Source organism: Hydra vulgaris, chromosome 03 (genome assembly GCF_038396675.1).
Source record: "Hydra vulgaris chromosome 03, alternate assembly HydraT2T_AEP".
NCBI classification, from domain to species: Eukaryota; Metazoa; Cnidaria; class Hydrozoa; order Anthoathecata; family Hydridae; genus Hydra; species Hydra vulgaris.
Window position 1 is genome coordinate 55,839,979 of NC_088922.1, and position 122,174 is coordinate 55,962,152.

The 122,174-nt window shown below is 28.5% G+C and overlaps 5 protein-coding genes and 1 long non-coding RNA gene across 7 annotated transcripts in view; 2 read left to right on the top strand and 4 right to left on the bottom strand.

Annotated features, from left to right (window-relative positions):
- Nucleotides 1–43,478, top strand: part of LOC100203785 (tudor domain-containing protein 1) — a 112,271-nt gene extending 68,793 nt beyond the window's left edge. The window contains exons 13-37 of one of the 2 annotated variants that reach the window (XM_065793738.1): nt 9,571–9,623; nt 13,505–13,578; nt 13,865–13,927; nt 14,012–14,133; nt 14,274–14,432; nt 14,530–14,698; nt 14,795–14,879; nt 14,975–15,046; nt 16,926–17,082; nt 18,902–19,014; nt 19,151–19,247; nt 21,068–21,127; nt 21,201–21,316; nt 22,445–22,504; nt 22,585–22,642; nt 22,780–22,885; nt 23,008–23,141; nt 23,289–23,467; nt 28,075–28,194; nt 28,341–28,421; nt 31,777–31,907; nt 35,894–36,201; nt 36,308–36,443; nt 36,562–36,736; nt 43,255–43,478. In XM_065793738.1, the coding sequence (XP_065649810.1) occupies nt 9,571–9,623; nt 13,505–13,578; nt 13,865–13,927; nt 14,012–14,133; nt 14,274–14,432; nt 14,530–14,698; nt 14,795–14,879; nt 14,975–15,046; nt 16,926–17,082; nt 18,902–19,014; nt 19,151–19,247; nt 21,068–21,127; nt 21,201–21,316; nt 22,445–22,504; nt 22,585–22,642; nt 22,780–22,885; nt 23,008–23,141; nt 23,289–23,467; nt 28,075–28,194; nt 28,341–28,421; nt 31,777–31,907; nt 35,894–36,201; nt 36,308–36,443; nt 36,562–36,736; nt 43,255–43,425 (2,999 nt within the window). In that variant the 3' untranslated portion in view covers nt 43,426–43,478. Of the gene's footprint in view, nt 1–9,570; nt 9,624–13,504; nt 13,579–13,864; nt 13,928–14,011; nt 14,134–14,273; nt 14,433–14,529; nt 14,699–14,794; nt 14,880–14,974; nt 15,047–16,925; nt 17,083–18,901; nt 19,015–19,150; nt 19,248–21,067; nt 21,128–21,200; nt 21,317–22,444; nt 22,505–22,584; nt 22,652–22,779; nt 22,886–23,007; nt 23,142–23,288; nt 23,468–28,074; nt 28,195–28,340; nt 28,422–31,776; nt 31,908–35,893; nt 36,202–36,307; nt 36,444–36,561; nt 36,737–43,254 lie in introns of both variants that reach the window. The other variant, XM_065793737.1, reaches the window with a different exon arrangement.
- Nucleotides 43,479–45,410: 1,932 nt separating this feature from the next.
- Nucleotides 45,411–46,016, top strand: LOC136077782 (uncharacterized). The gene is made up of 3 exons (XR_010637274.1): nt 45,411–45,470; nt 45,570–45,773; nt 45,940–46,016. It is a non-coding gene; the product is annotated as an uncharacterized LOC136077782 (long non-coding RNA).
- A 13,548-nt stretch (nt 46,017–59,564) lies between these two features.
- LOC136078780 (uncharacterized) lies at nt 59,565–60,895 on the bottom strand. The gene is made up of 2 exons (XM_065794585.1): nt 60,863–60,895; nt 59,565–60,695 (listed from the first exon to the last, which is right to left on the bottom strand). Exons 1-2 carry the CDS (start codon nt 60,893–60,895, stop codon nt 59,565–59,567), a joined length of 1,164 nt encoding a protein of 387 aa, XP_065650657.1.
- Nucleotides 60,896–62,067: 1,172 nt separating this feature from the next.
- Nucleotides 62,068–106,894, bottom strand: LOC100209632 (sideroflexin-1). Its single transcript, XM_065793739.1, has 11 exons — nt 106,680–106,894; nt 100,013–100,183; nt 91,916–92,014; nt 91,656–91,731; nt 87,329–87,414; nt 87,126–87,186; nt 86,985–87,051; nt 71,384–71,433; nt 66,681–66,730; nt 66,481–66,528; nt 62,068–62,209 (listed from the first exon to the last, which is right to left on the bottom strand). The coding sequence occupies exons 1-11, from the start codon at nt 106,850–106,852 to the stop codon at nt 62,113–62,115; spliced, it is 978 nt and encodes a 325-aa protein (XP_065649811.1). The 5' UTR covers nt 106,853–106,894; the 3' UTR covers nt 62,068–62,112.
- A 1,886-nt stretch (nt 106,895–108,780) lies between these two features.
- LOC100199207 (ataxin-3) lies at nt 108,781–109,751 on the bottom strand. The gene has a single exon (XM_065793740.1). The coding sequence runs from the start codon at nt 109,691–109,693 to the stop codon at nt 108,851–108,853; it is 843 nt and encodes a 280-aa protein (XP_065649812.1). The 5' UTR covers nt 109,694–109,751; the 3' UTR covers nt 108,781–108,850.
- Nucleotides 109,752–120,638: 10,887 nt separating this feature from the next.
- LOC136078781 (uncharacterized) lies at nt 120,639–121,419 on the bottom strand. Its single transcript, XM_065794586.1, has 2 exons — nt 120,956–121,419; nt 120,639–120,816 (listed from the first exon to the last, which is right to left on the bottom strand). The coding sequence occupies exons 1-2, from the start codon at nt 121,417–121,419 to the stop codon at nt 120,639–120,641; spliced, it is 642 nt and encodes a 213-aa protein (XP_065650658.1).
- Between the last annotated feature and the right edge of the window lie 755 nt (nt 121,420–122,174).

Below are 122,174 nucleotides of genomic sequence, written 5' to 3' on the forward strand. Positions count from 1 at the left end.
GATAAGAAGAAGAGTGCTGTCCATCGAGGACAACTTATGCTACGATTGGAAAGGAAGGATTCAATAATCTTAAAGAAAGTGGTATCACATTTCTTTAGCTCTGAAATTGTTTCTGTGCAGATCTACAAGACAAAGTAGAAATTGTTTTAATGGTCTTCTTACTTTATTATGATAGAGTTGAATGTCATAATACAGACAGTTCCTCTTTTCACACAATAGTAAATAAATTTATAAGATGAAGTTTATGTTGTGTTTCAAGATAAACTGGATCAGTTGTCCATTTGATCCAGTTTATCTTTAATTTTTTAACTAAAAATGATTCTGTCTTATCATTTGTTACATAAGCAGACAATGGTTTCCAATAATCAAACAACTTGCCATCTAGTCACATTAGAACCTTCTGTTTAAACTGATGTTTTAAATTGTTAACCATACTGTCTTTGATATCAGTTTTTGTTATCAACATTTGTTAACCATACTGTCTTTGATATCAACTTTGATATCAACATTTGTCTTGATATCAACTTGGGTATCAAAAAAAGTTAAACTGATCAAGCTTTTTTGAATTTTGAAACTCCTGCAACTCCTTTATTCCAAAACTATCAAACTTTTTTTGATATAAAATTTTTTTGATGTTTTTTTTTCTGCTGCAGTAACATCTAATTGATGTTAAACATGTACACTAAGGTGGAGTGAAAATTACCTTTTTTTAGAAATTTATTATTCTCCTTGATTCCTATTTTAGTTATTAGATAACTAAAAAAATGAGATAATATGAGCCCAATTGGACAAGAATTACCCCCTGCAGCAATTTTTGGCCAATTCAGGCAAATTTTCAGAGTTTGCCATATTTGATGTTTTTTATTTTAAGTAATAATTTGTAGCATGTTATTTTAAAGGAGTTATTTTAAAGGAGCATGTTGTTTTAAAGGAGGTTTACAAATGAACAGTTACATTTGCTACACAATATTAACATACATAGAGCCGAAATTGTACTAAATAGTTTTATATTTTGCCTTGATGTTAAATATTGGCATATTCTTTCTAGATTACAGGCAAAAGCGTATCATATCGTTTCTTTTTATATCCGAGGCAGAAGAAGTTGTTACCATCTTTACACAACATTCTACAGCTTCTGTGTGGCAATGTAACTTATCCAAAAGATCACTAAGTTGAATGTAATTTTCTTTTGCTTCTTCCAATTGCTCATCAGTGAGCTATATTGTTATTGATAGCTCTGCTCTCTGAATTACTTCAATTAATCAAGTCCCACATAATCTATACCATAAAATTGAGAGTAGGAACTTTGATTTGCCGCACACTTGTTTGATTAACTTCCATACTTCTTTCTCTTCTAGCCTAACACCTGTTTCTTGAATTTGTGGCTGCTCATCTGATATTATTGCCAGAACAATGTTTTCTTGATGACCAAAGAATACATTTATTTGAATAACGAATAACTTGTCTACTACCTTATATGGAACATCTAGCAGATACCATGATTTGACTATTGTACTGTATAGATGCCTAAAACAGGGATTATCTTTTTCTGGATAATTCCAAAAATTCTGATATTTTTTTTCAACTTTAAGTTTTTCCAGATATCCAAAACATTTCCCATACATGCAACTTTATTTATTATACTTTAGGTATATATTTTTGTAATATATTCTTTTAGCTTTTTCACTCATCGCTCATAAAAAAATTATGAAAAGTTTGAAAAAAGTTAGAAACAACTCAGCTAAAAGCGAAATTCAAAGGAAAATAAGGGAAAACATATACCAGATTTTTTCCAGATATTTTAACCAAACAATTTTCCAGATTTTTAAAACTTGGATGATCTATATTAGAAACATACATAGTTTTGAGAATTTTTCTATATGAAAAACATAAGAAATATAGTGAAATAATTTTATGCTAATAATGTTTTAAAATGTTTTTTTTTTCAAAATTAGTTATATATTAAGGCTAAATTCAAATTATAAAATAACTTACATTAAAATAAGTAATAACTTAAAACAATTCACAAAATTTTTAAACAGAGAAAGTTATAAATTACACATATAATCCATGCTCTACACGTAATTTTAACATAAACCATATTCAATTAATTTATATTATTACAAACTATATTACATATATAGTTCTAATGTTATTAATTTATAAATAATATCAGATATTAGATTTAATCAGCTGTATTTCTAAAAAAAGTTATTTTCACTTCATCGTAATGTACACATTTAGACAATATGTAGCCTTTGCCATCCAATATGGATTATGTGAAGCACCGGTAACTCAAAATTTCACACCCAACTACAGTGTTTCAGGAAATCTTCAACCTCCAGAGAAGATAAAACAGAGATTTAAAAGTTTGAGATAATCTGACTGGGTTTCTGATTTTTATCACTTCTCTTTAGGACATCTCTTGATGAAGTTTGTTGAGATGATCAAAGTTAAAGAGGCTATCATTCTGCCTATCTTCTGCTATATTTTCTCTGAGTCTCTTTTGAGTTTTTTTAGACTAAAGATTGATCAACCCTAGCCATACTGCAGCTTGGTGGATCTTCTTGTTACATTAAATCATCTTATTGCATTAAATCTTTAATCTTATTCATTTTTCAAATGACTGGGTGCTTCTTTTTGTTGACAAGTCAAATAGTTCTGCAAAGTTCTTCTTTCATATTGTAGCTAAGTTTTTGGTTCTTTTCTTTTCAAGAAAAAGATACTCATCATAAAGTTTCTTGAGTTTTCCTTCAGCATTGGCAATTCTTTAAGTTGAAATCTTCCTTCTCTTCCCAGATTGTTAATTTTGCTTTAACTGTAAATTGAATATGCTTTTTCACTTTCTTGTTTTTCTTCTAAGTGATAGAAAAGATGCATCTGAAGCGTGATATATATATACATATACACACACGCACTGCGTGACAATATAAGACACCCCTAAAATATTTATAAAACTTTAATATACATTTATATTTAAAAACTAATTTTTATAGTAAATGAGAGCAAAGGGTTTATAAGACTAAACAACATTTAAAAAAACCTATTTTAAATGTAACTCATTTTATTTAAAAAAAAAAAAACTGTTTAATGTGACAAAATTATAAGACACTTTTGGAAAAAGACGTCTCAATTTAAAATAATGAATAGTGGGTACTTTTACTATTTCTTTTGAATCACTTAAATCATTCTAGAAGGTAAAGAATCATAAAACTTTTTATTTACGAAACTTCAATTGTATCCCATGCAGATGCCAAGGATGATTTCAGGTCAGCTAGTGAACTATATTATTTACCACCTTCACACACTATATGGGACAGTTGTCCCCAAGCTTCTCAATAATATTTAGGTCTGGGGATCTAGCTGGCCATTTCAATGTTTCAATTTTACTATTTTTGAAATAATCTTTTACTATCTTAGCTGTATGAACGCTAGCATTATCTAGCAGAAAAACAAAATTAATCCTTAGTCTTCATTTTGCCATCAATAAAATAAATTTCTAATTATCATGATGCCCAATCGCACACAAATTCATTACACCACCACCACCCATTTGACGGTGTTGCTATGTTACTAGTTCTTTACGCAAATCGTGAAAATAATAATTCCATCTATCTGGCCCATCAAGACAAAATCATTTTTTGCCAGAAATGTTATGTGGTCCTTTGCAAAAGTTATTTGATTGTTTATGTGTTTTGTTGTCAAAGGTAGTTTTTACTGAAGTTTTTTGCGCGAGTGGTGAAAAGTATTATGAATAACTCGCTAAACTGTGTGTAAATTAGCAATCACACCTACTTCTGCAACAATTTGATGTGCAGTAAATGAAGAATTTGAAGCTTGTCTTAACAAATTTCTCTTATCACAGTCACTTAATGTTGATAGACGTCCAGGACTTTTTTTTATTCCATACCTATAAGGACTATTAACGTAGTTTTCGTCACAGTTTGGCTGTATCCAATTGCTCTAGCCATGTAGCTAACAAAATGACCCATTTTTAATAGAGAGCACTTTTTTCTCATCAGGACATGACCAGTCTCAGTATGACCCATTATTAATTAGTTTGTTATTTTTATACTTAATAAAAAAAAACCTAAATTAAATTTTTGACAGTTCACAACAGTTTACAGTTAAATAATTGTCTGTGGTGTTTACATTGTTTCTCCGCTTGTTTCTCCGCTTGTTTCTCCGCGCAGCGGCCTTGTTCGTCAAGGTTCGTGTTTCGGAGTTATAGAGTTGAGAGAGGGTTATAACCACAATTAAGTAACCTCCTCATCTGTAGTGGCCTTCTGGGCCTTGGGGAGGTGAAATAACAAAAAAAAAAAAAAAACATATAAATATTTGTAATACATATAATTTGCAATCTTTTAAGTCTGTTAGTTGTTACCATGCTCTATAAACTTCATCTTTTCTTTTCCAGTAACTTGCGGTAGTAGTGTAGTGGTAGAGCGCTCGTTTCATAAGCGAGAGGTTCCGAGTTCGTTTCCTACCACGTCCCTGGTACCGCGCTCTAATTATTTCTCCACGCAACGGCCTTGTTCGTGTTTCAGAGTTATAGAGTTGAGAGAGGGTTATAACCACAAGTAGCCTCCTCATCTGTAGTGGCCTTCTCGGCCTTGGGGAGGTGAATTACATTAAAAAAAAAAAAAAACTTAACTCTAATAGTGGTTGCTTGCAGCCTTGTAGGAAGTGAAGATGTTTAAAAAAAAAAAAGTTTCCCACAACTACGGTTTGTAAATAAAGCGCTTTTTGTTAAAGTGTCTTATTTTTTTTTTTTTTTTTTTTAAATGTGAGTTACATTTAAAATAAATTTTTTTAAATATTGTTTAGTGTTGTAAACCCTTTGCTTTCATTTAAAATAAAAATTAGTTTTTAAATAAAAATGTATAGTAGAGTTAGATAAATATTTTTGGGTATCTTATTTTATAGCGCAGTATGTGTGTGTGTGTGTGTGTGTTTATATATATATATATATATATATATATATATATATATATATATATATATATATATATATATATATATATATATATATATATATATATATATATATATAGTGATACTGTTTTGTGCATATACTATCAAGAAAGTGCTCGATGAACTAAATCAGAGCTATAATGTAGTAGAAAATAAAGCTACGTGATTTTCACAACTTTAAGTTTCATGCTGTTGCAATCATCAGGTGAAATACAAATATAGTTTGTTCGTTAAAAATTTATATATAATTGAAACTATACAGAAAAAACTATTGTCACAATCTTCTATCTTCAGTTTCTAATCTTTTCAGTATCTAATCATTCAGTATCTAATCTTCAGTTTTGTGGTTGCTTAATAGAAATTTATTTTCTTGATGACATTTGGAAATTAACTCTGTTTTTTCATTAAGTAGCTCTTCAGCGTTTTTATAAAGTAAAATTATTAATTTTTCACATAAAAAAAGGAAACATTTTTTTGTTTGTATTGTTATAAGCAAGGGCTTTTTTTAGGATAGACCAAGTTAGTTCTAGTGTTTCTTTCAGTTTTTCTCTAGTTTCCCATATATATTTTGAGAGAGTGGTTGCATTTGGAAGTTTTTTATTTCTAAATGATTGCTTGTAGTATGCATATCTCTTTTTTCACACGCCCTCTGATAAACCAATGAATGCTTTGTTGGGCATGTTTGGGGAAGATGTTATGCATTTGTAAATTATGTTTGTTGCTCTACAATATTTATTCAACGGGCAGATTTCTTTTTGTTTGCAATTGCAAGGACGATTTTCAGTTGTGTTATTTGAATTTATTTTTTTGTTGTGACTTTTTATGATTTTTGAAATGTTGTTTGAGTAGCTGTAGCTAATTTTTGTAGTGTTTCGATTGAATAGTTTATGCAATGGTTTTGAAGGTGGGAAATGCTTATCTATTAATTGCAAGAAGATTTGGAGTTTTGGTAGAGGCGCTTTTATTGTAGGGTGGGTTAAACCAAATTATATTCCTTTTCCTTTTGGGGGTGTCATCTTTTGGGTTGTACTTTAAGTTGAAGTTTTTAAAACACTTTTGTTTAAGTGCTTCTTCATATTCTGTTTTTGATGAGTTAAATATATTTTCATCAGAGGAATTTTGCAATAGTTGATCATTAATGAAGAGAGGGATCTGCTTAAGGACTTGGGCTGGGTGGTTACCATCAATTCATCGTCTCGGTAAAGATCTACATCATTTTTAGTAATGATTATGGATAAAGAGTCTAGAATGTACAAATGCACCAGTTCACATACTTTGGCTTCGTCTTTTTCATCCATGTTTCATTTTTAAAAAATAATAGCAATTTTTTGCAATGATTTATGACTCTAATTTTTTCATTGCTGATTTCAGTGTGTTGTTTTGTAAATATTAAAGCGTTGTTTAATATGTCTTTTGTGATGGATGGGTAAAATTCATTGAAGTCGAGTTGTATAAATACGCAGTGTTGCTTGTTGCTTATGTTTGTAAACCATTTGATTACTTCAGCAGTGTTTTTTTACAAACAAACTATATTTGTATTTCTCCTGATGATTGCAACAGCATGAAACTTAAAATTGTGAAAATCACAGTTTTATTTTCTACTGTATTATAGCTCTGACTTAGTCTATCGAGTACTTTCTTGATAGTATATGCACAAAACAGCATATATAATTATTGCTAACCTCATTTTTCCTAATTCCAAGGGTTGATAATATATATATATATATATATATATATATATATATATATATATATATATATATATATATATATATATATATATATATATATATATATATATATATCAACCCTAGAAATTAGGAAAAATGAGGTCAGCAAAAAAATTTGATACAAAGGTGTTACCATACAACATTCAAATGAGGTCGGCATTGCCGAATGCCAACCCTAGTTCTGAGGGTTGGTATAAATATATCTGTATATATATCTTATTCTGCCAATTTAGGTAAGCAGTCTGATGTCATACTGAAATAGCCTGCTGCCGGGGGCTTCAGTACATACATTGACTGATAAATAGCATGACTGGCAGCGGAGAGCTGCTACATTGACTGAGGGTTTGGCATGGGACACCAATATTTTCATTAATTATTCTTCATTTTTCTCTTCTTTTTCTGCAAAAGCCGCATGGATTAAGATAAGCAAAAAAAAAGTGAGCAAATGCTTTTATAAATACGCTATATTAGATATATATATATATATATATATATATATATATATATATATATATATATATATATATATATATATATATATATATATATATATATATATATATATATACACACACAGTACTGTGAATAAGTTTTAGACCACTTGTATAATTAGACGTATTTACAATTTTTTTCCTATGTAATTTTTTTAAAGTGTACTTAAGTTTAATAATATATAAGAAAAGTTGAAAGAATATATTATTTTGAATAAATAAACAAAATTGATGAGGAAACATGAGGGATTTGTTTGTTTATTTATTAAAACAATGTATCATAACAACTACATCCTTTTGTCATCTTTTGTTAGCTCCTAAGCTAACAAAAGATGATAATAAATATTTAAAAACCTTATCTTTAAGAAATACAAAAAAAGCATCAACCGAGCTGGCAAAAGACATTAACATAGAAACTGGGAAAAATGTCAGCTCTTCTTTTATTCGACGGCACCTACTTAAATCAGGATTAAGACAGTGTGTTGCAATTCGAAAACCATTGTTATGGTGTGGCAATAAAGAAAATTGACTTAAATATGCAAAACAACACAAAGGTTGGGCCCAGGAAATGTTTATTCGGGTTCTGTACACCGATGAGTCCAAATTCAAAATTTTTGGAACTAAAGGGCACCAATATGTTTGAAGAAGAATTAAAGAAGCCTATCAGCCCGAGTGTTTAAACCTTACTATTAAACACAGAGGAGGCTCTTTACAAGTTTGGGGCTGTTTATTTTCATCTGGAGTAGGTGATTTGATCAAAATAGGGGAGCGACTCACCGGGCAACGTTATGTGGATATCCTAAGGCACCATGCTGTATAATCCGGAATGAGACTAATAGGTCATAATTTTATTCTGCAGCAGGACAATGACCCAAAACATTGTTCCCAAGTGGCAAAAAAATATTTAAATGAAATGGCAGAGGAAGGAGTACGGGAATTGATGACCTGGCCTCCCCAGAGTCCAGTTTTGAATATAATTGAGCATGTTTGGGATTACCTGGACAGAAAGAAGGTCGACCATGCTCCCCGAAATGCTGAAGAATGTTCTGAAGTAATTCAAAGAGAATGGCACAACATACCCCAGGATTTTATAACTAACTTGTATGAATCTATTCCTTGGCAAATATTGGCTGCGATTGAGGCAAAAGGAGGACATATTAAATATTAATATTAAGAGTTTTTTATAAAGTTTGACATTAAAAAGTAATTGTTCCATATTTTGTGTGAAATACATGTGTTTTAATAAGTTTATAATTTAGAACTACAAACTTAAATATTAGTGAAGAATTCTCCGGTTTTTAAAAAAAAAATGTAAGTGGTCTAAAACTTATTCACAGTACTGTATATATATATATATATATATATATATGTGTGTGTGTATATATATATATATATATATATATAATATATATATATATATATATATATATATATATATATATATATATATATATATATATATATATTTACACTCCTATTCGGCATTTACAGGAACATGTTTTTTTATTCCCGTAATAAAAAAAACATGTAGTTTTTTGTACTATTTTTATCATATTTATATAATTTTTTTAATTTTTATTTTATTTCTATTTTTATTTTTATACATACTTAAAATTATTATTTTATTATAAGAATATATTTTTTATATTTTTTTTTATTATTTCTATTTATCATATATTATATTTCTTTTTTTTTTTTTTTAATCTATTTACAAAAACAATTAATTACAGTAATATAATCATATTTAAATCTTGCCTTAACCCTAACCCTGAGCCTGACCTTGATGCTGACCCAAACCAAACCCTCAGTCAAATAGCAGTACTCCATTACGACCCAGGCTATTTGATAGGCGATGTAAATACTTTTCGTACTCTATAAAAGTTGCTTACAGGGACCATTTTTTTTCCAAAAAAAATGTTGCTTATGGGTCAAGAAATTAACAGGTGCACAAAAGTGTCCCCGATAATGCTAATGTCCCTGTAAGTATTTGTTTTTTTTGTAAAATCTGTCCCTGTAAGTGATACTATAAGTGTGTATATATTTATATATATATATATATATATATATAGAGAGAGAGAGAGAGAGAGAGAGAGAGAGAGAGAGAGAGAGAGAGAGAGAGAGAGAGAGAGAGAGAGAGAGAGAGAGAGAGAGAGAGAGATTATGTTTACAGTTATATTTTATTTCAAATTTAAAGAGTAAGGTTTGAGTGGTATTATTATTATTTTTTTGTTTAATAAATATTACATTAGTAAAAAGTAATCATAATATAATGATAAGTTAAAAATAGAACAAAAATGTTTTAAAAATAATTTTAAACTTTGATATTTATTTTGTTTTAAAAATATTATATTAGACTAAAAATATATTGTTATTAGACTATGAATGTGTGAAGAAAGATCAAAGAATAATGAGTTTGAAATCTTCTAAGGTAATTAATCAAATATAGCATTAAATTATATCTAATGATAATTTTCATAAATTAAAATTTTATCTTTCTTCCTACATAATGAAATAAAATATTTTGAAATAACTAATTATTAATTTAGTTAAACATGTGTTTTAAGACTATGATGACTACTGAAATCAAGTATGATAAAATCAATATTTATTTTCAGTTGTTTTTGTTTTATTTCAAAATGCTGTATATCCAATTATTACTTATTAACAAAACACTTATATCCATTTTAATTTATTTCTTTAATAAATGTTATGTTTTCTAAGATCTACCTGCAAAACACGGATTTTCTTACATTCATCATATTGTTTTAATATTGTTAGTTGATATTATTTAATTTAAATAATTATTAAAATTTTTTTTTTAAATGACTCACAAAGGTAACTATAAAAGCATATAAAATGGTAGTTTATGGTCTTGTCATAAACTAGCTCTTTTGATTTAATAAAAGAAATTTAAATAAACCACAAAATACAATAGTTTATTCTGGAAAAAAAAGTTTATTTAATTTAATAAATGAAGTTATGAACTATCTTCTTCATTAAAATAAGTAACATTTTCAGTGGCTTTACAGAGTAGTGCTTTATACATAACAAGTATTCTTTTTTCTACTCCTACTACTGGGCTACGAATGGTACTACTTTTCTACTACTGGGCTAAGAATGGTAACTGCATGCAACCACTTCTAGCTCATCAGAATAAATAAGGAGTTTTTTTGCTTCACTGATTTTAAATGTTTTTGTGTTTTTGACAAACTTTTTCACTTCTAATTTGAAGTCAAGTGCTGACTAGTCTTGCCCATAAACCATGACTTTTCCATGTCGGCTAAGTATGTTTACGTATTTTTTAGGCTCCAGAACCTTATATATTTTTTTAATATCGAGCAGAACTCGACTAAACACACCTGCTGGCTGATATGAGTGCCCACAATCTAGAAACATATGTGTAATATGCAGTTTCTTAAAACATTTGTTTATGCTTTCATTCTGCCCATTGCATAAATCAGAAAACAGCTGAAGTGATGAAACATCAGAACACTTATCCATTAAATCATTTTTTATTAGAAGTTGTATAGCTGAACGGATCATATTTGAATCTTTCCTATTCTCACACTCTAACCACGTTAAAAAAAATTATCATTAACAGTCTGAGATTTATTACCCCTGTGAATAACAATATCTAGAACATATAAATAAAGCTGCAGAGAATAGTAGGCTTCTCCTATTGATAATTTTGGTAGTACAAGATTCTCCATCATGTCAAAGTAGATAGTCATCTCATTTAGGTGGATATAATAAGGCAATCTGTAAAATTTTCTTGCTTTCCTTTGGCGAGGAATGAAAAGAGAAGTTTTTCTTTTCTTTTTGTCATCAGTAATATTTTGATTTTCATAGACAACTTGAACGATTGACATGTAGAACATGTATCTGTTGCTAGGTGTTTAAATGCTAAATTGTAATGGTTAATAAATACCACATAGTAATAATGGTAGCCTATAATTTGAGCAATAGTTGTACTATTTTTATCCAAAAATAGTTGGTACATGCATTTTGTATTCAAATCACAGGGCAAATATTGTCGTCCAGGAGCACCTTTTCCTCCATAATAACTTGCTCTGCATGTAAAAGTCTGAATATGGTTTTCGATAGCTTCTTTCATTTCAAAAAAATATGTTTTCATTCTTGTCTCCTCTTCAGTTTTCAGGTTTGGTTGCTCCATGCTCATACCAGTGTCTTGCAATTCTTATAACTCTATTAGGATTTACAGCTAGATAATATAAATAGATAAAATATTGAGTTTTGTCACTAAAACATTATTTACAACAACTATACATGCATAACTTATGCAAATCTTATGTATAACTTATGCAAATCATTCTGAATTAAAAGTACTTTTACACTTACACAATTCTGAACAAAATGAAGCAATAAAAATGAAGCTTGAGCTTGTAGTTAGTATCCTTCAATCCTTAAGCATAAGCTTGAGCAAACTTGTAGTTAGTATCCTTCAATGCATAACAAGTGCTAAATGCTCATAGTTCTTAACTTTTTTTGCTCATTGTTTTTCACTCTGGTTCTTTCAATACTGGCTATATTAACCATTGATAGTATAGAAGCATCCTGTGACACTTTGTTGGTATTACAATAGAATTCTGAATGACATTTAAACAGATTGTCTGGTATAATATCTCGAGCTTGAAATAAATTTGTTGTGAATGTTAAAAAAGATTATTTTAACATAATCTTATAACAATAAGCTCAATAAAATTGAATAAACTCGCAAAAGCCTGCAATCTGATTACTTGATAAAGAAGGAATTTTTCCTCCACTTGAATGTTGAAATAACTTTTTTATTTCTCTTGCTGAACATTGCTTTTTTCTTTTTTCCCAACTTTAACGCTAAAACAACACTTTCCTCCAAACAGTCATAGTCTGCTATTTTTAAATTTTACTTGCACAAAATTATCTTTCTAAACACTCTCATTGGTCCAAAAGAAATAGCATCTTGAAAATAAATTTTAAAAATCATATCATGTTCTGAAAATAAAATTAATTTTTAGCTAAAAATAAATAAAAATATTGAAGTCTTTTAAAATAGTGATTTTTGGGTAGCTTATTTAATAATACTCAAAAGCATATTTGTTTATAAATTTCACACTTGTTTTAGGTGCATAAATAACTTAATCAGCACCTATTCTACCTGTAATAACATTTAAACTGTTTGTCACTTAGATAATGTATGGAACAGCTTCAATTGTTTTTTTTTTAGTTTCAGTTAGTCCTTTAGATGTAAATAGAAATTCAAAATTGAACCTTTTGAATTCAATCAAAATTACAACCTTTTTCATTACTTGCTGATTTCTCCTATCATTGCTACTTGCAATCCATAAATTCCGATCCATTTTTGTAATTAAATTATTTATTTTTTATGGTTTGAAATTATGTTTCAAGTAGATATATAATAGAGTGTATCCAACGCCCCATACATTCAAAAAATGATCTGTCTCTATTCTTAAAGCTTTCTATTGGTTCTCATAAGATACTCTGTTAAATTTTTTCAAAATTAAATTTTTAGGGTGGTTTTAAAATGGGGCATTAAAGATTTAGGGGGGCCACCTCAAGTCTAAAACTTGCAACAAGACCCTATACAGAAGAAAGAAAAGTTTTTCAAATGTATGTCATGTTGGGTCTCAAAAGAAGCAAAATTTTATAAAAATTTCAAAAATAATAAAAATTTTACACAAGATTTATTGTTCTAAGTTTCAAAAGTAACATTCTAAGTAACAAAAAATTAAAAAAAAACAAAAATTTTTCATGGTTTTTGTCGAAATTTTTTTCAAGGTTTTTTTAACAAGAAATGATAGTTATTTTTGAAATTTTTGCAAGTTTCAGACTTGAGGTGGCCCCTTTAAATCTCAATCAATTTTGAAAAAATTTAACAGTGTCTTGTGAGAACAAATAGAAAGTTTTAAGAATATGGACAGATCAATTTTTGAAAGTATGGGGCGTTGGATTAAATGTACATTTATTTTAATTACATGTACATTTATTTTAATTACATGTACATTTATTTTAATAAGGTGCACAATTAATTAACTTTTTTCTTAATGAACTTTTAACGCTCCACATTTGGAGGGGTCCCCCCAGAAGATCCATTACTACATAGTTTAAGTCATCAAAATCCCACTTTAACTATGTAGTAAATTTGCATCTTATTTTTTGCATGTATGGTTTAAGAATTAAAAATCCCAAATAAAAATAGTTGTACTTTTGCCCAATTTTTTTTTCCCTAACTGAATACTGTGCAATGCTCCTGTTATTTTAAAAGTTCATATTTTTATATTAATTTTATAGTTATTGAAATCATTAAATGACTTCGTTGATATACCCTGCATTTTACAAGTTGATCAAGATGGGTATAGTATTAAGTAAGTTATTTTTGTAGAAATAAAGTTTTAAAAATATTTTTCAACTTTTTTTTCTTTTCTTTTTTTAATGCATTTTTTGATTTACAGACACGCATTTGTAAACAAAAAAACTTTTTACTGGCAGCTATGATAAATTATGTTGTTTATTATTCATAAACAACATCTTAGCAACATTTTCATAAAAAAATAATTTTATAAGTTTGTAAAATGTGTAATATTTGTGTTTATTTTATTTAGGTCTCATTTGAATGAAGGTTTCATTTATGAATGTGCTTTTTTTATTTAGGTCTCATTTGAATGAAGATTTCATTTATGAATGTGTTTTTTTAAAAACCCAGAAAAATGAAAAGTTTGTTATTGTTTTGATTGATATTGTTTATATTTTTACTTTATTTTATTTTGTTTATATTGTTTACATTTAGTTTTATTTTAGATTTAAGTTGAAAAAATTAAATGAAGTATCCACTGAAATTTTGGAAAAAATAATGAACCCTTCCGTTTCAAGTGCAGAAAATTGTTTTTTCAGTCATAATTACACTGATACTTTTGACACAAGTACTTTTTTTTTTTCAAGAAAATTATTTTTTTTTTTCAAGAAAATTATTTGTTAAAAAAGAAAGATTATTTCATTTTACAAAATATGTTTTAACTTAAATGTTACAGCCAATGATCTTAATTTAAATTTAATGTTACAGCTAATGATCTTGTTAATGTAACTTTTGTGGAAGATCCCTATAACTTCACAGTACAGTTAAATGCTGACAAGGAACGCTTACAAGTCATGATGTCAGCACTCAATAAACATTGTCGAAGTGCTAATTCTCAAACTGACCTTGTGTACAAAGTAGAAAAAGGTAATAAATTTTCTTTAAAAGTTTGTAAACTCTCAAGCTTTGTTGAAGTATGAATGATTCTTATCTATCAATCATTTATTTTATAAATTTTTTTTAGGTCAGTTATTTTGTGCCCAGTTCTCAGTTGATAATTTTTGGTATCGTGCTCGAGTGGTAACATCCCACCCCCCAAACAAACCAGAACTTATTCCAACTTGGAACAATGACTTGACTATACAAGTTCATTATGTAGATTTTGGAAATAAAGAATGGTTACCACTTAATAGGTGTTTTGTTTTATACTTTTTGTTTGATATTTTATTTCTTTTGTTTTAATTTCTTTTTACAAATGTGCAAAAAATAATTTTTATGTTTTGTTAAAGGTTAAGACAAATAAAAAAAGAATTTTTTGAATTACCAGAAATGGGAATGTCATGCTCACTAACAGATATTGTTCCTCCATGCCAAGTATTACATTCATCTTTGATTACATCAGCAGTAGTTTTTTGCTGAAATTTTATGACCTTTAAATTTTTTTGCATATCTTGTTTACTAATCTTTAGGCGCAGTCTTGGTCGATTCGATCAATCAAGGCATTTAAATCTTTAGTTGCTGATAAAACATTACTAATGACAGTGAGTTAATTTGTCTAATTTTATAAAAAAATATAGTATAGTTTTAATACTGCAACTGGTACACCAATGCTGCACCAGCAAGTGTGCATTGAAAAGTGAATAGTTTAAATCAACAGGTTTTGTTTTATAATTTCAAGATCAATGGAAAAGTATTTTTTATTGAATACTGATTTTTGAATTTACTATAAAAACAGAGTTAATGGATTTAAAAAACTGAAAAAATTAGGACCAGAAATATTTCAGGATATTGCAATTTGCAATCACATAGTTCAACCCTTGTGTGCAATTCTATTTGTTGTAGAAGTTATGTCCAATTCTATTACTAATAATTTCCTTGTCATATCTATACTTGTGATCTCTGGTATGAGGATTTTAAAATAATTGTGGAATAAGCTCAACTTTGTTTTTATTTTTAATAAACATTTTATATTAAACATCTGTATATGTTCCCTCTTAGTCTTTCTTTTCCATAGTTGCTAAGTTAAGTTTGGCAAGACGATATTCATGCCAAGTATTTTAGATTGGAAGTTAATTTAGTTGTCTCTAGGTTTTTTCCAAGTTATAAATTTCTGAAGCATCTAGCCAATATGTGGTTGCATAAATACTTTGTATAATAACTTAATTAAATTATTGCTTTGATTTACATAGTTTTTTGATTTGACCCAAAATTTAATTTTATTTGATGCAAGTGTTATGCAATCTATTGTTTCAATTGAAAGTTTTACTTTCAAATTTGTCTCTAAAATAGTCTTTAAGTTCTTCCGTCATTATGTTACATACAAATATTTTAGTTGTATTATATTTTTATTATACCATATTTACTAATTCTATAAATATAAATAAAGTCATAACACATAAGCAATTAATCTTATTACAGAGCACAGTGGAAGAGTATTTGAAGATCTTTACCAATGTTGTAAGACTTGGTGTTGAACCACAGATCTCTAGCATCTGAGGCAAGCCTCCTTAACTATTAAAAAAAAAAACTATTCTGATAACTATTAAAAAAAAAAAAGAATTATTAGTTTCCTCCACTGTAGTGGCCCCTTTTATAGTAATGTGCCCTTCTGTTTTGGGGAGGTGAATACAGTAAAAGCAGAAACTCAAGATTATTCCCAAAGATTTTAAAATGGAGTAGGGGAAAGTTTTCATTTGTATTTTATGAAAAGGACATTTTTCAACTCTCTTGAAACCTTGCAAGCAACCACTATTTAAGTTATTATTTAACAGAGCAAAAAGTTAACAGCAAAAAAAGTGAGCTAAAGAACAAGAAAGTTGACAAAAAACTTTTTTTTGAGTTATATGAGTCAGGAACATATTAGGATAGGAGAGATTTAGCATAGCACCAATGTTTGGGAATAAAATAGTTTATTATTAAAAGTTTTTTGAACACTAAGGAACAGTTACAGTAAATAAGTACAACTTTACTAAATGATGATTAACTAAAAATTATTCTAAAGTTAAGATTGAGCTTTGGTTCATGGAACAAGTGCTTGCTTGAGCTGCAGCCATGGTAGTAATTTTACTAAAGAAAGAAACATTTTTAGACCTTGTTTAAAACAGAGAAGATATCATTAAGAGAATCAACACTAATGTGTCAAAAGTATTCCATACAAAGAAGAATGAATTATTCTTAGAGACAATGGAATAAAGAGTAAAAAGAACGGAGAGCACAAATTAAATTGTATAAAAGTTTGAGGCTTAATTAATTTTTGAATACTTGACACATCATAAGTTCTGTTTAATAGTATTTGTATTATTAAATCTATAATACATTTTTTTACTACTTTAAACAGTTATTTTTTAATAGAAATAATATTAAACAATATTTTTTGCTTTAGTCTAGTATTTAATTATAATTTTGTATTTTCTTACATAGACTTTTGAATGCTGTTCTAATAAGTATATTGTCGACTTGCAACTGCATAATACCTTGGCGCAAACACACATTGAAAATGATCAGCCAGCATCGATTCGAGATGCATTAGTATTTATAGAAGTTGCGTCATATTCGTCACATTCAAAACTTAAAATTGGTAATAAAATTATTTTATTAATAATATTATTTTTTATACTTAAAAAAATTTTTTTTATTATTTAAATTGAATTTAACATAAAAAATAAAAAAAAAATAAGTGCTGTATTTTATGCTACTAATAAGATGTTTAACATATATTGATATAAGTATTATTAACTTTAAAAAACAATTATTGTTTCTTGTGAAATTGAAATGGCGCCAAACATTAAATGCGGTAGTGGTGTAGTGGTAGAGCACTCGCTTCATAAGCGAGAGGTTCCAAGTTCGATCCCTACCACGTCCCTGGTAGTACCGCGCTCAACTTGTTTCTCTGCGCAGCGGCCTTGTTCGTCAAGTTCTGTGTTTCGGAGTTATAGAGTTGAGAGAGGGTTATAACCACAATTAAGAAGCCTCCTCGTCTGTAGTGGCCTTCTGGGCTTTGGGGAGGTGAATTAACAAAAAAAAAAAAAAAAAAATCATAGGTGTTTGTAAGTAAGAAGCTTACAAACACCTATGCTTTTTTTTGATAAACAGATATTTATTATGATATGATAAACAGATATTTATTATGATTGCCAAAAGTCTCTTGAGTCTAACTTCTGAGACAAGGTACAAGATTTGGTAAAGTGGAAAAATGGAGCTCAGCATCAGACAGCACCTTTTTACATTGATTTCTTGCAATAATAAACAGATATTTTTTCTCAAGAGAGTTGTTCTTTTTAAAAAGATTTAAAAAATGATAAAAGCTTCTATACTTGGATCCAGGAGGTTACATAGGAGGGTCATTTATCAGTAGAGAAAGAAAGGCCCAAGGAACATCACAAAGAAAACCATGAAAAGAATCACAGTCAGCTTAAGGGTAGTAATAAGTAATGCAATGGTATAGTGAGTACAATAAAAATCTGAGTTAAAGATTGCGAAATACAGAAGTTATGGGCTTTAGTTGTGTTAGAGGCAAGTCTTTTAGTTTGATGAGTATTAAAGTTACTAATAGCAATAATATTGGCAGATGGGTAAAGAGAAGGTGCATGGTCAGTTTGATCTGAAATTACATCTAAAAGAGTGCAATCTTGAGAATAAGGAGAATGATAAAGAATAAAAAGAAAGGTGATAGAGTGAAGAGGTGCTAAGCAGAAGCACATAAAAGATCAGAGGATTCAAACTGATTTCTCTACAAATAGATGAATTGATGCATAAGTATACGTCCTATTCAAGCATGTAACTATTGGAGTCTTTATGAATCAAAGAAGAGTTTTACAGAATAAAGTATTGCAGCACTTTTTTTTCAGGAAGTTTAAGAATTTTATGTTAATATGTTACATATGTAATTTATGTAAGAAAATTTTTGTAAAATAACTTATGTAAATTGCTAACAATATGTCATTTAAAACTATGCAAATGTAAAAATTTTATTTATATATTTTATGTACAAGCCCTCTATATATGCACAATAAATAGGGGTTTATCTATGCTTGAATTATCTCTGAGGGTTTAGGCACATTGACTGAAGGTTTGGGCAAGTGTAGTAAGTAGTAAGTCTAGTAGTAAGTCTAAGTATGACGGATATCTACTTTGTTAGATTTTGTTTATGTAGTTTTTAAACAACCTAATTTAAAAAAAAATAATCTCAAAAATGTTGCATATCTTATATATTTAATGTTTACATGAATTTGATTTGTAATTTATGACATCAAGAATAAAATGAAAATATACACAACAATACAACAAGTTAATATATAAAATAAGTTTTTTTTATCTAGAAACTTTTATCTAGAAATTAGTTTCATGGGTAAAACATCTTTAAGTATTTTTTTTAAATAGCATTTTTTTTTTTTTAGATGTTAATCAATATATTAGAAAATACAAAGATGCAGTTTGTTTAACTAAAAAAGAGATGGTTAGTGTCTGTGTAACTAATATTGAAAGTCCTGAATATCTTTTCATTCAAAGAGTAAGTTAAATTTTGGTATTTGATAAAGCACTTGTAAAAAACAAAAGTTTTTCTAATTATTTTCATTGTCTATTAATTTTTATAATTATTATTTCATTGTCTATTATTTTTTATAATATTTATATTTTTATTTCAGCTTGACTCTTCAATATTAGAAATACAGGATGGTTTGTCCAAGTTATACAGAGACCAAAATAATAGTAAAATATGGACGATTGAGTGGCCATATAAAGGTTAATTTGTCACCTTAAATTTTTATAACTATGAAGTAATGTTATAAATTAATAATTATAAATTAAAAGAGTTTTAATAAACTTTTAAAGCTCCATTCATTTTTGTTTTTGCAATGTTACTAAAAATATATAGTTATTTAAGTTCTTAGTTTTTTATTAGTAACAATGATTAGAAATCATTTTAAACCATTATTGATTTTATGGTTTTCTTTATTTTTGTCTTTTTAATAGCTACAGAAAATAGTAAATTTCTTTTTGATTTATAACACTAAAGACTCTGCTTATAATTTATAAATATTACAAATATAGGATTACAATTGCTAATTAATTTTGATGGAAATCAACTTAATATTTTTAATGAAATGGGAAAATGATTTTATCATAAGAACTTTTGACTTAATGATGTAAAAAACAGATTTATAACTTCACATAACTAAACAGGGTGGCCACGCCTCCTAAAAAATCTTAAAATATCCTAATATTCGAAAAACATCCTAGAAAGATCTAATTTCTCCTAAATTATAGATGATTTTCTCAAATACTCCTAAATCCTCCTAATTTATTTGTCCTAAGTATAATGCATAAACTATTATCAGTCAATCAACAATAAAGTTAATGAAATAGTTCAGATTAGGAGTCAGTATTGTTGTTGTACTTGTTGTATATTGAGAAAAAATAAGTTACTTAAATGTTTAATTTAATATTTTTGTAGTATTTTATTAATTTAAAAATTTTATTCTAATAAAATTTAAGCTTTTTTTTCTTAATTCTGTCTAAGTTTTGAAAATCAAAATTATTTTTATAAAAATTTTATTTTAATTAAGTTGACCTAAAATAATTTTGTATTTTTCGAATAGAAAATGTCAGTCAAATATAAAGCTAAATTTTAAGTTAAAAGTTATAAAAAATTTTATTTAGTTAAGTATTATGTTATTATGTTAGGTATGTTTGATCATTTTTTATTTCCGCATAATCTATCTTTTGACTACTTTTTGCCAAAAGTTTTTTTCTAAAAATATAATTTTGTAATACATATGTTTTTTTAACTTTTTCAATCCATTACATATCATAAAATTGAGAAAGCCACCAGGTAAATGCTAAATTTATAAAATTAATTATTCTGCATTGTTTAACAATATTTTTTGCAAAATATATTTTAAATTTTTTTAATATGACTTAGATGATTGCCATATGTTTAAAGGTTTTATCTGTTGCAGATCTGGATACAAACACATTGAAAATACATGTTAATAAAAGAAACATGTATTTTTGAATGTTTTATGTAATGTGTGTTTGAAGCTTATGTCTGTTGCAGATCTAGATACAAACAAATTGAAAATACATATTAATGAATGAAAATATAAACAGTATATGACTGTGAGTGATAAAAGAAATACAAACAGTCATTGAGCCCACAGTTGCGCCAAAGGTGTACACTGTGTACACTTAAGTTACCAAGTTACAAAAATATAGCACTTTTTTTAAGTGTCTCAAAAAATTATCAGACTAAACATTTTTAAATTGTTTAGTCAGATAATTTTTTGAGACGCTATGTATATATATATGTGTATATATATATATATATATATATATATATATATATATATATATATATATATATATATATATATATATATATATATATATATATGTGTATATATATATATATATATATATATATATATATATATATATATATATATATATATATATATATATATATATATATATATGTATATATATATATATATGTGTGTATATATATATATATATATATATTATTGTTATTGTTATTGTTATTGTTATTAAATTAACTATAGATATGATTTGTGCTGCAAAATTTTCTGAGGATGGAAACTGGTATAGAGCTTTAGTAAAACGTAAGTTGTTAACTTCAAACTTATTTCATACTTGGTACTAGTAAATTTAAGTGTTTTATTTGTTTATTTATAGAAGTTAATAACAATGATTCAGTTGATGTTGAATATGTTGATTATGGGAACTGTGAAACTGTTTCTATAACATCGATTAAAAAAATACCAGAAATGTATCTTTTGCCTCCGAAACAAGTAATGTTTTATAGTAGTAAATAGCATTCTTTGTTCTATTTTATTTTTTATTTTTATTTTTTTTCATTATATACCTTACATTTAATATGCAGTAAACTCCCGGTTATTCGAACCTCCTTGGGGAATTAGAATTTACATCAAATAGTTAAAAGTTCAAATAACTGAAAGTTCAAATAACTGAAAATCGTCTTTAAAGTGACCTTTTTCAAGTTACTATCAAATTTTAACAGAAGTAGAGAGTAAAAAAGAAGAAAAACTTTGAAATAAGACGTTTGAGTCTTTACCATTTAAAAAACAAATTTAAAATAAAAAAAGTAAAATCTTTACAATTTATCATAAAAGTTTATCAACGGAATCATGCATTGACTGACTTCTAATGATTATGTCTTCTTGATGCTTAATCTAGTAAGTTAAAGTGTTTTGAGGAAAACTAAACTTTTCAGGTACATTCTTTTTAGTTTGACCTTTTTTTAATCTTTAAAAAATATTTCTTTGATTGATAATTTGACATTTTTGCTCAATTTTTATTATAAAATTTGCGTGAAACAAAGAGAGTTTATTAAAAAATGGTGGTCGGTAGCACCCAACTACTCACACAGTACAGGCATGGTACTGCCTTCTTTCACGTAGACGCTATGTTAAAATTTTCATTGCACTATGTTTAATGTGTTAAATTTTTTTCATATTTTGGGAACATTATTTTTTTTACATATATACATACATATATTTTGATTGCATTCGATTAAGTTATATTTTAAAATGCAATGGTATCTTGAGCCAAAGGAAAACTTTCAATAACTGATAGGGTGTTTGACAAGGGGAGCAAAAAATTACTTCCAATAATTGCTGGTTTGAATAATTGATGGATATTTACATGAGTTTGTGAAGGAAAATTCACGAGGAATGAAAATTGCTTTGAATAAGCAGGAAATTCAAATAAATGCCAGTTCGAACAACCCAGAGTTTACTGTATTACTATATTTTATAGCTATTAAATGTTTTGTTATGTCAACATATTTCATCAAGTTTATCTCAATATTTCTTATTCAACATAAATTTTGCTTTTATGTATAATAAAGTAAAATATAGAACAGCAGGATTCAGTTTTTAATGTTTCATTTTTGCTAGGCTCTCAGAGTAAAACTTTGGAATGTTGAAAAGAAAAATCAAGAAGATTGGTCAGCAGAAGTAAATTGAAGTTGAATTAGTTGAAAACTATTTGTAATTACTTGAATTTGTTATAAAGTTCAAACGTTTTTTATTTTTAGACTAACAAAAGTTTTGAAAAATATCTTCTTAACAAGCAACTTGTTGCTGTTGTACAAGGTTACCTAGGTTACCTAGTGGATGATATTAAAACTGTTTTAAAGATTTGTGAAAACAAAATTGTTAAAGTATTTCTGTAAGGGAAACAATTGATTAAGAAGTTACTTCAGACTAAATAATGAGATTGATATTTCTAGATGTCATCGATAACACAATATCTGTTGAACTATTTGATACATCTACAGATAAAGATATCAGCATCAATGCTTTATTTTTTGATAAAGCAAACATTATTGATAAAAAGTATTCTTTTTTCTTTCTTTTTTTTTTTTTTTTTTTTTTTTTTCAAGTTTCTTTTTTATTTTTGATAATACATTCAAATTCTTTATTTTTATTTTGTTTCTAATTTGTTATGCTTTTTTAAGGGGGATTTTACTCGAAAATAATACAGCGCAAGCAATAAAATCTTACAAGCAGCCAATTTTTCCTGCGAAACATAAGTTTAATGCAATCTGTGTTCATATTGATCCTCACTGCTTGTTTTATCTTCAACCAGAAGGTTGTTTATTTTTTAAATTGTTTTTTTTTTTTTTTTTTTTTTCCTAATTATTTTATTTAGTAAAAATTGAAATAAGTTTATTTTAGTGGCTTATTAAAAAAATTATTTAAAAAAACTATTTAAAAAAACAAATATTTTTATTTGCAGGTTGCAACAATGTCGTAATTCAATTTATGGAAAAACTGAACTCAGCTCAATTTAAATTTGAAAGTTGTCCTAGCACTACTTTACTTAGCGTTAACCAAGCTTGTGTGGCTAGATTTTCAGAAGATAATTGTATTTATAGATCAAAAGTTCTGCAAATTGTTGATGATTCTAAAGTAAAGGTACATTATTTATGTGATTATCAAATTAGTATATTTTTTTTTATAATCATCAAGTTAAGGTACATTTTTTTGTGATTGTAAAGTTAAGGTTTTTGTAACTTTACATTATAGAAAATTGTAAACTAATTTTAAATTTCCATTTTTGAATATTTATTTTTATACGAAACTTTTTATAAAATGAATGGTTTTATAAAAAGCTTTGTATTTTTTATATTATATATCATATTATATATCTATATTATTATTTTTTTTTTACAAATAAACTTTGACGCAAGACAAATCAAATGATAAAAAAAAACAATTTAAAAATCAATTTACAATTGTGTTAGCTTTTAACTTGAAACCTAAACAAATTAAATTGATAAAAAAAGAGAAAAAAATAAACTTAGTTTTGCAAATAAAATGAAAATTGTATAAACACTATTTTGCACTAAATTTGACACTGATTAATATTATGCAAAAAAATTGTAATCTTGTTATTATTTCTAAAACTAAACTCAAAATAAGACAGAAACAAGCAAAACAAAACAAAAAAAGAATACCAAGTTCAGGTAATTATCATTTATTCACACATAATCTTGTGTATATAAATGCGTTAATTAATTTGATTCCAGATATATGTAATTATTATTTATTTACCCATAATCTTGTGAATATAAAAGAGTTAATTTATTAATTGTATTAAGAAATAAATGCAGCTAAGTCAAAACAAGATATAGAGTAAGAAACTCTAATGCAGTTTTTTTTTTTTTTTCAAACATCTTCACATCCAACAAGACTGCAAGCAAGCACTATAAGAGTTGGAAGTTACTCAAAGAGAAAAAATGAACTTTGTAAAACAAGATAATGATTAACAGACAACTTAAAAGATTGCAAACTATATGAATCAGGAAAATAAGATATACAAACCAAATTCAAGAAAAAAAACTAGAAAAATAAGAATTTTTGGAGCACTTAAGAACAATTACAGTTAAGGAATAAGACTTAATTAAATGAGAAGTAACACAAGAATGAATTATAGTAGATGGCACAAAAGATATAAAGATACTATAAGTAGATGACACAAAAGATGCTAGTTCTTTAGAGCAGCGCCTGTTATAGTATTTATAGAAAAGTGAAAAAGAAGCAACATTACAACAATGTGATAATGGTTGAAGGTTGGCTGCAAGAGCAGGTCTAACTATGTTTACAATGTGTTCTTACACCTTGTCTAAAAGAGAAAGAGCATCATTTGAAGATCCGCCCCAGATATGGCAACAGTAAAGATAAAGAATAGAATTTGAAGAAAGAAAGTAGCAAGCTCAATAAAGAGATAAACTTAGCAGATGCTAATTTTGCTATCGATTTGATATATGCTATCCAAGAAAGATCAGAAGTAAGAGTTAATCCTAGAAGATAAAGTGTAGGTGACTCATTGATTACATTACTGTTCAGAAATACAGAAAGATCTAGATGATATCGATTAGCTGAAAAAAATTTCATTTCATTTTATCTGAGTTAAAGTTCACCAGCCACTGAGAGCTCCATGCTGTAGCAGAAGTGAGATCCTTTTCAAGCTCAAATGCCTCCTCCAAGCAATCAGAGAGTGTTGGCTTCTTATCAAGACTAAATGGTAGTATCAACAGCGAACAATCCCACCTTAGATGTGAGAATTTCAGAGTGATCGTTAATGTAAATTAAAAAAAGTATAGGTAGGATGTGATTAGTGGAATCATAAGATGAGATAGATAAAAAGTTCTTAGTAATTCATTTAGCTTTGTCATTAGGTGAGGCAACTAAAGTTACCTCTTCAAGCCATTAATGACAAAAAGTAGCTGTTAATGATAAAATAATGTCATATGAAAAAGCTTCTAAATGTTTCAATGTGCCAAATTCAACTATTCACGACTGAGCAAAAGATAAATACAAATCTGTTGGAAACGGTGTACCAAGAAATATGAGTCAAACTGTCCAGGTAATTATTTTCGATCTTTTAAAGTTTATGAGCGGTAGTGGTTTTGGTTTGAAGAGAATATTTTTATTGTTGCTGAAATCTGAATGATTCAGAACAAAGAAGGGAAACCAACTAAGTAATGGTACAGAGGGTTCATGGAAATATATGAAATTAGAGCAAAAAAAGCTAGTGACATGCAAGCTATTAAAGCAGCAGCTACACAGCCAAAAATAATTAACGACTGGTTTGACCAAGTAGGTGCAATATTGTTACACATATTTTAATGTTTATATTTTTTCAAAACTCATTATAATAAGTGAGTTGATTAATTTTATTTTTTTTATCGTAATTAAAATAAAAAAAGCATTGCAAACATTTTATTAAATTTATTATTAAATTAAAAATTTGTATTATTAAATAAGAATCTTTTATTTAATTTGAAATAAACCAACTAAAACAAAAACAGAATAAAGAACATTTTATTTAATTTCTAATTAAAATAATTTAATTAAAAACAACAAAACAAAATGTTTTGTTTAAACTCAAATTAATTAAAAAACAAAACAGAAAAATAAATGTATTATTTAAATTAGAATTTAAATAACATAATTAAATTAAGAGAAACGATTAAAAAAGAAACAAAGTAATTAAACTAAAAACAATAAAACAAACATTTTAAGTAAACTTTAAACTAAATAATACCGAGAAAAAAAACGGAAAAAGAATATTTTTAGGAAAATTCTGAATTCTGAACCTTTTATTGAAATTGTAAACAAAACAATTTTAAAAATAAAATAAAAATGAACATTATATTAAGCAAAGTAATTTATGCGGTAGTGGTATAGTGGTAGAGTGCTCGCCTCATAAGCAAGAAGTTCCGAGATCAATTCCCACCACATCCCGGGTAGTACTGCACTCAACTTTTTTTTTGCACAGCGGACTTGTTCGTCAAGGTTCAGATTTCAGATTTATAGAGTTGAGAGAATGTTATAACCACAATTTAAGTAGCCATCCATTGTAGTGGTCTTCTTGGCGTTGGGGAGTTAAATTAATATAAACAAAAAAAAAGAAATTAAATTTAATAAACAATTTAAAATTTACTAAATAAAATAATATTGGCAAAAGTTTATTTTTTTATAAATTTTAAAGCAAAAGTTGACATTTGAAAGAAATATCAGCAAAATCATCGTTTGTTTTTCTGTCAGTTTTATGCTAAACTTTCACATGTTAGTTGGTTAGTAGAAGTTTTTGTGCCGATCTAAAATGGTTTTAGGATTTAGTATATATACCGTAAAATCGCCTAAGTTCGGTCACCATGTAACTTCATGTCATTTAAGAAAAAATATAAAAAAAGCTTGCAAAACTCAAATTTTACAAACTTTTGTCTCAAATAATATTTGTAATTAGTTCGTAAATATGAATCTATAAAAAAAATAATGTTTATATGCAACCTGCTGAAATAATTCTTTAGCAAAACAACAATTTGAAAAAATGCATACTATTAAAATCTAAAATAAGCAAATTATTAGAATAAATGATCAAATTTAATCTTAGTATTATTAGGAATCACCAAATTATTTATATTTACAAAAAAAAATTATTAGTTTTTAAAAATTAACTACTTTTTTTATAAAAATTAGTGAAATTTTGAAAACTTAGGTCATTCACGAATAAACAATGAAGGAGACAATTAGCAGTAATATTGCGAGATGTTGATAAGTGTTGCGAATGTAAAATTTACCGGTAACTTTACCTGTAAATTTACCTGTAACTTAACCTGTAAATTACCAGTAAATTTTGACTGAAAAATATATTTTTAATTTTATTAACCAGTGGCGTAGTAAAATGTGATAATAGCCAAAGTAATAAAATAGTTGACTAATTACAATAAAAGTTAAAAATACTACCACTTATGTTTAAAAAGGCCTTTTTTTATGTGCTCTTTCTTGTTTTCTTTAGTGCCCCAAAAGACTTTTTTATTTGGAGCCCAGGGCAACGCCCCCCTTAGTTACTGGTATTTCCTGAATTTATATCATAATTTTACAATAAAACAACGTTGAAAAATTAGTTTTCATTATTTGTGATATAAAGTTTGTGATATGTTATCAGTATTGATATAGGGGCCAAACTTACGAGATGGTATTGAAAATGCGTTCAAAGTAGATGTTTTCATTTTGAATTAAATATTGGGTACTAGTTTTTATTTTTCGTTTTTTTATTTTTACAATATCAATTATCAATATAATTTTCTGTATGTTTCAGGAAAAAAATTGAAAGTTTTCTATTTATGCGTGATAAATAAATGTTCATAGGTTAAGTGACCGAACTTAGGAGATTTTACAGTATATGAATATTTAATATATCTTAATGAGTATTTAATAATGGGATTTGTGGTAGCTTGTATTTCCAAAAGCATTATGTAGCATGTATCTCTAAATGGGTTTATGTAGCTTGCATCTTTAAAAAGATTATAAGTATGATGAAGATTAGTATGTGTTTATATTGTTTAATGCAATGGATAATGTCATGTATTCTATTGTAAATGTGATAAGGGGTGTGATGTGATTGTAAATACAATGAACAATACTCTGTTCATACTTTTTAATGTAATGAATGATATGATTTGTCTGGGATGTGTTTTTATTATCATCATCATAAGTAATTTTTTTTTAAGGTTGAGTATGTTGACTTTGGGAATGCAGAAATCGTTGACAAAAGTCAAGTGTGTGTAAAATCTTGGTATGATGAAATACCAATTCAATGTTTATCTATTCAGTTAGCAGATGTGATTCCTGTAATTATTTAATTTTAACAGTTATTAATATTGTTTTAATTTTATATTTTTATATTCTCATATATAATATTCAATATTTTTATTTTTGTTAATTGTTTTTTTTTTATTACTTCTATATTGCTAGAATTTTATTCAAAATTTTTTAGGTAAATAAAGTTTGGTCACAAGATGCTATTAAGTTCTTGTCAAGAAAGGTTTCTAATAAGATTGTTGAGGTTGGTTTACAGGTGAACACTAATTATTAATCTTATAAATCTATTTTTTAAGTTATTGTTTATATAATATGTTTTTATATAAGACTGATTTATATTGTTACATAATGTGAAACATAATAACACAAGTCATTAAGGAATTTTTTTTTTGCTAATTTCACCTAATTTTTGTCCTGTGCAAATATCAGTAATAAATACAAGTGTAATTTATTCTTATTATATCCATAAATCCTTATAAAGTAAGTTTGTCTCAATAATCTTACAAAGTAAGTTTGTCTCGATAATCTTACAAAGTAAGTTTGTCTCGATAATCTTACAAAGTAAGTTTGTCTCGATAATCTTACAAAGTAAGTTTGTCTCAATAATCATACAAAGTAAGTTTGTCTCGATAATCTTACAAAGTAAGTTAGTCTTTGTAATCTTAAAAATTAAGTTTGTCTTGATAATCTAACAAAGTTTGTCTCGATAATCTTACAAAGTAAATTATTCTCGATAATCTTTTAAAAGTAAATTTGTCTCAATAATCATACAATGTAAGTTTGTCTCAATAATCTTACAAAGTTAGTTTGTCTTGATAATCTTACAAAGTAAGTTTGTCTTGATAATCTTACAAAGTAAGTTTGCCTCGATAATCTTACAAAGTAAGTTTGTCTTAACAACTTTAGTGAATCTTAAAAGAAGAAAAGCTAAACATGGAGTTTTTTACAGCCTCAATTCTAACTAAATAATATTAGCACAAATTATTAGTTAGGGTTAGGGTTATTACGTATAATACATTATAAAAAGCAGTATAAAGACTGAAATCCTGGTTGCAGTATCAGAAAACCTTTAATCCTGGTTGTTCTATTGGAGAACCTTCCTGACAACTATAACAAGCAAATCTTTAGTTCAAGCTGGTGCTTTGAATTTTGTCCTTATAACATTTTGTTCTTTATTTCTTGTGACATGAATTTAGCCAGCATTCTATGTGGATTTATGTTTCATGCAAGAATGCAATCTTGACTCAAGAAATCTTTAAGTTAATAATCCTCTTGAACAATTGAGTCCCTCATTGAATTTTTTAAGCTTTCATAGCTTCTAGAAGCATTGTTAAACATGTCAAAATGTTTGGAAATCTGGTCCATGAGACTAATGTTTATGGACTATCTAATGCACTCATTTTGGAACTCTTCCTACCCATGAAGTTTTTCTTTGTGTTGTGAATCAACTGTTTAGAACAATAAAGTGTCTGGTCAAAAGCGCAGCAGTTGCCGACATTTAAAGAATTTAAGGTAGTGGTAACCTCTTCTTTTGGCATAATGCTGGAGAAGGAGTTTACAGAAAGAATTTGAAATTCAGGAACTTCTATTTGGCATTGACAAACTGCCACATCACTCCAAAGGACCATGCTGTTTTTTATCACATCAAACATTTCATTGAGCCGAAAAAAGCTGGGTCTCTACAGTAAACAGGCTGCTTAAACAGTTTAATATCTCTTCAGTACTCAGTAAGGTTACAATTAGAAAACAAAACTGTTTTGTTTGTAAGACCTTTTCGATTTACTTTGACCTGTAACTATTGCTATCTTTGCAATATTTTTAAATCTATTTTGAAAGGCTTATTGTGGTTTAGAAGTAAAGGGATTTCCAAAAAAATTTATTTATTCTTTATAATCTTTAACATTAGATGCATAAATATAAACATAAATGTCATTGCTTAGAACAAATGCTGTTAAGTAGAAGTTTAAGTTGGTTTAAATCAAATGAAATGATTAAGATAGTGATGGAGTGTCTTGTTGATTTTTTTTATTGTGCTATTGTTTCACATTTTGGCCTTTATATACTCAGATCATGGAATTTTCTTAAAGCTTCTTGATAGTGATCGACCGAAACCGAAATTTGAGCCGAAACCGAAAGTACCAAAATTTCGGTTCAGTGAAGCCGAAACCGAAATTTCGGCCGAAATTTGAAAATGAATGTTTAAAATCCCTGAACCTTTTATGATCACCGAATTAAAGCAAAAAAAAACTATTTTACATATATCTAGCCAATCACCATGTAACATAGTTTCATAAAAACTCTAATATGTCAAGACATTTCAATAATTAAAGGTAATAATTGAAGTATTTTCTCTGCGAAATACATATTTTTTCATGTTTTCTGGCAAAAGTCTGTTTCTTTCATTTGAAAGAATTTCTCCAGCAGTTAAAAACAACCTTTTAACTTCGGCAGATGTTGGTGGAGGTCTAAGGAATCTCTTTGCTACTTTTGCCAAACCAAACTTTGCTTTTAATGTTGTTTTCTAATATAAATCTATGAAACTTTTTTTTTTGTTGTTATTTAGGCGCCCCAAGAAGACCTATAGGTCTTGTCACAGAGCACCGCGGAAGTGCATTTAACCAGGAAGTTCACGCCTCCTTCATTACCGTGACGCAAAAATATATGCGAAGCTCGTTTTGATCCTGGATCTCCTGCTTAACAGGCAAGCGCTCTAACCACTGCGCCACGGTGGCACAAGAAACTTCTGACCTTTTTTAAAGTTTGAATCAATTTTTGAGATTTATAGGACTGCCGGTAGTTGTATTGCTTTTTAAGTTAAGAGATTTTTTAGAGTAAACCACTTCTTAAATGTGATGAAAGTCCGCTAAGTGATTGAAGTTTTGGATTGTGCGCTCCACGAGATACTTTCAAATTGCAGATATTGCAAGTTCCGTGTTTGAAATCACAACCTGTCACGGTAAAATGATTCCATAAACCAGTTTTTTATCGACTATTTTCCATTGTAAAATTTGAAACTTTTGATGATGAACTTTTGATTTGATGGTTTGGGTTGCTTTACTTAAATATTAATTCATTTTAAGAATGATTTTGAGAATAGTAATTTAAAACTATTATGTAACATGATTTCAATTAAAATTTCTACAATTGTTATAATTAAAAATTGATTTACTAACAAACAATTACAATTAGGAAACCATCATAATTCCACTCTAAATTAAAACTTAAAAAAAAATCTTATAAAAGTTTCGGCTCATTTCGGTTGCGGTTTGAACCGAAATTTCGGCCGAAACAGGAAAAGTAAAAAAATTATTGAAGCAGAAATTTCGGTTGCGGTTTCGGCCGAAATTTCGGCCGAAGCCGAAAGTTTCCGTTCACTACTTCTTGAAGCTTTGTTGAAAAGCAAATAAAAACATGGATGTCATGTTCAAGACTTATCTTTCTCCCTATTTATCTTCTTCAAATAGTTTCATTTATTTTTAATAACTTTTTGAAACTTAATTTAACAGATTATTTATACATGGATGTATGTGGATTCAATTAGTCTAAAATTATTATAAAACATTTTTATTCTATTATATACATAGGTTTTTAAAAATTTGACTTTCTTAAAGGAGCATGGCATTAATAATACTCTAATACCATCTGCAACTGTCAAAATTCAAAATGAAAATATTAGTCATGAACTTGTTGCTGCTGGTTATGCTAAATCTACTACCAATTTAAGTTCCTTGAATGACAAAAAGTATGGTAATTCTTCTTTAAATAAAATTTTATGTATATGTGTTAGTATGCATATATAAATATATATATATATATATATATATATATATATATATATATATATATATATATATATATATATATATATATGTGTGTGTGTGTGTGTGTGTGTGTATATATATATATATATATATATATATCTATATATATATATATATATATATATATATATATATAGATATAGATATATATATATATATATATAATAATAATAATAATAATAATAATAATAATACTTTTATAAATGTAAATATATATTTTCATTTATAAAATATATATAATAATAAAAGTAAGTCAATTGTTTCATTTTTGGATCTCAGTGTCTATGGCTATTTTTTTTTTTTTTTTTGGTTTGCAAAGACTCCAAAGGACTCATTCTTGGCATGAGTCTTAGGCCAAGCATGAGACTCGTGCTTGGCCTGGCTACTTATCAGTTCATCCGTTTGTTGTGGAATTATGTTTAAATCCTTTGTCTACTCTTTTTTGTGCTTTTGTTTAGCTCCACTTCGTTTGATTTTCTTGTTGTTCTTTACTATACTGCTTCTTCCAAAGATTTTTTAAGGTGTTTCTCTTTGCTCTTCATTGTTTTTCCCAAAACTATTTGGCGTTAATTCTGATCAAATTGACAAAGCTTTTTCTATTTATTTTTATTTATTCATCTGCTAATATTGTGGTAATATTTGTGAATTTCATGCTCATCACACTAAAAAACTCAGCACTATTACCACTGACCATGATATCACTAAAGATCAAAATTTTAAGGTTTTTTTTATCTCTTACCCAGATTAACTTTGTGCCTTATTTTTCAACCCAAGTCACTAAACTTTGCACTTTGATACCTATCTTGTCTTTGATCTAAACATATGCTCAGTTTTTCTTTTTTCTTTGTAAGATGTCTTAGACCATGCTTTGATCACACCCTTTATAATCATACTTTTTCTACATCAGATTCACCCTATCATTCCATTACTTACTATTTTAGGATTGACTAAGATTTTTTTTGTAGCTTTTTTTTTATTTTTGTGATGACTCTATGGTTGTCTTTCATTTACTTGTTAAAATTTGTGTCTCCTGTATAATTTCTAGGATTCATCTATAATAAAAGCTTTTCTGCTGCTGATTAATTATCATAACAGACAGGCATGAAAGCTTCCTCTTGTTCTGCTACTTATTTAAAATCATAACAGAAATCTCTATGCGATGGAATTAGTGAGACTAATGCTCTTGACATATCATATGCTTTTGATAAAGTCTGGCATCTTTGTTTTTTCCATAAGGCCTCTTCATATGGTGTATCTAAAAGTGTTTATAATTTATCGATTCATTTCTTTCCAACTGCAGTATTAAAGTCTTTTTTAATGGACAACATACTACTTGATTTCGAGTAACTTCTGGTACTACAAGGCTCCATCAATTGGCCTTGCATTGCTTCTCTGCTATATTAATAATCTTCCTGGTAATCTTATTTCTAAGGTGACTTTATTTGCTGATGACACAACAATGCGTGATTTGATAAAAGTCATTACTTTTTGATCATTTATAATAATCTTGGATGTGAATTTAAATTTTTCTTTAAATTTAATGATAAAAATTATAGTGCTTTAATATGAAGTGAAATGAGCTTAATACAACTATGATACTTTTCAATTTAAAATGAAATGAAATTTTAAAATAAAACTGAAACTATTAAACTTTTGCAAGATAGAAATGTTTCTGACTATTCACTATGGAAAAAATAATTAAAATAATTTGTTTTCAAAACACAAATTAAATATTGCTAACCAAATAAAAGTTAAACATGTGCTCCAAAATTGAATTTAACTAAAATTAAGATTTACAAAAAAAAAAAATAACCAACACCTTAAAACAACAACTTTGAAATGGTGATGTAGCAAATCATGGATTTTGATGTTTACCGATTTTTATTTTTTTACCAATTTTGAGATTAGAGAGTAAGATAATTGTTATAAAGAATTTTTGCATACAAAAAATTCTAATATGTATTGTTAAATATATTTTTAAAAATTTTGCAGCGCAAAATTGTATAAAGTAGTGTAACAATCAGTCTTTATTAATGCTGCTTTCAATTTTGAGCAAGAAACATATATTGCAAAAGAATTTTAAAATCATGATCGACATTTTTGTTAGTTAAAAACACTGAAGTTTAATGTTGAATATATAAAACATTTTGCAGTGCAAAATGCTTCTTAAAATGTGGAACTATTCTGTTGCTAAAGATATTTTTACAATAAATGTTGTTAGTGTTTTCTTTGTGTGATTCTCCTCCGATACCTGATGATGGACCTGATGATGGATTTAAAAATGATAAAAAAGCTATTGAGCTAGGATTTGATTTAATTATAACATTTTGAATGAGGTCACCTCTAATTCTTCTAGACTTCTAATGATAAGATTGATAAACATTTTTTATATGATTTGTATTTATAGGGTTATTAATAATTATGTAGCAGTTCATTAATAATTATATATCAGTTTATTAAAAATTATATAGCGATCTATTAATAATTACAAAGCGATCTATTAATAATTACATAGCGTTTGTATATAATTTAATTTTTTTTTTTTAAATGTTATATTTATTAATACTACGTTATTCTATCAGAAAATCATTATTTTAAACATATTTTTGGTTATTCTAGCTCCATGGAAAATAATTTTATAGAACGTGAACCTGTCAGAAATACAAGAAGGAAAAAAAGAGTACCAATTTCATCTACATTAGTTAAACAAATTAAAATAAGAATGGACAGAGGGGAAAACATAGCTCAAATTGCCAATGCTACTGATTTGGAAGTATCCACCGTTAGAAAATGGCAGGCTATAATATTAAATAAGAATAATCTTAGTGATTGTTTTAACCTACTACAGAAAAGTGGCCCCAAGCAAAGCTCCAATTCTCATGCTATGATGTTGTTATCTGAATGCATTCAAGACGACAATTCACTTACACAGTGTGGAATGGCCAGAAAGCTTCAAGAAAATGGAATAGCCATATCCCAACCATCTATATCTTGTTACCTTAAGGAGCTTGAAATTACAAGAAAAGGATTAAGAAAGGTCTCTGATGTCATCTGTTCATCTAGAATTATTAGTGAGAGAAAAAGTTATTCTATTCGATATAGTAATATTGACTATTCTCAAATGTTATTCTTGGATGAAACCGGGTTCAATTTACATTCAAGACCAAATTTTGGATATTCACCTAAAATTTTAAAATCATTCAATTATTGAAGGACCTTTTAACACTGAAGCAAGATTGTTTGAAATAAAATTCTTATCATGGACAATGTAAGATTTCATAAATCAGGACTGATAATTCAATTTTTCAGGGATAAGAATATTAGATACGAATATCTCCCCCCATAATCTCCCCAGTTAAACCCTATAGAAGAAGTATTTGCATGTTTAATGAACAGATATTACAAATAACGTCCATATCCAGAAACTAAAGAAGATATAGTTCAACACATTAATACGATAATAGCAGATATGAGTGAGAATGTTGATTTTATGGCATTTTATCTAAATATGAAGCATTATCTTGATCTTGCTTTTATAGGACAAGAATTTAAATAAATACTTAACATTTAACAACACTTTTTATATTTATTTTACTGTATTGTGTATTTTTTATTTTAACTAAGAAAGGTATTTTATAAATTATATATAATTATAAACAACCCACTATATAATTAATAATAAACTGATATATAATTATTAATAAATCACAATAGAATTATTAATTATCCTGTAAAAACTATTTTTATACAAGCTAACTTGAGTTAAAGATTTCATTTCATATCTTCAAAAAACAAATTATAATATTAATAAATCAAATATTATTATAATATTATTAAGTTAAATATTTTTTTTATATTATTAAGTCAAATATTGTTTATATTAATGAATTAAATTTTTTTTTTCTAGAAATGCTCAAGCTCAAGTTGTTTTTTCCAATGCAAAAAGCATATCAAAAATAATGGAATATAAGAAACCAAGATTACCTAATCTTGGAAAACGTTTTGATGTAATTGTTACACAAGTTGATAGTCCAAATCTTGTGTATATTCAAAGATATCCTCCAAGTGAGGAATGTCCTTTGTTTGTGGATGACAGTGAAGATATTAGTGCTGCAGATGCTTATAAACAAATTCAAGAACTGCATTTAATGAGCGAAATAATTAACCAGGAAAACTATTTTGATAATTTATCATACATTAAAACACCACATATTGGTAATTCAAACTCTTTTCAATTAATTATTCTCAAATCTCTTTGAAAGACTTTTTATTGAAGCTATATTATTATCTTGGTTGGTTTCGCACATTTTCTTATTTTTAGGAATGCCTTGTATTGCTCGCTACACTGAAGATGGACTTTATTATAGGGCAAGGATTGATAACATTAACATGGATACAATGAAGGCTGATATTGTTTTTGTGGATTATGGGACATCTGAGATCTTGCCAATTGCAAGGTGAGTATTAATAAAGATATCTAGTTATCATATGTCATTATTACATCATATGACATTATTACATCATATGTCATTATTACAGGATTTATAAACTGACTTTTAATACCTTTATTTTTAGTCTAAAACCTATTACAGAAGAATTGCTACAGCTTCCACTTCAGTCAACATTTGTTACAATATGTGGTATTAAAAAACTGTCAAATAAAGACACTCATGACGAAAAGTGGGATAATAATACTACTAAGCAGTTTTATGACATAGTAGCTAACAAAAGACTTATTGCACAGTTGGTGGTAGGCCGAATTAAAATTATATTTCTAGAAATATTTTTTGTAAAAAATTAAATATCTAAATGAATGTATATATATATATATATATATATATATATATATATATATATATATATATATATATATATATATATATATATAATATATATATATATATATATATATATATATATATATATATATATATATAGGGGAGAGTGGTGTACCTCAGAGGTATTTTCAAACTTTTACAAATATTAAAAAAAATACAATATGTTCTGTAATAATATATTTTCATTAACTTTATGATATTAATTACTCTAGGATTTTTTATCAAACATCCAGACATATTTTTTCATCCCTTTTTTTAAGTTTAAAAAACAGCTTACATTATAGCCAAGGTACACCACCGGTGGTGTACCTTGGATGTATGTATTTTGTACCTTAGAGGTATTATGGTAGAAGTTTGATATAATGTTTACTCAAAGGATAATTGGATTTCACATTAAAGATAATATTAATTTATCTAGTTTGATTTATATAAACTATATATTATTTGATAACTATATTTAAATTTATAATAATATATAATTTCAAGATAAGTTGAAATTATATATTATTATAAATTTAAACTAATTTTTACTTAGAAGTATTAAAAACTTACAAAAGAAATGTTGATTAAGAAAAGAGTAATAACAAATACATTAAAGTTTAGTAATAATAAGTATTTCACTTTGATTTAACATTTGTCTACTCTACATTTAGGTAATCAAAGTTAAAGGTAAATGAGTTTTTCCAGCTGTCGTGTTGAACCTCCTGTAGTAGGGATGTGGCAACTAAAAGACCATGTCTAATTTTTCCAACTCATACACAGTTTTATAATCTCTTTTATAGTTCAAGAAAATTATCAAAGAGAAAGTAACAGTTTGAAAAAAGTAGTTACTATTTAACAAAGAAATACACACATCATATTATACTAAAGAAGTTCTTAATAAACAAAAAAAATATCATAATAAACTATAACAATATATTACATTAAAAAAATACTTTCATTACAAATATTACTTATAGTATTTACAAAATCATGCTAGTTTGTACCTTGATGGTACCACCAAGGTACACAACATTACCAATCTCCAAGGTACACTGCTACCACAGATTTTACAAAATTACTACCACATGTTTATAGGTTATGAGTTAAGCAGTTTCAAGCATGCATAAATGCAGCTGAAAACATGTTTTACAATTTTTGATAATCAGTTTTAAAACAAATTTTATACCTACAGTTGTAGAAAAAAAAGAATGCGCTCTAAAAAAATTGCTTTTTGGTACCGGAAACATACTAATGTGTAAAGATGTGGTAAAACTACTTATGAGCCTTTAGAGATTATTATTATGAGCCTTTAGAGGCCAATACATGCAACTAAAATTTCAGTTTGAATTCATCGCTCAAGATGGCAGCGCAATTGACGTGCCTCCAAGGTACACCACTCTCCCCTATATATATATATATATATATATATATATATATATATATATATATATATATATATATATATGTATGTATATATATATATATATATATATATATATATATATATATATATATATATATATATATATATATATATATATATATATATATATATATATATATATATATATATATATATATATATATATATAGATATATATAGATATATACATACATACATACATATGTAAATGTACATTTATATATATATATATATATATAGTGCTTTCAAAAAAAACAGCCGTAGTGAAATTTTGTTGCTTAAAGCATAATAAACTACCATAAAATAAAAACTAAAGAAGATATTGAACAAATTTTATTTTGCGAGAAAAATCTTTTTTAAACAAATCCTTTGCGTTGGATGGTATATTAAAACATAAAGTTATATATAAAGACATTATCAAACATAATAACAAAAAATATCAATAAAAAACTGCAATATATAAAAAATTAAAGCTACAAAAATAACATCTAAGCTAGTATTTAAAATATCCCCCACAAGTTTTTTTGAAAGCAGCGCATTTTTTTTGCATCGGTTTTACAAAATTGTTGCAGAATTTGTTTGGAACTATCCTCCAAATGGTATCAAATTCTTGCTTTAGACTATTAATGAGTCGTATTTGCCCCTTGACTAATTCTTTGTCCATTCAAGCCCAAATTGATTTAATTGGATTCAAATCTAGTGATCAAGCTGGCCAAGGCATTAAATTTACCTTTCTTTCATCCATTCTTTTACTGTACGAGCTGTATAGGCAAGCGCCAAAACTTGTTGAAATTGCTACCATTTGTTTCGATCAATCAGCATGTCCACTGATTAAACCACGCAGCTCTCTAGCAATTCTGAATACGTATGTTGGTTGATTCAACCTGTATAAATGTTCTCCAAAGCCCCAAACACCAACACTGCCACTGCCACTTAGCAACTTAGGTGAAACGAAGCGATTGTTATACTTTTCCAATTTAAATCTTTTAACAAGAACTTTGCTTTTTCTATTTATTACTTCAAAGTTACTTTCATCACTAAAAATTACTTGCTTCCACTTCTCTAAAGGCCACCCAATTCTCTCCTTACACCATCTAAATCTTGTGAGCCGATCTCTGGCTGTCAACATAGGTTTTCTAACAGCTGCATAGACACAAATTTTTTTCCTTAGTAAAATGTTTCTAAATGTATTTGATGAAATATGTTTTTCATGGTTTTCGTCGAATGTGTTGGTGAGTTCACAATAACTTACCATCGGATTGGCTCTTACTTGACGAAATATAAGACTATTTTCGTGTTTAGTAGTTTTTTTTAACCTTCCTGATCCTGCATGGCGTTGGACGCCACCTGTTATTTTAAATGTCTTTAGAGTATATTTGACGCAATTCTCTAAAATTTTTAATTTTCTTGCTATTTCTCTATTACTGATCATTGTCATCCTTCATGTCTATTATTTGCCACTTGTAGCTTTGCTTACTGCTTTTCGACCCATTTTTATGTAAATATCACTTTTAGGTCTTATCAAGTTATTTAAATGTGACTAACCTGGTCATTAATAGTAATTTTATCTAATATTTTATGGGAAATTGTCAAACAAACATAAATTAATAAAATATTTGTGAATGTTGACAAGTAAGTAGAACGGATGTCAATTAAAAAGTTTTTTTTTATTGTTTATGCAACACAAAGATTGCAAAAAGTGACCAACGGAGCTCTCCAGTTACGTAGACCTGAGAGATATGATTAAAGAATTAGATTGTAGATGGTGTCATTTAGATAAAAGACATAAATTAATGTAAAGACTAATTAGTAGGAGGAATACAGTTTAGCAGCTCAGGAAGAGGGAAACCATAACTCACACTCTAGTCATTCTTAGCAAATAAGACAATGATCTATGAGTAAACAAGTAAATATAAATCCGCTGGTTTATTAATGGTAACCATTACTAAAATAATTGCACCATAGAAAAACTATAAAACAAGTAGATAACAAAATAATAAAATGATAATAAATGATAGTTCAGGCAATATGAAAAGAAAAAAATTGTCTAATAAATGTGGTACTATTTATGGCCTAAACTTTAGATAATAAATTAAAAACTGATAATCACCTGTGTAACATAAAAATATATAAATGTCGTGAATGTAACAAATTCATAATATAAAGCTCACAAAGCGCTAAAATTTATTGGTGTAAGAGGTGAAAAAAATGTTGGTGCCATAATGACCGATTAAAATTAAGTAGTCGATGAATGGTTATTCCCCTCCTCAGGAATGCACTGCGATCACTAATGACATTTCGGAGAGCCCAAAACCTGCACTAATGCCACTCGTCAGGGGCGTGTCCTTGCTACAGATCTCACCGCCTGCACTCTACGTCATGCTAGTCAATATTACAATATAAAAGGACTACACTACAAAAGCCAAAAATCCCAATCCCTATCCCATGTATTAAAATAAACAATTTTAATGTATAGAAATAACACAAAGCAAATAGAAAATAGTAATAAATAATTAAGAGTAACTTACCTTTCTTTTATGGCTGTAATATGTCTTATAAGTATAATAAATAAATACCACTCAAAATCATCGAAAACTAAGTTAAGATGGTTTGTGGTTAGTACGAAAGTAGTTAGAAAATAGGTTAACGCCAATAGTATGAGAAATATAAATCTTGCCTGATAAGTAGAGACAACAGCTAACACACAAAACAGATTCAGAGTAATTAAAAAATGATAAGCCAGAGATAAAAAATATATAAACATTAAATTAAGTGAGTAAAACGGAAGTCAATTAAAAAGTTTGTGCGCTTTTTTTTTTACAATCTTTTTCGGTATGTTTTTTGTATTCCTTTGAAAAAAAGTAAATTATTAAAAAAAAGTATCTATATATGAACTTGTTATTGGCATCTTAGTTGTAGAGAAATAATTTTCCTGTCGTTCAAAAAAAAAGTTAAGTCTTTAGGAAATATGGATGGGATTTTACGATGTTTTGAAAATGTACACAATTATTTACTGCGCCTATTTTTTTGAAAGCACTATATGTATACCAACCCTTGGAATTAGGGTCTGCCAACCTGAAAGGTTTTCAAACACTTTCAGGTAACTGAAAGGACTTCAAACACTTTCAGGTAACTGCCGACCTGAAAGTGTTTGAAGTCGGCAAAAAACCGATCTCGTTTCTATGTTTTATGGTAAGACCTTTGTATCTAAAAAATTTTGCCGACCTGATGCCGACCTCAAAAGATTGAGATCGGCAAATTATTGCCGACCTCATTTTTCCTAATTTCGAGGGTTGATGTATACACACACGTGTGTATATATATATATATATATATATATATATATATATATATATATATATATATATATATATATATATATATATATATATATATATATATATATATATATATATATATAACACACACACACACGAACGCACACATACAGTGGCGAGCAAAATAATAGGTGTGAATAATAAATTTCACTTAAATTGACATTTTACAGTATATTTTATAAAGTGACATCTAGGAACTGATAGCTACACAAACTATGCTTATTTTATTATAACAGAGAGCAGTATATTTCCAATTTCTTACAAATTTATGAGGGGAATACCCTATTTATATATTTAACCAACAAATTTGGTGGAGCGAAATAATAGGTGTGTGTTTATTTTGACCTGTTTGCTGTAGGATTAAAAACATTTTATTATTTTTATTTGTTGTTGATATAAAGGTAAGGTCAATATTTATGCAACTTATATAAAATAATAACATATCATATTTGTATTGAATTAGAATTATATATAAAATGGGACGAGGAAAACATTGCACAGCGATAGAAAGAAAGAAATTCTCAAAATAAAGTTACAAATGCCTTAAAACCAGAAAAATCACGTGAGAATAAAGGAAGACCACGCAAAACGTGTCAGCGTACGGATGATCACATTACAATTATTTCAAAAAAAGACCCATTTAAGCCAGCAACAAAAATTTTAAATGAAATTAATGAAAATATTAGTGTTTGTACAGTTAGAAGAAGGCTTTTAGAAAGTAAGTTGCCAGCTCGAACTCCGAGGAAAGTACCATTACTTGGTAGAAAGAACATTATAAAAAGAAAAATTTTTGCAAAAAATCATATTGCTCGGCGGGGACCAGATATGACCAAAAAATGGCGTAATATTTTGTGGAGTGATGAAACTAAGATTAATTTATGTAATTCTGATGGAAAACAGTATGTAAGAAGACCATCAAAGCAAGAACTTTCACCTCGCTTCACTGCGAAAACAGTAAAACACGGCGGAGGAAATATAATGGTGTGGGGTTGCTTTTCCTGGTACGGTGGGGGGCCACTTTTTTGGATCAAAGATATTATGACCCAGTATACATACGTAGACATACTAAATAATGTCATGTTGGCATTTGCCGAAGAAAATATGCCGATAATTTGGCATTTCCAACAGGACTGCGACCCAAAACATACATCCAAAGCTGCGAAAGAGTGGTTTACGACCAATAATGTAAAAGTTTTAGAATGGCCACCTCAGTCACCGGATCTAAATCCTATTGAAAATTTATGGAGGCAGTTAAAACTTAAAATTTCTAGACAAAATCCAAAAAATAGAAATGAACTGTGGATGATGCTCCAGGAGGCTTGGTACAGCATTCCTGTAGAAGTTTGCAGAAAACTAGTGGATTCAATGCTGTCAAGATGCACGGAAATATTAATAATTTGCAACCCTATTGACTTCCATCTTTATTTTTTATTTTACACCTATTATTTTGCTCGGTGTGGAATTTATTTTTTTTAAATTAAAATATATTATATATATTTAATAACTTAATTTTTATTTATTTCTGTTTATTTATGTAATAAAATAAAAGTTCTAATAAAAATTCAAATTTTTATTTTATTTGTTTCAAAGATATTCTCGTATTTGTTAATTTTTTGGTTCGCACCTATTATTTTGCTCGCCACTGTATATATGATTTCGCTGGGTTTATTCTACTGCAATTTTTTAGGGTCAAGATCAAAACGCTCGCCTAAAAGTTCATCTTTACGATAGGTGCTATGTTGAAGCGTCAGAAAAAGGTTTAACTAAAGATTGTTTGATTGGCGAAATGATGTGTCAATCTGGTTTAGTTCGATTTGAACTCGATGAACATGAAACAATTTTTAAAAAAGTATTTTAAATACGTTAGTTTTTAATGTAAGTTTTTAATTTGAAACAATTTTGGTACCCTGATCTTTGATCTTTTTTCTTAAAGCATTCTAAATATTTCCTAAAACCAAAAATGTAAAGCTGATTTCTATTTTTTTAAGTCTTAGAAAGTTGTGCCGCAAGTTCCATTTAACATTTAAAAACTTTTAATTGCAATGTTATTAGTTTGAGTTGTTTAAAGTTGCTTAAAGTAGTTGAAAATTGTTGTTTAAATCAAGAATTTTACTAAAGTCTTTTCGTATTCTTCAAGATACATGGTTATCTCACAAAAATCTTTAAATTTTTAATTCAGGAGTTATTTTAAATTCCTTTATGCTTATCTACTGACTTATACATACACACGCGCACACTCACACATTTACACCGCAAAAAATTGCAAAGAAATTTCTGAAAATAATACCATTTAGTCAATTTCGTGAACTGACTTTAGTCCAATTAACTTGTATAAAACGATACACTGTGCGTAGTTGCCGTTATCACAATTACTACCTATACTATTTCTGATTTTCGTGCAATAATTTTGCATTGAATTCAATACACTTATTGGTTAATTTTCTTTTCCCTGAAGTTTAGGAAGTCATTATCATACATGGTAATAAAGTTTTATGCTTGATAAACCATGTTCATAACAAGGTTTAATAATACTTGCATTAGGAATCTTCAAAAAATAAAATTTTGAAAAAGCGAGTTTATGAGAAGTTGAAGTTAGGGAAATTACAAAAAAAAAATAATTAGAATAAAAAGTTACAAAAATATTGAAATTTACCTTGTGCTCCAGCGTCATAATACCCCAACTTAATTAGGCTTTTAGCGCAAGATTAATCTCAATATTTTTAAAATTTTTCAATAAATTTTTAATTAAATGAATTTTATTAAATTAAAAAGTATAGTAACAAAAAAACTCTAAATAATAAAGTAATAGGTTTTTCAAGAAATATTTCACTTTGACGGTGCGATCAAACATAATAGCGGAAGATTTATTTTGTTGAAAATAGAATCCAAACGAATAATTTTGGCTTGCTCATTGTTATAATTATTGATAATTTTGCATATGTAGGATAGTAATACATTGAATTTATCTGATTTTCAGACATCTTTTTTTGCACTGCGACGCTTCCAACTTTAATTTTGGTTGTATGGCTTTGCTTTGCTCATAATCGTATGGTTTTGCTTGTTGTTTCCAATATTAATTTTGGTCATTTAGTAATATTCTTTCTTTTTAGTATATTATAAACATTAATTTTTAGTTTTTTTCATTGCGAAAATGTTTTACAACGAAGCTCTTATTCTCGTCTAGATGCTAATTTAAAATGCGTACACTCGTTACACTCTCGTGCGCACACTCGTTACAATCTCGTGTGTATGCTCGTTACACTCTCGTGTCTACACTCGTTACACTCTCGTGTGCACGCTCGCTACACTCTCGTACGTACACTCATTTTCTAAGCTGATTTTTGTTGTTATCGTTTGTTTGTTTTTTATATGTATTTTTAATTAAGTAATAAAAAAAAAGTTACTAATACATTTAAAGAATTAAATTTGAAACAAAATAGTAGTGATTTTTAGCTATCACCTGTTAATAGTCTATACTTGTATTTATTTAGATTGATTTAGGTAACGCGGCGTTACATTGACAGGTGGGGTACATTGACACGTGTATAAAAATGTTTTTACCAGTCACCAAGCTATTGTTTAAATTATTTTAACCAACTCGACAGTAATCTGTTGAATAACAAATATAGCTATTTTATCCACATTGTTGTAAACATAAATAACGAAACAATACGGCAAACACACTTGTTCTTAATTTTTTATTGGAAAAACAAAATTACCCGTCGAATCGGATAATCTTATTGTTTTCTTAATAACAACTAGCAGTTGTTATTGAGAAAACTCATCTTCAGAATAAGCAACAAAACATACTTAATGTAGATGAAACAAGATTTCAAACCAACATAGGCAAGCAGCAAACCAACATCTGCAAACGCGGTTTAAAGAATGGACATAAAACGGAAGGTACTTTTATCACCATACATTTTTATAAAGGTATTCACCTTTCCAGCACCTGATGCAATGGCGGTCCGGACAATTCACGTTACAACTGTTCTCCTTTAGGTTGGATGGAATCCCCCCAATATTTTAAAATGGTTTGAAAAAATATTTATAACCGAAACAAACCAGTTAGAAGAATTGAAGCTTCTAATATTTGACGGACACAACTCTCACATATCAAAAACTGTTGTAAAATTAGCTATTGCAAACAACACTGAGCTACTTTGTTGACCTGCCCATATAAGCAGTAGTTTACAGCCTTTAGTTGTAGGTGCTTAATTTTTTGTTATGTTTTTAGCGCTATTTTATATATATATATACATATATGTATATATATATATATATATATATATATATATATATATATATATATATATATATATATATATATATATATATATATATATATATATTTTTTTCTTCTTTTATTTAGCCGTACAAATATTTACAAGTTCCGTGTTTTATAATATATATAAAAATGGCAAGGACGAGAAAAAGACAGATTTGCCTTATCACCAAGTCCCTTGTTTTTTCTAGACATTTATATAAATACATTGTAACTAAAATTAAAAATTAAAAATGAGAGAAAAAGCAAAATGCTTCAAAGAAGTTTATATAAAATGCAAAATAGTTAAAGTTTTTAAAAGTTGTTTTTAATAAAAGTTAAAGAAGTAGTTTATTCTCAATAACATGAAGATTAACTTACGGTCATGCAATGCTATATATATTCAAATTTCAAAGTTATTCATTAAAGTAAAATTTTAATAAATCATTCAAGAAAACCAAAACCAACAGCATAAAAAGAAAACATGAAAAATGAAAACATAAAGGTTAATTTATAATCAGAAAACACTATATTTACATATATATATATATATATATATATATATATATATATATATATATATATATATATATATATATATATATATATATATATATATATATATATATATATATATATATATATATATATATATATATATATATATATATACATACATATATATATATATATATATATATATATATATATTTATATATATATATATATATATACACATATACATATATGTATATATACACATACATACACACACATATATACATATACACTCACATATACACATATACAAACATATATACATATACACACACATATATACATATACAAACATATATACATATACACACACATATATACATATACACACACATACACACATATACACACCCATACACATATACACACATATATATATAAACATATACACACATACACATACATACTTTTTTATAATATAATTGAATATAATGTATATAATTAAAGACTTTAGACCTTTTCAGACAAACAAAGCATGCACTAATAGATAATTTTCAAATATAAAATTTTTATAGATAGATTTAAAAAAAATTATCTGTTTTTTCATTATTTAAAAGTAATAGTTTTAGCTTTTGTTTAAACTGTTCAAGAGTTGTAAGTGTTTTAATATCATTACTAATTATCTTACTCCATACATTAGGTCCTCTAATAGTTATTGATAACTTGGTTGATTCATACAGTTTTGGGTTGTACAAAGTTTTTACTTGAATATTTAGTCATGTATTTGTGTTAAATTTTATTAAATAATGGTTTGAAGATATTTGGTATTGTATTATTATTAGTTTTATACATAAAAATTAGCAGATGATATATATTTATTTGGTACGAGTTTGATATTTCTAGATTGTTGAACAATGGTCCAGAATGTGAGAAGCGGTGTGCATTTGATAATAATCTAATTGCATGTTTTTGTTTGCTAAATAGCTTTTTTGTCTTTGACTTATTGGTGCTGCACCAGGCAATGTTTGCATAATTCAGATAGGAATGAATAAATGAGTAATATATGTATTTCAAACATGATTGATCTAAGTATGGTTTTGCTTTATAGAGTAATCCGATATTTTTAGAAATTTTATTTTCAATCATGTTTATGTGGTCTTTCCAATTTATGTTTTCATCTTTATCATTTCATTTTACGATGTATTCTCCAATAATAAGTTTTGGAAGTGCAAGAGGGATTTTATCTTTTTTATGGAGGCGATGAAAAATAGTATAATTAGTTTTAGTTAATTAATTGTAAGTTTATTCATATTTAACCATTCGGTTAGTTTTAGAAGTTCAATGTTGACCGTTTTAAATAATGTTGTTATATCACTGTGAGAATAAAATAAATTTGTGTCATCAGCAAATAAAATAGAATCTAGAATATTAGAAGCTTTGCTTAAATCATTAATATAGATTAAAAATAAAAGTGGTCCTAATATAGATCCTTGAGGAACGCCGCAAGTAATTGACATATTGTTAGCTTTTTCATTCCCGAATAAAACATATTGTTTTCTATTAGATAAGTAGCTTTTAAACCAAGCTTTGTTTATATTTTTGATTCCGTAGTTTTCTAATTTTTTAATTAAAATGCTATGATCAACAGTGTCGAACGCCTTACTAAGATCTATGAAAACACCTAAAGTGAACTTGTTTTTGTCAAAACCTTGAAAAATAATCTGAATGAGATGAAGAATTGCATGATCAGTAGAGTGCCCTGTTTTGAAGCCAAATTGTTTGTTATAGAGAATATTATTTTTTTCTAAAAATGAGTATAATTTGTTATACATAATGCGTTCTAGTATTTTCGAGAAGCATGGAAGAATGGAAATAGGTCTATAGTTAGAAATATTAGTATCATCTCCAGACTTAAAAACTGGTATTACCCTTGCATTTTTAAGTTTTTTTGGAAAGATTAAATATATACAAAAGAACTTTTTTAATATAGAAAATACATTTAACTACAACATTACTACTAACATTATCAAATCCTTGTGCTTTGTTTAATTTTAATGAACTCACAGCATCTAATAATTCTTTTTCAGTTAACTCAGCATTTTCCATACTTGAATTGCTAGGAGTCAAGTATTTCTCCTTGTTAAACTCATTGTGTTTTAATTTTAATGCTAAATTTAAACCTGCATTGACAAACACCTCATTAAATGTTTTAGCAGTTATAGATTCTTTAGTAATATCTTGATGGTGATAGTTTAGTTTATTCGGAAGACCATTTAGCTTAAGTGTTTTTTTCCAATTACTTCTTTGATGACTTGCCACGTTTTTTGAGTATCGCCTTTAAATTTTATTACTTTATTTGAATAGTATAATTTCTTTGAAAGCTTTATAATTGATTCAAAGTGACTCTTGTATTTTTTATACCTTAATTCATTTTCATAAGTTCTTTTTTTCAGAAACGCTTTATACAATCGTTTTTTTTTTTGATGATTTTATTATTCCTGGTGTAATCCAAGGGTTTATAAATGTTTTAGTTTTAATAATTTTTGTTACCACTTGGAAAGCTTTATCATAGTGTTTTTTGAATATTCGAAGGAAACTGTTATAAGCAGTATCTGTGGTTTGACTTTGTAGAATTTCATCCCAGTTTTCAGAAAATAGAGAATTATTAAAAAGTTCCATAGAAATGTCATTATATATTCGATTTGTAATAATAATTTTTTTTTTGAGGGGTGTGTTCGACGACTTTATGTGCGATTATAAATATTGGGAAATGATCCGATATATTAGATATTATTATTCCAGTTTTTATTTTATTTTTTGTATATTCATTAATTATTATTTGATCAATTGAGGTTGCGCTATTCCTGGTAATTCGTGTTGTTTATTTATTGTTGGATTGAACCCATTTTGAAATGTGATGTTCATAAAATTTTTTACATTTTTATTTGTGTCGTAATCAAGCGCATTATAATTAAAATCCCCAACAAAAAAGACACGTTTGTCACATAAAATTTTGTTTTTGATTAAATTTTTAAAGATTTTTTTCAAAAAGTTCGTTATTGCCAGATGGCGGTCTGTACACAACATGTACAATGATGTAAAGTTCAGACTTTCTTCTATATCTTTTTGCACAGTTTCATTTTTGTTTAATCTTTTAACGTAATTTTTTTGTTCCTCTTTAATTAATATGTTTTCCTTTTGGAGTGTTGCACACAAATCTTTTATAATGTTTATTTCTTTTAACAGACCATCAATTCTATCGTTGTTAACTTCAGATTTCCGCTTATTAGTTTTAGAATATCACTTTGTTGCTTAATAAACATTTCGTTGAATATATCTCGTACAAGCTTTATTGAAATAATTTGTTCCTCGTTTGATAATTTATCCATGATGTATTACTTTATTTTATTTATGTTCTTTTTTTCCGTTAATAATTCCTATTTTTAAGGATATATAAATACTAAAACTTAAAAATGCTAATAATAATAATGCTATTAATGCTATAAATGCTAATAATAATAATGCTAAAAAAAAGCTTAAAAATACTAAAACTAAATATATATATATATATATATATATATATATATATATATATATATATATATATATATATATATATATATATATATATATATATATATATATATATACGTAAGTGTTTATATATGAATAAAGAAAATATCTTTATATTAGCATGTATAATATTGTATACTTGAAAGAGTGATCAATAGATAAACTAGAGCTATACAATATATATGTTACTGTTACCCGCAGTACCAGGAATTAGCAAAATGCTAATGTTTATAGTATAATTTAATATTGCAACTCTGAGTTTCATGTGTTATCACAATCATCAGGCAAGTAGTAAAAGTTTAATTTTGCTACGATTTGTTTAGTGGGCGTTACGGTTTATATTTGTATTTTAGATCGTTACGGGACGGAAATTGATTAGTAGTTAGGTTAATAATATTATTAATTTGTTTTTAGTTGGCTAATAATTGTGAAATAGTTATATGTTTAATGTTGTTTAAAATATTTTTTATGTGTTAATGTGTATTATTTGTGTATTAAAAAATAATAACATAAAAATAAGAAAATAAGAATTAAAATTGATATAAAACTATACATAATATTATGAAATATATTACAAAAGCTGTGTATGTGAGTAATTTATTAGTTAGCCTAGAGATATATGGAGCAGATTAGTATAGTTATTATTATTTATAGTTGTTAGTCAGGTTTGTAGCGAGCTTTGTAATTTTTTAATAAGAATTTATTTTCGTGGCGGCACTTTGATATAATTTCGGTTCGCTTATTTAACAGTTCTTCAGGTTTTGGATATGATATAATAGTAAATTTCTCATACAGACATAGTGAGCATATTTTGGAAATATTTGAGTAGGGGGCTACTGATTTGAGAATAGACCATGTTAGCATAGGGGTTTCATTAAAATTGTTTTTTAAATCTATATATATAAATATATATATATATATATATATATATATATATATATATATATATATATATATATATATATATATATATATATATATATATATATAAAGAAACTAAATTAGCATTATTTGGTTGCAATCGTTTTGTCCGATACTGTATATATATATATATATATATATATATATATATATATATATATATATATATATATATATATATATATATATATAAGCTTTTGATAAAGTTTGGCATACTGGTCTTCTTCATAAGCTTTCGTCTTATGGTGTATCTGGTAACATCTTTAAGATTATTGAATCCTTCCTTTCCAATCGTAGTATAAAAATTGTCCTCGATGGACAGCACTTTTCTTCTTATTCTGTAACTTCAGGGGTTCCTCAAGGTTCTATCCTTGGCCCTAAACTCTTTTTAATCTACATTAACGATCTTCAAGATATTCTCTCATCTAAGGTGGCATTGTTTGCTGATGATACTACCATTTATTCTTGTCGTGATAAGAAGCCAACACTCTCTGATTGCTTGGAGGAGGCCTTTGAGCTTGAAAAGGATCTCACTTCTGCTACAGCATGGGGCTCACAGTGACTGGTGAACTTCAATACAGATAAAACTCAATTTTTTTCAGCCAATCATTATCGCAATAAATTAGGTCTTCCTATATTTATGAATGGTGATGTACTCGATGAGTCATCTACTCTTCCTCTTCTAGAATTAACTCTTACTTTCGATCTTTCTTGGAAACGATATATTAAATCTGTTGCAAAATTAGCACCTGCTAAGGTTGCATCTCTTTATCGAGCTTGACACTTTCTTACTTCGGATTCTATTCTCTATCTCTATAAATCTCAAATCTGGCCTTGTATGGAATACTATTGCCATATCTGGGGCGGATCTTCTAATGATGCCCTTTCTCTTTTAGACAAGGTGCAAAAACGCATTGTAAATATAGTTGGACCTGCTCTTGCAGCCAACCTCCAACCATTATCACATCGTCGTAATGTTGCTTCTCTTTCCCTTTTCTACAAATACTATAATGGGCACTGCTTTAAAGAGCTAGCGTCTCTTGTGCCATCTACTAAAATTCATTCTCGTATTACTCGTCATTCAATTAAGTGTCATCCTTTTTCTGTGACTGTTCCTAAGTGCTCCAAAAACGCTAATTTGTCTAGTTTTTTTCCTCGAAACTCAGCTCTTTGGAATTCGCTTTCTTCATCTTGCTTTCCTGATTCATATAATTTGCAATCCTTTAAGTCGTCCGTCAATTGTTATCTTGCTCTATAATCTTCATCTTTTCTCTTCCAGTAATTTTCAACTTTAATTAGTGGTTGCTTGCAGCCGTGTTGGAAGCAATGATGTTTAAAAAAAAAAAAAAAAAGATATATATATATTTATCAGAGCCGTAACCACAATTTTGATATTAAAAGGGGAAAAGGGGTTTCTTCGATTGAAAAAAAAAAGGAGGGGTTATGATCAAGAAAAAATTTTAAAATAATAATTTATAATAATTAAAACAAACCTTTTTAAATAAGTTTTAATAATAGAATGCTGATAATAATTCGAAAAAAATGCTGATAATAACATTATTCCATTTGACAATCGAATTGTGATGTGTAAAAAAAACCTCGTGTACAATAAATACTTCATTTTTTGCAATGAAATGCAGTTTTGAGAAAATGTAAGATTTTCGCAGATTTTAAGTTTATCTCAAGAAAATAAATGCTATAGAAATAAAGTCATTCTGTATATTTTACAATAGGTTTTTTAATATAAAATATTTTTAAAAAAATTATTGAGGGGGCCTAGACCCTGCTCCCCCCCCCCCCGGCGGTACGACTCTGTATATATATATATATATATATATATATATATATATATATATATATATATATATATATATATATATATATATATATATATATATATATATACACTGAGGCATATTCGTTTAGACGCATCAATTTTTTTCTCTTTGTCTTAATTTTTTTTTATGAATTGTCAACTGATATGCATGCAAGTTATTTTCAAAATAATTGTTGTGTTGTGGGCTAATAAAAGTCACAAAAAAAATTTTTCTAAGTGTCTTTATTAACATGAGAGTATGTTTGATATACAAAAGTACATTTTTTAATTGGAATATATCTATAGACGCAGTCATATTTTTGACATTAAAAGATGGAAATTAGTAATGCGTATGTCCTCCATTACACTGGATCACCTCAAAAATTCTGCCTTTCATTGACTCCACTAGTCGTTGAAGTGTAGTTTGATCCAATTCGGACCATGCTTCAAGGATTTTACACTTTAACTCAGTAACAGTTTTAAATTGGTGTCCGGCTGCTTTAAGCGTCATAAACTTTTTTTGATAGCATTCCCCACACGTTCTCGATTAGATTTAAGTCCGGGCTACAAGCTGGATATTCGATAACCGGGATGTTGTGGTCTTTAAACCATTTCATAGAATGCCTAGATGTGTGAATTGCAGCATTATCTTGCTGAAATATAACATTATCGTCCATGTTTTCATCTATATAATTTATGAGAACATCATCCAACATTTCTGTATACTTTATCGAGTTCATTTTAGGTAAACCACAACACAGAGTCAATTTTCCTGAATAAGAAAATCCACCCCAAACCATTAAACATCCTCCTCCATAATTTCGTTTTGTTTGTAGGTCATTTATTCCTCTTAGATCATGCCAATAACAACTGTAAGAGTCCGGACCATCTAAATTGAACTTTTTTTCATCTGAAAATATGACGTTTTGCCACTCATGAGTCCAATGCATATGGTTTTTAGCAAACTGTAATCTAGCAATTTTATGGTATTTTTTTAACATTGGTTTTTTGTGTGGTTTCTTCCACTTTACGTTTGGTGTTGTATGTAGAATATGTGCAACATGTTTATTGGTGACAGGCAATAATAATTTATCCTTTATTTGTGTTGCATTCAATTTATTTTTGGTTGCTTCGAAGCCAATTCGATTAATTTGCCGATTTGTTAATACTTTGTTGCCGTTTGTTGTTTTTTTTACACCGTAATTGTCACCTTTTGCAATGTAGTTTCGTACAACATGGTTAGATCTTCCAATTTTTCTTGCTATTTCTCGTATAGAAAGTGCTGGTGAGATTTTTGAGCCACGATATAAATTAATTTGTATTTTTTCAGCATCTATCAAATATTTTTCTTTAGGCATTTCGTAAAATGCAATAAAAATGATACTGGCAGAGCAAAAGATCAAATTACACTAAAATTTATCAATTAATTTGTGTAAAAGTGATTAAAAATCAATAATTACCGTTATTAACCTGATTGCGTCTATAGATATATTCCAATTAAAAAATGTGCTTTTGTATATCAAACATACTCTCATGTTAATAAAGACACATAGAAAAAATTTTTTTGTGGTTTTTATTAGCCCACAACACAACAATTATTTTGATAATAACTTGCATGCATATCAGTTGACAATACATAGAAAAAAATTAAGATAAAGAGGAAAAAATTGATGCGTCTAAACGAATATGTCTCAGTGTATATATATATATATATATATATATATATATATATATATATATATATATATATATATATATATATATATATATATATATATATGACGAATATTGCAGTTTTTAACTATTTCTCTTCTGATTTTGAAGTTATGGCTCCTTGTGTTGGATTGATATGAGGCAAAAGTATTACAATCTAGTGCTATAATATTTGTTTTTTTAAATGATTTTTACATTTGAATTAAGTCGTCTCCTTTACGTCTTTTTTCCAGTGTGCTTAAGCCAAATATTTTAATTCTCGTTTCATAATTTTGTTTTCGAATTTGTGGTATCCATTTAGTGGCATTACGTTGAACTTTTTCAAGTGCAATAATATCACTTTTAATATATGGCCACTATGTTTGTATCGCAAATTCAAGATGGGGTCTTATAAATGTTACGTACCGTATCTTAAACATTTTTTTGTTGATGTAATGAATTTAATGGCAAATTAATATAAATTAAAAAATCTTCTGTCACTCTTTCTTTGTTTTGAAGAAACGCCTCTACCAAATATAATTGAGACTGCATTGAGCTTTTGTTGAAAATCTTCACCCGTAAGACTGAAGGGCATATAGTTTTACAACACTTGCAGTGCCTCACGAATATCACTAACTTTGGGGCAAACTGGATCAATTGCTTTATCATCATCATAATCTTTCTCGTCCTAAGCATTTATTTATTTGCTACATTTTTAACTTCTTCTATCAACTGTTAATTTGTAAGTAAAGGTACTGTGCTAATCAAGTTATTTATTATGAACGCTACTTTCTTCTTTTCTTTTGTAAACTTTGTATCCATTTCTCGTAATCACTCTTCAAACTGTACGCTAACCATCCAGCTTTTATTTTAATTTCTGTATCTGCAAGGTAAGTGCTTAACTTCTTTAAAGCAGCATTAAAAATATAGGAATTTGTAAACTCTGCAAGGTAAGTGCTTAACTTCTTTGAAGCAGCGAGGTGATTTTGATTTTCCTATTAAAAATATAGGAACTTTATTACCCGCTGCACTTGCTACACCATCCCTGGTGTAGCAAGTGCAGCGGGTAAATTTAGTTACTTAAAAAAAGGAAAAATAGGCAGCGTTTGTAGTCCTGTGTTACATACTTGCTAAACCTTCAGTATTTTGATAAAGCTATTTATATTCCTACTTTTTAAAAACCGTGTTGTGCTTTAAAAAGACCGACACGTACTGAACTAAATAAGCACACACAAGATGTTTACTCGTAACACTATTATTATTTCAAATTTGTTGTTAGTTAGTCTGCTATGCAAAAAAAAAAGATTTATGTAACTACTTGGTCTGCACTATATTATTTAAACGTTTATACCAGGGGTCGGCAACCTGCGGTTGATGCAGCTCTTTAGCTCCATGCACAAATATTATTATAATATTGAAATAAATATTTGGTAGATGATTTGAAATAAGATTTGGAATAAAGATGTTGGTAACTCTCATAAAAGTTCTGCTTTTAAAGTGCTACCAACATTTTTATTTCACACACTTGCAAGGGGACGCATCTTCGCTAAAGGGACACATCTTGACATCGAAAAAACTACGCTAGCAAGCCGCAGGTTGCCGAATATATAAATAATATAATGTAGACCATGTACTTACATTTATCTTTTTTGTTTGCACAGCGATTTGTAAGTTGTCCTGTCTCATTAGGTTTGTTCGGAGTATCAAGTTTTTGATCAAGTTTTTGTAGTTATAAACTGGAAATATGTTCTTAAGTGAAAAGTTTAATAACTTTTTTTCTATACCTTTTACTTTTATTCACTTTTTTTTTCAGAACATTTTTTTCATTTGTAATTTTAAATGGTTCTCTAAAAAGTTTACTTTAATTTCTTTCTTTTGTTAGAATTATAAATTATTCTAAACTCTAAATAACCTAAAACATAAAACAGCATAGAAAAAGAAAACAAAAACATATAAAATGTGTTTTCGTAATACACTAAAGCTTTTAATTAAGAAACTGCAAAGTAATAATAATAATAAAAAGAAATCAAAGAGAAGAAAAATTAGACCGGGAAAGGTTACGAAATGATGTATGTCAGAAATTGAAAAGGATCCATGATTATGCGCCTTGAGTCATTTTACAAAAATTTGTCTATTTATAATTTCTTGAACCTGAATAATAGTCTGGGCTAGTATTTGACAGAAGATTATACTTTTGAGAAAATTTAAACGAAAAAATATCAGAAAAAACGTTTGGTAGTAAGTTATTTTTGTACTTATGCATAAATATCTGTAAAGAGTTTAATTTGACGACATCTAGGATTTTTATTATTTTCATAACATCGGTAGCAATTTTCATAACATCGGTAGCAATTTTCATAACATGGCATTTTCAAATTTATTTAAATAATTCATAGCCTTACATGCATCATTTTGTAAGCATTGTAATTTTTTTGAATTTTGTTATGTGAGTGCTTGCCCATACAATATTAGCGTATGAAAGATGACTACGAACAAGGCTAAAGCACAGCATTTTTCGTTATTTAATATCGAGAAAAAATCTTGATTTATATAGCACACCTATTCCAGAGGATATTTTTGTTTCTATTAGACCTATATGGTTTTTCCATGATAAATGTTCATCAAGTAAAACTTCTTAAAACTTTGGATCTTTAAGTATTTCTTTTTTATTTATAAACAATTTTGGTAACTTTAATGGAAGGTTCACAGCTTGTCTTGTTTTATGAAACAGAGTAAAGCTGGTTTTTTCACAATTCAAAGACAGTTTATTGGCTTAGGTTAAAACTTTCTAATTCAATATTCATGGTTTCAAACAGTACTTTTGTATCAGAGTGATTGAAGAACAGGTTAGTATCGTCATCAAACATTATAGACGATATTATAGATAAAGCTTTATGCATACCATTGATGTATATTATGCATATAACTGATGTATATGGGACACCACGCACTATATCAAAGGCTCCTGACTTTTGCTCCGTAACATATTTTTTTCTGTTACTAAGGCAGTTTCGGTACAATTATAAGTCAGACCTAAAATACCGTAAAAGTTTACATAACAACTCTATATCCACGCATTATTCGATTTCTAAAAAGAAAGATTTCATTTTACTATAATTTATCTTTTTTATAAATTGATTGAACAATACAAAACTGTATTTATTTACAGCATATATATCTTTTTTTATATTAGTACAAAAGTCCAAGTTTCTCAATTTTGGCGTACACTAAACAGTCCTTCTGCGATGGAGCGTACACTAAGTAGTCCCTCTGCGATTCTTTTCTTGCTTAATACTAGGTTATTTTTTTTTCTTGGTCTTTTACATAAAGACTGCTTGCAAAGTTTAGAAATGAATGATGATAGCGTGTGCAAATACTGAGGTGGCTAAGTCAGCCAACTTGTTGTTTTTCTATTCTAATCATATCTAACATTACCCCGGAAAATTCATCAACCAAAAGAGCTAGGTTTCTTTTGATTATTTAACATTAGCAACCTTCAAGGTTGTTAACACTTTTTTTTTTATATCTTTTCTCTGTTATTTTTTTTTTGTTCTAAAGGAGCGTTACATTAGTTTTGGAGATAATAATATTGCAGCAGCTAATGTTTTCTTTTCTTTGATTGCATCACTATCATCAAGCGATCCTAAAGGAATTAGAGTTGCGTCTAGATACCATGTATGTTTGAATAAAGAATTTAATACAGCGTTAACGGCAATTACACATACTGCTTTATACTGATGCATTTGATTATATTTTTTGATTGTAGGCACAACTTTGCAGGCTATCAACTTGTTTTCTGATTTTTTTTGAAGAAAACTAATAGACAGATCTCGAATTCCAATGATGTAATGATACGGCTACCTGAAATCGAGGCGAACCATGACAAAAATTTTAGATGTTAAAAAAATCAATATTTAAAAAAAGATGTCAACTGTTACTTTAATTGATATTTTAAATACTGAAGAAGCTATTCCTCTTGTTTTGTCAGAAGACTTATCTGAAAGTGATTATTTAGAAGAAAGTAATGTTTTTATACCATATAAAGTTACAAAGATAAATCAAAAGTATCTGTTACATAACAAATGGGGTAAAAGCTTGAAAGAAATGCCCTTATTTACCATAAAGGAAATTCAAAATTATCGTAAATTAAGTGGTAAATCAAAAGGATTATCAATTAAAAAAACACTTTTTAGAGGTAGAAAATTCCAAGAGGAGCGTTATGTTTCATGAGACACAATATTAACATATTCTGCAAAAAATTTATTTAAAGTTAAAGGATTGTGTAAAGCGAGTATGAAAAAGGAAAAAAGAGAAGTTATTGTACACCTATCAAAAATTTCGTCCCATGTTGTGTATGCTTACTGTTCTTGTCCAGCAGGATTGAGTGGATATTGTAACCATGTAATGGCTTTGTTGTTAGAATTAGCTGATTACTCTATGAAATTTCTTAAGAAAGTCCCAACTGAAATTTCTTGTACAAGTAAACAACGACAATGGGGCATACCTGGTGAAAAAAGTATAAGTAAAGCTCCTATAATGAGTTCAACTATTAAGAGAGAAAATAATAAGCGTGGTATATACTCTACAGGCTCACCTCTTAGTATGCATTTGCAAATTGTGGAACCACATTCTAAAATAATATCTAATATACAAAAATTAGCTAAAGATGAATCTACTATTCAAGAACCAGAAATTGAATTTGAGTATTTACCCTTAAAAGAAATAAATGATGACTATAATGACATCATTCCAAATTGTACATTTTCTTTTGAAAAGAAAAACTATTTAGAAAGAATAAAAGTTATATATTTAGAGGCAAAAGATATTGAAAAAAAAAACAGTTTTACAAAATTTGTCAGATAAATGGCTTGCAATACAACGAAACAAAATTACTTCTAGCAATGCTCATAAAGTATATATTAAAGCCAAAAACTTTGACAGTCTAATACCTGTCTTTACACAAAAATAAATTTATCTGATTCTAAACTTTTTGAAAAAGCTGTGCAACATGGTAATGAGTTTGAACCTATTGCTAGAGATATTTATAAAGACATTATGAAACACAAACTTAATCATTCTATAAAATGTAGAGAAACAGGGATTGTTATACAACCTAAATTACCATGGCTTGCAACGTCACCTGATGATATGTTAATTAATGGAGAGTTGAATAATGAATTTGTGTTAATAGAAATAAAATGTCCTTGGTCAGAGAAACTATACACCCAAAGAATTAGTACTCGGCAAATCTTAAAAATCCGCTTCTTCTTACTATTTCCTTATCTGATACTGATCTTGGATACAACTGACTTATAAATATTATAGCACCAGAAAGAGATATTCCTAATAATCCCTTGTAAGTAACATGACTTTTGTAACTTGAATACATAGAACTCTGAATATTTAAAGATGATGGTATTTGACAAAACAACTCAGTGCAATCAATAATGCATCTTGTTTTTGGGTAAGATCTTTTAAAACATTCAGGCATTGTCAAATCAATTTGTTCTCTAGAAGGCCAAATAGGTATTCCACCAAGTGTAAAGTACAAATAATTAATCCAGGATATTATATGTCTTGATATTGTTGTTTTTGGTAACTTAAACAACCATCCAATATGAGAAAATGCAAATCCATTTTTAAAATAAACAAGAACCATAAAAAACTGATCCAGTGCACTTAATTTTGGTTTCGGACCTTTTTTTTGCATTGATTCTGTTGTTGTTTTTTGTTTTTTTTTAACACTTGACTGAGAATGATAAAATTTTAAAAATTCACAGTTTTCACCTGGGTCCACTAAAAAAAATATATCATTGAACCTGTCTACCTCTAAACCAGTTAAAGATTTGAACAAATTTGGTTCAGTGGAAATATTTTCATGATTGAACTCGTTTTTATTTTTTATTTTAATTTCATCATTTATATCGGAGTTTACTTTAGTTAAATTTAAGTTTTCATTTTTAAGGAAATTGTTTTCATTTTTAAGAAAATTGTTTTCTTTTTTAAGTTGCTCTAATTGCTCTTTTAGAGTTTGACAATTTTCACAAACAACAACTTCTTTGGGCCAATCGATATGACAATTTATATCATTTTCTATACTATTGCAAGTTTCACTTTCTAAAGCTTCTGTTGATGTATTGCAATTAAGTCGTTTTTTTGAAGTTTTTCTTTCTTTTTTAATGTTTTTTTTAAATACAAAAATAGACGGGATAGCATCTTGATGAAGTGTTTTTCTGCCAGAACAAGGTTTTAAGATTATATCACTTATATTAAAATGAAACTCACATACTAAGGTATACTTCTTTTCAACATTATAATTGTCTACTCCTCCTTGTTGTCGAATGTTATTAAATCCACTAATCCACTTTTTTAACAATTGAGGGTTGTTTTTAGGAAAAATAAAAAAAACCAATGTTCGTTTTATTGTTTGTCATACCTAGCATTTTTACACAGTGGTACACAGCAGTATTGACCCCTACCACCCCTACACTCCAGCTGTTAAGGATGAGTTTTAGTTGAACCAATATAAACCTCCTCTTCTGCAACTCCAAGACTTACATCCATATTTTAATTCTTTTTTTAAATAAAGAAAAAAATACATTATTAAGATTAACAACAATAAATAAAAAACATCATGTTCCTAAGCAAAAAACATTTTTGTAGCAAATAAAAAACAAAAAATGTTAAAATGTTTTACTTTGAAAATTTATATTTTGTCATGGTTCGCCTCGATTTCAGATAGCCATAACATTACATCATTGAAATTCGGGATGTGTCAATTCAGATTAAATTAAGTTACATTAATACGGTTGGTTAATTGAGTTTAAATTTGCATTTAAAATGATATACAGATTTCCCTAGAAATCTTGCAGGATAAATCGCTCCCGTTTTACAAATTTTAATGATAGAAGGAGAGAGATTGTTGATCCCTAACTCTTTTTTATCTTCCCTGATAAATATAATTTATCGTTAATATATTGAAGGTTTGACGCATCACTTTAATTTGTTATTAAAAACAAAAGATAAACACAAATAACAAACGTGAGTTTATGAAATATTTTATTTACTAAATTCAAATAAATTTATCGATAAATTTTAAATTTTATACAGTAATCTTTTAGCGTTCAAAAATTATGACCATCAAATTGAGGAGCTGGGTTGTATGTGTTCAGTAAAAATTTAATTTTAAGACAATATTGCTTTAAATCAACTTTGTTTGTAATTAACAACAAAATAACACTTGTTGTTAACATAATAACACTTGTTGTTAACATAATAACACTTGTTGTTAACAAAATAACACTTGTTGTTAACAAAATAACACTTGTTGTTAACATAATAACACTTGTTGTTAACATAATACCACTTGTTGTTAACATAATAACACTTGTTGTTAATATAATAACACTTGTTGTTAACAAAATAACACTTGTTGTTAACGTAAGTTATACTATTCAAATTAGTTTGTATTACATGGAAGTTACGTCCAACAATTTCATGTTAGCATTTAGTACATGTTATGGATGTTGTCACAATTACAGGTGACTAAAAGTAACTTATGTGCTACCAATCATATCAACCCGACAAGTAATATACTATTTGACGAGTTTCTAGCAGAAATAATGTGAATTATATGTAATGTATTTATAACCTAACTTTTTGATTACAACTATTTCTAAAAATAGTATAAAAAAAGATGTAAAATGAAAAAATGAAACAAAACCAAAAGAATTAAATAATCTATTAAAAAATTCTATCCGCAAAAATGATCATAAAAATGTTTATAAACCCTTATTAAAGTACACTTTATCGACGCCTTTCCAATTTTTAGCAATCGATTCTTGAAGTGGAAGTTCCAAATCATTAACGGTTAAAGAACTATAACAAAGAAAGAACGCATAAAAAAAAAGAAAAAAAAAAGAAAACAAACGAGACAACATGGCCTACTATATTACACGGTCGTGTATGTTACATTTTAGAGGCCGATTCTAAGAGGCCTACTTATAAAAAAAGATGGCCGCGCAACTATAGAGAAAACATATTATATCTCATCTAGATTAAATATAGATAAAATAGAGTAGAAATATTATGAATAAAAAAGTATTCACAAAAAAACTGGCGTTTTGTGCTTTCATACTAGCGATTTGTGTATTTATAAACATATATATCTGTGTATATTATATATATATATATATATATATATATATATATATATATATATATATATATATATATATATATATATATATATATATATATATATATATATATATATATATATTTACATCTATAATATGTATTTTTATATATTTGTACATTACACATTTAAATTGACAACACTTGAAATTTACGGAAAAAAAATTTTTTAAGTATTATTTTTCTCTGTCTACTTTTAAAACTTTTAACAGCATCTTTTCGTACAGTGGCACTGATTATTTTCTGCTTATTGTTAAAAAAGACATTATTTATAATTTTAGAAGCAAATTTAAACCCTCATTCTTTGTGTAAATCGCAAGTAAAGTAAACTGTTGGAAACTGTTTTGTGAAAACAAAGCTTGGTAAATCTTTGACATTAGTACCTTGTTTAGTTATTAAATTTGAAAGATTATCTACTGCAGAAGATCCAAATGTGAAAACTGCAAAATATCCACATGTGAAATCCTTAAGTGAAAGCGAAGGCACAGTAAGACCACCACGTGAAAGTATTTGTAGATATGGACAAATACTTATATTGCTTGCATCTGAACCAAGCATAGACTTGCAATCGCTACGTTTGCTTATTTTTATTAGTTTTTTTTCTATATAACCAGCAATTGTTGTTGTAATTTCTTCTGTTTCAGGTAATAAAGTTAGTTCTGATATCTCATTTGAGTTTAAATCTAATGTTATTAGAAATTCACCATTAATTGGGTTATCATAATTGTTCTTTAAACCTTTATCCCAAAAATTTACATTCTCCTCAATTAAAGTCCGTCATGCTAAAATAAAACCTTAATGTTGAACTTCTAGTAAACTTATTAGAAATCTCCCATCACTCATCTGTCGATATTGAGAAAATCGACGCTCTATAGGGTCACTTTGAAGTCGTGAAGTAAGCACATACAATGATCTTTCTTTGATAAGCTTGTCTACAAGCATTGCTTGAGAACGCAGAGTTGTGATAAGAGCAGATGTTTGTTTTGATAAAGTAAAAATTGGAGATTTCTTCCAAAGTTCAATCCAATCACCTGGTTGCCTAAAAAATGTGATTTTACCATCATAAAAAATAATTGCATTATTAAGTTAATTAGGACTAAATTGTTGTTTTGAATTTGAAACAGTCCACCATTTTTGAAAAATGCTTAAAAAACCAGAAATGTCATTTTGCTCTAGAAAATAACTTTTAAAACTTGCAATTGTTGTTTCATCGAAAATCGACAGTGCAAGGGAAACATTTTGCTTTTTATTACCAGGGTGAAAACTTTGATATGTAATTTTTGGAGCTTTTTTCAAATTACCTTGAAGTTGTTCATCTTTAGAATATAGTAAATGAAAATCCTCCCAAGTAATATAACCAGATGGACAATTATAGACATTATCTTTCATATTATAGGTAAACGATGGAAATACAAATTTTTTTCAATGTAATTATTTCTGATATTTTTAACAATGTGAACACTATCATGAAATAAGTATATTTTAATCTTTAAAAACTATCAGGATGATAAATAAATAAAATTGACTGATTACCAAATATTCATGAATGGTGATGTACTCAATGAGTCATCTACTCTTCATCTTCTAGGATTAACTCCTACTTCCGATCTTTCTTGGAAACCATATATCAAATCAGTTGTTAAATTAGCATCTGCTAAGGTTGCATCTCTTTATCGAGCTCGTCACTTTCTTACTTCGGATTCTATTCTCTATTTCTATAAATCTCAAATTCGGCCTTGTATGGAATATTGTTGCCATATCTGGGGCGGATCCTTTAATGATGCCCTTTCTCTTTTAGACAAGGTGCAAAAACGCGTTGTAAACATAGTTGGACCTGCTCTTGCAGCCAACCTCCAACCATTATCACATCGTCGTAAAGTTGCTTCTCTTTCTCTTTTCTACAAATACTATAATGGGCACTGCTCTAAAGAGCTAGCGTCTCTTGTGCCATCTACTATAATTTATTCTCGTGTTACTCATCATTCAATTAAGTGTCATCCTTTTTCTGTGACTGTTCCTAAGTGCTCCAAAAACTAGACGAATTAGTGGTTGCTTGCAGCCTTGACGAATTAGTGGTTGCTTGCAGCCTTGTTGGAAGCAAAGATGTTTAAAAAAAAACTTGCCATTATGACCCTTAGATAACCATGGAGGAAGTGGAACATTATTTCCTATGTATTGCAAAGCTTCACATAAACAATGATCAATTTTTATTGATTCAAGAACCAAAGAAAAATATGTTAAATGATCAAATATTAAATTGTAATAAATAACACAATTGAGATGTTTTTTAAATTGAAAACCTTCTGGTGAATGTTTACTGTTTAAGTTGTTCCACTCAGTTATTTAATCATTTTCAGAAAAAAAAGTTCATCTGCTTAAAAAAATATGAGTTTTAGGTGGTCTTCTTAAAGCAATAGGTGATGGTAGTGTGGAAGACCGTGTTAAGAATTTGCTTGAGAAAATTTTAGGTATAGGGTTTAAATTCCAATTTAACTTGCATATTATACCTCAAATAATGTACTTTTCATTAAAATGCTTTTCACATAAGACAGAATTTGGTGAAGGCACCCAATTACTACGGTTTACAAAACGAACCCACAAATTTAGCAACTGTTGATTTTTCAATGGAAAATGAAAAGAAGTAACTTTTATATCTTCCAAAGAACTGTTGTATCCAGTTTTACAACCATATGCAACACACTTGTTAACCATAATATTCAGCTTTGCTGAATATTATGGTTAACAACTGTCATTTTTTTGTTGCGTAAATAAGCCCCTTAGAACCGGTCTCTAAAATGTAACATACATTGCTGTGTAATATAGTAGTGTAATATGTATATATATTTATATACATATATATATATATATATATATATAGAAGTTTTTTTTTAAAATATACATATATACATATACACATATATATATATATACATATATATATATATACATATATATATATATATATATATATATATATATATATATATATATATATATATATATATATATATATATAGATATATATATATATATAGATATATATATATATATATATAGATATATATATATATATAGATATATATATATATATATATACACACACATATATATATAGATATATATATATATACACACACACACACACACACACACATATATATATATATATATATATATATATATATATATATATATATATATATATATATATATATATATATATATATATATATATATATATAACTTCTTTTTATGGATTAATTTCTATTTGTTAAAAAATAAATTTTTCCATATTAAAAAAAGTAATCCATATTTAATCCATAAAAAATTAATCCATAAAATAAAATATATATATATATATTTTATATGTCTTGGACATGAGCTTAAAGTCATTTCCTTCTAAAAAATAAATGGCTTCCCATTAACCCAAGTTTCCAAAGGTACAGCATGACTTTTTAAGTGTCCAAGTAAACTACTTTTGTCATTAATCTTTCTATTTTTACAATGTCACATGTGGCATTTAACCAAAACAACCTCACACCTTAACACTACATCACCATGTTTTACAGTCGATAATACAAACTATTTTATCTTACATTCAACAATTTTTTTTCAGACAAACAATCTGCTCTTAAAACCAAAGGTTTAAAGCTTTGACACGCCAGTCCATGTTTACAGCCATTGATGGTCTATTTTTTATGTAGTTTTGCCCACTTTAGCATTTCTATAATTCTTATAATTTTTATCAAAGCATTTTAAATAAAATACTTTAATTTTTTAAATAATCTGATATTACCGATAAAAACTTTAAAATAGTTCAGTAAAAAAAGCAAACAAGACAATAACAGAGAAAACCAAAGAAAACAAATGCGTAAAACTAAAAATAACAAATCAATAGTTTTTTTTTTATAAACTTTTCAATAATTGTAAACAAAAAAACATTTAACACTTACCTAATTTGAGGGAAAATTGCGCAACACATCGGAGTAGCAAAACATAATCTGTTAAAAAAAATAATATACTATTTATTAGGTTTATATAGAAAATATCTTATTTAAACAAAATAATAAACATTGTTACATGTTTTGGGATTTGGTTAAACATCAGTAAAATAAGTTAAAAATAAAAAATAGTTCTAAATAATTATCCATACATAATTCCAACAAGACCAATTTGAACAGGGCTAGCTAACCAAGGCATTCGCTGAAAAAAGAATATTTTTTCAGAATTCAAGTTTCATCCCAGAATGTTTTTATTTTTGACCACCAAAAATAAAAACATTCTCGGATGAAACTTGAATTCTTTTGCTGAATTTTGGTTTGAGATAATAAAGTTAAAAAAAAAAATTTAATTTTTATACGTGTATACAAGAAAATATTTGTATATATTTCTGTTAACCAGCTTGCCAAAACAATTTACGTTATATAACATAAATAACATAAAATGCTATACAATGAATGCTATAAAATATATACTTGTAGCAGGCTACAAGTATATAACATATAAAGATCATACCCTGGTTTAGGTGTTATAATAATTTGTAAATCAATACATAAAAGTTCTCTAAAAATGGAACTTTCCAAATAAAAACTGTTTCATTATCTATTTAAAAAGTTTTTAAATTTTTGAAACAAATGACTTTTACTAATATTATGTTTCAATCTTTGTTTTCAAGTTTAAAACGAAAATGTAAAAACTACCTTATTGTAGAATACAAAAAAGCGAACAAAAATTTCATATTGGTGTTAAATAAAGATGTTTTTTAAATAATGAAATACCATATAACTTTTTGCATATTTCCAAACCTCATCCCAGTGCATACAGAACATTCGTTAGACGTCTTACGAACTTGTGATGCTTTTAAGATGTCGCATAAATGTCTTACAGTCTGTGCCCACAGAAATGGGAAAGAACTATTGTTAGAACTTTTTTTTTATTAAAATTTTTTTGGCATTTCAAAGTTTAAAACTAAAAAAAAAACTAAAAACTAAATAAAGAAAACATATGAAATAATAGGGATCGTTTTTTATACTTTTTATAAAAAGATTGCTTTGAACTTTTTATGTATGTATGTATGTATGTATGTATGTATGTATGTATGTATGTATGTATGTATGTATGTATGTATGTATGTATGAATGTATGTATGCATGTATTTATGTATGTATTTATGTATGTATGTATATTGTATTTAAAAGTAACATAAGTGGTGCTGTTCAATCAATATTTTTTTCAGGGTTCAGAAGGGATGAAAATTTATTTTAGATATAACTTAAAAATAAACAAACTTAAGTATGGTATTATAAATTATACTGGAAATGGAAACCAAACAGAAAATGTAAAATTATTGCACTCTATAGTTTTTTTTACGGTATATAGATTTATTAGTTTATGTGATGGTATTGTTAAATATCCTTTGACATAAAATTACTCAATTTGTGTGTGTTGGTTTATTGATCGCTTAATGTGTATGCAATTGAATGCATTGTAAAATTCCTTTAGGTTTTTTATTAAAGCATGTCATTTATATATATATATCATTTATCATCAAAGTTCAATATTAGTTTCATACATTGAAAAAATAATGAAATTACGCAAAATTGTTAAGTGGTTCTAAACTTTTTTCGGTACCTGTATATATATATATATATATATATATATATATATATATATATATATATATATATATATATATATATATATATATATATATATATATATATATATATATATATATATATATATATATAGTATATATATATATATATATATATATATATATATATATATATATATATATATATATATATATATATATATATAAATGACGCACCTGAAATTCAGTTATTATTTATTTATCAACCATTTTGCTTACTGTTTTTGTTAAGCAGTAAACCTTGAAAACAGGATTAGGTCTAATATAATTATTTAGCCTATGAAAATGACTATGTCTTTTAAATACTAAACTTTTAAGTAAAACAAAAATCTTCATCATTTACTGAGTTTCAGGTGCATCATTTTTAAGTGGGCCATATATATATAATAAATACTTTCACCATGTTGTAGATGTCCTAAAACTTATTGAAAATGTTAACCAATTAAAGTGTAAATTAAAGTAAAAAAATTAACCAAATAAAGTTGAAAATGTTAACCAATTAAAAGAAAAAAATTGATTACCACTATCTCTTTTAAATCTATGTTTGGATACTCAAACTATTCCTTTAAAAAATGAAGATCTCGACTTTTTAAATTCTGATAAATCTAGTAGTTCACAGACAATATTTATTGTTCAGTGCCAATCTTCTACAATGTCAAAAACACATTTTTCTCCTGTAACAAACACGCCTGAGACCGAAATAATAGTACATATTTTGTGTAATGTTATTTATAAGTTAACATTGATTTTACAAGCTCATAACTTTTGAAAAATAATTTAAGAAAGTATATAGTAACTATCTATTTTTATCATTAATTGTTATCTTAAAAAAATGAAATGCTTTAATATCAAAGTATGATAAAAAAAGACATATGCTTATTTTATTATCTTTTATTATTTAAATGAGTGTATTTTTATTATTTTAAATTAAAATCATTTAATATTGTTTTTTTTTTAGGTGGACATAGGACAAATTACTAAATTGACTGCAGATTAGTATGCCAAATTAGTTAAGGAAGCAGCTGGCAAGCTGTCAGTTGATATTTTAATACTTTATTTTGCACCACTATTTCCCCTTGTTTTGTATAATGAATATAATATATAATTATTAGTTTGTTTATATTTTTGTTTTCAGACTTCTTAGCTAAGCAATTTCCAAGGGAAAATTATGTTCAGTAAAGAAAATACTGCAAAAAGATGAAAGCAAATTTATAAAACGAAGCATTGATGTTTTTAAGAAAACTATTGTTGATAGAGAACAATAATAATAATAACAATTGATATAATTAATAACAATAACTTGCTGACTTAATATCCTGTTATTCTTCTTTTTTTTTCTTTCTTGTGAATTTAATTCCTTGGTTTTTATTAAATTAAACTAAAAGATAATGCCCAAGATTTACCAATATTATATACACACCTGTTTTAAATTATGTAGGAATACCCTAGAGGATATTCCTTTCAAATATTCTTTAACAACTGCAAAGGGCAATCCGATAAAATTTCAAACAGGATTGAATAGGATTACTGTACATATAAACCTATAATATATTTTGTTCATTTGATGTCTTGTAAGACACTGAATGAACAATACCTTATAGTTTTATATGTACAGGAATCCTATTCAATTTTGTTTCGAAAAATCTTGTTTTATCTTTTTTAAGGAATTTTTATCCCAAAGACACCTAATGAATAATTTCCTATAGTTTTATATGTACAGAATTCTTACTCAAATAAGTAGGATTGTTATATATATAAAACTATATTTTTATATGTACAACAATCCTACTCAATTGAGTAGGATTTCTGTACATATAAAAATATAGGATATTGCTGATTCAGTGTTTTATAGGACAAACTCCAATAAGGTTTTGTAACAGGATTGAATAGGATTCCTGTACGTCCATATCTATAGGACTTTTATATACGGTGTCTTATAGGATAGGACTCCTATAAGATTTTTAAACAGGATTTTGCAGGATTCCTGTACGTCCATACCTATAAGACTTTGATATCGGTATCTTATAGGATAAAACTCCTATAAGATTTTGGAACAGGATTGTATAGAAACCCTATCCTAAAGAAATTCCTATTGATTGTATTTAATTGTGTTATCCTATAGAAAATTCTGTTCCAATATCGTATAGGAATGTAGTATATCCTTTTTATAGAGTATTCTGTAAGACTTTTTGACTAGGGAGCCTCATTCTACTTCACTGGTTTTCTTATTGAAAATGATACAAAATAGAAAATGATACAAAAACTGTTGTCTAATGCTAAGTTTTATTATTTTCTGATTATTACATTTTTTAATTTATTACAGAAATTTGAGAATGAAATACATAAAGTTTATGAAATACTTTTTTTATTCCTAGGTTATTTTTTTAATTAGGTTATTAAGACTTTTAATAGTGAAAATTTTTAATAGCGTCATTGAAAAAGATAAGTGTTAAAGTCCAGTTCTCGTATATGATTCTAAACTTACAAGCTCTCCCAAGGCTAAGACAAAGTGGTTGTGGTTGACACATTCCTTACAAAAGTGATATCTTGTGGTCAGGGCAACATTCCTAACAAAAGTGTTCTCCAGAATTCTCTCAATTACTTTTTAAGTTATTTAACAAGTACTTATTTGAATCTTGTTTTACTGCTTGCTAAAAAATAGCAACTCTATATGCTCTCTTCATATGGTGTATCTGGAAAAGTTTTTAAAGTTATTGAATCCTTTTTTTCTTATTGCATTATTATATATAACTCGTTTTTAATGGATAACTTTTCATCTCCAGTAACTACTGGTGCTACAAGGTCTTATCCTAGGTTCTATGTTGGTTCTCAGCTGTATAAATAATTTCCCTGATAATCTTTTTTCTAAGGTAACTATTTGCTGATGAATTATATAATTTAGACAATAGAAGTTCAATACAAAGTTTATCAGCAGGCATGTAATTTTCTTATGACTGATTCTATTATCTACCTCTTTAAACTCAGTTTACAGTTTTGTAAGTCTTCTGTCAACCTGTTTTTTTTGTCTTCTTTTAACTCAATCCACTCCTTTGCTTTCTTCTCTCCTGATTTCCAACAAAAATAGTTGTTGCTTACAACCTTGTTGGAGTTGGAAATGAATTTGTAAGTTAAAAGCAAAATTAAAACAAATAACAACAATTGTGAATATCTATTTTAATACAAATCAAATAAAAGAATACCTTCATAAATGTTCGAGATTCCATATAGTTCATTATGAAGGGAGGTATGGCTGCAAAGAGAAAAAAAAACACATACATACAATTTTGAAAAATATCTGTTAATACCCCCTTAATATGTATTATATGATAAAGTAAGATTTAACAGGTCGCTAATATTATTTTTAAAAATTTTTTTTAAAAGTGTTGGGTATCAAATGAGGTAAAATTAAATAAAAATTTTAAAAATAATTATTTTATAAAAAACATTGAAAAAAAAAACTATAATAAAAAAATCTCGTAAAAATTTATTTATTTTTAGTTAAAAAACGTCATTTTCTATTTTCAGTAAAATCTAAAATAATAATTTTTTTATAAAATGATGATTATTTTTCAAATTTTTTTTATACCATTGCTTTATTTGAGACCCAACATGAAAAACTTTATATAATAATTTTAGGTACCAATTAAATGTTAAAGGGTCTTAAGCAACCCCTAAAATAACATTTTATACAAAAAAAAAAAAAAAATCTAGCATTATTTTATTGAAGACATAGAGACAGTACCAGCAGATATTTTTCAAAAAAAAAAAAAAAAAAAACTAAATTTTTATTCTGAGTTTTATTTTTGTTGATCTTTTTCAGATATGAGCTTTCAAGGAAGCTTTGTCAATCAAGAAAGTTAGAGCTGTTAGACCAAGCTAATTTTTTGATTCTTTTTATCTTGAATGGTTCACATTTTATCTGTAAGGAGCTTGTAAAGATTATTTAGGAGCTATAAGTTAGTTAAACATTGTTTGTAGAGCTTGTAAAGAAAGATTTTTTGGTATTAACTTTGTTACCTTTTTTTTTAGCAGTTGTTTTTTGAACTGACTTTTATTATTGATTTTTATTAGAAAAAATGTGAAGCTAATAAACCTATTAGAAAGAATGTGAAGCTAATAAACCTATTAGAAAGAATGTGAAGCTAATAAACCTATTAGAAAGAATGTGAAGCTAATAAACCTATTAGAAAGAATGTGAAGCTAATAATAAAGCTAACAAAGGTTTGTATCTGTCTTAAAATTACAGATCATATATGTATCTTTTTTAATACTTGTTAATATTAATGTTAATACTAGCTGATTGGATCCCAAAATAAACGGGTCTTTATAAACTGATTCCATAATGCTATACAAATTTGCATTTGAATTGCATTACAAAATTAATCTTACATATTATTGCTGAACTAATAAGTTCAGCAATAATATATATATAGGCAATTCCATTTTTAACTTACGTTGCACGTGCAACAACTTTATCAAATATTTGCCTATTAAAACTGTAAATTAAACTTTTAGGTATTTTGTATGAAAGTTGTTAGTCTAAAGAATAAAATAAGCTTTCATAAAATGTTGAGAATTCTATACCAATTAAAATATATAAAAATTTATTAGAGGTGATCGGCTAAGGAAAATAAACTTTTTTTTAGAAATAGTTCCACTTCGAAACCTTTGTTGTCGGCCACAAATAAGCCAGTTTTATTTTCAATTCTTTCAATTTTTTTTTATTCAATTAATTTTTTATTAAATTATAAGGGAGTTTTATTTTCAAATAACTCTTTTTTCTAGTTAATAAGATATATAATAATCAGATATATCAAAGATGCTTATTGAATTTTATCAATTTTTTATTAATTCAAAACAATTTTTCACGCATTTGCAAAGTGCGCACAACTTAATGATAACTAATATGCAATAACCTTATGACTGTAACCTGTTATTTATGACTGTATTTATGACCTGTTACTTATGACTGTAAACTGTTATCCATTAATACAAAATAGTGAATTTTTTTTCAATTTAGTTTGTTAAATTTTGTTTAATTATAAAAAAACGTATTAACTTGAAGAAATGGTTAATAAAAGGGAACTAAAATTAAAATGAAAGTTGACATTTTTTTTTTTTTAATATTTAAAAATAATAATATAATATTAAGTATTTAATGAGTTATTATGTTAAGTTATTAATACTTAATGTGATATTAATATATTTAAAATATTAAGTATTTAATAATAAAATATCATATTATTGGTGTTGTTAAACGCACAGTAAAAAAGGAAAAAAAGCAATGTTTTAACATGGTTTCTTTTAAAGTAATTGCAAATTCATTCACTTTAACTAAAATTTCCCATGCTTTTGTAAACGCATGTAAAAACTGTGCTAAAACACAATTACTTTTTTCAGTTGCGTACTTAATTATTAAACTTAAAAGTAACGCTATTGAAGAAAGTATTAGCATGGTTTCTTTTAAAGTCGTTGAAAATGCATTTTAAACTTTATTACCTTATTGTTTTTTTATAATAAATATATTTTTTATGTCATACATAAAAAAACTATCAATCGCATAACTATTTGGAAAAAAAATTGCTGAAGTTATGCATTTGTTTTTAAAAATTTTAAGCGAACGCCAACGTTTGCTTGAGTGAAAGTAAGGAAACATGACATTTGTTTTTCTTTTTTTTTAACAAATATTTGCGTGTTTGTCGATTTGTCGCGCCTTGAGGAGAATAGCAAATAAATTTTTTTTTTTTTAGAATAGAATAGAAAAGATGCTGTACACACTTGAGGTGTGTTGAGTCTTAATTATGTAGAATTAAGACTATGACAGCCGATTAAAATATAGTGTTCAGAAACCAAAATATTTATCAATGCTGTTTTTAAAAAGGATTAAGTTATCTTTATCTATTATCCAATGAGGAAGAGAATTCCAATTGTTTGTAACTCTGCTTGTGAAGAAATGGTAACGAATTCTTGAATTGGTAAATTGTCTGCGTATTGTACAATTGTTACTTTAATTGTAAATTTAATGGAGGGTGGTGAAAATTAACAATATCTTTTGAGATCTTATACATTTGAATCAGATCATCTCTCCTTTTTCTATCATGCAAAATTGGCAGTTCAAGTATCTTTAATCTTTCTTCATATGATTTCCCCCTTAAAGATTTGATTCTTGTAACCCTGTGTTGCACGAATTCAATATTGACAATGTCCTTCTTCCAAAATGGACTCCAAAATGTTGCTCTGTACCCTAAATGAGGACGTACTAACAATTTGTATAGTAACTTTAATGAAAATTCATCTGAATACTCAAAAGAGACTTTGATCATGCCTAATTTTCTGTTTGCTTTGCCTATAGCTGAATTAATATGATATTTCCTCTCTAGATTATTTGAAATGAAAATCCCAAGATCTTTTCCTATTCTTGTTTTTGTTAAAACAGAGTGGCTCAGTTTATATTCATATCTAGAATTCTTTTTACCAATATACATGACTTTACATTTTGATTCATTTATTTTACTAACATGTTAATGTCCTCTTGTAATAATTTATTATCATCATAATAATGATTGATTGAAATAACTTTGGTATTGTCTGCATATAATTTAGTGACATAAATAATCTCTCTACATAGGCAATTAATGAAGATAACAAATAAAAGAGGTCCGAGTACTGAACCTTGTGGTACTCCACTAGCAACCATCTTCCAACTTGAAATACATTCTCCTATCACCACCCTCTGAGTTCGATCTGACAAAAATGATTTACACCAATTTAACAAAGATGACCCAAATCAAAGTCTAAATAATTTTTTCAGTAATTTCCTGTGAGAGACTGAATCAAATGCTTTTTTGAAATCTAAAAACAAAACATCAACTGAAATATCCTCTTCATACGCTTGCGTGGTCAAATCTAATGTTTTTGTTAACAACAAAAGTTATATAGTAAACAGGTTTACTATATAACTTTTGTTGTTAACAAAACCATGTTGCTCTTTAGAAATTAAATTGTTTTTTATGAGAAACACCATCATACAATCTCGAATAACTCACTCCATAATTTTACCAATGATTGATGTTAATGAAACCGGTCTATAATTTGTTGGATCTAGTTTATTACCCTTTTTGAATAACGGAACAACGTTTGCACATGACCATAACTTTGGAATAGCTCCTGTACTAAAAGATTTATGAAGTATTAATGCTAAACAACTCGACAAAAATTCTGAACATTCCCTTAAAACTTTTGGTGAACATTGTCAGGACTTACTGATTTGTACATGTTTAAATTACTCAAATATTTCTGAATAATAGGAATACTAAAATATGGATCAGGACATTTTTTTAAAAGATTGTTGCCTAAAACTTCTTCTGATGAATCATCTTGTATAAAAACAGATGCAAAAAATTCATTAAGTGTGTTTCCTATCTCTTGATTATCAGTAGTTATAATACCATTACGTAGATTTATTGCTTTGATAGAGTCTTTAAATCTTGTTTTGTTATTTGGATATGCATAGACAATTTTAGGATTGTGTTTTGAATTAAGTGCCAAGTTTCTTTCAAAATTGTGAATACTTTTTTTGACAAGTTTTTTTGTATTTTTATTTAATTTTTTATACTTATTGAGTTCTAAAATACTTTTAAAACCTGAATTTCTGTTTCTAAACCAACTTTTTTATTTTTCTTTACACATACTTTTAAGTTCACTTGTCATCCACAGTGAGTTATTTTTGTATTGAAAAAAGTTTTTATCTAAATTCATTGTTGGAATATATTTTTCACACCCTATTTCATATTTTCTAAGCCATTTTTCATAACATTCATTAACACCAAGCCCTTCAAGTTCTTGTACCCAGTTTATGTTATGATAATACAAATTTAGCGCTTATAGTTTCCCTTTTTCCATGAAAATTTGTTCTTCCTTATTGTTTGTTGTGATATTATTAAATTAAACCTATTTTCATATCCAAATATAAATTTCAAAATAAGATGACCATGATCGATGCCACCTAAGGGTGGAAAATGCTCCAGAATATAAACTCTGCTGCTATTATCTATAAACTTTGGCATATATATAATTCTGACATATATAAAATTTGCCGGATGGTCACACACGAGCAGTGAACGCCTGAGGGAAGAAATGAAGTATATTAGAATAAAGGAGAATTATTTTTCAAACAAAGCATATTTTGACAGTTGTCAAGACAAAAATAAAGATTAATAAAGGAATATTTAAAATATAAATAAGGCAGAAAATGCACCTAAACAGTACTAACAATAATATTAAAAAATAAATTGTTATGTAAATACTAATATGAACTAAGATAAACAAAAAATATATCACCAAACAAAAAATAAATAAAACAAAAAATACATTAAAAAATAAAAAGTATGCATACAACAATGAAAGGCCTCAGAATGGAAAAAAAATATGAATGCCAATATGTAAACATAATTTGTGTAGTGATTAAGTAATAAACATCTCCTCAGAGTCGCGTCTATTATTACTGGCATTTCGATCAGGATCAGCACTTATAACTAGTTTATCCCGTCAGACAATCGTCATCGCCACTTATGCTTTACCCCGCGACTTACGCCTATTCCATACTGCAGTAAAAAGGACTTATTACAAATAGCCAAAACCCAACCATACCCAAATTTGTAAAGCACTAATATTTTTTTGATGATATGAAAAGTGTTGATCTACTGCACAATATAAGAAAAAATAATTAAATAAATCACTTACCATACCAATGGTAGAAAAAACTGTGCACAATCAATTAAAATTAAAATAAAAACGCTAGAAACAAAACTAAAACAACTAAAGTGTGCAAACAGAAAATACTTATAAATTTTCCCCTAAGAACATGCAATATGTCAACGATTTAAACCACATAGGTACTTCCAGCACAAATAAACCAAAAACAATCAAATGGCAATATACCCTATTAAAAACCCTTTTAAAATAAAATAAAACATAGTAGAGTCTTCAAAAAACTCTAATGCTGTCATAGATACTTCATTCGAATTTTGTTGACCAATCTAAAGTGTAAGAAAATGAAACAACCCGCGCAACTTAAAATCATAACTAAAAATCAAGTAGTATTTGAAAGTAGAAAAAAACATATATATATATATATCGCCTGCAAAAATGTAAAGATTTAAACATGTAGTGAAGGATATAAGAAACTCATATAAATCATATATTAAAAGATATTGTAATAATATTAACTAAATACTAAAATAAGACCAGATAAATTTAAGCCAAATGAGTGGTTAAAAAAATTATTTTGGGTGATAAAGCAATAATATTAGTCGTGATATAAAAACGATGTACGGAGGGGGAAAAATATTGTTTAGAAGTAAAATCTTCTCTACGGTCCGAATTAAAGGTAAATATTACCTAAATAAGAATGAGTTCAAACAAAGAACAAAAAGCATGCAAACGATGTAAAAAGGCTATATGTGCATAAGGGTGTATAGGTGTAATGTGTAAGTCTGTGCTGTTTATGTCGTTCAGTAGAGTCTTGTGTTGTTAGTAACCAGCGTAAAAGATTTATCCCTTAACTACACCAAGCCAGCCCAGTCAAAACCATGATGGATTAAACACCTATGCATGGATTTATAACTGACTTATGATTAAAAAACTAGCCCATGCGTCTTCCAGAGACAAACAACTCCTTTCGCGGTGACAGTAATTGTGATTTGGAAAGTAGCCGTGCTCGATAAACTCTGCTGCTATTATCAGTTAATATGAGGTTTAAAATGTTAGTATCTATACCAAACTTTACTTGAAAACTAGGATGGATAACACTTTGGTGCAGGTAACAACTCAATAAACATACTTGCTGTTGTGTCGCTCTTATTTATAATTTCACTAAAATTTTGTCATTCCACTTGATGTTTGCATAGTTAAAATCACAACATATTAAAATACCAGAGCATTTGCTATTTTGTTTGAGTACATATGCCTGCTTTAATGATTTTATCATGTCGACACACTTATCAATATTACTAAAGCCTGTCCGGTAAATACAACCACATAAAATTTTCTCTTTGCCAAGTTCAATCAAACACCGTACTTGCTCAATATTTTCATTTATTAGAGATTGTTCATTTTTTTCAAAGGATTTAATATTCTCTTGTATATAAATACATACTCCACCACCACGACTAAATTGACGATCCTTTCTAAACAGATTATAACCCGAAATATTAGTAGTAGACATAACTGTCTAAATAAAAATATTTATATAATTCTTATTTTTATTTATTTATGCATATTTATACGTCAACCAATATAAGAATATATAAAGAAATAAAAAAACAATAATATGAATAAATTTAATTAAACATTAAAAAAAATTAATTGATTTTTTTTTCTAAAGTCTCCTAATATAAAAAGTTTCCATTACAACCTTGTCAAACCAATGCAATGAAATAAGAAATACTTAGAGAGAATTCATTTTGTTAATGAAAAAGCGTCAGAACTGTTGTAAATGTAAGTAGTTTTACAGTTTTTATTTTAGATTTGTGTAAGTAGTTACACAAATCTAAAATAAAAATGTGCTTTAACTAAGCATCGCTTTTCAAAACTTTAAATGTAAAAACGTATCATTTAATGTTCTTTCCCATGTATTATTAAAAAACTTTTTAAACTAAGTATTAGAAAAAACAAAACTTTATCATGTTTTGTTAACTTAACTTACATGAAAATAGCAAAAGTTCTTTCGTTATTTCCTTGAAATATTTATATTTTATAAAGTATAAAATTTGACCACAAACAATTTGAACATGTTAGCTCCATTTTCATGCTAAATTAAGTCCGCTTATGCAAATAAATTCATGAGTAAAACAACATTTTACAATGATACTGATTTATCAGGCAACAGCATAAAAATGACTTAAATAAATAAATTTTAGTACTAAAGGTATATTTTAAACAAACTTTTTTGGTGTCTACATCAATATTCATTTGATGAAAAAAGAGAATAAAATTTGACTACTTTTTTATTTTCCGCTGTGGAATTGCCCATATATATATATATGTATATATATATATATATATATATATATATATATATATATACATATATATATATATATATATATATATATATATATATATATATATATATATATATATATATATATATATATATATATATATATACATATACATATATATATATATATATATATATATATATATATATATATATATATATATATATATTTGGGTGATTCAGATTGTAATAGAAAAAAAAAAATTCACAAAAAGCATTCTCCTCAAGGTTGGCTGTGTTCCTTTATCACCTAGGATCATGTGTACCAAAAATTAGACTAAAGGAAGCAATTTAAGGGGTTACTATGTTTTATAAGATAAATTAACCATTGGTAATGTTTTGTGATTCTCTCAAATTTTGCAAATTTGTCTTTTTATTTTATTTATATATATATATATATATATATATATATATATATATATATATATATATATATATATATATATATATATATATATATATATATTTTTTTTTTTTTTTTTTTAAACATCTTTGGCTGCAAGCAGCCACTAATTAAAGTTGGAAGTTACTGAAAAAGAAAAAATGAAGATTGTAGAGCAAGATAACGATTGACAGACGACTTAAAAGATTGCAAATTATATGAGTCAGGAAAGCAAGATGAAGGAAGCGAATTCCAAAGAGCTGATGTTCGAGGAAAAAAACTAGACGAATAAGCATTTTTGGAGCACTTAGGAACAGTCACAGAAAAAGGATGACACTTAATTGAATGACGAGTAACACGAGAATAAATTATAGTAGATGGCACAAGAGACGCTAGCTCTTTAGAGCAGTGCCCATTATAGTATTTGTAGAAAAGAGAAAGAGAAGCAACTTTACGACGATGTGATAATGGTTGGAGGTTGGCTGCAAGAGCAGGTCCAACTATGTTTACAACGCCTTTTTGCACCTTGTCTAAAAGAGAAAGGGCATCATTAAAGGATCCGCCCCAGATATGGCAACAATATTCCATACAAGGCCGAATTTGAGATTTATAGAGATAGAGAATAGAATCCGAAGTAAGAAAGTGACGAGCTCGATAAAGAGATGCAACCTTAGCAGATGCTAATTTAACAACTGATTTGATATATGGTTTCCAAGAAAGATTGGAAGTAAGAGTTAATCCTAAAAGATGAAGAGTAGGTGACTCATCGAGTACATCACCGTTCAGAAATATAGGAAGATCTTAACGATTAAATAGGAAGTTCAGAAATATAGGAAGATCTTAACGATAACGATTGGCTGAAAAAAGTTGAGTTTTATCTGAATTAAAGTTCACCAGCCACTGTGAGCCCCATGCTGTAGCAGAAGTGAGATCCTTTTCAACCTCAAATGCCCCCTCCAAGCAATCAGAGGGTGTTGGTTTTTTATCATGACAAGAATAAATGGTAGTATCATCAGCAAACAATGCCACCTTAGATGAGAGAATATCTGGAAGATCGTTAATGTAAATTAAAAAGAGTATAGGGTCAAGGATAGAACCTTGAGGAACCCCTGAAGTTACAGAATAAGAAGAAAAGTGCTGTCCATAAAGGATAACTTTTATACTACGATTGGAACGGAAGGATTCAATAATCCTAAAAATGTTGCCGGATACACCATAAGAAGAAAGCTTATGGAGAAGACCAGCATGCCAAACTTTATCAAAAGCTTTTGAAATGTCAAGAGCGATGGCCTTAACCTCTCCACCTTTATCTAATGCACAATAAAACCTATCAGTTATTACTGTTAGCAAATCAGCTGTAGAACAAGAAGATCGAAATCCGTATTGATGGTCGGAAAGTAAGTGATTAGATTCTAGATGAGAAATTAAGTGTTTGTTAATTAAAGATTCAAAAACCTTGCTTATGATAAGAAGAAGACATATGGGACGGTAGTTAGACGAATCCGATCACTCTCCAGAATTTTTGAAGATAGGGATAACAGATGCCGCTTTCCAGCAGGCTGGAAAGCAAGACTCTGATAAGCACTTGTTGAATAGTTTTGAGAGTATAGACGACAGCTCCGGAGAACACTTCTGCAAGTCAATAACAGGTATGTTGTCCGGGCCACAAGCTGTAGAAGAGTCTAGGCAGGAAATCACTTTAGATACAGATGCTGGAGTGATATGAATGTCAAGCAATGGATCAACCTGTTTGTTGGCAATATCAGGTATAAAGCAACTAGTGGAATCAAGAGATGATATTGATGAAAAGTTTTTAGCAAACAATTCAGCTTTGTCTTTGGGTGAGGTGACAAAGTCTGAACCATACAAGAGAGGTGGAATTATAGATTTGCCCTTATTATTGATACTATTAAAGATTCTCCAGAAGTCACGAGAGCCTAATTTTTGAGATGAGATACGAGATTTCATGACCTGAGAATATCGGGTTTTGGCGTTAGACAAAACCTTTTTACAATTGTTTCTAGCAGTAATAAACAGACGTCTGTTTTCTGGAGAATTGTTTTGCTGATAAATATGGAAGTAACGGTTTCAATTTGCAATCGCAGCAGCACAGTGTGAAGAAAACCATGGAGGAGAGTGAGGCTTGACCTGGAATCGTCGAGAGGGAATAAAAGATTCCATGCCAGCCTGAATCCAAGAAGTTATGTAAGAAGCACATTTGTCGACAGAAAGACGAAAGATTTCTACCCAAGGGCCATCACGAAGAAAATCACGGAAAGAATCCCAGTCAGCTTTACTGTAGTTGTAAGAGGTTCGATAATAGGGGGATTCAGGTGATGAAGAAGAATGAGATATTAGTTTTAGAGAGATCAAACTGTGATCAGAAGCACCTAAGGGTGAATGTGGAGAAACTGAGCACTGACTAGGATCAGGAACAAGACATAAGTCAAGTAGTGAAGCTAAATGATTCGGGTTGTCTGGAAAGCGAGTTGGAAAGTTGACTATTTAAGTTAGGGATTGAGAAAGGCAAAAGTTGTGGGCTTTAATGCCTGCAGAGTCACTGACATTAGAGCCAAGCCATTCAGAGTGGTGAGCATTAAAGTCACCGACAACAACTAAATTGAGATGAAGGAGAGCGATAGAACAAAGAGAAAGGCAATAGAGTGAGGTGGTGCTAAACGAAAGCACATAAAAGAATAGTCTGTGGATTCAAACCTAGTTTCACGACAAATGGGTGAACTCTTACGAATGTAAATGCCTAGGCCAAGCATGTGACTATTGGAGTCTTTACGAATTAGAGGAAGATAACCATCAACACTAAGATCACAAGATGAGACAGCCGAACTCAAATTAGTCTCACAAAGAGCAAGTAGGTCTGGTGAACTTTGCAAGAGATAAGACTCAATAGAAGAAAAGTTACTTCGAAGACCACGAATATTAGTGAATGATAGGTTTTGAGAACTTGGTGATAATGGTTTTTTGTGTTTTATAGTTTTTGGTACTTTATTCAATTTTAAATTAGATTGAAGAACTTGACTCAAAGCATAGATAGTTCTCAGAACACTGTTTAATACCCCAAGCAAATGTCTCATTACTACTAATAAACCCTAAGCCATAACAAATAGCTCCAAATGTGGCCTCCGCTATCCAGACCAAAAGTACAAACAGGGACACCATCCATGCGCAACATGGCACTGTTAATACTTTGATATTTTACAGCTGTTGATGGAATCAGCCTCTCTGAGAGATACCACAGAGTTCGGGAAACCTGACTACCAGCCGGCCTCAGAACCATAAAACTGAGTTTTAGAGCTGTACCATCATTAGGAGATAATAGAATGAGTTGCCTAGTCATATATATATATATATATATATATATATATATATATATATATATATATATATATATATATATATATATATATAAATATATATATCATATATATATATATATATCATATATATATATATATCATATATATATATCATATATATATATATATCATATATATATATATATATATATATATATATATATATATATATATATATTTATATATATATCATATATCATATATATATATATATATATACATATATATATATATATATACATATATATATATATATATACATATATATATATTTTTTTCTTGTTTTTTTAAACATCTTCGCTTCCAACATGGCTGCAAGCAGCCACTAATTAAAGTTGGATTGGATTGTAGAGCAAGATAACGATTGACAGACGACTTAAAAGATTGCAAATTATATGAGTCAGGAAAGCAAGATGAAGGAAGCGAATTCCAAAGAGCTGATATTCGAGGAAAAAAACTAGACGAACAAGCGTTTTTGGAGCACTTAGGAACAGTCACAGAAAAAGGATGACATTTAATTGAATGACGAGTAACACGAGAATAAATTATAGTAGATGGCACAAGAGACGCTAGCTCTTTAGAGCATATATATATATATATCATATAGATATATATATATCATATATATATCATATATATTTATATATATATATACATATATATATATATATATATATATATATATATATATATATATATATATATATATATATATATATATATATATAACAATATATTTTGAATAGAAATTAATATGGCAACCACTAGATCTTCTGCTATAGTGTGGCTTGTTGGTAAACCTACACAAACTCTGTCGACTGCCAGACTTCCTTCAAGAGAGGATGTTCTTCGGAGGTTGCTCTTCCATCATATAGAAGAGAAACAAGAAGTGAAAAAAATTATTCTGACAACAATTGAAGCAGCTCTTGTTATATGGGAAATAGGAAGAATTCCAACTCAAAGAATTGACAATGCAAAAAGAAAGTTAAAAAAACTTTATGACGAATATCTGTTGCTGAAAAAACACCTACAATCAAAATTGGACAGCTGTCAAATGAAAGATGGACTTTTCCATGCTGACTTTGAAGAACTTTTTGATATCAACCAAAAATGCATCAGAAGTTATGAAAAACGATGAAGATAAAGCATTTTTACATCAGCAGCAAGAAGATCCATTAAGTTGTAGCATGACAGGAATTGATAGGAATTTAACAGCTAGGGAGGCACAGAAATGAGTCCGAGAAACTAAAATGGAATTGAGACGTCAAAGCAGTAAAGCGGAACTGATGGAAAAAACAGAACTCATTTCTTCTTCATCAGCAGTTGACATTTTGAGTGAAAGTAGCTCAAGTTCCTCGGATGATGATGAATATTAGACTCCTTTTGCTTCCAGCACATTGAGCACAAGTGGTTCAACATAAAGAAGATGAAAGTTCTAACAAATAATGTTGTATCGTCTCTTGATCGTGTTAATATTTCTGATCGCCGTGCACTCTTCGTGGTTGGAACAGTTGCTCAGGCTCTTGGTCACTCTCTAAAAGATTTATCATTTTCGTACAGCACAATCCGCAGAGAAAGGTGATCTGTTCGTGAAGCGCTGAGTACAGATGACAAGGTTGATTTCTCTCCTGATTATCCATTTCTTCTTCATTGGGATGGAAAGCTCTTACTGATATCACTGGTGGTCAAAAAAAGTGGATAGAATTGCCACCTTTGTGACTGGTGGCGGGGTGGAAAAATGGGCGTTCCAAAGATTGATCGAGGTACAGGAGAGCAACAGGCTGATGCTTGCATGAAGGCTCTTAAAGATTGGAAGTTGGAAGAACTTGTTCAGGGACTGGTTTTTCACACTACTTCATCCAACACTGGGTTTAACATTGGTGCCTGCACAATAATAGAGCAGAATCTTGACCATAATCTTATATGGATAGCATGCAGACACCATGTCTTTGAAGTCATGCTTTCCACCATTTTCATGACTGCATTTGGAAGCAGTGGAGGAAAGCAGTGGAATTTTTAACCGTTTCCAAAAGCAATGGCCAGCAATCAACAAGGAGGTGTTCACTATAGGGAATGAAGAATTGTATAACTGTGATTTTTTTCTCAAACTCTGTGAAGAAATGTTAATGTATTATGGTGAAGCAACTAAAGGTCAACAACCCAGGGATGATTACTTAGAACTCTTGAAACTGTGCCTTATTTTTGTTGGAGGATCAACTGCAACATTGGAGTTGAATGTAAAGTTTCGGGCACCAGGTGCAACACACAATGCATGTTGGATGGCAAAAGCTATATATTGTATGAAGATATATTTGTTTCAGGATCAATTTGTTATTACTGCAAAGGATAAGAAAGGAATAGCAGGCATAAGTCTTTTTGTGGCATTTATATACGGACAGTTTTGGAATAAAGCTTTGTTAGCTGAACGAGCACCATTCAATGATGCCAAGCTTCTTCAACGAATTCAAGAATATCCAAATCATACAATTGCAATTAATGCAGCAAAAGCTTTTCATCGCCATCTGTGGTATTTTTCTGAACATCTAATAGGAATGGCTTTCTTTGATTCCCGTGTCGACAACAACACAAAGAGAGACATGGCAAACAACCTGAAACAAAAGCCAAAGCAGAAATCTCTCAAAAGACTTGATGCTGCCACATTCAATTATCACAGTACATTGTCTTCCTTGGTTACACAATGCACCGCAGAACTATTCTAATTTTGAACAATGGCAAAGAAAAAGCTGAATCATTTTTAATGAAAGAATCTTCAGAGTGGGAAATGGATTCAACATATCTTGAAACGAAGCACAAGGTTCATCAAATTAAGGTCATTAACGATTGCGCGGAACGAGGCATAGCACTTATAACATCCTTCAAAAAAAGCGTTACAAAAGATGAAAACCAAAAGCAGTTTCTTCTTCGATTGATTGATCTTCACCGGAAGAAATTTCCAGTTGCATCAAAGTCAACCCTGATGAAGATGACTGTTGAATGATGAAAATGATTGATCTATTATTGCCTAGTGTAATTACATAGTAGTATAGTACTATATTATTGTTTGTTTAACATTAAACATCCACAATCCACCACATAATAATAAGTAATTGATAATAAATAATTAAAAAAATAATTATTTTTTTTACTTTTTTAACCTCATTCCAAAATGTGACAAAACATGGCAACCCCTAAATATCATCCGATTTGATTCAAATTTCGGAAAATAATTACTATTGTCATATAGAACAAGGGCAAGCTTGAGGACAACTAAAGTTTTGAACCTAAAAATTTCGCATCACCCTAATATATATATATATATATATATATATATATATATATATATATATATATATATATATATATATATATATATATATATTAGGGTGATGCGAAATTTTTAGGTTCAAAACTTTAGTTTTCCTCAAGCTTGCCCTTGTTGGCATTAATATGTGCTAAATACATTAATATGTATTTAGCACATATTAATGTTATTATATGCTGAGTTCCATAGTTTTTACTTGAAGTTTTACAACTTTGTAAGCAAATTTATACAAGCTTGAAAATTTTACCTTTGTAGATTACCTAAAGAAAACTGAAAAGGTAAAAAACAATGTCAGTCACAACAAATTAAAATAAAGCTAACAGCTACTATCTACATAAAAAATCTTTTTTTAATGCAAGATCAGACATAAACATTTTAAAAACTTTGTAGTTAATTACTGAAATGTTTTGTTAGATCGAAACAATATCAGTTGAAAAATTTAAGCTGGACAATTATCAACAATTATAGTTACTACAGTTTATCGTTTAGCATGAATACAGTAAAAAAAGTGGCTAACATATGAGTTAGGAATTGATAGTTTCTATACCTAACTGAAGATGCAAGATTGTTAAATCCATCATCACCTAACTGCATGTATCTGATCGTACAGTCAGGTAATGATGGGTTTAAAAAATAAAAATTTAAAACAAACAAAACTTACTCATTCCAGGTAATGCCATAATAATCCTGGAAACAACTGTCATTTGTACAGCATTTTGTGCAGCAATCTGAGAATGAGGAAAATTAAAATTAAAAGTCTTTAGTAACAAACAATTTTATATAAAAACCATACACAACAAACCTTAGACTCTCCTAACCGGTTCCCATTTTCATCAAACACAGGGATACCATGCATTAGTTCTCTAAATTAAATGTACTAATACATTTGAAATTTTTTAAAATTTTAATATATTCTTTAGAGTTGAATTTAATTAAATTTAACTCTCAGGAATATATTAAATTTAAAAAATTTTTAAGTATTATCATAAACAAATAATTTAATACCTTTGCCTCATTAATGGAATGTTCACACAATTTGCAGCAGCAACAGCAGCAAATGGTACAAAACGACCTACAATTGGTGGAAATCTCTAAAAACAGACAACGATTTTTTCACCTGTGGGTTTTCATTTTTATTTTCATTTCATTTTTGTTTATTTTAATATTATTAAAAGTAACTAGTTTTCAATAAAAAATAATTTTTTGTTAAATGGAATAAGAACTTTGAAGTGCAATCAATGTTTTAGTACTCCAGACTCAAAAATAAAATTGAGGTACTGCTTGAACCCCAGCCAATATTAAAGGACGAAGTTTGGAACCGAGAATTTTGTTTAAAAAATGAAATTTTTACAAAATATACTTTTAGGCCTTAACTGGATGTTATTTGAAATTGCAAAAAAATTTAAATTAAAACCATGTTAATTACAGGCTGGATTAAAGCTGAATTAAAACCATGTTAATTACATGCTTAATTAATGGTTTTAATTAAGCTTGTAATTAACATGGTTTTAATTCAGCTTTAATCCAGCCTGTAATTAACATGGTTTTAATTTAGTTTTTGTTAATTACAAGCTTAATTATAATTGTGAAAATTACATGGTGGATTAAAGCTAAATTAAAACCATGTTAATTACAACCTAAATTAAAACCGTGTTAATTACAAGCTGGACTAAAGCTAAATTAAAACCATATTAATCACAAGCTAAATTAAAGCCATGTTAATTTCAGGCTGGATTAAAGTTAAATTAAAACCATGTTAATTACAGATTGGATTAAGTCATTGGTAAGCAGCATTTAACTAATTCTAGAAATATTTATTTATGAAAAGACTTGATTAGATTTTTAGATTTATTAGGTGATTAGAATTTTCAAAATTTAATAAATTATTGGTACAGATTTACTAAATATGTCAAAGCTTAAACAACTATGATGCAATTTAAATCATTTACAATTATTTTCTAAATTTTTCCTTTTTTAATTCTGATGCAATTATTTTAACATTAGTTTTGCATCAATAAAGTTTTCATGTTATTAGTTAGTAGTTTAATCTCAATTTGAATATTAGAAAAAGTTCTGCATCAGATTTTGGTTGAAATTAATCTTTAAATACGTTTCAGTTTCATAAATCGACGTAAAAACTAAAAACGAAATAGTGCGCCTATTACATTAAAATGTTTGTAAAAAGAATTGCTTTAATGTTTTATTCAACTTCATATTCAATAATTATTTTCCTAATAATTCTTCTAATTTAAATTAACCTTCAATTTCTTAACATACTTTACAATAAAATTTTTGTAACCTTCATGAAGTTAAATCCCAAAGCACTTATTAACTAATAACTTCATATGCAAAATTTGTCACATTTGTGCTGAGAAAAAGATATTTTACCAATAGAAAACAGGAAAGAACAAACACTTCATCATATGGTTTTTGAGCAAGGCTGATATGGCCAATATTATAACAAAGTAAACTTGAGACTATTAATTGGTCTTTAAATAAAAAGCTGTAAATATGGTCAATCTTTACATAATGTGAGTAGTTATGTAAATATAGTTACATCATGTTATTAGCTTGTAGTTTAATCTCAATTTGAATTTTAGAAAAAGGTCTGCATCAAATTTATAGTATTGAAAATTATAAAATTTTTAATACCATAAACAGTAATAAAAATTTTGTAATAAACACATTTTTTATTAACTTATTAAAGCATTTTCGATAAAGTTTATGAAATTGGTGAATTTTACTTTTTACTTTTTAATTACAGATTTGCAAAATAATAGCTAAAGCTTCTTTTTTTGCTGTTGGTTAAATAATAAATTATTTCCAGGTTTGTTATTCCTTATAAACTATAATAATTAAATTAAGAGATTAATTCAGAGGTAACAGACAACTTCAAACAAGAAGTCTCTAACAACTTCAATCAAGAGGTATCTGACAACTTCAAACAAAGAAGCCGCTTACAAATTCAATCAAGATCTGACAACACATATTTGTATCTAGCAATAATAAAAACTCTTTATTATAAAATTTTGCCATGGAAAGTATATACAAATTTTTAGAAATTGTTCATTTAACAATTTCTCTTGTTTTTATTAAACTATTTTCAAATATAAAATTTACAATAGTGATACAATTTTTATATCTATATTTATTATAGATATTATATATACTATAATAGTCTAAATGACACATACTTATAGTCTGCTTTTCTGGTCATACTGTTACTTCATTTCTACCAAATTCCTAGTCATACTGCTCTCAACTTATCAGCAAAGCAACCTTGTCACCATTTTTTAGATTTATATAGTTAAAAACATTTTAAAATGTTGTGACCATTTCAGCTACTACTATAAAAGGGTATGGTCCCTCAAACCACTACATTCAACACTATAGTTTTAGAAGAAGTATGTAAAAAAAAAAATTCCAATTCATGCGTTTGTTACAATAAAATAATTGTGTAAACACAAATTTTTTCTAGAGTAAAAAAGTTCTATAACGAAAGTAAACTCAGAAGTTCAAAATAAAGTTTTAATGCGGTAGTGGTGTAGTGGTAAAGGCTTCATAGGCGAGAGGTTCCAAGTTCGATCCCCACCACGTCCCTGGTAGTACCGCGCTCAACTTGTTTCTCCACGCAGCGACCTTGTTCATCAAGGTTCGTGTTTCGGAGTTATAGAGTTGAGAGAGGATTATAACCACTATTAAGTAGCCTCCTCATCTGTAGTGGCCTTCTTGGCCTTGAGGAGGTGAATAAAAAAAAAAAAAAAAAAAAAAAAAAAAAAGAAAACAAACTGTTATACTAAATTAAAAATTAAACTAAATATTAAAACTTAAAAGAAAAACTAGAAGCCTAACAAAACAGTTAAAAGAACAATGAGAATTTACTTTTTGTTTGTTTATGTAACACAATGGTCGCAAAAAGTGACCAACGGAGCTGTCCAGTTACGTAGACCTGGGAGATGTGAAAATAAAAACAGATTGTAGATGGTGTCATTAAATAAAAAATAAAAATCATAATAAAGTATACAATGTGTGGCAAGACTTTAGTGAAGTAGAAAAACAAAGAATAGACAAGAAGGGGGCGTAGGGAAAAACTAACGCTCTAGTCACTCTGTGTGTAGAACATATGCAACAAAGAACAAATATTTGATAAACTGATTTTAGAGACTGTTGATGTCTACAGGTGTGATGGTGTAGTGCATTAGTATGTACCGTTTGGTCGTCTTGTATGGTCTTGTTATGTTTTCGTTCACTTTCGAATCGGGGGAATAGACAGCTAAACACACTCACTCCTTGTGCTTATGGGCTAGCACATCAGAGCCAGACATAAGACCTACAGAATAGATTTCAATTGATTGAATGCAGACATTAGTCACCGTAGGCCACAAGCCATCGCTCTCAGCCAAAAGAGCTACTGCCCCATACTGGTATGGAATGATGTGCTATGGAGTATTTACATACTGGTATGGAATGATGTGCTATGAAGTCATTAGGTTATTGAGTACCATAACCACATCCAGCAGAATAGTCTAATGTCCATTTTGTCGTTGTGTTGTACATTGAAAAAAGCGACACAATGGTCGCAAAATGTGAACAACGGAGATGTCCAGTTACGTAGACCTGGGAGATGTGAAAATAGAAGTAGATTGTAGATGATGTCATTGGGTGAGAATAATAAAAGACTATTTTCTAGGAGGAATAAAATTTTAGGATAGGTTGAACAATAACTCATGCTCTAGTCATCCTAAACAAATAAAAACAACGGTCTATGAGTAAAGTCAATATAGATCTGCTGGTTTATTAACGGCAACCATGGCTAAAATTATAGCACCATACAAAAACAATAAAATAAGTAGATAACAAAATATTAGGTAAAATGATAAAAAATGATAGTAGGGGCAATATAAAAAGAAAAAAAATGCTAATAAATGTAAATGTATACTATAAATAAATAAATAATAATATAATAAAGAAAGTAAACTCAGAAGTTCAAAATAAAGAAAGCAAACTGTTTTACTAAATTAAATATTAAAGTAAATATTAGAACTTAAAAAACCTAGAAACAAAGCAGTTAAAAGAACAATGAAAATGTACTTTTTGATCAAAGAGAGATATACAACACAAATATAAAGCAAATAACACAAAGTTTTTTTTGCTTGACTACCAAAACTGTGCTCAATAAAATAAAATATTATCTAGTAGAGATACAGACTACACATTAAATATTCTAGAACTGAAGTAAAAAAGGTTATAAATATAAAAATCAAATGACTTGTTTTAACAGAAAGCAAATGAGAAAAATAACATAAGTATAACAAAGTGACCTTTTATATACCTTAACCATCATCTTAAGTCCAAGTCCTACACCTAGTGCTGCACCAGTGGCTGAAACATAGGCTTGCATAAGCATACTAAAAAATAAAACACATTCTACACACCTAACATTAAAAAAAATCTATACAAATATAAAAATAATTAGAAAAAATTTTATTTAATAAAAAGAAAATAACAAAAATATAGAAATATCAAGTCTCACACTAAAAAACAAGGCTATATAATGTACTTTAAAAAATTAAAAGAAAAAATTTTATGCACCTTGTAGAGATTGGTGCATCCCCACTTCTGTTTGTGTAGTTTACAACTGCGTTAAATGATTGATTCAACCACTGCCAAAAGATAACTGCTGGAGTAGTTCTAAATAAGTAGTTTCAAATTATGACTAGTGTTGTTTTGACTAAATTTTAACATTCAAATATAGAAAAAATATTTAAAAGAGTTACTCAACCTATTTTTTTTAACATATAAAATTATTTCTCATTACAAAAACATTACTTATTAGTTACCCATTTCTAACACAACTAAATTTACTAATGCACCATCAAAAAAATATCTTTTTAACTCTACGTTTTTGTGTTTAAACTTACATCAGTTTTAATGGTTTTAGTTTTATATTTATATATTATAGGGTTCCGACCAGATAAAAAAATTTGAAAATCCAGGATTTTCCAGGACAAATTTGGTAATTTTCCATGACATTTGCATCATTTTTCCAGGACTTTTCTAGGAATTACAATAAAAAAGTTATAAATTCCAGGACTTTATTTCTTTAAAGATAGCTCAAAAAATGTCAAAACTTTAACCACATAATTAGATAAATATTTAATTAATTACATAATTAGATAAATGTGAATTAAAAAATTATTGGAAAAAAACTTGTCAAAACCTCTTCTTTCTGGACTTAAAATGTTCTATAATAAAAAGTTAGTTAAATTACACGGAACATGCATGTCTTGTAAGCCCATCAACAGCTAGCCGGGCTTGCTTGTGCATGATGGCAGGGAAGATGATGTGCTGAGGTAGTTATGGTGATAGCTGATCGAATTTTGCTTTAAAGCAGTGGAACAATATGAGTTGATGTTGCTCTCAATTTTGTATTCTTGGATGAGGTCGCAGCATAAACAACTATCAAGTAGTGAGGTGAGTTCAAGTTTTAGTGTAGGCTTGTTCATTGAGTATACGTGTGGCAAAATATTGTATTTGTTGATGTGCATAACCTTGCATTTCTTGACATTGAGCTCCATTAACCAGGTTCAAGTCCAGACTACGATGCTATCCATATCAGCTTGCAGATGAGCTTTGTCTTCAGCAGTTTTGACAACAATTGTTTTGTTTTTAGTGGAGCAGAATTTTAGTATTGTAAAAGTGCATTAAATACTACATAATTATAATACAAAGTTATAATGAAATTAGTAAAAAAAAGAAATTTTTCTTTTTCAAAACAGATATGCAGTGCAGAGATTTCCTTTAATCCTTGGTGTGAGATGGTGTAAGAAAAATGCATATTACTATATAATACACATGCCTTAATGTTATAGTTATATTAACCTGTAATATAACTATAACATTAAGACAGTATTGTCGAGTTCACAAAGTTGTTTATAAAAGAAAAGCATTACTGTTGTAATTAAGGTGAAAAAACCAATAATTGCATAATAAACTGCAATGTTATTTTATTAAAAAAAAAAAAAATTTGAAAAGAGCACCAATTAAAATGCAAATGTTTTCAATTAGATTAGACTAACTGATTGGGTTCTTGAATAAAAAATTAGTTTCTTTTAAAAATGCATTATGAAAAAAAATCCATTATGAAAAAAATTTTTTAAAAATCCATTATGAAAAAAATCCATTATGAAAAAAAATTTTTAAAAATCCATTATGAAAAAAAAAATTGATAATATTCTGTCATAAATCTTTTTTTTAGTCAATATCTTTCCATAAAAGTTTTTTTTAAAATTCAGTTTATAATATTAAACATTTAAAAAAATACATTTGAAAAATTAAAACATTTTTTTAAAATGTTATAACCAGGCTTGTGGAGCCGAGCCAGAGCCGAAGCCATGGAGCCAGAGTCAGAGCCACAAAAATCGATCGGCTCTCATAATTTTTTTAATGAATGTTTTTTTTTAATGTAGACAAATTTTATTCATTGTTTAACTAACTTTTTGAATAAATTATGAATTATTATTTCTATTTCTTTTTAAAATATTTTTCTAACAGTTTTAGTCTTGCCAAAACATAATAAAAATGAACATTGTAACAATTTTGTACTCAACAAAATACTATCCTTTAATAGCATTTCTTAATATGATTTATTACGAAAAAAAAAAACAATAAAGTATATATTATTACATATATTTCTTTATATTAAATTTTTATATTGATATTATGCTGTTAAATATTTGATGTGCAGTTTAATGATCAAAGGTTATTCATATCTTAAAAATTATACAACCCAGTGGGCACAAGACATACAAAAGACATCTTTTAAACATGTTTGGAGCGTTTTTTAACATCTTTAGAACATTTTTGACATCTTTTGAACATTCAAAAGACGTCTTTTTTAGGTACCGTGTCTACTGGGTAGAATTAAAACTAAGAATATTTACCCATGACATTTTTCTTTTTTAATGCAATGTGTGGTAGTAGAGTAATGATACATTAACCTTGTAATCATGAAAATTGGTTAAAAATGAATTGCTGCAATTGGTTTGAATTTGGGTTGGCATATGTGATCAAAAAATTATTCCAAAATTTGCAATTTTTATTTATAAAGTTTAGGAGCCGAGCTGGGAAATTAAGTTTGGGAGTCGAAGCTGGACATTTCTTAGGAGCCAGAGCCGAGCTGTAAAAAAAACTTTTAACTCCACAAACCTGGTTATAACTGTACCAATTGCACACAAACACACTCTGTAGACTTGTCTCTAATTCTAATATAAATCTATTACACACTAAATTATTGCATTACAATTTTTATTTTATGTAATTAATTATATATTTTATATATTAATTTTAATGAATTATATAAATTTGTCTCACTTAGAGCAAAATGTAATACACAATTAAATTTTGTGCTAAAAAAATTGTAAAAATATAAACACTTTTATTGTGGAATCTTTAACTGTTGTAATAATTCTTAAACTTCCTGCATTCTATTACAGTAAGAAAATATGAAATATTGTTTTAAATTTATAATATTTCTTATATTTCTATTTTTTATGAACAGCAAAAACTTGTATAGCTCTTTGTCAAATTTTAATCAAATAAGTAATATTGTTAATAAATAAATGAACAGCTAGTGTGAAAACCCAAAACAAAATGCTTGTCGAAAAAAAAATTTCATAGCATGATAAACAACGCTTGTTATGTATACATTTTTGTAACATTAACCTAACAAGCATAACAACTATAAATTCATATTTTGTATTTAATAAGCAATTTTTTTAATGAATAAACAGATAGCTCACGGAAAAACCAAAAGCTGTCCTAAAAAGCTGTTAAGAAGAGCAGCTCGTATCATCTTTAGTATATATATTAGGGCAGACCAAAAGACAAAAATTTTGAAAATTGCCCATGTCTGCAAAAAAACATAATCCTTTACTCATAAGAATACAAACTATATAAAAAATTGAAATTTTTTTTTTTGAATACTGCCAAATTTGATTCAATTATTTTTATTTTTTGCCTAAAATAAGTCAAAATAAGGATTTTAACTTATTTTAGGCTAACATTTACAGATTTTGAATTTCTGAATCTCAAATGAAAATTAATTTTTACAAATAATCTATCCTGCCCATTCATCTAGTTTCAACTTTTGAGTGCTGCAAACTAGACAATGTCTTATCCTGAACGATTCTGGTTTAACATAATACTTCTTATTTGGAGAATGAATATGAAAAATATTCATTGATTGTTTGAGTAAGCAAATGTTTTTTTTCAAACTGTTTTCCTATTCATTCATTTCAAAACTAATTTTTTATTCACTGTTGTGTAAGAGATGCTATTGTTAAAATAGTTTAAATCTATATTACTGATGTATATGACTAATATAAACCACTACCAATGTGGTAGTGGTATGGTGAAAGAGGGCTAGCCTTGTAAGAGAAAATTCCGAGTTCCAACCCATCATGTCCCTGGTTGTACTGCACTCAACTTGTTTTTCCAGGCAGCAATTTTTTTTGTCAAGATTTGTGTTTCGAAGTTAAAGAGTTGTGAGACAGTTATAATCACAATTTAAAATTAAAAAAATTAAAAAAAAAAGAAGTCTCCTTGACTGTAGTGACCTCTTCGGCCTTGGAAAGGCAAAATCATTAAAAAATTCATATATTTTAAACTATTAGAATGTAAAACATGTTGATTTTTAAAACAAATGCAAAAATTAAATAATTATTGGAAAAATAAAATTTAATTACAAATTTATTTAATTTAATCCATAAAAACTTTGTGTTTTACCTTTTTGCCTTATGTATTACTTTTAGCAGCGCTCAAAAAGGAAAAAAAATGTAACATTGGTTTTCAGTATTTTCAAAATACCATTTTTTATTGCTATTTTTATATCCAGTGAGAACTGGATGTAAATTTAAAAGTAATTTTTAAAAATAATGATTGCATAAGAATTAAATCTTAAAAAGTATAAAAAGAAAATTACCACCTCCACCCCACCCCAACTAAATGACCATTCCCCCAATCTGCACTAACTTGATAGTATCTCCACCTATCCCCAGAATTACAATAACCCAATGAATGAATTTTTATAATTGAGTCTACTTAGGCGAGAGTAGATGTTGTAAAAATTAATCTGTTAAAAAAATTAGCATAATGTTTAGCCTCGCTCAGCATTTTAAACATGTTTTTTGAAAAAATAAACTGCATTGGGAAGTCATTGCAAAACAAATTTCTTTATGCTTCGATGCATTATTTTTATTATTACCTCAATATACATATAATAATATTATATAATAATATTATATAGTAATATGCATTATTCTTATTATTAACTTAATATAATCTTTTAAGTAGTCTTATTGTAAAATATTGTGTTTAATCTAAGTTGGTGGTGTTTATATAAAATATAAATATCATATGCCTATTAAAAAAATGCGTATTGGCGACATGCATACTAAGCGTTTGTTTGTTTACATGAGGAATAACAGAAATATGCAATTATTAGTGAGTATTAAACCGAACAAATTCAAAAACCGAACAGATGTAATGACAGTTTTTTGTTATGATTTTATTCAATAAATCCAAATTAAAAATAAAATTCGCTAGAACTTAGAGATAAGCTACATAAACACTTTCATAACAAAAATGCTTTTTATAATATAAGGAACAATATTTTATGCAGCCATTAGTAAAACTGATCCTTTGAAAAATTTATGTGGTACTGTGGCCTGCCCAACTGCAATTCTGCAATGCTTTCCTTGGAAGTAAAAGATTATTCAAGTTTGTGCACATAGAGCAGTGCATCATGCTCTATGTGTTTTTATCATGTTTTTACAGATAAGTTCAACAAAAAAATCACTGAAATTTTATTTGCTTGTTTATTTGCATAAAGCTCCTAAACTTCAAATACCAGCAAACAAAGTCAAAAGCTTTTTGGTTACAAAGGAATTTACATTTGACAAAATCCAGACCTTTATAACTTTATGTAAACTGTAAGAGTGTTCTTCAAAAGACTGCTCAATGTTCTTAAAGAACAAACCAGTAATAAATTAGCAAAAATCACTTATCTAACTTTTTCTTTTCCACTGATAGTTTCTCCTTTTGTAAATATTTTTTTCTTTTATGATGGTATAGCCTCCTTAAAATATTTTTTGTGTTTTAAATTGTTTGTTGTTGACAAACCTTTTTTTTAATTCACCCTTGATGAGGCTGATATGTTGTTTATCAATATTATTTTGTAAGAAAACAATAACATTTTTTGATAAGCATTTTCTGCTCATAGGGCAATCAATCAAATTAATTGATAAAAACAAATAATTTTTAAATTTTATTTGTAATTTCAGATGTAATTACCAATCAAATTGACCATGCCCTCTCTTTTTACCCCTTAGCCAATATTTTTGTTATAGGTGACTTTAATGCTCATCACACTGAATAGCTTGGTTCTAACGCCACTGACCCTGCTGGTTCTAAAGCCTATAACTTCTGCATTTTTCAATCTCTTATTAAGATTAACCTTAATCATTTAACTTCACTCCTTGATTTATGTCTTGTCTATAAATGCGCCTCCTACGTACATCCTGGATTCAGGCAGGACTGGAAGCTCTTATTCCTTCTCATCAGTTCCAATTCAAGCCTCACTCTAGTCCATGGTTTTCAATTTCTTGTGCAGCTGCTATATCTAATTGTAATCATTTTTTTGATCTTTTTTATAAGAACAACTCTCTTGAGAACAAACAGCAATTTATTATTGCAAGAAATTGATTAAAAAAGTGTTGTCTGAAGCTAAACTCCATTATTCTCAGTTCACTATGCCTTGCATTTTATCTCAGAAGTTAGGCTCTAGAGATTTTTGGAAAGTCTTCAACAGCGTCCTTAACAAGGGTAGGTCTAACATTCCATCTTTCATTCACGGAACTGATCTTATTACCTCTCTCAAGGATAAGACTGAACTATTTGCAAAGAACTTTTCTCCTAATTCGACTCTTGAATCTTATGGTCATTCTCTTCCTTCCATTTCAATTAAACAGGTTAACTCATTATTAAACATTCAAATCACTTCAGCTTCAGTTTCTAAAGTCATATTTCAATTAAACTCTTCTAAGGCCTGTAGTCCAGACAACATTCCTATCATAGTCTTACAAAATTGCTCTCCATAACTCTCTTTAATTCTCTCTAAACTATTTAATAAGTGCTTGACTGAGTCTTGTTTTCCTGCCTGCTGGAAATTAGCATTTGTTGTTCCAATTTTCAAACTCCGGAGAACATTCTGAACCCTCCAATTATTGTCCAATCAGCTTCTTTCTATTTTTAGCAAGGTCTTTGAGTCTTCAATCAACAAATTTCTCACATCCCATCTTGAACCAAATAACTTACTGTCAGACAATCAATACAGTTTTTGATCCTCTTGCTCTATGGCTGACATGCTAACTGCTGTGACTAAAAGATTTTATCGTGCATTAGATGGAGGCAGAGAGGCTAAGGCTATTGCTCTTGATATACCTAAGGCTTTCAACAAAGTTTAGCATGCTGGTCTTCTCCATAAGCTTGTTTCAGATAATGTATTTGGGAAAGTTTTTTCCCAGATACACTATCTGAAACAACTAGACTATTAAATCATTTCTTTCTAACAGCTTTATTAAACTCATCCTCGAAGGCCAATACTCTTCTTCAATTCCAGTAACTTCTGGGGTACAGGAAATGAAGAAATTTCTATCCTTGGTCCTGTTTTGTTTCTTATCTACATTAATGATCTTCCTGACAACCTTATGTCTAAAGAAACTCTTTTTGCTAATGACTCAACTTTATACTCTTCTTTTTTCGATTGCTTAGAAAAGCCAATCTGATATTACTTCTGTAACAGATTGGGACTCACAGTGGCTTGTAAGTTTTAAATCCAACAAAACTCAGTTATTTACTGCAAACAACTCAATCCCAATACTGTCCACATTCCTATATTTATGAATGGCAGTCCACTTTTTTACATCTTCTTGGATTATTGTTTACTACTGACCTTTCATGGAAACCATATATACAATCGATTGCTAAACTAGCATCTGCTAAGGTTGCTTCTCTTTATTGTGCTCACTATTTTTTTTCTCCTGATTCCATTCTCTACTTCTGCAAATCTCTTATTCGTCCCTGTATGGAATACTGTTGTCATATTTAGGCTGGCTCTTCTAATGATGCTCTTTCTCTTCTTGACAATCTCCAAAAACCCATTGAAAAACATAGTTGGACCCGCTCTATTTGCTAAGCTTGAGCCTTTTTCCCATTGTCGTAAAGTTTCATCTCTTTTTTTTTCTACTAGTACTATCATGGTCGCTGCTCAAAGGAGCTATCATTTTTAGTTCCATCAACTAAAACTCATTCTCGCTTGATTTGTCATTCAGCAAAGCCTTAATCTTTCACTGTATCTGTCCCTGCATGCTCTAAAAACTTTTAATCTTCTAGTTTTTTTCCCATCCTGTTTTATTCCCCTAATTTTTTTCTACCCTTTAGAACTCTTTCCCATCTTCATATTTTCCTGACTCATACAACCTTCCAAGTCTTAACACTATACTTTATTTTCTAGTAATTCATAACTTAATAGATAAAAAATAAATAAAAAACCTAATAATACCACAATACACATGTACAAATATCTTTTATAAGAGTCTGAAATTTGTTTATTGGATATGAGAGTAGTACCTATAAAATGTCATCATTGCACCAGTTATCGTCATGTTCATTGGAACTTGTGCTGACATTCTGCCAATTAATAACTGTTTTTCCCCTGTATCAGGATGATATGCCGAGTCATAAAGATATTTTGCACTCCATACTTGTTCCGTAGTAGTTCCTGGAGGTTCTATACCAAGTCTAAAAAAATTATAGCAGAGAAAACAAAGAATTCTATCTAAAATAAAAAAATAAAAATTCTAATATAATAGTACTTTCATTTTTATGTTTTGAAATTAACTTCCTAAAAAATATGTTACTTATTGGAATATATTATTATTATTATTATTATTATTACTATTTATTATTACTAATTAGGGTTCGGAACTTATGCGTGTATGGATGAGTATATGCGCATACCATTCAAAGGTTATGCGCATAATTATGTGCATAATATACATATGATGCGCATACAACTTTGACTGATAAATGGTATGTGAAATTAATTAAATATTGTCAAATATAGAAGAAAACGTTTTTTAAATCAAATGCAGGTGACTTTATATTAAAAAATTTTTATTTGATTATCTGTAATTAATTTTATTAGTAATTATTTCAAATTATTTTCATAATTTTTAAATAAATTTCTATATCACAAAACTTAGCAATTTAATTTATTTTTGTATTACATTTGCTCATTTATAATTTCTTCACACTCAAACTCGCTGTGAACTGCTCCTTCCTCTAAAATGTAGTCATTTTTGTTGTTTGTATCTGTCAAAACACTATTGGTATATATGAAAACTAATTTTTTTACGCGTTCGTTTGTCAAGCGATTTCTCAATCGTGAATAAATAAATCAAAAAATTGACCAAGTTCTCTATGCTGTTGCTGTTGAACTAATCATTTCAACAATAGATTTTGCAACTTCAAAGACTTCATGATATTTCTGACAACCAACAATGTTCTAATAATTCTTTGAGCTCATTTTAAAAATTGTCTCTTTTCTTTTTTTCTGTCAGTGTTATCATTTCTCCAACAAATTCAATCATTTCACTTTCAACTGTTTCAGCAATTGTTGGATTTGTTTTGGAGGCTAGTTCTGAAAATAAAATGATTATATCAGTCTTATCCTCACCAAAACAGAATCCTTCTGCAGCATACTTCAGTGTCAGTATATAGGCAATTTCCATATTTGAGGCGATAAGGAATTTAAAGCACTTCATAACCATTTCCTGAATAATTCCCTCATTTATGAATTTCTTGTATATTTCACAAAAATAATAGTACACCAAAGATAATGGAGCATCATCATTTTTAAGTCTTCCAGCAATGTTAGAAGGATATTCTATATCCTTCACAAGTTTTGCCAAACTCTCAGAAAGCATTTGATTTAATTAGCGTTAAAACAGCGCCGAATTTATTTTTGGAGCAATTTATTTCAAAGATGCATTTTCCTCATCCTCAAGTTGAATTAGAACATACTTTGCCATACAAAAGTTGTTCGTTAAATTAAATTGACTGAGCCATTGAGTCAAAACAGGCATTGTGAGTGAGCAAAGAATATTAGCTGCGATTCACTTTTTGTCAAACTTTGCTTTAACAATGTGATGATTTTTCACAAACTTGATGATTTTCTCAGCTTCTTTGATGGTCTTTGAACTTTCAGTAGTACTCAAAATGTCCTTAAAGATAAAATTCATTCGCATGCTGCACAGCTGTATGTCAAGATGTGTGGAGATTCTTTTTCAATTAATTTCCAAGCAGCTTTTATAACTGGAGCATTGCCAGTGCAATGTCAAATTAAAAATTTCATGAAAACTAGAATTAAAATTTGTTTTTTTGTCTGTCTATCTAGTCAAAACAATTTAACAGTTTTTAATAATTTGAAATTGAAAAAAAGTTATGTCCATAAGCATGCGCATAAGCAATGCGAATGTATGCGCACAATTTATCGGTAAATATCTGTGCATAGAAATTTTAAAATCATTTGAAAATTAGGATCATCATGATTACTATGCTACTAGTAACATGTAATCCAGTACAACCTGTCTGATGCTCTACTGCCTTGTAAGATTAGCTTTTCTAGGCAAAGACTAGGAGATCTTAACTTTCACTTAAAATACAGGACATATTTTAAGTGAGAGTATTTTTTTTATTACTCAAGTCTAAGATGAGTATTTTTTATTAGTCAACCAAGAGCTTTGGTTGAGTTATAAAAAAAATACTTATCTTAGGTATATGTTAACGGCAATGGGCTACTGTTCTGTTTGGCTTCCTAAGTAAAGACTTTAGGGGCAAGAAAAAAATATCTGTTGATAGCCTTACATCTTTTCTACATTTAATATGCTAGTGTTAATGTAAGCTACATTGTTTCTAGCTGATGAATGATGAACAATATTCATACTCATGTGTTGTTTCTTGATCCTCCTTACAAGTAGCTATAAAACTTTTCATACTATCTGCTAATGAGATAAATAACAGAGTAAATAACAGAAAATAACAGAGTATTAACAGTGCCATGTTGCGCATGGAAGATGTTCCTTACATTTAGTATGCATGTTCTGTACATTTGGTATGCATTGTCAAGGCATACCAAACTTATGGTTTTGCTCAAGTACCACTGATCCTAAAGTTCAAATTCTTTCTCTATCTCTTACTTAGATAACATTGTGACTCATTTTCCAGACAACCCTAACCACTTACCTTTACTGCTTGATTTGTCTAGTCTCTGACCATAGCTTGTTCTCAGTTTCTCTTTTAAGTAGTTCAGATCATGCTAATGATCTCACTAAAACTTTTATCTTATACTTCTTATGCATCAGACTCTATCAAATTCATTTTATAGTTTTTTTTAAGAATGGTCTTCTTGGCCAAATGTCTTTCATTTCTCTGCAGAAAAATTTATTTTCTTAACAATATCCTTGATTCAGGAAGACTTGTTGGTTTTAAGTCAACTCTCTCTCTCCTTAATACACAGTTTTCGCTTTCTTAGGCAACTCCTATTTCTAAACATAATCATTCTTTCTATTTTTTTAACAAATGTTGTTTTATTATTTCAATAAACAGATGCAAAAAGATGACGTTAAGATGCATCTTCAGACTACTAAATCTTGCTACTGTCTTGTAGGGGGCCTCCTAGGCAAAAACTTAAGGGGTAAACAGATTCTATCTGTTGTCCAGCATTGCACCCCACTTTCATCTTTTAGGTTGGCATAGATATACTTATAATACATTGTTTCCAGATTAAGATGTTAAAGGCTAGATCTTCTTGACTTAATGCATGGGTTTTACTTGTGTCTTTGTTTTAATGACTAGGCAACACATTCTATTATCACCTAATGAGGGTACAGCTATAAAACTCAGTTTTATGGTTCTGAGGTCAGCTGGTAGTTGAGGCCACATTTGGAGCTCTTTGTTATGGCTTAAGGTTTTTTAATAGTAATGAGGCAATTGATTGGACTATTAAACAGTGTACTGAGTACTATCTTTAAGTCAAGTTTTTTAACAAATTTAAAAATGACTAAACTACCAAAAACTATACAACACAAAAAAAAATTGTCATCACCAAGTTCTCTAAATCTATCATTCACTAATACTCGTGGTTTTTAAAGTAACTATTCTTCTGCTGAGTTTTATCTCTTACAAAGTTCACCAGACCTACTTGCTCTTTGTGAAACTAATTCGAGTTTGGCTGTCTCATCTTGTGATCTTAGTGTTGATGGTTATCTTCCTTTGTAAAGACTTCAATAGTCACATGCTTGGCATTTATATTCGTAAGAATTCACCCATTTGTAGGGAAACTAGGTTTGAATCCAGACTATTCTTTTATGTGCTTTCTTTTAGCACCACATCATTCTATCACATTTCTCTTTGATCTATATCGTTCTCCTTCATCTCAAGACTACACTCTTTTTGATGTCATTTCTGATCAAATTGACCAAGCCTTCTCTCTTTATACTTCAGCCAATATTGTTGTTGTTAGTGACTTCAATGCTCATCATACAGAATTGGCTCTAGTGTCAGTGACTCTGCAGGCATTAAGGCCCACAACTTTTGCCTTTCTCAATCCTTAACTCAAATAGTCAACTTTCCAACTCGTTTTCCAGACAATCTGAATCATTTACCTACTCTACTCAAATTATGTTTTATTTCTGATTCTAGTCAGTGCTCAGTTTCTCCACATTCACCCTTAGGTGCTTCCAATCACAGTTTAATTTCTCTAAAACTATTATCTCATTCTTTTGCATCATCAGAATCCCCTTATCATCGTACCTCTTACAACCACCTTAAAGCTGACTGGGACTCTTTCCATTATTTTCTTCATGATGGCCCTTGGGTAGAATTCTTTCGTCTTTCTGCTGACAAATATGCTTCTTACATACCTTCTTGGATTCAGGCTGGTATGCAATCTTTTATTTCCTCTCAAAAATTCCAAGTCAAGTCTCACTCTTCTCCATGGTTTTCCTCACATTGTGCTGCTGCAATTTCCAATCGAAACCATTATTTCCATATTTATTAGCAAAACGATTCTCCAGAAAACAGACAACTGTTTACTACTGCTAGAAACCATTGTAAAAAAGTTTCGTCTAATGCCAAAGCCTGCTCAAAATTTTCTCAAAAATTAGGCTCTCATGATTTCTGCAGAATCTTTAACAGTATCTATAAAAAGGGCAAATCTGTTATTCCACCTCTCTTATATGGTTCAGATTTTGTCACCTTACCTAAAGTCAAAGCTGAATTGTTTGCTAAGAACTTTTCATCGATATCATTTCTTGATTCCAATAGTTGTGCAGAAGTGTTCTCCGAAGCTGTTATCTATACTTTCAAAACTATTTAAGAAGTGCTTATCAGAGTCTTGTTTTCCAGCCTGCTGGAAAGTGGCATCCGTTATTCCTATTTTCAAGAAACTCTGGAGAGCAATCTGACTTGTCTAACTGCTGTCCCATTAGTCTTTTTCCTACCATAAGCAAGGCCTTTGAGTCTTGCTTATGAACAAACACATCTCTCATCTTGAATCTAATAGCTTCCTTTCTGATCATCAATATAGATTTCAATTTTCTCATTTTACTGCTTTGTTAAAAGGCAATTACAGATAGGTTTTATCGTGCATTAGATAGATGTGGTAAGGCTAAAGTTATTGCTCTTGACATTTCTAATGCTTTTGATAAAATATGGCATGCTGGTCTTTTCATTGGCTTTCTTCTTACAGTGTATCAGGTAACATCAGGTAACAACATACGGTGTAACAGATAACATCAGGTAACAAAGATTATTGAACCCTTCTTTATCAATTATAGTTTAAAAGTTGTCCTTGATGGACATCACTACTCTTCATATCTTGTAACTTTAGGGGTTCCTCAAGATTCTATCCTTGGCCCAATACTCTTTTTAATTTACATTAACGATCTTCCAGAAATTCTCACATCTAAGGTGGCATTGTTGGCTGATTAACTTTCTTCTTGTCATTGATAAGAAGCCAACACTCTCATGGGGGTCTCAGCTACAAGCTACAACATGGGGGTCTCAGTGGCTGGTGAACTTTAACTCATATAAAACTTTATCATTCTGGAAATAATCTAGATCTTCCTATATTTTGTGAACAGTAATATACTCACTGAGTCATCTACCCTTCATCTTCTAGGATTAACTCTTACTTCTGATCTTTTTTGGAAACCATATATCAAGTTGATTGCAAAATTAGCATCTGCTAAGGTTGCATCTCTTTATCATGCTTGCCACTTTCTTACTCCTAATTCTATTCTTTATCTCTATAAATCTCAAATCCATCCTTGAATGGAATACTGTTGCCATATTTGGGGTGGATCTTCCAAAGATGCCCTTTCTCTTTTAGACAAGGTCCAATAGCATATTGTAAACATAGTTGGACCTGCTCTTGCAGCCAACCTGCAACCATTATTACATCGTTGTAATGTTGTTTCTCTTTCTCTTTTCTATAAATACTATAATGGGCACTGCTCTAAAGAGTTAGCGTCTCTTGTGCCATCTATTAAAATTTATTCTCGCATTACTTGCCATCGAATTAAGTCTCATTATTTTACTATGACAGTTCCTAAGTGCTCTAAAAATTCTTATTCGTCAAAATTCAGTTCTTCAGAATTCGCTTCTTTCATCTTGTTTGTTAATTTGCAATCTTTTAAATAGTTTGTCAATCGTTATTTTGCTCTATAAACTTCATCTTTTCTCTTCCAACACTATTAGTAGTTGCTTGCAGCCTTGTTGGAACTGTAGATTTTGAAAAAAAAAATCCTTATTATCTCTAAGAAGTTCTGGAGCCTTTTGGAAAATTTCTAACAATGTCACTAATAAAGGAAAATCTAACATTCCACAACTTATACTTGTGTCTGATCATACCACTTACACAAGAATAAGCCAGAACTATTAGATAAAAAATTTTGTTTTAACTCTTCTTTTGAATTGTATGACTACACTCCTCCTGTAACCCTAAAGAAACAGGTAGATCCACTGTTAGACATGATTTGATCAAGAGTACTCCTGCTTCTATTGTTTAAGTTATTTCTCTATTAAACAATCAACCTCTTGTGGTCCAGACAATCGCATTACCATTTTGAAGAATATGAAGTCATAATGTAGCAGTTACCTTAAAGACATCTATTTATAAGTAATAATAAAAAGTAAATCAAATCATTTTTAAACACAAAAATAAATTGTTTACTTGAATTTATCAACTAGTATTTTAGCAGATGTAAGTTGTTCATTTGTTGCCAACAAATTTAAAGGATTTGTTATGGTAAAAAAATGCTTGGCTCTCCCACTAAACGTATCTTGTGACCATCTTGGTTTATTTAGTAATAACCTGCCATTTTTATCAGGAGGAGAATCAGTCATTGTTTATTGTTTTTAAAAATATAACTAATACTAAAAAAAAAAAAAAAAGATTAAATTACAACCAAGTAAACAGTATTCTTAATAAGTATACATAAAACTTTTATTAAAGTAATATGTTTTAAAGAAATATGTTTTAATGAAAACACATACTTTTAAAAAAAATTTCCCCAAAATTCTACATTTAAAAAGTCAGATTACTTGTAATGATTTTAAAAACTTACAAAACCATAAATATATAAATAACTTTCTTTATATAACAACAAATATGCAGAAAAAAAGCTGAACTGGTTTTTAAAAAAATCAAAATACACAAACCTTTTTTTTTTTATTTATATTTAATATCCTATATACATGTTTTTCAATCTAAGTAAATATTTAAATATGTTATTTGTATAAAAGAAAACCATAGGAACCATAAATCATTCTTTAAAGTTTATATGTACTTATTATATAACTACTTGTTTATGTTCTTTTTCATTTTTTCCCCAAGACCACTTTTATTTTCTTAAAAAAATCAGAATACTTAAAACTTAAGCACAAACTTAATAAAACTAAGTAAAAATTATTTCTTTTTTATGTTAAAAAAATTATCCTCCCCACTTTTTCTGCCTGGATGATGTATAATAAAGAAAAAATTGGATAAAAACTATACTCTAATCACATAACTTCTCCTACAATTTAAAAAAGTATACTTTAAACTGTTTCACAAAAAGTTTTTACCATTTTCTTAACCCTTATTTGGGGTCATCTAAACATAACTTATCAGGCATTGAATAAGCAATACAATAAATTAATAGATAATATAAATATAATATAAAAAGCAATCTATAAAACATAAACATTTTTCAAAATTTTTGTAATATTATTTTTTTATTGTTAAAAATTATTACTTTTGGAAATCATGCTGAAATTGTTTTTCTTATTCTCTTGATAATTTACTAAAACCTGTAAATAAACCAAAACAAAGATGCAATTCAAGCTTATACTACTTTCATGCAAGTCTTTTTTGAGTTTGTAACATCATTCAGGATGCAGAGTCCTAAAATGACTGTGATAAATCTCTACTTTTTCTTGGTCTCTGTGTATAGGAGCAATAAAAGTGTCAAGAAACTTATGATCTGCAATAAAAAAAATTCATGAGATTTTATGACTTGAAACCTATTATTTTTTAGTCTGGAGTCCCAGAGTCCTTGCCACCATTATGCAAAAGGACTCTGGGATCAAAATTTAATTGTTTCTTTAATCTAAAAGTTTCAATTTTTTCCAAAAGTAGTCCATAAACCTCTTTTCATTCTTGGAGCCTCCTGGATACCAAAAACCAGGAAGAAATAATCATTTTATGATTTCCAAATCCGAAGTCCTTTTTAGGACTCTGCATCCCTGAACATCACTATTATCAGGTTTTTTGAAATAACTAAAAAAAAAAAAAAAAGGAAAAAAAAAATAGAAATAAAACCTAAATATAGACATTTGTATAATAAGTTTTTCCTTTTAACAAGTTATTTAAATAACTCAAATCTCATATCTGTATCCTTTTAGAGCAATTTAGATTCTGGAACCTAAACTTTTTATTTTATAAAAATATATATACTAAAATTCTTAAGTATGTAAGACACAAAAATGTATTGTTAATATAGCTATTATGATTTTAAAAGATACTGTTTAAAATATACAAACAAAACAAATTGACACAAACTACTAAGAAAGTTGCAATGATATATAAACAAATTTATATCTTAAATTATTATATCTTTTGTAAAAGATATATTATATAAATTAATATCTTTCTTTTTTAATACCAAAAAAAAAAATCTTTTAGTTTTAATCCATAAAACAAAGTTAATTAAACTACAAAGGTTATAAATCATTCATGTAAATCATGCTTGTAAAGCAAAAAACTATCAACGTAGATTATATTGCTACTGTAATGAAATGAAAAATAAAAATATATAAAACAAAACATAGAATTATTATACAATAGTGTGCAGCATTATAATCTTATTCAATTGGCTGTAATGACATTTCTATTGCAGCCTTTAATTTTTCCTCGTCTGTTAACTCATTTTTGAAATCTGGACTATTAAAAGTAAAGTTTTTATCAGTTGCATCTGTTAGATGCAACTGTTTTTCAAAATATTCAACACGCTTATTGCGAAGTAAATCAGGATTAACTTCTTCTTCAAAACTATTGCAACACTTTTCTGCTTCTAAAGCCTTGTTATTTTTTTTTGAATGGGTTTTAATCAAAGATCGCTGCTTTGCATCAAATAGTTCATAGTCTTGTTTAGTAACTCCTCCACACAAAAAAAAAAGCTGTTCAGCTTCACATTCTGGAAACACTCCTCGAATAACAAATATTGAATACCCCTCTGTCTGTAATTGTGCCAGTAACATACTTAGATAAGTATCTGATATAAGCTCAGGCCAAGCTTTAATTGAATTTAAATTAAACCACTGCTTGCCCAATTTTCGAATAGTAAGCCAATGATTTTGTTGATTGCATATGTAAGCCGTTTCATCAACTGGATTTTTTCTAGCATTTTCAGCTTCATTACTATTAAAAGGAATAACATCAAGGTTCCAAACAGAAAGAGCTTTACAAATTACTTGTATCGAAAAGTAACCACTGTCATCCATGTTAAAAGAAGGTTGTTTGATAAACTCTTTATATTCCAAAGAATCAATATTTCCTTCTGCCATTGTACTTCGTTCTGCTTCATCCAGTTCATGTGCAAATGATGCTAAATCTACAGCATTGAAATATGGCCCTTGCAATAGAGAGTTTAAACAATGTTGAGCACAAAGAGAACCTTCTTGTTTCTCGTGAAATATAGATTCCATATTATCATTAAAATTTATATTAATCTATTATAAAATGGCAAACAAATAGCATATATACATGTACATACATAAATACGTGCATACATACGTGTACATACATAAATGTATGCATGCATACATACGTGTACATACATAAATGTATGCATGCATTCATACATACATACATACATACATACATACATACATACATACATACATACATACATACATACATACATACATACATACATACATACATACATACATACATACATACATACATACATACATACATACATACATACATACATACATACATACATACATACATACATACATACATACATACATACATACATACATACATACATACATACATACATACATACATACATACATACATACATACATACATACATACATACATACATACATACATACATACATACATACATACATACATACATACATACATACATACATACATACATACATACATACATACATACATACATACATACATACATACATACATACATACATACATACATACATACATACATACATACATACATACATACATACATACATACATACATACATACATACATACATACATACATACATACATACATACATACATACATACATACATACATACATACATACATACATACATACATACATACATACATACATACATACATACATACATACATACATACATACATACATACATACATACATACATACATACATACATACATACATACATACATACATACATACATACATACATACATACATACATACATACATACATACATACATACATACATACATACATACATACATACATACATACATACATACATACATACATACATACATACATACATACATACATACATACATACATACATACATACATACATACATACATACATACATACATACATACATACATACATACATACATACATACATACATACATACATACATACATACATACATACATACATACATACATACATACATACATACATACATACATACATACATACATACATACATACATACATACATACATACATAAAATATATTGTTATTTTTATAATATATTAAAATATATTATAAAAATAAATAAATTTTAATGTATAAATGTATTAATGTTTAAAACACATTTATAAATAAATATATTTAATGTAATGACTCTATAAATCATAGTTTCACTTTTTGAAAATGTTTACTTAGCGAGTTAAGCATAGTTGAGAACAATATACCCCTCTCCCCTCTTTTGTATCCGATTTCATTTCCTGCTTCTACTGAGACGGAGATTAGTTAATGTGTTATTCGAAATAACAATTTATTCGAACTTTATTCTAAAAGTTATAAAAAACGTTTTACTGTTAAAAAAATATACTTATTAATAGTTCTTTTGATAATCCTTTTAAATTTAAAATTTAAATTTAAAAACTTGAAAGTTTTCCTAAGGATAGTTTTCATAGCAAATAGAAACTTTTTAGAAATCGGAAAAGAGAAACTTCTCAAATATCAACTTTTTTAAAACTTTTCTATGAACGGTATTTTTATAAAAGTAGGTTGCTTACATAAAATTTGAGAATTTGATCTTCTGGTTAAAACCATAAATTACATAGAAATAAGACAGCAATATATAAAATGCAATAGATGCACCTGCAAACGCAATAAATAATAAAATACATTGTTTTTTATTGAGTTTTAGATAACAAGTATTAATTATAAGGTTTATTCAACTTTTATCGACTTTTCAAACCTTTTAACTACCGACACCTTAGTTGGCGAACCTGGTTACTATAAGTCTATGGATGGATTTGCACTAACCAAATACTATTAGTCTTGTGTTTAATCTGGTTATGTATAAGTCTAATACTAGTAGTATTTTGTTATACATATAACGCACTAAATGTGTAAAAATACAAGCAATATCGTAACATATATAGTACCAGTGTTACGGGACACTATAACGAGGTTATCTTCATTTAACTATGCTTGCTCCAATTTGTTTGTCAGCTTAAATGAATACCAAGCTGGCATTTAAGCTTAAATTCGAGCAACGTTTTTGATTTGACTTTTTTTTACAATTTTTTTAAATTTAATTTTAAATACAATTCCTAAATTGCATAGTTTTTTCGGCTCTCCATTAAATGTCAACAAAAAAGGGTGAGGGGGCCCTGAATTTTTATGACAATTATTGACGAAGGATAGAGTGAGGTCAAGAAAAGTTGACGTCAACAATATTATTATTTATAATAACTTAAAAAAAGGGAAAAAATGAAATTATTTTTTTCCATTTTTATTTAATTTGGGGTGGGGGTGGGATGTCTATTTAATCTAGTTTCTACTTAAATCAAATCGCTAAACTTTTTACCCGCCTCAAGAAAAAGCAATAAAAATCTATTTCACAAGTTTACTAGATAAATGTAAATTAAATACGAAACGCACTTTATTTATAAGACGAGAAGTTACTGACAGCAGAGTTTACGTTTCACTTTTTGCCTCAGTTGTACTTAATAATGGCGTTTTATTTGATAAATGAGAGAATGTGGAAGAATTTAATAAATGTTTTGTGTCTGTAGGACCAAATCTTGCCAAAGTAGTTACTAATGCTAATACTTAAATTAGTAATTATCTTTTCTACGCTTTCTCTTTTTTAAGCACTTTTGGATGATCATCCAAAAAGTTTAAAAATGACTTTAAAATGTTAAAATCTAACAAAGCAGTAACCTTTATAGTGTTAATAGCAACGTTATCGTAAGTTCATTTGATCTTTCAAAAACATACTTTTTAAGATTTTGTTTAATATCAGTAAAATAGGGAATTTTCTCAAGCGCTAAAACTGGCGAAAGTCATACCAATATTATAAAGTGGTGACGTTGAGAACATTACTATTTTTCAATTTCACTACTTTCTGTCTAAAATTAAAATATATATATATATATGGTCCAGCAAAATTTATAAGCATCTTACTATCAACAATTTATTATACGTTCATCAAAATGGATTCCGAAAACACAATTCTATTGAAGATGCAATACTCCTATTTACCTGAAATATATCTAACTTGTTTTAAACTTCTCAATTTACTTTGGGTCTTTTCATCGGCTAAGACTTTAATACTGTTGATCATAAAATTCTTTTTAAATGACACTTTATGACACTTTTTAGCAACATGAACATCAAACTAGTCAAAATTTCTAAATGATTAAATATTACTAAAACTAAATGGATTAGTTTCCGTTCTTTTGGTAAAAAGCACCTGCGCCAAGTAACTAACATTTTCTTTAAATTACGAATAGAGTCGTATTTACAAGGTTTTTAGTCCTATATTGTTAACAAGATTACGTCTATATTGGCAAAAGTCTTATATGAAAAAGTCACATTGCTAACTTGTGCGGTAAAATATTTATCAAAGAGTATTCCAGTTTAATTATGCAAACGTTGTTAAAGTTAGCACTAATAAAATTAAACCTCGCTATCGGCAACAGATGCATGTAGCACGCTTTATAAATTTTAAAGACCGTTTTGCTCAAATTAAGCTTTCATATGAAATGAAAACTCTTATGTATTTTTCAAAATCCTTTTTCTAAATCCTACTAAAGTTTCTCTCAAGAATGAAATTTTGATTCTTTTAAACAGAATCTTAAAAAACTATTTTTTTCAACTGAAAATATACAAATTTACTTTTTAACTTTTAAAAACCATACTTTTTTCTTTTTTTTTATCAACGAGTAATAATTAACATGCTTAATTTGTAGCCAACTATGTAATTAATTTTTTAATTTAAATTTAATTGTATGTTATTAAAAAGCAGTTATATAACGCCACTTATTGTTAGCGGTTCTCGGTGACAAGACAATTGCTAGAGAGCCGCTAGTTCGAACATGTTCAAGTTCGAACATGTTCAAGTTCGAACATGTTCAAGTTCGAACATGTTCAAGTTCGAACATGTTCAAGTTCGAACATGTTCAAGTTCGAACATGTTCAAGTTCGAACATGTTCAAGTTCGAACATGTTCAAGTTCGAACATGTTCAAGTTCGAACATGTTCAAGTTCGAACATGTTCAAGTTCGAACATGTTCAAGTTCGAACATGTTCAAGTTCGAACATGTTCAAGTTCGAACATGTTCAAGTTCGAACATGTTCAAGTTCGAACATGTTCAAGTTCGAACATGTTCAAGTTCGAACATGTTCAAGTTCGAACATGTTCAAGTTCGAACATGTTCAAGTTCGAACATGTTCAAGTTCGAGCATGTTCAAGTTCGAGCATGTTCAAGTTCGAACATGTTCAAGTTTGAACATTCTAGTTCGAATGCATAATCGTAAAGAAGCGTATAATCGTGTAACTTTACACTGTTCTAAAAAAGGCTTTCCACCCAAACCTTCTGACCCAGAGAAACCCTCTTGATGGATGATAGTATGTAACTTGAGGATCAAAAAAATATTAAGTTCAAAATCACTGATTGGTGTCCGAGAGAGAAAATTGCATTTAAAGTTTATGCTATAAGTGAAAAGGTTCAAAGAAAATAAAATCAGTTGTATTAAAAAAAAATTTCTGTATTAAGTCAAAGTAACTCTACATACATAAAAAACAATGCAACTAAATTCACTGTCAACAAAAAAAAAACGAAAAATCTTTTTAAATTTTTTTTCTAGAGTTAAGCGAACAAAGCCCTTGGAGTTTTGTAGCGCAACACAAACCTAAAAGTCGCGTAAAATTCTGGGAAAAAATATGTATATGTTTGTTTACATTTGTGTTTTTTAGATTTGTGTTTATTTAAAACAAAAAACATAGTTTTTCATGACAAAATGTATAATAGGGCAAAGACTCATGAAGAAAACCGAAAATGTATTTGCTTTCTTTGTTTCAAAAAGGCTTCTAGAGCACTGGCTGACGATATGAAACACAGATCACAGGTTATTTTACAGAAACAGATTGGATTTTAAGACCCAAGAGTTCCTCTTGGTTTATGTGAGGCCTGTAGATCATCACTTAGAAGATGTGATGAAGGTCAGAAAAACACTTTGCCAGAATTTCACAACTTCAATTCAATCAGTCAATAAGCACTGACCAGAACTTCAACCAGTGATTGCAAGATTTGCTCAACTGCAAGACTATCTGGAAAAATTAAGCCTACTTTTCTTGAAAACTCATCCAACCCAGGATCAGCCAAGGTTACAAAAGCTCAAAATACTGTAGAGAAAAGATGTGGAAAATGCTTTTCAGTCATTGGCCGTGGTTTAGCTCATGTATGTACAAAGAGTACTCTACACCAGAATTTGGTTGAAGTCACCTCAAAGGACAGACTTGCTGCTGAAACAGTTGCAGTGTCAGTAATTTCTTCATCTGAAGCATCTCTACATGGAACAATTTGTCTCAAACAAGCACAAGGAGGCAGTCCATTTCCAGTTCTTCTAGGTATATAATGTCTATAATGTGATTAAAAAATATAATTGGTTTGTATAACAGTTAAGAATCTTGACAACATTTTGTAATTTATTTGCAGGTTCATTACGATCCAAATGCCTCTTTCCAGAAAAAGAAATCCATGGTGCCGAAGACTTAGTAAAAGTACAAACAAACACTGGTCTTTCTAACTCTGGAGTGCAGAAACTGGTTTCAACCTTGAACAATGTGTCACAGACCCGCATTGTAGAAAAAAATTTTACAACTAACTTTTAGTCTTTCGGGCGACAACTTACAGCTGAATTTACTCACACTGAGGTTCTGTTTTCATCAGAAAGCAAATCAGTAGAACCAAAAGTAGTTGTACATTGCATTAGTGCAAAGTCTCTTCTAGAAAAAACTCTACTCAAAAGAAACATTTCTCAAAACCACCTTGTGAAAGTGGGTATAGGTGGTGGAGGAGGTTTTCTTAAAGTCAGTTTGGGTGTTATTGATTTGCAACAAAACCCACAACATGTCACTAGAAGACTTCTGACTCATCAAACTGCAAAAGATTTCCGTGTCAAAAGTCAGCTTTTACTTGCTATTTGTGAGGAACTTCCAAAAACCAATGAGAATGAGAAAACAATCTTAGAACTCGTCCATGTGCACCAAATAAGTTTCTTCTTGTCTTGTGACATGAAACTTGCAAACATTATTTGTGGAATTCAGCCATATGCTAGTTCACACCTTTGTACATGGTGTGACATTAATGCAAAGAATCTTGAAAGCTGTGAAACTCCTCGAACCTTTGGTTCTGTCAAAAAAAACTTTGAAGCTTTCATTGTTTGTGGGGGTGATGGCAAAAAAGCAAAAAGTTTTAACAACACTATTCATTCTCCAATTATAAGTCTTCCTGATGATTCTCTCCTTATTGACCTTATCCCTCCAATGGAGCTCCACCTGCTATTAGGAGTTGTGAATCATCTGCTTAAGTCACTCAAAGACTCTTGGACTAATGTTGACAAGTGGCTTTCTGCACTACACATTCAAATTAAGCTATACCATGGTAGTCAGGTGGCTGGACCAGAATGCAGAAAGATCCTGAAAATTTAATGCTGTTGTAGAGTCATGCTTAGGCAAGCACATTAATTAACAGCAAGCACATGTGAAGAATGAAAACTTAGAATTAAATTCAGAATTGTGATCAATTTTTATGCCTCAAGTGACGCAAAAAAAATTTAACACGTCTTGGTTTTGAGTTAAATTCTGCCCCAAAAATAACGTCTTCAGTCTTAGGCAGTGTGTTGAATCTCAATGCAGGTATTAGTGAAGGAACTGACCACTACATTGACGACATAATTGTTAATTTGGAAAAGACATCAGTTGAGGTCGTAAATAATTTAGCTCGTTATGGATTGGTAACAAAAGAGCCGGTGCAATGTGATACTGTAGGAGTGTTGGGTTTGCAACTGTTTAGAAATGAAAAAAAGGAGCTTTGTTGGAACGTGGAAACATCATTCCAAAGTCACAAGATATCAAAACTGAAAAAGTAACACGACGGAAATTTTTTTCAATATGTGGACGCTTATTAGGTCACTATCCTATTGGAGGGTGGCTTAGAATTGCCTGCAGTTTTATAAAACGTCATAGTCAAGGAAATACTTGGGATGATCTAATCGGAGATCAAGCTCAGTCATGATTAATCGAAATATTGCGTCGATTAGAAGTTTGTGATTCTGTGAGAGGGAAATGGAATGCTAAAGGGATTCAAAATGGAGCAACATTGTGGTGTGATGCTAGCAGCATGGCAATATGGGTTGCTATAGAATACGATGGCGTAATAATTGAGGATGCAGCCTGGCTTCGAAGTATAAATGATGTTATGCATATTAATATTGCTGAATTAGATGCTGTGGTGCGTGGGATAAACCTAGCTGCTAAGTGGGATATAAAGAATTTGTCAGTGTTCACTGATTCAGTAACAGTTCATGGATGGCTAAAAAGTATGCTGACTGAAAGTCATAGGATTCGATCAAATGCATTATCAGAAATGCTTATTAAAAGAAGACTTTCTCTATTGCAAGACCTAATAAAAGAATATAATATAAACATCACGTTAAAATGAGTTCCGTCCTCCAAAAACAAAGCTGACGTGTTGACAAGAGTTCTAAAGACTTGGTTAAATGAGCTTTCACGAAGAAGTACTAAAGAGCTATGTGGAGTAAGTATTGCTGAAGAAATTCGTAATTGTCACTCAAAGCATCATTTTGGCGTTAATCGGACAATGTTTACAGTGCAACGAAGACTTTCGCACGTATTAAGAAAAGATGTTAAAGAATGTGTTCGCAAATGTTGTCAATGTAATTCAATTGATCCAGCGCCAATAAAATGGGAAAATGGAGTGCTAGATGTACCAGACACATGGTATCGAATTGCTTGTGATGTGACTCACTATAAAGGGTCGCCATATTTAACAATGATTGACTGTGGACCAAGTCAGTTTGCAATTTGGAGAAAGTTACCTCGCGAAGATACCAAAAATGTAGTAAGTCAATTGGAATCCGTATTTAGGGAGCATGGCCCACCGCAAGAACTGTTAATGGATAATGGAGCGGTGTTTAAATCCAGTGAATTTTCAAATATATGTGAAAAATGGTGTGTAAAAGAGAAGTATAGATGTGCATATAGATCATCAGGAAATGGGATTGTGGAGTGTAACCACCGCACAGTAAAACGAACAGCTGCGAGGACACAAATATGTCCGTTAGTAGCGGTATTTTGGTACACTGCAACACCAACGGTGGGAACAAACTAGGAATCTGCACCTGCTTTTCAAAAAAATAAGTACGTTTGGTGTCTACCAATTCAAGAGGAGAAAAACACTGAAACTCAGGAAAGATCACGACAAGTTATGAAAACTTATAGAATTGGGGAAAAGGTTTATGTTCGCCCCGCTGATGCAAAGTGCACTTCAGTTTGGAAAATTGGTACTGTAACTGACATACTCACAAACACAAATATTGAAATTGATGGTGTACCAAGACATGTGCGAGACGTGAGAATAGCTTCTGCCTTAAATTCTTCAAACGCTTCATGTAAAATTGTTATCAGTGAAGAGGTTGACAGTGATGAAAGTGATTTAGAAGATTTAGACATTTTTGCTGCACGAGAGGAAGGAACTGAAGAAACAGTTGTTGACGCTGAGGAGGAAGCTGACGGCAGAGAAATCGTTGATAATTTATTACCAGCGATCAGACGATCAACCAGAGAAAGGAAAAAGCCGAATTATTTAAATGACTATGTTACTTAAGAACTTCAGTACTTGGGGTGATGTGATAATAGCTGATCGTTATAAAACTTTATTGTTACGTTTATAAAATTCTTGTCACAATACTATTAAAGTTAATTGATGTAATTTATTAGTCAAGTCATAAGCTATTTTTGTATATAATTACGCCCACGAGAATTTTTGTTTCTGTATAAAAGTTGTAAATAGAATTTAATAAAAAGAGTCAAAAAATAAAAGTAAAACAAAGTTGTCGTAATAACAATCTGTGTTCAAACAACGAACGTATTGTCTGTATAAGAGTAAATCTTTCTTCAACAGATCGTATTTCTGTTGAAGAAAGATTTACAACTTTCATCTTGCTTTCCTGATCCATATAATTTCCAATCCTTTAAGTCGTTTGTCAATCGTTATCTTGTTCTACAATCTTCTACAATATTGTGTTTTTATACTAATAGAGTGTTATTATTCATATTTATGAAGCTTTAAAAGTTTTAAAATGTATCTTTAAAACTTTTATAATGAAGTTAAAATAAGATTTTCATTCAAAGATATTAAAGATGCACGAGGTGATCATTTTTATTATTTTTAGCAGTTTTCTTTTGTTATTTTAATCCACGATGGCAGAAAGAAAAAATTGTCTCGTGCGCAATATTGTAAACGACGGGCTGCAAATGAAGGGTTTATAACAAAACAGTCTGGTTTTTTGTTAAAGTATCTATGTTCACTGCAGAGAAATTAAAATGGTACAGATGAGTTAAAAAATCAAGCTAACTATAGCGATGCGGCTACTTGGGTCGTATTTGATAATGAAATGCGACAACTTTTGATAGAACATGGATTAAAACAAGTTAATCAGTTTGACTTTCATTTTGACAGTATGCAAAGAAAAATTTTAAAAAACCATTACAACCACCGGCTTATCATTGGAAATGAATTTCGCAGTCATTGGCTACAGTATTCTGTAAGTAATGACTCTGTGCATTGCTTCTGCTGCAAACTGTTTACCAGTAGCACAACAGCTGCGCCATCTTTTTCTTCCAATCTTTCACGTGATTGGAAAAACATGTCCGCATTTTTGTCAGGCATGAGAAAAGCAGTGAACATCGAGCGAATTTTCAGTCATGGAAAAAGTTTGAGCTGCGACTGCGAAACAATAAAACAATTGATGCCGAACATTTGCGTCTTGTTCAAATAGAAGAACAGTATTGACAGCAAATCTTGAAACGGCTGATAGCTTTAGTTAGAGTTCTTGGTATACAAAATTTTGCTTTTTGTGGAGCACATAAGAAACTGAAAACTGCTGATAACGGAAACTTTATAAAATTTGTGGAATTTTTAGCTTTGTTTGACCCACTTATGGATGAGCAACTTCGAAAGATTAAAAACAATGAAACACATGTACATTACTTAGGCAAAGACATACAAAATGAAGTGATTCATCTTTTACCCAATGCAATCAAACAAAAAGTTCTAACATCTGCTCGTGATGCATAATACTTTTCAATAACTATATTGCACACCTGATGCAGATTGCACACCTGATGCTGGTCATGTTAAACAAATAACTATGATCATTCGCTTTTTGGATGTGATTTCAAATCCAGAAAATCTATAAAGCATCTATAAAAGAACATATCTTAGATTTTGTGCCTCTAAAGAAGACAATTGGTAGACAACTGATGCTGGTAAGGCTGAAACAATCATTAAGTAGTTAGACAAGATGTCTTTATCTATTGGAAACTTACGCGGTCAAGGATATGACAGTGGCAGAAGTATGAAGGGGAAAAATAAGGGTGTCCAACGAAGAATTTTAGATGTCTATCCCCGAGAATTGTTTATTCTTTGTTGCGCACATACATTGAATTTGAATTTTAATGATGCTGTTAAATGTTGCTTAGAAGCAACAGCCTTCATTGATCTGATGCAACGTGTATGTGTATTCTTTTCTGCATCAACTCGTCGCTGGGAAGTTTTAACACGACATGTTTCTAATCTCACTGTTAAACTACTGAGTAAAACAAGGTGGGAAAGCCAAATTGATGCTTTAAAACCTCTCCATTATCAACTTGGTGATATCTACGATGCTCTGGCAAAGCTTGCGAACGACACAAATATAACAGGAGCATCTGGTAATTCAACACAGGTAGTTGCACGGTTTATTGCAAAAGCTATTTCTAGTTTTAAGTTTGTCGTTTTTCTGGTTGCGTGCTACAACGTGTTGTAGCACGCAACCACAAAAACGACAAACTTAATCGTATCTTCGTATTTCAGATCGTATTTCTGTGTCAAGAATAGCAAAGTAAAAGTTTATTAGAAATTTTTCTTTAAGATTTTGAATAGGTTTGTCATCTCCTTCATACGTAAATTGTTTATTCATTCTTCTGATACGGGTTGATTCGGGTTCAAAAAGTGCAAGTATCTTTAAACTGACAGCAATTTCATTTCATTTCTGCAATTTACAAGAAACGTCTTTATTTTTTTAAGTTTATGGCGCCATGCATATCTAATTCTTTTGCCTTAAGTTGCTACAACACGTTGTAGCACGCAACCAGAAAAACGACAAACTTAAAACTAGAAATAGCTTTTGCAATAAACCGTGCAACTACCTGTGTTGAATTACCAGATGCTCCTGTTATATTTGTGTCGTTCGCAAGCTTTGCCAGAGCATCGTAGATATCACCAAGTTGATAATGGAGAGGTTTTAAAGCATCAATTTGGCTTTCCCACCTTGTTTTACTCAGTAGTTTAACAGTGAGATTAGAAACATGTCGTGTTAAAACTTCCCAGCGACGAGTTGATGCAGAAAAGAATACACATACACGTTGCATCAGATCAATGAAGGCTGTTGCTTCTAAGCAACATTTAACAGCATCATTAAAATTCAAATTCAATGTATGTGCGCAACAAAGAATAAACAATTCTCGGGGATAGACATCTAAAATTCTTCGTTGGACACCCTTATTTTTCCCCTTCATACTTCTGCCACTGTCATATCCTTGACCGCGTAAGTTTCCAATAGATAAAGACATCTTGTCTAACTACTTAATGATTGTTTCAGCCTTACCAGCATCAGTTGTCTACCAATTGTCTTCTTTAGAGGCACAAAATCTAAGATATGTTCTTTTATAGATGCTTTATAGATTTTCTGGATTTGAAATCACATCCAAAAAGCGAATGATCATAGTTATTTGTTTAACATGACCAGCATCAGGTGTGCAATCTGCATCAGGTGTGCAATATAGTTATTGAAAAGTATTATGCATCACGAGCAGATGTTAGAACTTTTTGTTTGATTGCATTGGGTAAAAGATGAATCACTTCATTTTGTATGTCTTTGCCTAAGTAATGTACATGTGTTTCATTGTTTTTAATCTTTCGAAGTTGCTCATCCATAAGTGGGTCAAACAAAGCTAAAAATTCCACAAATTTTATAAAGTTTCCGTTATCAGCAGTTTTCAGTTTCTTATGTGCTCCACAAAAAGCAAAATTTTGTATACCAAGAACTCTAACTAAAGCTATCAGCCGTTTCAAGATTTGCTGTCAATACTGTTCTTCTATTTGAACAAGACGCAAATGTTCGGCATCAATTGTTTTATTGTTTCGCAGTCGCAGCTCAAACTTTTTCCATGACTGAAAATTCGCTCGATGTTCACTGCTTTTCTCATGCCTGACAAAAATGCGGACATGTTTTTCCAATCACGTGAAAGATTGGAAGAAAAAGATGGCGCAGCTGTTGTGCTACTGGTAAACAGTTTGCAGCAGAAGCAATGCACAGAGTCATTAC

Excerpts from the sequence above, each read along its gene's own strand:
- LOC136078780 (XM_065794585.1), bottom strand. The coding sequence starts at position 60,895 with ATGGATGTAAGTCTTGGAGTTGCAGAAGAGGAG. Across the intron at positions 60,696-60,862 it reads TTGGAGTTGCAGAAGAGGAG|TGGATTAGTGGATTTAATAA; the intron begins GTTTATATTGGT and ends TTGTTAAAAAAG.
- LOC100199207 (XM_065793740.1), bottom strand. The coding sequence starts at position 109,693 with ATGGAATCTATATTTCACGAGAAACAAGAAGGTTCTCTTTGTGCTCAA.
- LOC136078781 (XM_065794586.1), bottom strand. The coding sequence starts at position 121,419 with ATGTCTTTATCTATTGGAAACTTACGCGGTCAAGGATATGACAGTGGC. Across the intron at positions 120,817-120,955 it reads AAAGCTATTTCTAGTTTTAA|TTTAAAGATACTTGCACTTT; the intron begins GTTTGTCGTTTT and ends AATTGCTGTCAG.
- LOC100209632 (XM_065793739.1), bottom strand. The coding sequence starts at position 106,852 with ATGACTGATTCTCCTCCTGATAAAAATGGCAGGTTATTACTAAATAAA. Across the intron at positions 71,434-86,984 it reads TATGGCATTACCTGGAATGA|CCATACCTCCCTTCATAATG; the intron begins GTAAGTTTTGTT and ends TTCTCTTTGCAG. Across the intron at positions 66,529-66,680 it reads ATTGGTCTTGTTGGAATTAT|ATTATGTTTTGCTACTCCGA; the intron begins GTATGGATAATT and ends TTTTTTTAACAG.